This window comes from Schistocerca serialis, chromosome 4 (genome assembly GCF_023864345.2).
Source record: "Schistocerca serialis cubense isolate TAMUIC-IGC-003099 chromosome 4, iqSchSeri2.2, whole genome shotgun sequence".
Classification (NCBI taxonomy): domain Eukaryota; kingdom Metazoa; phylum Arthropoda; class Insecta; order Orthoptera; family Acrididae; genus Schistocerca; species Schistocerca serialis.
Window position 1 is genome coordinate 660,589,702 of NC_064641.1, and position 144,179 is coordinate 660,733,880.

Here is a 144,179-nt window from a genome sequence, read left to right on the forward strand (position 1 = left end):
GATTGCCATTCAGTGTACTAGGGACAGATGGGTAGAGCACTCAAAACAAGATTTAGAGAGCATATGTATGGTCAAAACAACACTGTCTTTGGGTTGCATTTAAAAAATAGTAAACAGACACAGGGTGACATGAGGCAAAATATTGGTATATTACATTGGGATAAAAGGGCATAGACTGGACTTACTAGACAATATTAATATATACAGGGAGCCTGATAAAATTGATTTCAAAGAAAATTAAATTATTCCCTTCTCCCCCTCACCACCATTCAAATACACAACACATCCAGCTCTTTATACTGGTGATAAATAGGATTTTAATTTGTTTTTGTAACTGACTGTGTGACAGACTGTAACAAACGACATCTTAATGAGAAACATGAGACTGGCATTTTGTAATGTGTGCCCAACAATATTTTGATTGTTATAATGCTGTATTGAGAGGAAATTTCGTTTCTTTGTTATCATGTCTTACGGACTATGCTGTGCTAGCTAATTTTAAAGCTGAAACCAATGTATACTAATGTTTTGGATTATGTACCAGTGTTCAGTTTGTGTTTATATTTCAACTAGAGACTAGTTTCGTTAAGACTTGACAGTGGTGCCATGTAGTGCCTGTTATTGTACATTATGTAGGCCCTGTTTTGTTCCTTGTGTTTCTATACTACAGTCATGCCCTCTAGTGACAGAATGGGCTACCATGCAAATGGCGCAATGATATATTAGCAAGTTAGTAGTGTGCCAGTCCTACATGAAAGTACATTATATTTTGAGATTCTTTTTTCGGAACATAGTAAAATTATGTACTGCATTCCATATGCAAGCTTGCTGTGCATGATACACTTACGGTGAGGTTATTATATGTGTTTATCTCAAGGGAGTTTGCGCCATGACAATGATTAAATATACATTTGTTTGTTTAATTTTCAGAGTTCTGAATTTATATCACACATACGATCGTTATGTCACAGCAGGACACATTGCAGCAATTCTTGGTAAATTTCGTCATCTTGTAGATTTTATCTATTCTACATTAGGAGATAGAAAGAACATTTGGGCAAGCATAGGCACAACTTGTAGTGACTTTGTTGTGCCACCATTGACTCAGTTGCCTGGTATCATTATTTCTCATAATTTTTGTCAAATGTGTGGTCATAATTCCTGTTATATATTCTCCAACTGATGTTTCTACATTTGAAAATGGCGACGTATTCGTCGAAACCGGTAACGTAACCCTTTCTTTTTAAAGAAAAAAAATTATAAGCTGTGACTTTGGCTTCTCCACTGTAGAGTCAAATAAACTTCTAAAATATGTTTTAGTCGCGCTCCTTATGACAATCATGTCAGAACAAAGAATCTTATGTTCTCCTTGCTTCGAACGTCATACGCTATTTTGCTTACAAGGTACATAATTCTTTCACTTACGTCTCCTTGCTTTTATGGGTATATGCACGAGAGAAAGAGACTATTAGGCCAATTGAAGATGAGTGACAGCGTGAAACAAGTCGTGGAATAAATGAAGCTGTACAGAAAGTGTCTGGTTGTTGTATTATTTCAAGTAATTTAACCCACAGTCTCGGGCCTCAGTCACTACTGACATCGGTAAATTAAAGGTCATTGTTCTTAAAAGAGAATTGAAAAGCAATATACGGTTACGATCTCTTTAGCGGCACAATGAAGTCTTTCCCTGCGCCTAAATATGTATCTCCCCACCCTGTCTTGTTACCCCTTTCCCGCCGAATCAGGAGAATGGGCAGATAAAAGCAAGCGTCAGGAGCCAGCAGCAAGATCACGTCCTAGTTGACACAGCGGCGCCGTCGCCTTGCCGCACATCAGCTCCCCGCAGAGGCGCAGCACAGGGGAACAGCAGCCATGGCGACAGCTCCTCAGGACAGCCCTGGTAAGTTCTCACGCAGCCGCTGAACAGGAAGGAAGGTTAGAATTTCACGTTACTTAAACAGCGCTGTCATTAGAGGCAACGTATCGACCATGGCCTTGTTGAAGGAACCATGCCACGATTTATCTCTACCGATTTAGGGAAATACGGAAGGTCTAGATCAGGATGACTGGACGGTAAATACATCTTCTCCCGAATAGGAATCAGTATCTCAACCTGTGAGGCGTATCGCTGTTTTCTAAAATGGGAGTTGAGGAAAGCGGTATGGCGCTGTTGGCTAGGAGACCGCAAGACGTGTATGTACAGCCACGTAGTGGGAAAGGGCTATGTTCCTCCGAGCAAACTGGGTGCTGTCCTTTTGCAAATGTGAGTTGTTTCGTATGAGTATCTGCTGAATGTGAGTGTATATATGTGTGCATAGTGTGTTATGTTTGTATGATGACGATGTGGATGAGACAAAGGGGAGGGAGAAATCCTTTGCCGGCACAGAGTCAAGGGGACCGTCGATTTTAACGTCCTCGTGCGACGGACGGACCACCATCAAGAATGTTACATGCGCTCACTTCACGTAACGCTCCAGAGAAATCTGGAATTTAATACAAAGTTTGGTGATTGGGAAAATTACTCAATTCTCTTCGAAGTCAAATACCGGCCGTGAAAATTTCATCCACTACCAGGATTCGAATCGGCTTACCTCCGAGTCGACACCACCGCAAAGGCGTACGTTAGAGACCTTGGCTATGAAGAATGAAGTGAAGAATACAGAGTTTTAGAAGTTCTGTTGGGTATCGCATAAACAGAACTAATGTATTGTTTTAAAAGCAGTATGAGCCTGCTGATTATCTGCTACAAGCAGCATGATTTTTCTGGTAGACAACACAGTAGTACACTATGCGTCATAGGAGAATATGATATCTTATCTCACTGATAACGAGAAAGCGCCGCTGAATCTGTCATCAAACACCCCGAACAGGCACAAACTGTTTGTGTCTTCGGGCGATGGTGGCTGTATTCCAGTTTCAAGCCACGAGTCTCAAAATTCTTACTTTACGCGAGTAATTTTTCAGTTGCAGCGCTTGTGGATAAAAAAAAATAGAGCATAGGCATTCTGTACTTCATGAAGTAAGAATGATACCGCATGGCCTTGAACTTGAAACACGTAATCACAAGTAAGCAGAGCAAAAGCTATGAACTGCGTACCAGCTACCAACGGGTCGGAGGCCACAAATGGGGGGCTCTTTCACACGCTACTGTTTCCGTCGTATGGTAAATGTCCGGCTTATAGATAATTAACCTACAGTGTGCAATGTAGGTTTTCATATGCTGCAGCAATTTACAGAGACGAGAAACTGCCATTTGGCGACCACAGTCACGGTGGCTTACCACTGCAGAGGTGGACGCCGTTTCGCAGAATTGCCGTGTCTGCATGTACTCGGATTATGTTGAAATCGACACAGAGGAATTAATTAAATACTGTGATACAGAAAATGACTACCTATGGGGTATGACTGCAGATGTACACAAAGTTTGCACTGCCACAACGAAGTCATAGAGAGAAGAATGTGCAGCTATAGACGAAGACTTTGGGTCTGTAGCACAATAAGAAGTGCGTGCATCGCGTAGTTATGTATCGGTTAACAACGTCTATGCATTAGATTACACGTACCATATAAAATTCTGACTTATTTCCTTAATTCGAGTTCAGTAATGTTCTCTTGAAAGCTGAAACTCTTCTCAAATGGTTCAAATGGCTCTAAGCACTATGGGACTTAACATCTGAGATCATCAGACCCCTAGACTTAGAACTACGTAAACCTAACTAAACTAAGGACATTACACACATCCATGTCCGAGGCAGGATTCGAACCTGCGGCCATAGCAGCAGCGCGGTTCCGGACTGAAGCGCCTAGAACCGCTCGGGCGCAGCGGCCGGCAAACTCTTCTCCTTTCGTCAAACAGTGGTAATTACTGTTCGTTACATACAATCTACGATACATTTACTCTAGTACGAGGGTCAGTCAAAAAGTAATGCCTCCTATTTTTTTTCTACGTTTAATTGTCAGGAAATTTAAATGCAATTACATAGGTTGAAAACCACAACATTGAGGATCATTTTGTCATTTTTCAATGTAATCTCCGCCCATCTCTACAGTTTTGGTCCATCTTTGAACAAGGGCATGTATCCCAGCACGGTAAAAATCACAGCTCTGCTTCCTAAGCCATTGACGCACGGATGTTTTGACGGCCTCCTCATCTTCAAAATGAATCCCACGATGAGCTTCTTTTAGTGGCCCGAACAGATGGAAGTCTGATGGTGCCAGGTCAGGGCTGTATGGGGGATGAGGCAAAACTTCCCATCCAACTTTGACAATCTCGTCAGAGGTGTGACGACTGATGTGTGGTCTTGCATTGTCATGCAAAAGAAGAACATCTGCCATTGATTTTGTTGGGCGAACTCGCTGAAGACGTGCTTTAAGTTTGTTGAGGGTTGTGACGTATTGAACAGAATTTATTGTGCATCCCTGCTCCAAAAAATCAACCAGAATCACACCCTCTGTATCCCAGAAAACTGTTGCCATAACTTTCCCTGCCGATCGCACAGTTTTGAATTTTTTCTTCCTCGGCGAGCTTGTGTGACGCCACTCCATTGACTGCCTCTTTGATTCGGGTTCAAAAAAATGCACCCATGTTTCGTCCCCGGTCACAATTTTTTTCAGAAACTCATCTCCCTCCAAACGGAAGCGCTGCAAGTGTTGGGAGGCTATTGTTTTCCTTGCCTCTTTATTCTGATCAGTTAACATTCTTGGAACCCACCGTGCACAAACTTTTGAGTACCCCAATTGTTTAATAATCGTGATCACACTGCCTTTACTAAGAGAAATAATGCGACACACTTCATCTGCAGTCACCCGACGGTCACCACGAATGATGTCATCAACTTGCTGAATGTTGTGTGGAGTCACTGCACTCACCGGCCTGCCGCTCCGCTTTTCGTCAGTCAATGGTGTTTGCCCTTCAGCTTCCTTACAACGACGAACCCATCGTCTAACAGTGCTCACATCCACTGTCACAACACCATACACCTTCTTCAGTCTTTCATGAATGCGTATGGGCGTTTCACCTTCTGCATTCAAGAATTCAATCACACAACGCTGTCTCAAACGAACATCGATGTCGGCCATCTTACAAACTTCTGCTGTGCTGCCACCTGTTGACACAGAAAGTTACTACTGCAGTGGATTGCAGAAGAAGGTTTGAGAAATGGCGCCAAATTCAAATTTTTCACTTAACTTAATTTCTTTAAGTAGAAAAAAAATGGGAGGCATTACTTTTTGACCGACCCTCGTATTACGTGATGAATGGAATAAGGTAGGGAGAAATCGTGTTGCTTATTTAACTGTACGGTGCACAGATCTAGTCTATAGGTCTATAATATCAGGAGAAGGATCGGACGGCGACCTCTGCATGTCATTTTCAAGAAGCGTTAAACCTTGAATATAAGATTTCAATGAGGACGCATTAGTCAGTTTCATAATGGTGGTATTCACTCAATACAAAATTTTAAAACGCAGAAACTTTTGCCAGGTCAACCAGACCAGCAGATTCTTTCTTCAGAATGGCAACATTTTTACAACACTTGCAAGAAATACAACTTTTCTTGAAAGTGCGAGTCCCATAGAACCTTTCACACGAAGCATGTTCAGTCGAGATTTAGGCGTAAGACGGAACTATCAACGTATTCACAGATACATTGACTGCTGCATTTACTTCTTCTGCGGCAGTTATAGTACTTTCGATATCAGATGGTGGTTGACAAACTTGAAGTTTTTCACTGAAAGTGATCATCCTTTCAATACTGCACAACTTTTCCGATATTATTGCTTACCTTACTGTAATGATCAAATTTTTTTTTCAGGAATTGTCAACAGCATCGATACATTTGGAGAAATGCATCGTACACATTGTGTTGTCTTGCAATACATTCATTCACTACCGGTTTCAATCGTGAGCCATCTTCACAGAGGAAATATTTGTGTAGTAACAACTTCACATAGCATACATGCTATTTAACCAATGAAGTATACGCCATTATTTACATGAAACAGTACGAAAGTTGGTACTGCATTACGGGGCGTTAAGCATCAGTTTTCTGACGTTTTCAAGTCAGCAAGGATTGTACACGTTGCTGTTTATATGGCATGTATTACACGTGAAGTTGTTACAGTAGATATTCTTCCGCTGTGATCATGGTCCGTGATCGAAACCGGTAGCGAATAAATTTTCTACAAGTGTAGTGCGTGTTATGCATTTCTCTTATCGTACCGCAATTTCCAGCATTTCTAAAGGTTGAAAATAATTCCTCATTTTGGTATTCTGGATCTGGACAGCGCATCTTTTCAAAACTTGCAACAGACGTCTGATAGAAATTTGAAAACTAGTCCATGTTGTTCCGTAGTTATTCGAACGTAATCCGTAAAGCACCGAAAGATACTGCTTTTTCATTAATCCGATGAATCCAGGAGATTTGAATCCCAGCATGAAAGGAGGCATGGTGTCGGGATGGTGCCAGCACTGATGCGCACTTGTTTCATAACAGCTGACAGTCCAGGTCAGTGGCCTGGCTATGTGCCATTCTTTTGCGCCTGCACCAATACATTCTATGGTGAGTATTCTGCAACTCGGTCCAGCCATGTTGCCAAAAGATTTCCGTGATCGAGTAACAACATCAAAAACAAATTCGTTTGGCCGCAAAGTGCATAGTTCCAAGCGAACGTTGGATCTTTAAAGCGTATAATGTATTTCAAGGCTGCATGACACGATATTACCTTAAAATTTCGCCTGTACAAGAAACAACGAAAATAGGAGATGCTGTTGTCTAAGCATTTCCTTTTGCGTAGTGAATTATTGAGATGACTGGAAACATAATCCATCGAGCATTCTGTTCCATCCACTTCTTGGCTCAGTACTCATCACAGGGCATGATTATGATAGTCTAAGAAAGTGAGGACAGGATAAGTGGTCAATAACCCGTTTAATCACACAAAGGCTGCCTCACAATCCTGAATCCAGTGAAATTTCGCTCCCTTTTTGAATAGAGTTATGTGAAAAAATCTGATAAGTCACAATTCTCGTTTTTTTTTTTCAGGGGACGACATATAAAGTTTCAAGTTAAATTCTTTATTTTCGTTTAACGTGATAACATATGTTCCAGGGAAAGGTCACAGGTGAAATTACACACATTTTATTAAGTTTTACAACTATATGATGCATTTTATCATGAATGCAGCTCGTACAGAGGAAAAAAAAAGATAAGTAGATGACATATTGCGTTTAGCTACAAGGTTTCAAAGACTTTACATTTACTTAAATTCTCATTATAACAGATAATCTATTGCTATCTTCTAATAATACACTATGAAATAGTCTGTACTTCTTCAATGAGTGGGACTAATGCCGAACACCATGGAAATATATTTACACTTCACTACAGCAAAATCTTTTCTAGTCCTGCAAATCTCTTTATTTCTCAGTAGTTACTTCGAGATCGCCTGTAAAGTAATGAGAACATGGTTATAAGGCCCATATTAAAAGGACTTACTTTAATAAATGAAAACACTTCAACACAATTGTTGTATTGGAATTACCGTACCTTCATATCGAGCAGGTTGAAGTCGCCTTCTTTCAAGATGGTAGCTCGCCTTATCTTTCATGAAATAAGTAACGAAGCTTATCATACGCTCCATTGTAGCTGCTTTCAAACTGCCCTAGTGCTGGTACGAATGACCCTTTATAGGGAGTGTCATGTTTAGAAAGTCCAATCGTTTTTCTGCACAGACTAGACGGTGAAGGAATCTGAACACATTTCAATTCTTGTTTCACTCTCCTTAGGAATCACGGAAGATCTCCAGTTGGATCTAGAAAACTGTGTACAAAATGAAAAAGGAACGATGAAACTTCGTCTGCTCTTTTTCGGCCTGTGATCTCTGGATACATATAAAAATAACTATCCCTTGTTGCTAAAACATGAAAACTGAAAATAAATATAGACAACTGCCGTTCATAATAACCTTCATTTGTCTTTATATTTGGACAAGGGAAATTCTTACTGTATTCCATCGTTATTGCAACCGTTGATGGATCTTTCTGACATTCCTTCCTTGGTTTTTGCTTCTTGTCATGGAAAAAATTTGCTTTTTAAGGTGCAATTCATGAGCTGTTTCATTGGATCAAAGTTCAGACTGAAGTCGTACTTAATTTTCAGCAGGCGATGTTAAGGTCAGTTCCTTCTGAAAATTTTTCTTCTTGGCTAGCTACTCATCGCAGGAACCACAAGTATAATATCGTAGATATTTAAAACTTATATATCGTGGAGTATGTTTGATACGATACAATCTGATACTTAAACTTCTTCTTCAAAATAATGAACATTTTTTTAATATTCAAAAACTGTTATAGGTAAATTTGTTCTGTCTTCCTCAAGCTGTAGTGGCTGTTGCGACCTTCAAACGATTTAATGTACCCTCTTATTTCACGTGTTTCATCCGTTAAAGCCTGTGGGCAGGTTTTGTGTTTTCCTCAGCCGTCTTGCAGGAATTGGTCTCCATATTTAACTTTCTCGAGTAGATGACCTATCTTGCCCTTCTTTATACAATGTAATGAAATAAATGCTTGCTTGCAGACATGTATTTCTCGGACAGTTCCTTTAAGGGTAATAACATAATTTCTTACAAGTGCTGCAGATGGCCACATCTATAACATATGAAGACCACCTTACTGTCCTTCGGCTTGTTCACTATGTTGACCGCAATCAAAGCAATCACATGTGCTACACCTTTGTTTAGGGTTTATGGGAATCCCATCCGTACTTTACGTGACATTCCGTCTGGCAGACCTCACAAAAATGCATCAAGCGCCCTTTGCTCCACTTCTTGCAAAATGGCGCTATTGGAGCTGTCGTTATCAGTCACCTCATATTTATTAACATTGATTCTCCTGTTACGATCTAAAAAGCTTTCTTCTGATTCCCCTTGTTTTCGAACTACACCATGAAACTATTCTCGATAATATCTAGATGTATTTTTCCTTCTGTAATCTTCTACTAACGCTTTCTGTAAGTTCTCGAAGGACTGAGCATCTGGTAAGATCTTGTCGCATATCACTTAAGCCCTAACATCCCTGCTAGCTTTCAACGAACCCATACTTAGCAACTACTTGTCATACGAGTTCCCTAACTTTGTGGCTGTATACAAATTATTAAAGAAAACAAAAATATCTTTGCCAGTTCTACCAGAAAATTGGGCTACCAACGAGGCAGCGCTAGCATTAAGGACAGGTAAGGGTATGCTAGGATTTTAGCATTCCCGTCTCTCCTCCACTACATTATTAAGCTTTTGACCTAATTGTACGTTACTCTGACATATTTCCCAGCTTTCTCATGTTGTGAATTGCCTCCCAAGGTGATGCACCTTTACCCTCAGTACTTGAAGCCCTTGTGATGTTACCACTGTAAGCATTCAGCATAACAGAGAAGCAAAACAAAAAACAAAAAGAAAGGGAAAGTCAAGAACCAACCAAATAGGACCATAAACTTAAAGTCAGCACTTATATTTCATTGCTGAACATCACTGTTCCTGAATCAGTGCCATTGCTGCCCTCCATTGGCCAACGAATTCAACCTGCAACTTGTTCTGCTCCGATGTTATTGAATCTGTATATTGAGAAAGCAGTGCAGGAAACATAAGAAAAATTCGGAGTAGGTATTCAAATCCATGGAGAAGAAATAAAAACGTTGAGGTTCGCTGATGACATTGTAATTCTGTCAGAGACGGCAAAGGACCTGGAGGAGCAGCTGAACGGAATGGACAGTGTCTTGAAAGGAGGATATAAGATGAACATCAACAAAAGCAAAACGAGGATAATGGAATGTAGTCGAATTAAGTCGGGTGATGCTGAGGGAATTAGATTAGGAAATGAGACACTGAAAGTAGTGAAGGAGTTTTGCTGTTTGGTGAGCAAAACAACTGATGATGGTCGAAGTAGATGGTTGGTTCAAATGGCTCTGAGCACTATGGGACTTAACATCTAAGGTCATCAGTCCCCTAGAACTTAGAACTACTTAAACCTAACTAACCTAAGGACATCACACACATCCATGCCCGAGGCAGGATTCGAACCTGCGACCGTAGCGGTCGCGCGGTTCCAGACTGAGGCGCCTAGAACCGCTCGGCCACACTGGCCGGCGGTCGAAGTAGAGAGGATATAAAATGTATACTGGCAATGGCAAGGAAAGCATTTCTGAAGAAGAGAAATTTGTTAACATCGAGTATAGATTTAAGTGTCAGGAAGTCGTTTCTGAAAATATTTGTATGGAGTGTAGCCATGTATGGAAGTGAAACGTGGACGATAAATAGTTTGGACAAGAAGAAAATAGAAGTCTTCGAAATGTGGTGCCACAGAAGAATGCTGAAGATTAGATGGGTAGATCACATAACTAATGAGGAGGTATTGAATAGAATTGGGGAGAAGAGGAGTTTGTGACACAACTTGACTAGAAGAAGGGATCTGTTGGTAGGACATGTTCTGAGGCATCAAGGGATCACCAATTTAGTAATGGAAGACAGCGTGGAGGGTAAAAATCGTAGAGGGAGACCAAGAGATGAATACACTAAGGAGATTCAAAAGGATGTAGGCTGCACTAGGTACTGGGAGATGAAGAAGCTTACACAGGACAGAGTACCATGAAGAGCTGTATCAAACCAGTCTCAGGACTGAAGACCACAACAACAACAACAACAACAATTAAACAAAGTGGTCCATGTGCGTTAATGATCTGCCTTATAATGCCGTTCACGAAACGGTGCCTGTGCTTTTACAATTTTAGTAGCCAACTGATCCTGAAACGAAAATATGTTACCTCGCAATGTAATTGCTTGGAAAAACTGTGCTCCCTGCTTGCTGCTCGCCAGCTGCAAATTTCGAACTACAGTTGCTGACAGCTTAGAGCAATGCTCTAGACAACAAGTAAACTATAATATACACATCATTGAGTGAGAAACTCTTTAAATAAAAATGACTTGTATCGAAGATGTGGACAATGCTCTTAGGTGAAATATTTCCATAATAAACTGATTTTAAATTATCTGTTATATTATTAATTGTGTGAAATTCGTGTTACAACAGTCATTAACAATGGCAAAGGGCATCACTGATATCAAACTCTTACTCTCAAAAATGTGAGACAAATAATTGCTAAACATAAAAAATACTTTACAGTGAACACTACTGAATTTTTAATGAAATATCTAAAGTTCCCTGATATGGATGTCTCATTCAAAAATGGCTCCAAACTACGCGCGATTGAAGCGCAACTAAATAAAAAATAGTACCTTCATTCCTAGTTCATATAGTTTTCTAATCTCATAACATTTCACTTCAGTCTAATCACTAATCGAATCTTTCTTCTCTGTTTCGCAACATTCAAACACAAATCAGTTCACTTAAACACAGATGCACTTAACCACACGTCCAGACTGCCACGAGTCCTCTGCTCGGCGTCTGTCTCGCTACTGCTCTAACGATGCAACTCCCGCTCTCCTCGCTGCCAAGCAGCGCCGACCGGACAAGCCCATCTTCCAGGGCCGCAGATACTCTGGCCAAAGACTGCGTGCGAATAATAAGCTGTTCAAAATTGTAGCTTTGCGTGTGGGACATCCAAAGTACGTATAAATTCCAGTAAAACAAATAACAAACTCCAAATAGATCTGTTTTACCACCAATCACATCGCCTGAAAGTTAATTATAAACTGTGCTATGAATCGTTATTGTATCCATGTGGTTGTGACCTTAAATCGACCTATTTCTACCAGTTTCAATACGAAAAAATGCAAATGGGAAAGAACTGCAGAGTGCATTTAGTAAACTTAACAGAGGGTATTTGCTCCCCAGCCAGATGCCTTGGTCGCTATACCAGCGGCGATTTCGTTGAACAGCATTTACCTCAGGGAAGCATTACTGGCAATTGCAAAAATTTGTTTCCTCGATATCTAGGAAAATATGTTTGGAGACCCCCATAAATGATGAAACACGTTCAGTTTTCGACTATGTATCGATACCATCCATTTGGAGTCGAATGCGTGCCATATGTTTTAGGGATGGCTTCTCAAAAACAGTGCGTGGTGTGTGTGTATGTGTATGTGTGTGTGTGCGTATGTGTGTGTGTGTGTGTGTGAGAGAGAGAGAGAGAGAGTGTGTGTGCTGGTGTACGGGGGGGGGGGGGGGGGGCGGTTATTGTATTGAACCAAATATCTTACAGTCTTTCAATGCAGGTGGGGTTCACAAGCGTCCTGCCAAATATGAGCCGAATCGGTTGGCTGTGTCTGAGGCCCTTCCAGCTACCGAGGTGCCTGCTAGACAGACAGACGACGAGCTGAGCTTTGGGCTCCAGATGCCTACACCTGTGTCATTTGCCACGGCTGGGTGGGTCCCGGCCAGCTCGCTAGTACCATCGCAACTCCAGGTTATGAACTGTTCAAAGGTAGTAAGGGGTTTCTGCTGATTTGTTTTACTCTAGGCCACTGCACAGACTACACAATCAATCTTCACACTTATTATCAAAATCTTTACACAATTTAAGCAAGACGTATTTTAAGTATTCAGGCTCATTGTATTTATTACACCTATGTTCTACATAATACATTTATTTCTCTTTGAAAAAATCAGATAAATATTTACGTTATCAGGTTCAGTTACAGTAGGCGCTGTGATTTATCTCCTGAAAATGGCTATGTACATGCGCTCCAGGTCTAGACCAGAATATGTTAAAAAAGAAATTAAATGACCTCTGCACTGGCTATTTTGCCAGTGCTCTGGAATAATGTTTCGTTTTATGAGAAAAGAAATGAGTCTCACTTTTGGCAATAGCTGTAGCTTACCTACTTTTCCACTTTTACACACATGTTAACAACTCTCAGATCAGGAAAACTCTCTTAATAGTCTGTCAGTATAAAAGCGCTTTCTGGGATCTTTGATCATAAATTACTAAAGAAACGACACACTTAAGATTTCTGGCAGAAAGTACGAACAGACTGGATAGCTAATCTCACATAAACCTCTAGTAGTCCAAACACTTTACTTCTGGCATTTTTTCCACAAGATAAAAGTAAAGGGAATATTTACTTCCCTTCGGTAAGTATTCTAGATAATACTCAAATTAACTTAATTAGTTTCGATACACCTAAAATTACGCAAATAAAAGCTGAATTGAATCTAGGATTGCAATACACAAATTTTTTTCGGATGGTAACAACGGAGCTCGCGTGGATGCCCAGTGTCCTCCAAGCTATAATAACGTTTCATAAACAATGTAACTTTCGTAACCTAAAGCCAGTAATGGATGATATTAACGGATGGAGAGTTAACGGAAAGATACAGAAAATGGCGCGAACTCCAGTCCAATTGGATGAAACAGAGTGTGACAATTTTGTGAATCACAAGTGTCATCCCCGCACGAGCAATGAAAGGTTGAGAGAGTAGGGAAAAATTCAGCAATGGTACATTTCACATTTGGAAAGTAGGAAGTTGATTGGTGTCCACCAAGGCCAAGAAATATGGACGAGGTGTAGCATTGAATGGGGTCATATAACACGAATAGTGTCACAGGGCTATGAATTAAAAAAAATTATATTGTTTTCACATAATGATGTATGACTTTGAATTCCACAAACCTCTATTGCACAGTTGTTAAATTCATTCACTTTTGTCATCTGACACCTGAAAGTTCAGAGAGCTGATTTGGACGACGATGTGCCTGTGTGCCCAGGTCTGTGGAAGACGCGCTACACGATGGCGCTGCTGTGCCTGCTGGGTCTGGGCATCAGCCTCGCGATGCGCGTCAACCTGTCGGTGGCCATCGTGGACATGGTCAACGAGACGGCAGTGCTGGAGCGGGACTCCAACGGCAGCGCCCTCGTCTTCTTCGACCCTGACGCCTGTCCGGGGGAGCTGGCGGTCAGGGGTCCGGGTGGTCGCAAAGTGAGCGAGTCTCTCCTATAGTGAAAACTGGGTCTGCTTTCTGCTCTCAGCCACTGCGAATATAGTGAAATGACTTTCGAAATTTTTCTAATATTGTTTCCAGAAGACCATAGAACTGGCGCCTGTTTTTTTAACGAGTGACAATCTTCCGTTAATTCATTTGCTTTATTTTACGAGTACACGATAATTTTATAGAGTTGCAGGGGTAATATACAGGGAGCGACAGGCTATTTACAATTTGTACAGAAACCAGATGGCAGTTATAAGAGTCGAGGGGCATGAAATGGAAGCAGCGGTTGGGAAGGGAGTGAGATAGGGTTGTAGCCTGTCCATGATGTTATTCAATCTGTATATTGAGCAAGCAGTAAAGGAAACAAAAGAAAAGTTCGGAGTAGGTATTAAAATCCATGGAGAAGAAATAAAAACTTTGAGGTTCGCCGATGACATTGTAATTCTGTCAGAGACAGCAAAGGACTTGGAAGAGCAGTTGAATGGAATGGACTGTGTCTTGAAGGGAGGATATAAGACGAACATCAACAAAAGCAAAACGAGGATAATGGAATGTAGTCGAATTAAGTCGGGCGATGCTGAGGGAATTAGATTAGGTAATGAGACACTTAAAGTAGTAAAAGAGTTTTAATATTTGGGGAGCAAAATAACTGATGATGGTCGAAGTAGAGAGGATGTAAAATGTAGACTGGCAATGGCATGGAAAGAGTTTCTGAAGAAGAGAAATTTGTTGACATCGAGTATGGATCTAAGTGTCAGGAAGTAGTTTCAGAAAGTATTTGTGTGGAGTGTAGCCATGTATGGAAGTGAAACATGGACGATAAATAGTTTGGACAAGAAGAGAATAGAAGCTTTCGAAATGTGGTGCTAAAGAAGAATGCTGAAGATTAGATGGATAGATCACATAACTAATGAGGAGGTATTGAATAGAATTGGGGAGGAGTTTGTGGCACAACTTGACAAGAAGAAGGGACCGGTTGTTAGGACATGTTCTGAGGCATCAAGAGATCACAAATTTTGCATGGAGGGCAGCGTGGAGGGTAAAAATCGTAGAGGGAGACCAAGAGATGAAAACACTAAGCAGATTAAGAAGGATATAGGTTGCAGTAAGTGCTGGGAGATGAAGAAGCTTGCACAAGATAGAGTACCATGGAGAGCTGCTGAAGACCACAACAACAACAACTCTTAATTGGTCACACTACATGGTTAAAAATGTAAAGCAGCAAGAATACACGGTTTGATATCAATGTAATTTCGCGCACGTACACATCTTTGGTGCGTATGTAAATTACTAGGGTTGTAATATGCTCTGTAAGAGGTAGGATGGTCGTCAGAGTGCATTAATGTTGTTGGTGCTTAGTGTTGTTATCAGACCTGGCAGTGTATATAGGGGGTTTGAACAGCATCAAACGTTACATGAATATTGTTAAGGACACGGAGATGCCACGTACTGATGTAAGAGAAAATTATCAGTATATGGCAGAGTATGAAAAGGATCTAATGGTGGAAACCATTTCGCTTGTTGGTGTATCATGGAATTTCCAGATTTCTACGGCATTTGTGTATGACAAAGGCTCAATGTTGGGCTGCAAGGGAACTTCACGACAGGCAAGTCGTTGTCAAGGCTTTGGTCGGTCATGGCTGACCATCACAAGGGAGGACCACTTCATTGTGCTCCGAGAAAGTCATAACTCATTTACATCTGCGTCTGCCATACGAGAATATGTAAAGGAATACCTGCAATACCCTGTGTCATCCCGCTCCATTGGTCAGAGAGTATCAGCCGCGAGAAGAAGGAATAAAAGTGGCACATGTAAGCTGTCGTTAACACAACACAGTCGCTCTGTTTGGAGTGGTGCTATAACTGGGAAGAAAGTACTGCTGATGAACGCCTTCGCATTGTGCTCAGCAACAGTTTTGAACACACCCTGGATGACCATCGTCAGCTAGTACGGTAGCGACATAGGGAGAGGTCCCATTCTTCCAATGGTTTGGAGAGGCACAGCGGTGTTACTGTTGGTGTCATGGTATGAGGAGCGATAGGGTATGACTTCAGGTCACGGCTAGTAGTGATTAGTGAATTCTAATGGCACAATAATACATGACTGGCATGCTGCGTCCTTATGTGTTGCTTCACATGCGACAGTATTGCGGTCCCTATTTCAACAGGACAATGCTCGTCTACACGTCGCACATGTCTCTCTGAACTGTTTGCTTGGTGTTGAAGTACTCCTTGGGCAGTGAGATACTCAGATCTCTCCCCAATAGTACGAGTGTGAGAGTATCTCGGAAGTCAACTCAGTCCCAGTGTCAGTATTCAGGTTATCAAGGGCCAGTTACAACAACTGTGGATGATCTTTCCTCAGCAGAGAATACAGCTTCGTTGGTCATTGATGAGACGTCCGCCCCCTGTAGCTGAATGGTCAGCGTGACGGATTGTGAATCCTCTGGGTCCGGGTTCGATTCCCGTCTGGGTCGGGGAATTTTCTCCGCCCAACGACTGGGTGTTGTGCTGTTCTCATCCTCATGCTATCATTCTCATCGACTGCAGGTCGCCGAAGTGGCGTCAAATTGAAAGACGAGCACCCTGCGAACGGTGAGCCCGACGGGGGGCCCTAGCCATATGATTAAATAAATAAATAAACTTGATGAGACCCTTAAACTTCAGTCCGATGTCTACCATATCTATTGTAATGTGAGTTTATCCTGTCAGTCGTAAACGTTTGAGACTAGACAAAAAATATAGAAAATTTAAGATGGTAGTTTTAACACTTCTGTTCTACACTCTCTCTCTCTCTCCCCTCCCCTTCTTTGGGACGCTATTCAACTAGCACGTTCCAATAGCTTGAATGTCAGTTATGTATTAAAAGCGTTGGTCTTTCATGTCAGATCTGCGCTTTGTCATTTTGTGAAGGATTCATACTGACAGCACGAAGTATCGTCACCAGTGATGATTTTTTCAGAAAAAAAGTCCACATTCTGCATTTCAATCAAGTCGCCGGAGGGCTTTGTTTGTTCAAAAAATGTGTGTGAAATCTTATGGGACTTAACTGCTAAGGTCATCAGTCCCTAAGCTTACACACTACTTAATCTAAATTATCCTAAGGACAAACACACACACCCATGCCCCAGGGAGGTCTCGAACCTCCGCCGGGACCAGCCGCACAGTCCATGACTGCAGCGCCTTGGCTTTGTTTGCACACACGTTTTTCTTTTTCAAAACGTCATAGAGAATATCTTGAACCCTTGACTTAAATATATGTTTCCGCTGCGATTTCTAACACAGCAAACGTGAAACACTACAGCCGGACGGCCACTACTTACAAGGAGACCGCTCCTATTCGTTATCACCGTTTGTTGGATGGCTTCGTTTACGACAAGAAAATAAAAAGACTAATAAACGGGGAAAATGGGTTGTTATTGCAGTGGTAACCGCCATCCCTAGTGTGCTGTAGGGTGGGGTGGGGGACGACGGCGATGATCTGTGCTGCCTGTGATGCCTCTGAACATGTACATGGAGCTCCAGATAGCCAATACTTTGGAAAAAAAATAGTATTTTAGCGCTGGTCGGGCGAGGCGTCAACCATTTACGTTAGAGCGGTTGTCAGTCAGGGGTTAGCCCAGCGGCAAGTGAACAGATAGGCAACCCGAGGGGCGTGGTACCGCGTCTCTATTCGAAAACGTTTTTATTTCTTTTATTTTCAATTTTGACGTTACTTAAACTGTAAATGAACCTAAATAACGCTCAGTGTATTGAATTTATTAATAATTTCATAAAGGAATTGGAAATGAAAGGCAAAGAAAGATTTATGAAATAAATTTCCATGGCAGGAATGTACTTACAGCGGCAACAAGGACACTACAAAAAACTTTCCACGAAGGGATTGCAATTAAAGTGTCAGATCAAATAGGTTAGTCGAGAATTCTCATTCGTCGACCTTCGACTAAAATACTTCTTTCAACGCCACGCAAAATTCATCATTTACTATTGTATGTTCTCTTTCCAGATTGCCAGTATCAATCGTCATAACTCGAACCTGGACCACCGAGGGGCGAAAGTAGTTCTTGTGAAACGTTGGGATACGAACAAAATAACCCACTCGTATACAATGCAGTATCCTATAACTCTTTCTGGAAAATTGTTGTCAACAGTCTATATATGGCTGCAAGAGAGTAGTGGCTCATTTGGACTGAGAATACGGAAAAGAGTGGATGAGTTCTACATCTACATCTACATTGATACTCCGCAAGCCACCCAACGGTGTGTGGCGGAGGGCACTTTACGTGCCACTGTCATTACCTCCCTTTCCTGTTCCAGTCGCGTATGGTTCGCGGGAAGAACGACTGTCTGAAAGCCTCCGTGCGCGCTCTAATCTCTCTAATTTTACATTCGTGATCTCCTCGGGAGGTATAAGTAGGGGGAAGCAATATATTCGATATCTCATCCGGAAACGCACCCTCTCGAAACCTGGACAGCAAGCTACACCGCGATGCAGAGCGCCTCTCTTGCAGAGTCTGCCACTTGAGTTTATTAAACATCTCCGTAACGCTATCACGGTTACCAAATAGCCCGGTGACGAAACGCGCCGCTCTTCTTTGGATCTTTTCTATCTCCTCCGTCAACCCGACCTGGTACGGATCCCACACTGATGAGCAATACTCAAGTATAGGTCGAACGAGTGTTTTGTAAGCCACCTCCTTTGTTGATGGACTACATTTTCTAAGCACTCTCCCAATGAATCTCAACCTGGTACCCGCCTTACCAACAATTAATTTTATATGATCATTCCACTTCAAATCGTTCCGTACGCATACTCCCAGATATTTTACAGAAGTAACTGCTACCAGTGTTTGTTCCGCTATCATATAATCATACAATAAAGGATCCTTCTTTCCATGTATTCGCAATACATTACATTTGTCTATGTTAAGGGTCAGTTGCCACTCCCTGCACCAAGTGCCTATCCGCTGCAGATCTTCCTGTATTTCGCTACAATTTTCTAATGCAGCAACTTCTCTGTATACTACAGCATCATCCGCGAAAAGCCGCATGGAACTTCCGACACTATCTACTAAGTCATTTATATATATTGTGAAAAGCAATGGTCCCATAACACTCCCCTGTGGCACGCCAGAGGTTACTTTAACGTCTGTAGACGTCTCTCCATTGATAACAACATGCTGTGTTCTGTTTGCTAAAAACTCTTCAATCCAGCCACACAGCTGGTCTGATATTCCGTAGGCTCTTACTTTGTTTATCAGGCGACAGTGCGGAACTGTATCGAACGCCTTCCGGAAGTCAAGAAAAATAGCATCTACCTGGGAGCCTGTATCTAATATTTTCTGGGTCTCATGAACAAATAAGGCGAGTTGGGTCTCACACGATCGCTGTTTCCGGAATCCATGTTGATTCCTACATAGTAGATTCTGGGTTTCCAGAAATGACATGATACGCGAGCAAAAAACATGTTCTAAAATTCTACAAGAGATCGACGTAAGAGATATAGGTCTATAGTTTTGCGCATCTGCTCGACGACCCTTCTTGAAGACTGGGACTATCTGTGCTCTTTTCCAATCATTTGGAACCCTCCGTTCCTCTAGAGACTTGCGGTACACGGCTGTTAGAAGGGGGGCAAGTTCTTTCGCGTACTCTGTGTAGAATCGAATTGGTATCCCGTCAGGTCCAGTGGACTTTCCTCTATTGAGTGATTCCAGTTGCTTTTCTATTCCTTGGACACTTATTTCGATGTCAGCCATTTTTTCGTTTGTGCGAGGATTTAGAGAAGGAACTGCAGTGCGGTCTTCCTCTGTGAAACAGCTTTGGAAAAAGGTGTTTAGTATTTCAGCTTTACGCGTGTCATCCTCTGTTTCAATGCCATCATCATCCCGTAGTGTCTGGATATGCTGTTTCGAGCCACTTACTGATTTAACGTAAGACCAGAACTTCCTAGGATTTTCTGTCAAGTCGGTACATAGAATTTTACTTTCGAATTCAATGAACGCTTCACGCATAGCCCTCCTTACGCTAACTTTGACATCGTTTAGCTTCTGTTTGTCTGAGAGGTTTTGGCTGCGTTTAAACTTGGAGTGGAGCTCTCTTTGCTTTCGCAGTAGTTTCCTAACTTTGTTGTTGTACCACGGTGGGTTTTTCCTGTCCCTCACAGTTTTACTCGGCACGTACCTGTCTAAAACGCATTTTACGATTGCCTTGAACTTTTTCCATAAACACTCAACATTGTCAGTGTCGGAACAGAAATTTTCGTTTTGATCTGTTAGGTAGTCTGAAATCTGCCTTCTATTACTCTTGCAGGAAAATTTAGGAATCTCGTCGTTATTTCATCAAAATCTTGGAAAGTTTTACACAAAACCTTTTTGGCTGATATGATGAAGCCCTAAGAGCAAGAGAACAAATTTCTTCTATCATTTGACGCGTGGGGAGGACAAACAGATCCACGATTATACTACGAGATTTCTCGAGATGTCGAAGGACTGCCACGGTGCAGTTTTAGAGTGATTCCACCGAAGTGTATTCCGCTAGTGCAACGCTGTGACGTCTATTTTTATCGTGAGGTAAGGACTCCGTCCGAACAGACCTCTATGAAGGTCCAACGGTGCCGACCGACCGCAGTATCATCCTCATCCGATAGTGTCACAATCTCAATGTAGAGAAGTGTAATGTGCTGCGAATACATAAAAAGTAAGATCCCTTATCATTTAGTTACAATGTAGTAGGTCAGCAACTGGAAGCAGTTAAATCCATAAATTATCTGGGAGTACGCATTAGGAGTGATTTAAAATGGAATGATCATATAAAGTTAATCGTCGGTAAAGCAGATGCCAGACTGAGATTCATTGGAAGAATCCTAAGGAAATGCAATTCGAAAAGAAAGGAAGTAGGTTACAGTACACTTGTTCGCCCACTGCTTGAATACTGCTCAGCAGTGTGGGATCCGTACCAGATAGGGTTGATAGAAGAGATAGAAAAGATCCAGCGGAGAGCAGCGTGCTTCGTTACAGGATCATTTAGTAATCGCGAAAGCGTTACGGAGATGATAAATAAACTCCAGTGGAAGACTCTGCAGGAGAGACGCTCAGTAGCTCGGTACGGGCTTTTGTTGAAGTTTCGAGAACATACCTTCACTGAGGAGTCAAGCAGTATATTGCTCCTTCCTACGTATACCTCGCGAAGAGACCATGAGCATAAAATCAGAGAGATTAGAGCCCACACAGAGGCATACCGACAGTCCTTCTTTCCACGAACAATACGAGACTTGAATAGAAGGGAGAACCGATAGAGGTACTCAAGGTACCCTCCGCCACACACCGTCAGGTGGCTTGCGGAGTATGGATGTAGACGTAGATGTAGATGCAGATATGGAGGGCATGTTGTCAACACACCACTCTCCCGGCCGTTATCAGCTTTCGTTTAAATGGTTCAAATGGCTCTAAGCACTTTGGGGCTTAACATCTGAGGTGATCAGTCCCCTATACTTACAACCACTTAAACCTAACTAAGGACATCACACACATCCATGCCCGAGGCAGGATTCGAACCTGCGACCGAAACAGGCGCGCTGTTCCGGACTGAAGCGCCTACAACCGCTCGGTCACAGCGACCGGCTCAGCTTTCGAGACTGGAGCCGATACGTCTCCTCTGCTCTCCTCACGAGGTCTGAGTGTAACGCGCTTGCCAACAGTGCTCGGCAGACCTGAACGGTCATCCGTACAAGTGCTAGCCAAACCCGACAGCGAGTTAACTTCGATGATCTGACGGGAATTGGTACTACCACTACGGCAAGGCTGTTGACATGTGAGGTAACGGATTTGATCAACAATGTACGAAACTGCTCTTATCGTCGAGAGAGTAAAAGAAATCACATCACAAGAAGAGTGTACATCACACGTGATTAGCTACCAAACTTTGCGATTAGAGAGAACATTTTTTTGTCATTATAAACCGAGCTTGTTTTTCTATAGAAATTCTAAAACAACAGTGTAAGTGTTAAAATTAGGCGTTTATAACGTGTGCAAGATGCCGAGAAAATTAGTGCTTCCCCGTTTTTACGATGAATATCGCCGGAGCATATGTGTGTCATCAACTGTAAAACAACAGAACTAGATTATTTTATATACGAAGTTCTCGTGTATGTTCTGCAGTTCTATCCTGGAAACGTATTTGCATCCGAAATTATATTTTGCATGTCCTTTTCGTCCTTTTACGAAAATATTTAGAAATACAGTATACTGACTATTATGTCAATTTATATGCACAGTAAGTAACGCAAAAATTGAAATTAAAAAGAGAGTTTCCGCGTAGGGACTTGACGCCACGTCCATCGGATTCTGAATTGTTTTCACGGTGCCTTCCGCTACCTCGAAACTACCTTAACGTAAAAGGTTCATGCCACGCCCGACCAGCGCTATAATGGTAGTTTTTTCTAAACTCATGACCATGTGGAGCTCCCATTTTAATTTATGGCCAAGCCTAGCATATAACATAAATCTGAACGAAATCGGCGGGTAGGCGCGATAACCTTTTCTGCACTGCCTGCTCACAAGTGACTGGTCTAATGGGCATCAGGCGTTTACAGCTGTTTGTTCAAGATGCCATCGTAGTTACTGCGCTGACATCGCTTATACGGTAGGATTAAAATAGGTCTCTGAACTTTTTTGACGATGTATATATGCTTTTAGGTACGCCTTACAATCCATTACCTCGTTTCGGAATCTGTGTCTCGTCACGATATAAACCAGAGGATTTTTCCCGAAACCACAGGCCTTTTCCAAGCACGTCTCTTCCTCTTTTGAGTCTTGAACAGTGTATTCGCAAATACTAACTGAAGTTTATTGCAGAACTCGAAGAGTCTTTCTGCTCCCTCACTCCAACTACAAAGTCTTTTTCCCCCTAACTTTGTTTTGTATTTCTTCATCCACCCTAGTTACTGTATTTTCCTGTCTCTTTACACAAGGTTGGTTGGTTGGTTGTTTGGGGAAGGAGACCAGACAGCGTGGTCATCGGTCTCATCGGTTTAGGGAAGGAAGTCGGCCGTGCCCTTTCAGAGGAACCATCCCGGCATTTGCCTGGCGTGATTTAGGAAAATCACGGAAAACCTAAATCAAGATGGCCGGACGCGGGATTGAACCGTCGTCCTTCCGAATGCGAGTCCAGTATCTAACCACTGCGCCACCTCGCTCGGTTTTACACAAGGAGTTACCCGCTCGATGCCCTCTCATAATGTACCTTTTCATCATATGCTTTTCATGTCAGCATGTACAGCTAAATGAAAGAAGAGGTTGGTGCTGCAAACTTAGTTATTTCACACTGTCTGTTTTTTTGCAGGATGGCGACTTCGCGTGGGACAAGCAGAAGCAGGGTGAGATCCTGGCCGCCTATTACTACGGCTACGTAATCGGACACTTTCCTGGTGGCATGCTGGCAGATCACTTCGGAGGGAAGATCGTATTCGCAGTCGGCATCTTTGTTTCGTCTGTGCTCTCTATTCTAACTCCAGCTTCAGCGTGGGCTGGTGACTACGTCCTGTTTGCCAACAGGCTGATTCAAGGGACGGTGCAGGTATTTTTTCTACTCTTTTTCTTCCTCTCTGCGAATTTACGAATTGAAATGCTAATGGAAATGCTCTAGGGCACTGATTTGGAAACGAGCAGCAACAGGCATTATCATGCACTAAAGAACGTCCTCCCCTTCTCCCCCTAGAAAAGGCAAGGAATTTATTGCAATCACTGCCCTTCAACATAAATTAGTCATATGCACTGATCAACCAGAACATCATGACCAGCTACCTAATAGCTGGTACGTCCACCTTTGGCACAAATAACAACGGCGAGGCATCGCGGTATGGACGCAGTGACGCCTCGGTAGGTCGCTGGAGTGAGTTGGCGCCACATCTGCACGCACAAGTCACCTAATTCCCGTAAATTCCGGGTAGGGGAGCGATGAGCTATGACGCTACGTTCAATTTCATCCCAGATGCTTTCGAACGGATGCAGATCTGGCGAGATGGGGGACCTGCACGTCAATTGGAACTAGCCACTGTGTTCCTCGAACCATTCCATCACGCTCCTGGCCCTATGACATGGAGCATTATCTTGCTGAAAAATGACACGGGAAACGTGGTCGTCATGAAAGGTGTACGTGGTTTGCATTCAAGTACGAAACTACATGGCCGTCGTACCGTAGTACAGGTGGTAAAGAGCTGTTGCCCTGGAAGACCATAGATTCGCGCTCTCCGATCGACATGATGAAGAAGGTATCGGGGTTCAGCAGACCATGCAACGATCTGCCACTGTGGCAACGTCCAGTGCCGATGATCACGCGTCCGTTTCAGTCGTACAGTAGTTGCCGATGGCGGGATGCTAACATCGGCACACTCATGGGTCGTCGGCTTCTGAGGTCCATCGTTAGGCGTGTTCGGTGCACTGTGTGTTCAGTCACACGTGTTCTCTGCCCAGAATTAAAGTCTGTTGTCATTTCCGCCACAGTTCGTAGCCCGTCCTGTTTTCCAGTCTGCCCAACCTACAACGTCCGACATCTGTAATGAGGGGTGGCAGCCCAAACCCACGACGTTTGGACCGGGTTTCACCTTGATTTCGCCTCTTGTTGAAGACATTTACCACGTCACTCCTCGAACACCCGGCAAGTCGTGCAGTTTCCGAAATGCTCGTGTCGAGCCTCTGGGATGTCACAATCTGCCCTCCGTCAAACTCAGATAGAACACGCGCGTTCCCCATTCCACATTTGGCAATACGCTCATTTGTATCACATGCACCGTGCATGTGTCTGACTTGCAATCAATCCCCGACAGGTGACGCTGCTATCACCTGGAAGGGTAGTGGGTAGGTGGTCATAGTGTTCCGGCTGATCAATGTACATCAAGGGCACTTGCAAGACTATAGTGAGAGATTAAATTTCGTTAAATATGAATGCCTATAATGTACCTAAACGAAATAAATATTTATAGGAAAGTTAAAGAGGACGAAGAATAAATACACGACGCAGTGTCAGAAGGACAGCTGCACTCAAATTGATGACGGAGGTTGCGCCGTATTTTTTTTTTTTTTTTTTGTCAGTAATATTTTAAATTAATTCTATAAGCGTCAATTTGTTTCTCTAAACTTGAATTCAACGCTCTGGTGTGCACAGTGACATACCTCATGAGTGGTGTTTCAGAAATAACCTCACGTCCACCAATATACAGCCCACTTGCATTTGGATATAATTTTCTCTTTGTTCCAGGGCGGAATAGTACCTACCATACAAACTCTTATCTGCAGGTGGTCGCCAGACCACGAAAGAAGCAAATTCTCTATAATTTTTCTAGGTAAGTTTCGAGATTTGTAGGCACTGTAATGTAGGTCACCTAGATGGTATAGATTCCTCTGCTCCGTGTACAAGACACTCCTTCTCGATACAATCGATGATAACGCCGAGCTCGTTGTCCCGTTGCCATTTCTCGATATTATCTTAAAAGTGTAACAATACGCTATTAATTTGCTCTGATTTTCTGCCAATCATTATTTTATAAACAACCATTGTGTGCAGTAGCTACAGCTGTGAAATCAACATGTGCACATACCGGAGCTATAACTGAACTTTGAAGTAATACGGATCGGAATTATGTTTATGTACTTACGATCTTCATCTTGAAAAAGCGTGTTTTTGATATTCAGTGGGGGAATAACCTTCACTTAATAAATGAGATTTGCTTAGTATTTCTTTTATGTATATCGTACTCACGGCAGTTAGACAAAAAGTATCTAATTTTCAGTTTTCTTTGTCTTTAGTCGTTGGTATTTTAATTAAAAAGCCGTCCAGATAATGTAAGAAGAACTCCTAAGCAATAAGAGAAACATGGGCATAGGTAACGATAATTGTATTCTACAGGGTTATTACAAATGATGGAAGCGATTTCACAGCTCTACAATAACTTTATTATTTGAGATATTTTCACAATGCTTTGCACACACATACAAAAACTCAAAAAGTTTTTTTAGGCATTCACAAATGTTCGATATGTGCCCCTTCAGTGATTCGGCAGACATCAAGCCGATAATCAAGTTCCTCCCACACTCGGCGCAGCATGTCCCCGTCAATGAGTTCGAAAGCATTGTTGATGCGAGCTCGCAGTTCTGGCACGTTTCTTGGTAGAGGAGGTTTAAACACTGAATCTTTCACATCACTATGCGTGAAACTTGCCCGCACGCGTTCAACCGTTTCTTCGCTCACTGCAGGCCGACCCATTGATTTCCCCTTACAGAGGCATCCAGAAGCTTTAAACTGCGCATACCATCGCCGAATGGAGTTAGCAGTTGGTGGATCTTTGTTGAACTTCGTCCTGAAGTGTCATTGCACAGTTATGACTGACTGATGCGAGTGCATTTCAAGCACGACATACGCTTTCTCGGCTCCTGTCGTCATTTTGTCTCACTGCGCTCTCGTGAGCTCTGGCGGCAGAAACCTGAAGTGCGGATTCAGCCGAACAAAACTTTATGAGTTTTTCTACGTATCTGTAGTGTGTCGTGACCATATGTCAATGAATGGAGCTACAGTGAATTTATGAAATCGCTTCAATCATTTGTAATAGCCCTGTATTGTAGACTTGTACCGGTACTGGAAATAGATGCTTGTGAGTACGATTAATGCACACATATTCCAGGGTAGTGCACATACAGTGACGACCATGCTATGCCTGACTGTGCATGGCATGTGATTTCTGATTTTTACTCCTTCCTAGCATGGTGTATCGGCATTTATTATGCACTTGAGAACGAGGAACGCTCGAAACTAGCTGTTAGTCCTTAAAGAAGTACTATTTGAAAATAACATCTTTGTGAAAATGAATGTTTAGGCTCAGAAGGCTGTGGTTGCGCCAAACACTTTTTAAAATTCTTCTGAGGTCTGTCTACTCACACACCACCCACATATTAAGCGAATTTGGGTCGAAGATGACAGCCCATATTTGTGGTTTATGATTCAGAACATATTTTGTTTTTCAGCTTACAGCCAACAGCAGTGCAATGAGATCTTTTTTCCTTGCATCTGTAATTTCTGAGTACAGGCGCGAAAGAATAGTTATTTAATCGCTTCATTAAACGCATAAGATCATGATGTAATTTAAGAGCAAGACCTCCAGATACTACTGAAAATAGAGAGTTCCTCACTAGCTTATGTTCCACGAAATACCTCACTGTTTTACAAAACCACAATGCGTTTTTTCCCTAACTCATCAGCATTCCAATACAGCAACCAGTGGCCTACCTTCCTCAAATCTGTAGCGCGAAGCAATATTTATTATTAATGGGCAGCAAGAAGCGTAGGATCGTATAATTTTACTAATTATGCCGTGACTGTTCACTGATATGACGAAGACTGCAACAACATGTCATTACTAGATGGTGGCACGGCAGCATTGACAGAATTACATATTTTCAAGACACGTCTTCCACTAAGAATATAAAGCATATACAGGGTGGACAACTGATCGTGACCGGGCCAAATATCTCACGAAATATGCGTCAAACGAAAAAAACTACAAAGAACGAAACTTGTCTAGCTTGAAGGGGGAAACCAGATGGCGCTATGGTTGGCCCGCTAGATGGCACTGCCATAGATCAAACGGATATCAACTGCGTTTTTTTTTTTAATAGGAACCCCCATTTTTATTACATATTCGTGTAGAAGATAAAGAAATATGAATGTTTTAGTTGGACCACTTTTTTCGCTTTGTGTTAGATGCCGCTGTAATAGTCACAAACATATGGCTCACAATTTTAGACGAACAGTTGGTAACAGGTAGGTTTCTTAAATTAAAATACAGAAAGTAGGTACATTTGAACATTTTATTTCGGTTGTTCCAATGTGATACATGTAGCTTTGTGAACTTAACATTTCTGAGAACGCATGCTATTACAGCGTGATTACCTGTAAATACCACATTAATGCAAGAAATGCTCAAAATGGTGTCCGTCAACCTCAATGCATTTGGAAATACGTGTAACGACATTCCTCTCAACAGAGAATAGTTCGCCTTCCGTAATGTTCCCACATGTATTGAGGATGCGCTGACGCATTTTGTCAGGCGTTGTCGGTGGATCACAATAGCAAATACCCTTCAACTTTCTCCACAGGAATAAATCCGGGGACGTCAAATCCTGTAAACGTGCGGGTCATGGTATGGTGCTTCGACGACCAATCCACCTGTCATGAAATATGCTATTCAATATCGCTTCAACCGCACGCGAGCTATGTGCCAGACATCCATCATGTTGGAAGTACATCGCCATTCTGTCATGCAGTGAAACATCTTGTAGTAACATCGGTAGAACATTACGTAGGAAATCAGCATACGTTGCACCATTTAGACTGTCATCGATAAAATGGGGTCCTATTATCCTTCCTCCAGCGACCGTAGTGGCCGAGCGGTTCTAGGCGCTACAGTCTGGAACCGGGCGACCGCTACGGTCGCAGGTTCGAATCCTGCCTCGGGCATGGATGTATGTGATGTCCTTAGGTTAGTTAGGTTTAGGTAGTTCTAGGCGACTGATGACGTCAGAAGTTAAGTCCTATAGTGCTCAGAGCCATTTTTTATCCTTCCTCCCATAATGCCGCACCATACATTAACCCGCCAAGGTCGTTGATGTTCCACTTGTCGCAGCCATCGTGGATTCTCCGTTGCCCAATAGTGCATATTGTGCCGGTTTACGTTACCACTGTTGGTGAATGACGCTTCGTCGCTATCTAGCGGGCCAACCATAGCGCCATCTGGTTTCCCCCTTCAAGCTAGACGAGTTTCGTTCTTTGTAGTTTTTTCGTTTGATGCTTATTTCGTGTGATAATGCAGGAGAGAGTAAATTTGAACCTGTTATGCAACGCACTGAAAAGATGTTACTAGATTCTATAAATCAGCTTCCATTTCACAAAAAGCGAGCATTTTAGATCCTCTGTGCCGTCACTTGCAAGGGTTTCGTTTCCCGTTGTAATTCACTGCAAGTTCTGTACGCGGAATTATTGCAAGAGAACTGTGCGGCTATTTATAACACACGGCTGAAATGACCTACACAACTACACACACCATAACTAGGAACTGTAAAAATATGACCAATAATCTTCATTATTCCAGGACTCCAAGTGCAGCACACCAAAGACAGAAACCGACAGAACCAGATAAAGAATAGCGAGTGCTTATTCGAACTATATGGCCTCGTGGCTAGATACCCGCGTACGTTTCCTAATGGCTGAGGGCTTGGGCATCACTGAAAAGATACAAAGGTGCTTCAGTGGAGACACAGAGAGATGGCTCACAGAGCTTGGTTCAGCTAATCGAAGCAGATTATGGTATGAGCTTTCAAAATATCGCAAGGATAAATTCGCGATCTTAGAAAGCAAAAATAATATGGGGAAAGGGAAAGTGCAATTGAATAGGCAACTTTTACGCTGCTTTCTGACGCAGCGTTGCGAAGGACCTCTTAAATTATTGCTCAGGTTGACAGTCGTGCTTTGTTGTCCTCACACTATTTTACTGCATTTATATAGTGATACATCCTTAAAACACCACCTTTGGAAGCTTATTTATATGGTGATGGATTTCTTAAACTGTCCAGCGTTACAAGTTAACTTATGTGAAATACAGTTTTTGTGACTAATCATTGTAATGAAATACTAAATTTGCAGTCTATAAAAATAAACATAAAAGTTGTAGATGGATCAACGTAATTAAAATACATCATAATTATTTTTATTTTTCAAATTTAGACTTGTAGCTAGATATATCACAGTTATTTAGAAAGTTACTTTATATCTTTGCCTGAAGTGTTTGCACCAAAGAAAAAAGATTTTACGCCACACACAAACAGTAAGACTGGAAACAACACTATTGTTTTAGTAACAATAATTCCAGGTACATTTGCTTGGGATTGTTAGACCTTTTCAGTATTTGGATGTTTATACTCGGTGTGCTGTTACTGAGTAAACGTAAACCACCTCACCTCAGAGGCAGAGCAGTATATCTGTGGGTGGCTGATGTCTGAAGGCCAAATACAGCTTAGGGGACCTCAGGAGATCCTTGCTGCTCATCTCCTCATTTTGCGTGTAAATCGTCTGGCAGTCCATATTAATACCAAAGTTAGGCGTTTTGCGGATAATACTTTTATCTAGTACTAACAACTGTTTTAAAAAAGCTGTAATAATATCCAATCGGATACTGATATCATTTCTGAGCGGTGTAACGATTGACAATGTTGTTTACATGCCGTGTAATGTAATACTGTGCACTTCACAGAACACAAAAAAGTATTTTCTGTGTCTACACTATCAGTGATCGACAGTTGTAATCAGTCACTCATACAACACCTGCATGAAACAATTTTTAATGAAACTGAAACAGAACGATCACATAGACTCAATACTATGTAATGCACGTGGCATACATCTGTTCATTGCTATCTGTGAACAAAAGAGACTGCTTACGAGACAATATCGTGTCGCCTCTTACAATATTGCTCAAGTCTATGGAACCATACAATAGCACTAACAGGGGAAATTGAGAGTGTACAAAGAAAGGCAATACAAGTGATCACAAGTTTGTTTGACTGAAGGGAGAGCCTCACAGAAATGCCGAAAAGCCTGAACAGTCGCACTCTTAAAAATATTCGGCCACTACCCCGCGACAGTCTAATTACGAACTTCCGCGAACTGTAGGAATATAAATAACATCCAGTATATCACCTCGTTAGGGACAACGAAGACCAGGTCAGATTAATTCCAGCACGGACAGAGGAGTTCAGTCACTTTCGCGATGCTCTGTACGCCAAGGGAACGGAAGGAAGCCCTTACATTTGGTACAGTGGTAAGTATGTACGTAGATTAACTGAGTTTAGATGATAAAAATCACACTGTCCGGTACCGTTCAAACAAACAGGAAGATATCCATTCTATTGTCAGAGATGGGCGGTGAATCTTCCATTATGCTATTGCAGCAGTATTGAATTTTACAGTAAGTTCTTACATACACTATGTTCTGTACTTCTAATACAAGTGTGATTCCAATTAGTCGCTACTGGATTTGTGGAATGCAGTCCAAATATTGATTTGACGTAGCTCTCCATACTATTCTATCCTGTGCAAGTTTCTTCATCTCCGAATAACTACTGCAACCTACATCCTTTTGGAGCTGCTTACTGTCCAAAAGTAACGCAGGTAGCAGACATCTGTTCGTTGCTATCTGCGTACAGTAGAGACTGTTTACGAAACAATATCCCGTCGCCTCTTAGAATATTGTTCAAGTGTGTGGAACCATACCAATAGCACTAACAGGGGAAATTGAAAGTGTGCAAAGAAAGGCAATACGAGTGATCATGCCTCGCTCTTCCGTATCAATTTCCCTTTCTCCCAAGCCTTACCTTACCAAACTGACTATCCCTTGATGCCTCAGTAAATGTACTATCAACCGATATCTTCCTTGAGTTAAGCTGTGCAATAAATTTGTTTCTTCCCCAGTTGAGTCTAGTACCTCCTTATAAGTTACTCGAACCACCCATGTAATGTTCAGAATTTTCTAAAAGATATTTCAAAAACTTCTATTCCCATCTTGTCTGAACTGCTTATCGTCCACGTTCCCACGTTTCACCTCCGTACAAGGCTACAATAAGACAAATATCTTCAGGAAAGACCTCAAATCCCTTAAATTTACATTAGATGTTAATGAATCACTATTTTTCAGAATTTTTGTTTTGTCTGATAGACAACCTGCATTTTACATCCTCTCTGCTTCGTCCATCGCCAATTAATTTGCTGCTCAAGTAGTAAAACTTATCGACTAATTTCGATGTCTCATTTCCTAATCAATAATTTCACCGTAACCTCATTTTATTTAACTACTTTCCAGTACCGTTGTTTTATTTTTGTTCATGTTCATCTTATAATCCCTTTTTAAGACACTATCCATAGAGTTATTCTTCCAAGTCCTCTGCAATGTTCTCCTTGGTTTCCTTTAATACTTGCTCAATGTACAGACTCAGTAACATCGGGGATAGGCTACAACTGTGTCGTCTCATATATATATACTGCGCCATTCGGACATAGCGGTGATCGCATCTGCACAGAATACCCAAGCACGCCTCACGTCAGACCCAAATTCTCAAATTATCCACACACTACTGATGTAGGGCCCCAGGCCCATTATCCTTATCACTGGAGGCATTTCGCCAATTTTCATAAGCGTACGAGCCTGGTGTGCATCTGCACTGAAGATATAATTGGCCATCTCGCCTTAACTGATTTAAATCAATGCCCGTTCCAGCCAGTGTCTGTAATTTCTTTGCGTTGTAATTGATAGCGGCTGCTGGATCAAAATGGTGTCTGTTTTTTAGGACATGTCCGAAAGCAGACACATCACACACACACACACACACACACATTATACATTTCGCAGTAAATAGTTTGTGTCAGTATTTTTCAGCCATGACTTTTAAACTGAAAGTTCGATAATATTGACGAGTGTCAGAGCCTGCCTTTTTTGGAACATAAATTATTACATTCTTCTTGAAGTCTAAAGATATTTGGTCTGTCTCATATATCTCGTACACCAAGAGGAATAATTTTGTGAGGGCTGTCTCTACGAAGGTTCTCAACAATTTTTGAGAAAATGTCGTCTACTTACAAGGGCGTTGATTCGACAGAAGTCTTTCAGTCCTCGGTGCAATTCGTTTCAAAGTATCATGTCTCCAAACTCATCTACATTTGCTTCCTTTTTATATAATATTGCTTTAATTTTTCTTGTGTAGCCCTTCCATATATTTCTTCCAGATTTCAACTTTCCCTTCTTTGCTTAGCACTGGCTAGACATCTGAGCTCTTGATACGCATTCAGCCGCTACTTCGTTCTCAAAACTATTCTTTCAATTTTCCTGTAGGTAGCACCTATTTCTTCCTTAGATATACATGCTTCTGCATCCATACATTTCTCGTCTAGGCATTCTTGTTTTGCCGTTTTGCAGTCTTCTCATTTTTAGAGCCCTGCATTTCATTTAGTTTGCTTCACTACTGCCTTTGTATATTTTCTCCTTTCCTCCATTAGACTCTATATTTTCATGCGTTGACAAAGGATTTCTGCCGCGGTTTATCTTTTTACCTGTATGATCCTCTGTTGCCTTCAGTTCACCTCTCAAGCTTACCCATCCGTCTTCCGTTGTGTTCCTTACCCACATTTCAATCAATAGTTGCCTAATGTTCCCTTCGAAACTCTCTTCAATCTCTGGTTCTTTTATCTTATTCAGATCCCATCTCCTTAATTTTCTGCCTCCCTGCAGTTTTTTCAATTATGATCTGCAGTTCACAACCAAAAATAGTGGCAGAGTTCTCATCTACCCCCCGGAAAAGGTTTATAGTTAAACATCTAGTTTCGTAGTCTCTGTCTTAGCACGATCTAATCTGTTTCATACTTTCTCGTCCCTCTTGGTCTCTTCCACGTAAATAGCCTTCGTACATAATTTTTTTAAACCGAACATTAAAGATGATTAAATTACTCTCCATGTAAAATTCTGTCTCGCGGCTCCCTCTTACATCACCTTCTCCCAGTTCTTTTTGTCTTACTACTTTTTGTTGTTGTCTTTTTCCTGCTATCGAATCTCAGTCACACATCACGGTTCAGTTGTTTACCTTAACTATCTCAATGATTTCTTTTAGCTCAGCACATCCATTCAGTCTCTTCATCATCTGCTGAGCTAGTCATCACATAAATTTTACTGTTATGGTGGGTGTTGGCATCTTGTCTATCTTGGTTGTGATAATGCCTCCACCGTGCTGTTCATAAATTTTATTCGCATTTGTATTTTCTTATTCCGTATTAGGCCTATTCCTGCATTACCAACCCCTATTTCATTTTGCCGGCCTAGGTGGCCGAGCGGTTCCAGGCGCTACAGTCTGGAACTACGCGACCGCTAAGGTCGCAGGTTCGAATCCTGCCTCGGGCATGGATATGTGTGATGTCCTTAGGTTAGTGAGGTGTAAGTATTTCTAAGTTCTAGGAGGCTGATGACCTCAGATGTTACGTCCCATATTGCTCAACCAACTCATTTTGTATTTATAACTCTGTACCCAGCTAACTAGAAAGCCTGTCCTTTCCACCAGACAACAGCAATTGTCACTCTATCTAAATTCAGGACTATTTTACTTCTGAATATTTTTTACTTATTCCACCGTCATTTAACTGTACGGCAATGCTGCATGCCCTCGGGGAAAATAACGCTTGCAGTCTCGTCTTGCTTTCATTCGTTCGCTATAACTGCCCAGCAAGTTCGTTTTGGCTGATGTTACAAGGGCCAGCTCAATCATCGAGGTTGTCGCCCCATCAACTACTGATGTCTGCTGTCCTTCAGAAACCATAGGTTAATCTGGCCTCTTTACAGATACCTCTCCATTTCATTGCACCTACAGTACGGTTATCTGTATCGTTGAGGCACGTAAACCACCTCACCTCATCAAGTTTCATGGTTCATAGGGGGGATTACACACATAAATGCAAGAATCTGTTTCTGTAAAAATAATCGTACTAGAAGCGCTTCACATTATAAGCGACGAAAAGAGAGTATTTAGAATATCCTCAGACATTGGAGTCCAAACGAAAGAAGTGGTAACTAGGTCTTCAAATGTACACCCTCTTAGGAATATTAGTGACACGTATGCTTGAATTATTCTGTTGTTTAGAAGTGTACTAGGTTTACTTGTTTTTTCCTGCAGGGCTTTACGGTGGTATGGTGGTATCGATGGCGGCAACGGGCTCTCTATGCGCGACGTCGGTAGGTTGGCCGCTAACTTTCTACGTGTTTGGCGGCATCGGACTGCTATGGTGTGTGCCATGGTGGCTGCTGGTTGCCGACTCGCCGGCGCAACACAAGAACATCGATCCAGCAGAACGTCGATACATCGAGGCCACTATACATTCGAGTGCCAAGGTATTTATTGGATATGTTCCAGTCTCTGTCGTCCCCTACAAGGTTTGTCCTGTACGACTCCCTCTGGCAGTGTGAAAACTATCGCAAGATGTCTGAACGTATGTCCAGTTATCTTCACCCTTCTTCTTCTCATTGTTGCCTCATGTTCATATCCTCGCTGGCGCTGCCGAGAACATCTTCATTTCCTATCAGTCCACCTACTTTTCAGCATCATCTGTCATTATAACTTCAAGTTTTCTATTACTTTTCGGTTTCCCACTGTGCATATTCCATTACAGACTCCATTCTCAGAAATTTCTTCCTCTAATTAAGGCAAACGATTGATAACAGTACACTTCTTTTTGTGAGGAGTTCCTCCTTTGGCAAAGTAATCTACTTCTTACGTCCTCCTTGCTTTGTCCGTCATGCATTGTTTTATTAACAAGGTAGCAGAACTACTTAACTTCCTCTAATGTGTGGCTCCCAGTTTCCATGCAAGTTTGTCGCAAATCTCATTTCTGTCAGTCCTTATTACTTTCGTTTTCTTTGGTTTCCTTTCAATACGGTGTGCTCATTAGACGCTTCGAAACATTCAAAAGAACCTACAATTTTTCCTCACTTTCAATGTGGGAAGTGAGGTCACAAGAGAATCTTATCATTCATTTCACCCGGAATTTTCATCCCATAGCACATTTTCTTTATTTCCGTTATTCCTTGGGCGGTGTGTAACTTGAACAGTAGCAGTGAAAGGATATAAACTTGTCATATACCCTTTTTAATCCGTTCACTTCGTTCTTGTTCTCCTTATTTTTGTCTCTTCGTTCTTGTAGCTGTTGTTTTCCTGTAGCTTCGCAATGTCATCAGCGAATCTTATTATTGACATCCTATCATCTTGAATTTTAATTCCACTCTTCAACCTTTCTTTTATTTCCATCATTGCTTCTTCTATGTATAGATTCAACAATAGGCGCGGAAACTACTTACCTGTCTTACACCCTTTTGAACCGAGCACTTCGTTCTTGGTCTTCACTCTTATTATTACCTCTTGGATCTTGATATTTCTTAAGTCTTACTCCCATTACTGCAACGTCACAACTGCCTCTCTGGCTCCTTTGCCTTTTCTGAAGACAAACTTATCGTCCTGTAATATATACTCAATTTTATTTTCCCTTCTTCTGTATATTATTTCTGTCAACAGTTTGAATGCATGAGCTGTTAAGCTGATTGTGCGATAATTCTCACACTTGTCGCCTCTTGCAGTCTTCGTAGCTGTGTAGATGATAGTTTTCTAAAAGTCGGATGGTATATCGCCAGACTCATACATTCTGCACTCCAACGTGAACAGTCATTTTGTTGCAACTTCCCCCAATGATTATAGAAATTCTGATGAAATGTTGTCTATTCCTTCTGCCTTATTTGAGGTTAAATCTTCCAAAGCTCTTTTAAATTCTGATTCCATTACTGGATCCCCTATCTCCTCTGTGTCGAATCCTGTTCCTTCTTCTATCACATTAGACAAATCTTCCCCTCATATAGGCCTACAATGTACTCTTTTCATCTATCCGCTCTCTCCTCTGCATTTAACAGTGGAATTCCTATTGCACTCTTAATGTTACCATCCTTGCTTTTATTTTCTATACGCTAATTCAATTCTTCCGACAATCATTTCTTTTTCGATCCCTTCACATTTTTCATGCAACCATTTCGCCTTAGTTTCCATTAAATTCCTGTTTATTTCATTCCCAAGTGACTTGTAGAGAAGTACTCCTGAATTTCGCTGAACATTTTTGTATTTACTTCTTTCCTCCATCAACTGTTCTTCCGTTACTCATAGTTTCTTCGCAGTTACCTTCTTTGCACTTATGTTCTTATTTCTAACTTCTGTGATTGCCCTTTTCAGAGATGTCTCAGAGAATTTGAAACGTAGACCCTCATTCCTTAGTACTTCCGTATTCCACTTCTTCGGTTATGATTCTTCCTGACTTGCCTCTTCAGTCTATTCTTCATCACTACTAATCTGTGAGCTGAGTCTACATTTGAATCATGGTTACGCCTGACAATCCAGTATCTGATTTCGCAATCTCTGTCTGACCATGATGTAATCTAATTGAACTCTTCCCGTACCTCCCGGCCTCTTCCGGGTATACCTCCTCCTCTTGTGATTCTTGAACAGAGTAATCGCTAGTACTAGCTGAAAGTTATTGCAGAAATCGACTAGTCTTTCTCCTCTCTCATTCCTAGTACCAAACCCATGTTCTCCCGTAACCTTTCTTTCAGCTCCTTCCCCTAGAAACGCATTTCAATCCCCCATGACTATTAGATTTTCTCCCTACACGTACTGAATTATGTGTTTAATATCCTCATATACTTTTTCTGTCCTTCATCTTCGGCTTGCGACATAAACTTGTATGCCTGAAATATCGTTTTCGATGTTGTCTTGCTGTCGATTCTGATGATAACAAACCTATCACTGTACTGTTCACAGTAATTACTCTCTGCCCTACCCTCTTATTGATAACGAATCCTACTCCCTATATACCATTTTCTGCTGCTGTTGACATTACCCGATGCTCATCAGATCAAAAATCCTTGCCTTCTTTCCATTTCATTTCAATGACCCCCAATATATCTAGGGTAAACATTTTTCAGATATTCTAGCTTCCCTACCACGTTCAAATATTTGACATTCCATGCCCCGATTCGTTGAACGTTATCCTTTCGTTGGTTATTCAATCTTTTTATCATGGTCACCACCGCCTCGGCAGTCCTTTCCTGAAGATCCTAATTCGTGACTACTCTGGAATCTTTTGCCAGTGGAGAGATCATAATGACACTTATCAGTTATAGGCTACACGTCCTGTGGATACACGTTATGCGTCTTTAATGCAGTGGCTTCCATTGCCTTTTGCATCCTCATGCCACTGATCATATCTGATCTTCCGTCTGTAGGGACAGTTTCCATCCCAAGAGTACGAGAGTGCCCTCCACCTCTATCCGCTCCACCACCGTCTTTGATAAGGTCGTTGGCAGAATGAGGGTGATTTTTTATGCCGGAAGTCTTCGGCTGCCATTGCTGATGATATTTATTCAGAGTTTAAGCGGTGGTGGGGTTCGATCCCGGTACTGAGGACGTTTAGATTACTAGTCAAAGACGCTACCCTTACACTACAGGTGCATCCCTACTATATTCAAACGGCTGACATTTCCCCTCCGACTCATGGAATGCTACCATTTCGTTCGTTACTGAAATTTTTTATGGTGGTAACATCGTCTTTTGCAGGAAATTCGAACGGAAGATTAATTCGGAATCGTTTGCTAAAAGAGGGAGCACTATGACAACTTATCTGTTTCAGGACGCAAGTGCAATTGTTACACATTATGCGTCTTTAATGCAGAGATTTCTGTCGCCTTCGGCATTCTCATGCCGTTGGTCACTGCTGATTCTTCGGCCCTTTAGGACAGTTCCCCACCGGAAGATCAAGAGGGTAGTCTGAATAGCTGTTCGCACCTTGGTTTCTTTGACAGTGTCTCTGGCAGAACAAGGGTTACTGATTAGGGATCGGATTCCTCAGAGTCTCTCAAACAAATTCAGGGTACGGCAGTGGGCACTGTCCTAAGTCAAGCTGTTCATGAGACTTCTAAAGGAATCCCTTCTAACCACACAAAATCCGAAACCCCTCACCTGGTTCATATTCACTGATAACATCATTGTGATCTGGACTCAGGATGAGGATATCCTATCCATGTTCCTACAGAACTTCTCCCTCATTCACTTCACCTGGTCCTCCTCAGCCCAACAAGCCAGCTCCTCGACCCCACCTGAAAGATGAACACACCAATACCTCCACCCACATCAAACCTACAACCACCAGCAATACCTCCATTTCCACACCTCCCACTCATTCCATGCCAAGAAGTGCTTTACATACAGTCTACCTACCCATGGCCTTCACATCTGTATTGACGAGCAGTCCCTCTCGAAATATACTAGGGATCTATCTGAGGCCTTCGCAGACCGTAATTATCCTCCCAACGTTGTACAGAAGCTGATGCACTGTGCCTTATCTCTCCAGCCACCCACCACCTCCCAAATTCCCATTACCCGGCCATGAGGACTCAGTAACACCCAGGACCGGAGCAACTGAATCACATTCTCTTCCAGGCTTTCGATTACCTCTTGTCGTGCCCTGAAATGAGGTATTTCCTACTCACTGTTCTTCCCACCCCTGCCACATTGGATTTCGCCACCCACTGAACCTAAATCCCTACACAACCTCTGCTCCAAACTCCTCTTCTCATGGCTGTATCACATCTAGATGCAAGATCTGTCCGATACGTTCTCCCACAACCACCTACTCTAGCCCAGTCACAAGCATCGCCAAGCCCATCAAAGGCTTGGCTACCTGTGAAACCAGACATGTGATCTACAAGCTAAGCTGCAACCACTGTGCTTCATTCTACGTGTGCATGACAACCAACACGCCGTCTGTCCATGTGAATGGCCACCGACAAACTGTGGCCAAGAAACAGCTGGACCACCAAGTTGCTGGGCACACTGGCCAACATAACGGCCTTCATGATAACGACTGTTTCACAGCTTGTGCCATATGGACCCTTTCTACCAACAACAGCTTTTTTTACTTATACACGTGGGAAATCTCCCTGCAATATATCCTACGTTCTCATAAACCTCCTGGCTTCAACCTCCATTACCCTTTGTCCTTCATCTGCCTATCCCCTTTCCTGTTCCAACATTACACAGCCTTCTATCCCAAAGCACATCCACTGTCATTTTACTTCCCTTCTTTTCTGCCTTCCTCTCCCCCACCCTTCATCTTATTTCCCGACCACACCTAGCTGCTGTACTCTCTCTCCATCTCGTCCCCGTATGCCTCCACAAAGAGCGCTTTACCGTGCCCACCCGCATCCCGCTCTCCCTCCCCCTCCACAACTCAGCCTCCTTCAAACCCTTACCCACTGCACCCAGCCTGCTTCTCCCATCATATGCAGCTGCAGTGTGGACTCGGCAGCCAGAGACAGTGGCCAGTAGTGTGTGAGCTGCTTTTTCGAGGATGTCTATTTCAGAAGTAGGCCTCCTGGCTCAAAGCTTACGTGTTTAGTAGTCTTCTTGTTGTGCCTGCTAGCGACTTAACATTTCCACTATATCGTGAGTAGCAATCTATCTTTTCCCCAATATTCTCGTTAGTGTCTCCCTATGGAATTTTCGGTTGTCAATCCAAAAAGCACTCTTCCCTTTAGTGGTAAGTATACAGTCTTAGTTGTTGCCTGTGTAGCAATGAGAGAGTTCCGTTGCTTTCATGTTGCAGATTATATTTGAACTGCATCATCACAGTGAACGTTAGGTGATTACCAGCGATTAATTCCACATCCCCCCACCAGTTGAAGGATAAGGCCTAGGAGAAAGGACCCTAATATCTCTCTTGATTGTCCTTTCACTAATTGCCTGTTTTACCAAGATATCTTTGCATTAGTTCTCGAACAATATAGTGCAATCAGCAGGTGCAACCTTTGAACATACGTTTCTGACGTTGCAGCAAAAACTGCCTGTCCCCTGGAAAAGGTTGCTGTCGACGCCAGCTATCTGGGCCCTGGTTGTCTTCCTCGTGACTCTGGACGTTACTTTCTACCTGCAACTCTCTTCTTTGCCCCTGTACATCGCCGACATCTTGCACTTTGACGTGGAAAGTGTAAGTACAGAATACTTTTACCATTATTAGCATAGGGTACACTTCCTCAATGACATTGAGCCTCGCTGGTCCATATTGCTTCTGTTGCTGACTGGCTCTTTTTCGTGAAGATTCTATTGCTATTGACGACATTACGTTTCTTTTCTCGCATCAGTAATGAAATTAGAATCTCTAGTTTGATGTCCATTGACTTATAAACCAACGTACAACGTTCAAAGATACTTCAGTGAACAGATGCAGTCCACAAATGCGATTTTAGTAGATTCCAAGTCTTTTTAGAGTAACAAATTTCCTCGCATGTGAGAATGAGTGGAAGTCAAAGGTAGCAAATCTGGTGAGTATCGTAAATTTGTTGTTTATATTCACGTCGCCGGACAGGAGTATCATCTAGCCGGACTAGGACGTTGTGGCTGAGTCTTCCGAAACAGTTGTGTGTGCGGAACAAACTACTGCTGGTCTCACCTATAGACCAGGACGATGATGCGCAATGGAGGAGCCAATCTAAAGCATTTGAAAAGACTCACAGCTTAACATGACATGAGGTCTGCAGATTCTGAGACGGATGTCACCGTAATAAGTATTATTTTCCAACATTTAAAGAAAAATTAATAAATAATTCTAATTTGGGATGTCGAACATAAGAAGACAACCAAGGAAAATTCTCAGTACGCAGAGAGAGAGAGGCTCTTTCTTGATTCTCGCACTGTCGATCACTTTACTGTCGGAGTTATTTGGGACACTGGATATACTGCTGGAAGGTCGCTCAAGGCTGTGATTTTGAGAGTGAGTAACGCCGATCAGTCCTAGTAGAAGTATGGCGCAGTCTCAACCGGCCTTTGCCCTGCATGTAAACAATGTCCAGCCACCCAGAAATGTAGACTCACAAAGTTACAAAGTCATTGATGCACCCCCATGAGATTGCCCTGTGTAATACAGAGGTGGATAATGTGTCAGGTACACGAGTCAACCTCCAGTGTTCTCGAGGCGCATTCCTTAAATATTGCGTTTCTAACACCACGGCTAGGAACGAGATCAGAGATGGTTTGATTTGGTTTGAGTGCGGCAGCCCGTCGGTGTCGTTTGACGGAAGGCCAAGTTGGATTGTTGGCTAGGCCAGAAATGGTCGCTCAGTCCACGTGGTCCAGGCGTGACGTCACACGAACAGATACATTTCGCACAAAGGCTAGTTAACTGTGTACATTTTTGAGCATGTGGTGATTAAACCATGAAGCGTACAGTGGAATGGGATACGCCAATTTCGAGAGCACAGCACGACGATTCAGACGATACATACATAGACCATGAGAGTGATACGCGTAATTAGTCACAATGCAGAGAAGACATCTGCAACGGACTTTTCGCTAAATATTTGTGAATATTGGAAATACTTCAACTAGAAGAGACAACGACCCTTGAGATTAAAGTACTCATCGAAATGCATCGAATGACTTACCTACCTGTTTACTTACATTCTTATTTGGCCAGAGAGAGCCAATTGAATCAAGTATTTACGAAAAATTATTCTAATTAATGAACCAACACAGATAGACGATAGCACGGCAGTATGTCTTGATGAAAGTAAATATGCTTCATATGCAACATTTAGATTGTAGAACTAGTGATCTACAACATTTAGATTGTAGAACTAGTGATTACTTACTACTCAAAATTTTTCGTAGTTTCTCCTGTAATCTAAATGTCGTTAAAGATACATGAATTTGGATTGCACGGAGGAAAGACCAGGCCATTCCCTGAAGACAGATGTGCCTTTCATATATCTAATTCATTATCTTATTAGGTGTAATATGTCTCATTAACCAAGGTGTGTATATAATGAAGCATCTAGCTTTAAGATTGGAATTCTGTATAAAAAGATATAATCTAAACTGGTGATTACTCTGATACGTTAAGTGACGTAATTCATGGAATTTCCGGGAGCTGGGGAACCCCACTTATAAAAGGGCGGATTCATTTTTTCTCACACGTACTCGATTGGACGCAGTTGAAAACTACTCTGGTCTGGCCGGTGATTTGGCCGCAAGCTTTTATGAACTTACAAGATTTTTTGCGCTGTTAGGCTCAACACTTAGAGCCATTTTCTTGACAGTTCAGTGTGGGCTCTGGAAATTTAACAGTGATCAACACTTAGAATAATAATAATGACAAGGAGCGTATGGCATTGGTGGCCGGGAGACCCTTCGCGGGGCGGTTTGGCCGCCGCTTCACAAGTTCTTTACGGCGACTTGCGAGTGAATGAGGATGAAACGATGATGAAAGACACACAACACCCAGTCATCTAGAGGCAGGGAAAATCCCTGACGCCGCCGGGAATCGAACCCGGGACCCCGTGCGCTGGAAACGAGAACGCTACCGCAAGACCACGAGCCGCGGACAACATTTACAATCACTTCTCCAGATGTTCGGTGGAACTCGTCATTTTCGTTTGTAGACCTGGTTCGGAACAGGAGTAATCTCGTACCGAGTTGGATTAGAACTCAATTTCAATGGCGCCTCTGATTATTTTAGCACTAGTCGACACTGAGTTATTTCGTAGAGTATAGGATGGGCTTGGATTTATTGTGATTAGTGTTGATTTAAAAATAAAACATTTAGACATTTGGACTATGAAGAAATCTTATGTTACCGGTTTTATTTTAAATTTATAGTGAGTTTATAATTTTTACAGGAGAGCTCAAGCAATTTTTTATCAGGTTGTGAAAAAGTTAAATAAGCTGTTAACTATGTGTAGTTGGTGTACATAATTTTCCATGTACCACGTATCGACAACCTCATAGTTGTTTATTTTGATTTGTACGTCAGGTAAAATAATTATTTTTACTCAGAAAGCTTCAGGTATCATAACAACATTCACTACAACAACGACTAGCCAAACACATCATCATTCTCGAAACCGTACCGCCGCATGTTGTACGTAGCCCATTTCATATTTTCGATGAATAACTGTGCAAACACAACTAAAATTAAACGTTCATCCACATATGTTGACGTATACAAGTCTGTCGATGGCCATCATTGTGGATTTCCGTCTCTAATTCGTGAGTCTATAGATGGTAGATCTTCTTGTAGTTTTGCTAGTAATTTCGCCCTCGTAGGTGTGATGGAGAAGTACAAGGTGGAAACAATCAAAGGAAACAGGGACTCTGTTACGGAGGTAGAAAGTTGTGCTTACATATTGAGGAAAAATACAGGCACATGAGTGCAACGTGGCACATACAAATTTAAATACTTGATTTTTGATTTTAAAAAAGCACACCGTCTTCAGGTCACGAGTGGCCTACCGGGACCATCCGACTGCCGTGTCATCCTTAGGGGAGGATGCGGATAGGAGGGGCGTGGGGTCAGCATCCCACTCTCCCGGTCGTTAAGATGGTATTCTTGACCGAAGCCGCTACTATTCGGTCGAGTAGCTCCTCCATTGGCATCACGAGGCTGAGTGCACCCCGAAAAATGGCCACAGCACATGGCGGCCCGGATGGTCACCCATCCAAATGCCGGCCACGCCCGACAGCGCTTAACTTCGGTGATCTCACGGGAACCGGTGTAACCACTGCGGCAAGGCCGTTGCCCACTTGATTTTTGATGGTTAACAGAATTGTTACGTAGTGCCAAAGGGAAGACTGTAACAGCTTCGAACTGCTCAACCTCAAAAACACGAGAAGGACAAATATTTTCTTTGTTCTTCTTTCGTATCATTACTTTCTTTAAAAAACATACATGAATTTAATACGTTGTATTAAACTGCACAATTAAATGGCACATTGGTACTCGGTAGTATAGTATTCCAGATAGACATTAAAAATTGTCACAGTATGTCCCCGGCAACGCCTGTCGTTCAGTGGCGGAATGCCAGAAAGAGACACAGGCTGATGGAGTACCATTGAATGTGGAAGATACTGCGACACTCCAAACTGTCCGAGCGCCCAAGGAAGCGAACGCAGCACGATGGCATCACGACAGCATAATGGGGATTACGCGGAGTGTCACAAGAAAGCCTAGATTTGTTATGACAGTAACTAAACAGTTACCCACGCAGGAGTAAAGATCGTCTGAAAGACAAAGTTGAGAAATTCTGAAGCGACCGAGAGAGCTGACCAAACGGAAAACCAGGATGCTTGATGGCATTGGTGCCTCACTGTACCAGAGCACACGAGCACTCCCAGCAGAAATAGAACGTCTGTCTGCGTCAGTCGCGGCAGTCCTGTCGGGAGGGTGGCTCATGTCGGTCGACCCTCTACTCGCCTCGCAGACTTCGAACTTCCATGGAGCACCACAACCTGTTGAAGAGACCTAGCTGCTGTGATGTACAGTGCCTACAACTGAGCCGAGACTAATGGGGTGCTGTGACTGTAACCATTCAGCTGGCTTTCTCGAGGCCTGACCAGCCGGGTCTAGGAGCAGATCCTCATCCATAAGCGTGAGACTGAGCCACTGCTGCCTCTCGCACTGGTTTCTACAGCGGACACCAACGCTGCCAGGCTCTCTCTCTCTGTCTTTCTTAACGGGAGGCCGCACTAAGGGTTTGGTCTTCTACGTCAACGAGAACGCTCTGAAGATCAGAGCTACAGACAGCCCACCGTTGGTGGCACTACTGGTCTCGTCGTCCGCCAAAAACATAGCGGCTTGCTCTGTGAGCAGTTGCTGCTGGGGAAGACAAAAAATGGTCAAACGGCTCTGAGCACAACGGCACTTAACATCTGAGGTCATCAATTCCCTAGAACTGAGAACTACTTAAAGCTAACTAACCTAACGACAATACACACATCCATGCCTGAGGCAGGATTCTAATAACCTGCGACCGTAGCGGTCGTGCGGTTCCAGACTGGGGCGCCTAGAACCGCTCGGCCACAGCAGCCGGCTGTGGAAGACAACTGTGTGCTTGTGATTAATAAATATATAACTGACAGCAATGTTTTCTTTTCCTCACCACTGCCTCCCGCTGGTACAATCCTGACGACCGTAGGGCCCATAAACTAGCTCTCCATTATATGTTCCATTTACTTTCTCAGTCCAGTTTTCTCGTATGAACAATCACGTATTCACTTCACAATGACTTTTCACTTAGGGTAAATCAAGCCGTTTGTGAATTTTATCAGGACCTGAACTCATCTTCTTTTACTGAAACTGTTCACTGCAGAGTCACTTTAAAGAGGTTGTGGATACCCCACCTTCTCAGCGGAAGTGTTTGCTATGCCAAGTGCACGACTTCAGGCTGCCCAGTCAGTACCAGGCTACCCTGACAATAGTTTGAACTCTGCAGAGTCTGAATGCCAAAGCAGAACACAATACGAAGAGCTACGAACACTGCATAGTGCTATGTGGATTCTTCCCACTAGTGATGAAATATAGTACAGCAATCCTATAAAGCCCATCTGCAATGTTCCGTTTATCTGAAAATATTAGATAATATCTGGGAAACTGACCCTGAGATAGTAGTTCACATAATGGGCATAATTCTGTTGTCTGTTTAATACTGTTGTGTTGTAATGGAAAGTTGCTAATCTTTTCCAAAAATGTTTTGTAAACGGTAACTGCAGTTAGCTTAACCATAGTCGAGAACAAGACAAAATTTGTGAAAATAAAAGCAGTCACAAAATAGTTCACTTACATTCCTGAAATTCTGACTGCAAATGGGACACTGAAGTGCAATTTTTACATTTAATAAATGTAATTAATATTAACTAATTTCTAAATCTAGGTACTGTGATAAAGCCACCACCATGAAAATAAGATTCCTATAGTGACCATAATAGCAGCACTATGATTACATACAATAGGCTGCTAATGTACGCTGAGAAAGTGTAACTATGAATTCGAATTCAATATAATAATTTTGTGAGCAGAAAAATTGTCTAGCATTTAATTTTACAATCCAGTCATGTCACCTTCTTTATGCAATCACCCAGTAGGTTCAGAACACTTATGTTGTCATAGCCTGTTAAGGTTCTGTCGGCTAAATATAAGCACTGACAGATGAAATTGATGATAGTAAAATCATCTTAATGATTAGATTACACCACTTTTCTCTGTGACTTCAGCACCTTGTCGTTTTGAAATATTTGCCGGGATATTCTTCAGGAGTCTTTTGAATTAATGTAGTTGAACAGTGTTCCAATGTTAAGTAACTGACCCGACATCTCGTCCACAGGAACAAATAGCAGCAAAAAAATTATGATTATTTCTGAAAAGGGTCCATTAATTGTTGAGAACTTCATTCTCGCATTTCCTTTTGGTCAGCAGGCAACAAATGCAACATCCACTTTGCGGTTTCATTGTAAGTTCCTCATGTGAAATGTGCAATCCTCTCTGGTTTACATCCACTGACCAGCCAGAACATTATGATCATCGACCTACTATTGATATAAACTCGTCCAGGCACTAGCAGCGTCACGTGGCTAGGAATGACCCCCACCACGTCCAGTCGTCGTAGGGTTGGCCGGTCACCGCTCATTACAAATGTCGGACGTCGTGGGGTAGGCAGACTGGAGAAACAAAACAGGCGGCGAACTATTGCGGAACTAACGTGAGACTTTAACGCTGAGCAGATTAAAAGCGTGTCTGAACACACAGTGCACCGGACACTCCTAACGATGGGCCTCCACAGCCCATGTATGTGCCAATGTTAACACCACGACATCGGCCGCTACGACTGAAATGGAGCACGTGACCATCGACACTGGACATTGACGCAGTGGCGGAGCGTTCTGATGAATCCCGATACCTTCTTCGTCATGCCGATGGGAGGGTGCGAATCCGTTGTCTTCCAGGGGAACAGCTCCTTGACACCCGTACTGCGTGACGGAGACAGGCTGGCGGCGGCTCTGAGAAGCATGCAGTGGGGCTCGTGAAAGGCACCGTGGCGGCCAAGGCGTATCGTGCAGTGCTTGCAGCCCACATACACCCCTTCATGATGATCATGTTTCCTGACGACAGTGCCAATCCTCAACAAGATAATACGCCATGTCACAAGGCAAGGGGTAGGATGAAGTGGTTCGAGAAACACATTGGCGAGTTCCAATTGAAGTGCTGGCCCCCAAAGATGCCAGATCTGAACCCATCCGAACACACGTGGGCTGTGATTGAATGTAGCATCAAAGCTCATTGCCACCCTCCCCGTAATTTACGGGAATTAGGTGACTTGCGTGCGCAGATGTAGGGCCAACTCCATCCAGCGACCTACCAATGCATCATTCCGTCCATGCCACGATGTGTCGCCACTGCTATCCGTGCCAATGGTGGACATGCTGGCTACTAGGTTTGTGGTCAATCAGTGATACGACTTTGAAGTTTCGTTTGAACAAAATATTTGTACATATCTAATCGACACTTACAACATTATAAAAACATAATTTTACTAAAATCTGCGTTACCCCTCTACTAATGTTTTCCCTGTCCTGGCGTTCGAAGGAAGGAAAAATACAGGATGTCCAGGAACTCCATTATCATTCCAGAAAATCTTAAAACTGTTACAGATAGAGAATCGTGGTTTGTTGCACACACAGTGCACCGAACACTCCTAATGATTGGCTTCCACAGCCCATGCATGTGCCAATATTAACACCACGGCGTCGGCCGCTACGACTGAAATCGGCACGTAACCATCGGCGCTGGGCGTTGGCACAGTGGCAGAGCGTTGCATGATCTGATGAATCCCGATACCTTCTTCGTCATGCCGATGGGAGGGTGCGAATCCGTTGTCTTCCAGGGGAACAGCTTCTTGACACCTGTACTGCGTGACGGAGACAGGCTGGCTGGTGCACCACCATGCTGGAATACATTAAATCTATTCGCAATTGTGAATATGGGCAACCATCAGCTGTAGAAAGGAAAGATGACAGTGAAAACCTGTGCCAGACCAGAACGCAAACCCGTATTTCCCACTTTTCGCGAGGGGCGCGCACACGAGTCGTGACCAAACACAAACTTCCATATGTCGTCAAACATGTGTCTACAACCTGTGCTCGTACATCCATTATGTACATTCTCGTACAGGGGAGAGATTGTACTTGAAAGTCACTTGCCCGGTGTCAGCGGATAAATGTGATATTGCAGTGTCTGTGTTGTTCCGAATCACAATACATGAAGTTTGACTTGCATCAAGTTTAGGTCTGGCGATCAGTCCTGCTCGGACAGATTAATGTAAGGAGATCGCCTGCGAAAAGCGGGAAATCCCGTTTCGAGTGGCGGTCGGGCACAAATTTTCAACGTCGTCATTCCATTACACAGCTGACGGTTTTCCATATTCGCAGTTGCGAACACACTTCATGAATTTCATAATGGCTATAGTCACCGTGGTGTCTGTTTCTTCGGACATGCGTGCTTGTTCGATGGTACATTGCATCGTAATTCGGACTAACACAGCCACTGCAACATCGTGTTTATCCACCAACACGGGGCAAGCGACTTCCAAGAAAAAATGTCTCGACTGTACAGGAAGATACATAATGGATGTACGAGTAGACGTTGTAGACACAGAGTTGTCGACACCTGGAAGTTTGGTTCTAGCCGTGAGTCATGGCCAGGGAGTCGACTGGTAAGGCGACCGCTCGCGAAAAGCTGGAAACATCGGTTCGAGTCCCGGTTCGGCAAAAATTTTCATTGTCATTATTCCATTCTACAGCTAATGCTTGTCTACATTTGCAATTGCAAATAGATTTAATGTATTTCATAATGGCTGTCGCTGCAGTGCCTGTTCCTTTGGACCAGTTAGCGTGCACAAAGGTACATTGCATTGTAACGCGGAATGTCATACCATGTTGGAAGGTGATAGACGTCTGCGGATCTGCGGTAGCAGAAATTGTTCGAACGTACCCTGGCAAACATTTACCATTAATTTTCGTCTACGAAGAGAAATGGGCCTGACAATTTATCGCACAGTAGAACATACCGAACATCAAGCTGAGTTGTGATCATGTTTGTTGTGTATGTTTTAAGAGTCATAGATCCTAATGTTCTTTCCTCGTATGTTGCTTTTTGATGTATTCCAAATCAGATCTGCAACGAAGGACAAAGGAAAAAGCTTACTACAGAAGACGGTTCTATGTCTCTAATAATCGAAAATTAAGATTTTTTTGAAATAATAGTGAGACTTTATGGAGATCCCGTATTACTATGACGTGCTGACTGTTTAGTGGTCATTAGCTATCACTCATCGGACGGAGTAAAATGTTAAGGAAGAAAATACTTCGTAGCATTTTCAGATGAACGAAGAGAAGTGGGCCTGCCAATTTATCGCGCATTAGAACATACCGAACATTAAGCTCAGTTGTGGTCATGTTTGTTGTGTAATTGACTTATACAAAATGTAGGAAACCTGAATTAGGACTGTCAGCCGGGGATTTGAATCTATTTCTCTAGAATACAAATTTATTGTGCTGACTACTGTCCCATACTGTTCAGACAAACGTAGCGCAGCAGCCCACATTGGGTCTCAAATCCGACGTAAAATTTATTTTTACTCCTACCTGCTTTCAGTAACCCTTAGGATGAGCAAACGCGAAAAATCTATACATCAGAAAAATTGTTCTCCAAACAGTTTTCTATACTGTTTCATGTGATGGAGAATAACTGATTTCATAACATTTAGTTCCATTATTATGTGCTTACCAAAGGGCTTAATGCAGCCAAAAGAGTATAGTTATAGTCTTTTTCGTAGGACTGTAACTTCTTTCTAGGTACGTTAAAACAGACTGCATGCGTTGTTCTATTCTCGGAGACGAGATAACAAAGATAAGTGTTTGGAAAATAGATCTCTTATACATCCATGTCATACAGCTGTGGATCTACATCGCTCTGTTCCCAAGATTAAAACACTAAACTAAATGTTGAAAACTTGCTCATTTCTTACATAAAACAGTCTCTTAGATGTTACACAAAAGTGGATGTTTTTCATGTCTAGAATGAGACTACACATAATGTATGTGATATCTTGGATTACAGAAAAATAATTTAAGTATTTTACTCCATCCAGTTTTTAAAATTTTTAATGATTTACGATGTGTTTCAACCCCTAGTAGTACATTTTCGGATTTAGCTTTTATTAATGTCGTAGAATATCTAAAACGTAAATAAATAGATGTGACAAAAATTGTGACTTATCTGATTAGTTGTTTATACCGTCAGGTGTATTGCAAAAATAGTCAAGGTTCCTGTATTTCACACAGAATGGTATCCTGTCTGCTGTTCCTCATATCACCGGCTCGATTGGCAATTTGCTGTTTGGATGGTTGGTTGACTTTATTTACCGCAGGGGCTATGTGTCCAAAATTAGTGTGTTCCGTATCACAAACGCAATAGGTAAGTTTATTCATAGTATCTTTCTTTTCGCCTTTATTGCCTCTCTCCAAAAATTTTTACTTGTGATCCTCATTTTGAGTGAAAGCAGAAAGTGATGCTGTATACAAAAGAACGCCTTAATAGTAATTATTTTTAGTCATGATTTCGGGATCTGTTTAAGGAGTTTCTAGTCCTTCAATTGAGCTTGGGTAACCCACTGAGGGGTGACAGTCATGTGTATATTTAATTTGGTCAGATAAATCGACCAGGCTCTCCCTTACGTCGGACCGTGGATACCTACATCTACATCTACTCACATGCTCCGCAAACCACCGTATGGTGCTTGGCGGAGGGTACCTTGTGCCACTACTAGTTATTTCCTTTCCTAGAAACAGAAGTAGAACTTCAAACAGCCAAGACCGCTACTGTACACCGTTTATTGTGATGACCGGTTTCAGCAAACTACGTTTCCATCAGCATCTCTTCTTCAGTACATTCCACTGAATCTTGATTAAACACATATAATATATATGATATCACAGAACGATATTTCATGAACATGAGAACACTCACTATAATCAGTGAAATATGTACGTTGTTTTATGTAATAGTTATTTTATGTTTGTTTTACTGATATACTATTGTTCTCATTTTCGTGAAATATAATTCTGTGATATGACACGGTATAACATGTATTTGATCAAGATTCAGTGCGACGTACTGAGCAAGATCTGATGAAGGCAATGTAGTTTGCTGAAACTGGTCATCACAATAAATGCTATGCAATAGCAATCTTGGCTGTTTGAAGTTATATTTCTGTTTCAAGGAAAGGAAATAACAAGTAGCGGTACAAGGTATCCACCGCCCAGCACCATACGGTGACTTGCGGAGAATGTGTGTAGCAGTAGATGTAGGTAAGCACGGTTCTACATCAATCTATATCGCCCCATGGCTTGATAATGCCAAGAATATGTGATTTCATTTCCAGTCCACTCGCAAACAGAGCGAGGGAAGAAAACTCGCAAACAGAGCGAGGGAAGAAAACAACTGCCTCCTTACGAGCTCTGACCTCATCTTCATGGTTCTTACGCGAAACGTATGATGGCGGCAGCAGGATCATTCTGCAGCCAGTCTCAAATGCCGGTTCTATAAATTTTCTCAATAGTGCTCTTCGGAAAGACCGGTGCCTTCCCTCCAGTGATTCCCACTTGAGTTTTCGAAACATCTACGTAATACTTTCGTGTTGATCGAACCTACTGGTAACAAATCTATCAGCCTGCCTCTGAATTGCTTTGATATCTTCCTTCCTTCTACATTGAATCTTAATTAAATAATGATAATGATTACTATTATTCTTTCTTTTCTCAGACGTTATGTCTGGTCAAAAATGGAAAGTGACGCGGACCTTGATCAAGCGTGACTTCCTTTTAACTGTGCGGTATACGTTACATTGCATTTAGGAACTTTCGGGTAATTGAACATCTATCAATAATTACAGATTTCTGTAGCTGTATATATACATTTGGATGTAGCTGTATTGCGTTGATGTACTGGTGGATATTGTGTGGTATGGGTCCTGTAGTTGATAGTATAATTGGTATAATGTCAACTTTATCCTGATGCCGCATGTCCCTGACTTCCTCAGCCAGTTGGATGTACTTTTCAATTATTTCTCCTGTTTTCTTTTGTATATTTGTAATTATTATTATTATTATTATAGAAGTGGAAGGATAATTTGCAGTTATGGCCATTTGGAATAACAGCAGCGAAGAGCTTTGTACCTGGTGGATAGTATACCTGAGTACACATGGTGTTTTGTGATCGGTGTTTTAGTCTAGTGACTTGTTTTAGAATCATATGAAGGAACGCGCACTGGAGGCCGTCATAAGCACTTTCCGGTAATTTCTACCGTTTTTGTTGCGTGTGAGGTTGTATTTTGTGAACGTTCATAAATATCACATCTACATATTTAAGTGCTATATAATAAGTTAAAGCAATTTTGAGGATACTGTTAATTCTTCCGTTACAGAGTTTTATGGTGAGTAAAATCTGCATTAAAAAAAAAAAAATTTGTTGCATAACTTGTGGTCGATGGAGCCATACTTCGCAGGTCCTGCACCCTCTTGTAACTTGAGGCGGAAGAAGGTATTCCAGCTTGGAACTCATTTAGTGGGATACTGCTCAGCCAATCCTCCATAGAAAAACACTTAGGGAATTTGAAACACATCACTGTAAACAATTCAGTCCTGCAATCGTTGGTAAATTATATACAAGAAAAAATATCAGTAGTTGAGCACGGAGGTCTCCCCGTCTGGCTGTTTTTGAGATCCAAATGTCTGAAGATCCCGTTTGTGGGGAGTTTCTCTTACGATTTGGCTAAGATTTTTAAAAACCAGGATTTACGTGTTGTTTTTACTACTGGTAACGAGCTTCAGCATCATTACATGCAACAATGAACGCCCCCATAATGATAAGTGTTGTGTCTAGACAAGACAGCCTAGACACAATGAGAGGAAGCCGAAAGGCACGCGCTTAAACTCACGCAGGCTGGCGTGAGGTCTGAAACAGGATACGTAGTGAATGCTATAAAGAAAAGTACGTAGCTTCTGGAATACTTAACTTTAATCCATAATTGTAGAACATCGCTCTTGATGATGCATGCTTCATAATATTAATTAGCAATTGAATACGGGGCCTTGCTAGGTCGCAGCAAATGTAGCTGAAGGCTAGGCTAACTATCGTCTCGGCAATTGAGAGCGTAATTGTCAGTGATCCCCTTCTGGCAAAGTCGTCTGTACAGCTGGGGCGAGTGCTAGTACGTCTCTCTAGACCTGCCGTGTGGTGGCGCTCGGTCTGCGATCACTGACAGTGGCGACACGCGGGTCCGACGTATACTACCGGACCGCGGCCGATTTAAAAGCTACCACCTAGCAAGTGTGGTGTCTGGCGGTGACACCACAATAAGTAATCAGGGTCAGGCGCATATAATTTAGAGTGTAGTAGCTGCGATACGTCATATATAGGTCTTAACAAAAATGTTGGGCACGAATTTCAGGACACATTCTTCACACACAGACGAAGAAATTATGTTAAATTTTTTATATTTGGGTCTCGAAACGCTTGGTTTCATTTTCTGCAACGAGTTTCACCAAGATCAGATAGTAAATTTTCAGAATCGGCATATGCATGTGCATACGTGCTTATATGGGTAGACGTCAATCCTCACGCAACTGTTGAAGCAAGTAAGAAACGAAGATTTTCAGTGTTTGGGCCGACATTGTTGGTGACTGTTTGGTAGGGCCTGTTTTCTCCCAACCTGACTCAAGGTCCTTCGCATAACAAAAGGATCTGATGCGCTTCCTGCAAGTACCACAACAGACTTTAAATCTTCGTGAAAAGTCCTGATCGTCTTCAGGAGTTCTGGAGGACACCCCACTAATAAAGTGTACAGTCCCTCCCTGCCCTCTGTCTCAAATGCGTTATTTAGATTGATTAAGGTACTGAACAAAGGAATATTCTTCAGCAGGAATTTTTTCTGAAATTGTCAGGGTGTGAAGTTCATATGAATAGTAGATCGCTAATCTCGAAACCCACGTTGAAACTCGCGGTACACGTACTGGGCACGCTTTTCCAGCGTGCATAGCACCACACAGGCAAACGCTTTTCCGACGACACTCAGCAGTGAAACTAAGCCGTAGCAATTGCAATCACCGCGATCGCCTTTATGTAGAGCGTCGATGTTGGCATCGCGTATATCCTGCGCCACAGTACCCTCGGCTCCACATTCAATAAATGGTTGTAGAACACTGGTAGGGGCGGTATCAGTTATATGCGGATGCTGTTGTTCCCCCATTTCAGCCGTGCAGCAACACTCTGGAGTTCCTCTTTCGCAAACACAGCGTCCAAAGCGTGACAAGTAGACAACTGAGAAATTGTTCCATAAAATTTCGGCACAACTTCCAACTGTCTGCAAATCGCTGCCACGATATCTCATCTCAGAGTCTTCTGGCCATCCCCACCTGAACACTGACAGGAAAGGCACTGAGATCACGTGTTTAAGACCCCGCCGGCACGTGCACGGTATGTCAAGTTGGCGTTGAGATAGTGTGTGAAAAGTGATAATTACCGACTCTTAATTAGCTAGGTAAGAAGATCAGGAGGGATTGTACTAATGGGGATTTTACTCACTTCATTCAGTGGTGTAACACGAATTTATTTTACGCAGTTTAAATCACGTAGCAGCCAATTAAGCCCTTTTTAATTAATTAAAAGCCAAAGTAATGAGTCCCATTTAAAATTCCATGTCAATTTAAATAATTTGCAGAAAATTTAACGTTAACTTTAACCCAAGATGACTTAATATTCTTTAATGCAAGACCCGTTCTAGTAATACATAGAGTGAAGTAAGGGTAAAGTCGTAACAAAGACAGACATAAATCTAAATACCAGAACACATCAGAAGCGCCTTAATTACCGAATGGTAAAAATAAAAAATGATTTAAACTTAACTAATAAAAAAACTAAAACAATGAAAAACAATTTAACAATTAAAGTATATGTTGAGAGACAACACACAGCGTAAAAATTGACCCACATGCTTGGAATGACATGGGGTTTTATTAGAACCAAAAAACAAAACGAAGTTCACAAAATGTCCGACAGATGGCGCTGGACAGCAAAACGTCAGTGACTGCGCATGACAATTGTGTATAAAAGGAGCTGTAATGAGAGAGAGAATCAGATGCGCCAGCAGTCGCAGCATGTTGACGTTACCTGGAAAGGCGTTTTTAGTGAAGCTGTGTTATCAGAATGGGGAATGTGCTAGTTCAGTGTTACGATCCCATCGCCGTAGGAAGGGAGATTCGAACGGGTAAAGGTCAGTTGACAAATGCAGCTGTGGAGAGAATGATTTCGAAGTTCGAAGCCACGGGTTGTTTAGGCGATAGACCCCTTAGTGGCCGACCGAGCACAAGGCGTAATGCTGCTGAGACAGTTCAGGAAGAAATGGAGAGTGTAGCGGGTTCGTCTATGCGCGGGGAAGTCAGCGCTCGTGCAGTCGAATGTCGCACCGGCATTCCATACACTACTGTTTGGTTGGCACTGAGGCGTACCCTCCGATGCTATCCGTACGAAATCTATTGGCATCATGAACTGTTACCTGGCGATTCAGTGAAGCAGAGGGCATTTGCGGTGTGGGCGTTTCAAAAGATGGCGGAAGATGACGATTGGTTGAGTAACGTGTTGTGGACCGACGAAGCTCATTTCACGCTCCGAGGGTCTGTCAACGCCCGCAACTGCAGAATTTGGGCCACCGAAAATCCTAGAACTGTCGTGGAAATTCCATTGCACGACGAGAAAGTCACGGTATGGGTTGGATTTACCACATCTACCGCTATCGGGCCTTTTTTCTTCGAGGAAATGCGTGATTCTGGTTTTGTAACTGCTACCGTGACGGGCGAGAGGTACGCCGATATGTTACAGAATCGTATCATCCCCAGCCTGGCTGATTAACGCCTGCTGGAACGTACAATGTTTATGCAGGATGGCGCTCCACCCCATATTGCTAGACGCGTGAAAGATCTCTTGCGCGCGTCGTTTGGTGATGATCGTGTGCTCAGCCGCTACTTTCGTCATGCTAGGCCTCCCAGGTCCCCAGACCTCAGTCCGTGCGATTGTTGGCTTTGGTGTTACCTGTAGTCGCAAGTGTATCGTGATCGACCGACATCTCTAGGGATGCTGAAAGACAACATCCGACGCCAATGCCTCACCATAACGTTGCTTCTGGAGCGGATTAGTGTCGAGGTCCGGTGTGCCGGTCAGCCTGTGGATGGTTTTTAAGGCGGTTTTCCATCTGCCTCGGCGATTGCGGGCTGGTTTCCTTCATAATACCTCAGTTACAGTATGTCGGCCACTCCTGCGCAAACACTGTCTCCACGTATGCGTACGCCATAATTACTCTACCACACAAACATTTGGAGTTATAGTTGTCTGGTATGAGACGTTCCCAGGGGGCGTACACTGGGGTGCGAACCGCAGAATAACCCCTGGGTTCGGTGTGGGGCGGCGTTGGGGTGGGTGGGCTGCTAGGACCTATTGTGGGGTTGTGAACTGCTGAGGGCTCCGGCGGGACGAAGCCTCTCCATCGTTTCTAGGTCCCCGGTAAGATACACACAATACACAATACACTGGCAATGTGTACTAGTGATTGTGGGAGTGGAACTCAATACAACCCCAAACCAGTACCAGGTGCTGGACCAGTATGGCAACAGTTCCGCAGTCTCTCACCACTATGTCTCCAGACTCTAATCCGACCATCATGGCGGTGCAGGCACAATCTGGATCCCTCGGTAAAAACAATGTCGTTCCATTCGGTTGGCCATCTCCGTCGTTCATCGCACCACTGCCGACGCAAACGCCTGCGGCGTTGACGTAGTGATAAACGTAGCAATGGACATTTTACAAGGTGTACACTGTGCTGTAAACAACATCGAATGGTACATGCGGACATCGTTTGTTGCGCAAGAGACCGAATTTGTTGTGACACAGTTCCCAATGTAGCAGAGCGATCCATTAGTGCCATGCGCTCAATATGCCTGTCATCACGTGTAGTGGCGCAATTAAACAATCGCTCGCGTCGGTCCGTCGTTCCCTCCTGTATCCAGCGATTACACATACACACATACACGCACGTACACATACATACAGGAAATAAGTTCTCCTTTAGCTTACTCGCTATAAAAACATGAATCATACATTCAAAATTAGCACTAGATTGAAAAAAACAAAATAATGAACAAGCAAGTGATAAAAAAAAACCTCTCTCTATGAGTGTGGTCAGATAAGTTTTTCGTAAATCTCGAATTGTGTATGAAAAGTTGCGACGACAGGTGAGAGTGAAATGAAAAACGTGTGAAAAACAGTGTCCATAACTACAACCCACAAACACGCGAAGTATGTGCATTATGACAGCCAGGCACCACTCTCGGAAAAATAGTTTGAAAAGCCGCTCTTTGAACAAAGAAACTTATTCCTCCTGCTGTTTTGAAGATGACACACTGTCATGTCAGTGGTCTAATGAAGATGATACGTAGACACTGACACTAGTCTGGGGAAGGGAAAGAAAAAAATAAAACTTTGTCTTTTGCAGAAGATGTCATTTTCAAAATCACAAAGTGAAGATTTTATTGTGATAGTCCTCACAGTGTGAGTTCAGAATGGGGACGTACCTCTTTACCTTTTTGGTTTGAGCAATTTTCAGAAATTGGAAACTAGACTTGAAGCTATATGGCCAAGCTAATTTCAATAATATAAAGATGGAAAATTTTATAGGTATTAACTGATGAATAAAGTGATTACAAAGTGACCATTTACAGTGTACATTTTAGTAAGCACTCCTACAACCAGTTTATTTTTATTTATTACAACTCTATCTGCACTGTGCATGTTTTTTCCTGCGGTCATTAGAAGAGCAGAGCCGACTACAGCGCCCTCTCGTGTGCAGGTATCCTGGGTCCCGCCACGGCGATTCTGGTGGTGGGGCTGGTGGGCTGCGACTCGGCCGCCATCGTGGCGATGCTGGCGTTCGGCGGCTTCTGCATGGCCGCCCACTGCTCCGGCTTCTACATGAACATGCAGGCCATAGCGCCCAACTTCGCCGGCACCATCGTCGGCTTCGTCAACACCTTCGGCAACATGTCGGGCATCGTCGTCCCGTACGTCGTTGGAGCCGCCACCAAGGCAAACGTACGTTACTTCACCGTCACTTGTGGCAAGTAGAAGTGGCATTAATCGTGACAAGCAGAGTGGCTCAGCTGTACCATGTGCAGAGAGTATTGCCATGGCGGTTTACATTTGTGACCTTGGGCGATAACCTTAGCCTGGTTTCTTGCTCACTTTGTTAAAGCTAGTGATCTAGGTCTCTAACTTTTTGATGATATCACAGGGAATTTCCGGACTTCTTATCTTGTTCCGAATACTTCCAATTAATTCCGAGTCTTTCTGCTGATTCAGCAAGTGGTAGGCAGGGAATTCTAGAGAATTTCTTGTCTCATTGCGAATACTGCTGAGTTGTTCTGAGTGTTCCTGCCGAAAATGTGAACAACCTGAAATATTGGTAGGGTATTTAAATATACATTAAACATGTTGATGAGTGGTAAACTTTATTTATCAAAAAATGCGTCATTCCCTTAAAGAAGTTACTCAGTTGCGAAAATTATGAAAATGTTCTCAATTCTGGTTTCGTTATTGACTTAAGAAAATCGTTTATGGCCTGGCTCACCAGTCACATCGGTAAATTTCATTGAAAGCTATAAAATGTAGTCAGAAATTATCTGAAAAGCTTGTAAGGGTGTTGCAGGGAAGGTTGTGCTGAGAAATAGTTCTTAAGAAAAAAATTCGGTACTTTGCGCCGTTTCTGAGATTATTAGCATTGAATGTAGCCAACGAGGCCCTTGCGTGAGCAAATTCAAGCACCTTGCCAAGGACAGTATCGCCAGACGTGTTCTTCGTTGTTTTTCTAAAAACCGAACAAGAGAGCGATACAAAAGTTGGACAAGGGTTGGTAGCAGGGATCGAAACCGAGCCAAGCGCTGAACAGCCTCGTGCGCTGTCCTCCAAGCTATGAGAACAACGGACACTCATTGTATCTGTCGGGCAGCCTGAATTTTTTTTTTTAACAATTACTTCTCAACTCAAACTACACTACATAACCCTTCGAAGCTTGCCAGACTGTTTCTGAACACCTTGTATAGCATTCGCTATGAAATATTCTGAGTGTATTATATACCATAAATAGTTAAAAATCAACATATGTTCATCCATTGTAATTAACGAATTAGAAAAATATAATTCTCAGCCATGATATTTACTTTAAGTACTATTCCGCAAAACTTCAAAAACCCGAAATTACATCAACTGCTGTTTTTATGCTCCTGTTGCTTGTCTTTGTCAACAGATGGCTGCATCAGTAAATTATTCAAAGTTAGATAGGAGCACCATGGTGTAAGGCACAACAGAGGCTCAAATTAATTATTTATTGTACACGATGTTTGTCAAATATCACAATGTTCCTGGCAAGTTAGCAAAAATGCATCAGAAACGCAAAATAGTACCACGTCTACATCAAATTGGGGTCAAAAATATCACTGCAAACTCTTAAGTAAGTCTAAACATACGTGGCGTGCTAAACAGGCAGGTAAAAGCTTTATGGAGTATGAGAACGAGAATAAAACATCCTCTCCATAAATAGGTGAAACGAACACTTGCTATGCAGCATAATTAATGAATTAGTTGAATGTAGTTGTTGAAGGAGAGTTTTACTTTACATACTATTCCATAAAACTTAAAAAACGAAAAATAAAATCAACTGCTGGTTTAAGCTCCTATCGCTTGTCTCACCAATAGGTGGTAACCTTCATAGTTTGATCTGATTACCACGCTTGGTTTATGACATAACAGAGCCTTAAATTAAGTCAAATGTAACTGCATGGTTCCAGAGACCTTTCAAGTCTCAAACATCCATGATGCATATACGAGACTGATGGGACGAATGAAAATTTATAACAAGCCAGGGATTCACACCTCAGCCCACTCGGCTTGTCTCTAAACTCGAACAGCACTGCAGGGTCTCTCCAACTGTTTTAGAATAGCACCTCATCATCGAACGAATAAGAACTGCTTAAAAAAGAAAAATTGCCAAGGAGATGTAATTTTTTAGAAGTTACTTTATGTAGACGGCCAGTTTCGGCATTTCATTAACGTCATCTTCAGGTGCCTATGCACCCCATGTATAGACAATCAGATATAACGATGCATTTATGACTGGAACCATCAATATCTGCATTCCATAAAGTTGTTATCAAGTGTCCGATGCACGAACTCCACGATCAGATTCATGGAATCCAGATACTGATGGTTCCAGTTATGCATACATCGATGTACACTGCTGGCCACCGTAAATGCAACACCCTGAAGGAAGCATCCGAATCAAGTGAAATTTACACCATGGGTTTGCAGCGATGAGATATGCAACTGATTAGAATTTCAGCGCAGACGCACATCATGCGCGCCTGTGGCGCCACCTCATAGCGCCATTTAAGGCGTGTACGTTCGGCACGTGTGTTTACCTTGTGGTTGTTTCACAAGACGATCAGTTATGCCTCGTAGACAACAGCGAACATCTTTTGATCAAGTATCCGAGTTCGACAGAGGAAGGATAGTGACTTACCGAGATTGTGGATTATCATACAGAGAAATCGCTAGTCGTGTTGGACGAAACCAAACAACTGTAATGCGGATATGTGACCGTTGGATGCAGGAGGGTACGACGGACCGACGTGGTCGATCGCATTCACCTCGGTGCACCACTGCACGTGCTGATAGGCAAATTGTGCGCATGGCAGTGACGGATCGCTCAGTGACATCCCGAACCATAGCACAGCACATTGCGTCTGTAATGCATCATCCAGTGTCTGCGCGTACCATTCGACGCCGTTTACAGCAGAGTGGTCTGTCCGCAAGACGTCCACTGCTTCGTCTATCATTGACGCAGAACCACAGATGTCTCCGTCGACAATGGTGTGATGACAGACAGATGTGGACGGCAGAATGGAATGACGTAGTCTTTACTGACGAGGCACGCTTCTGTCTGCAGCACCACGATGGTCGGATTCGAGTGTGGAGACACCGTGGAGAGAGGATGCTGGACAGCTGCATTATGCACCGCCACACTGGTCTTGCACCGGGTATTATGGTATGGGGCGGTATTGGATATTACTCTCGCACGCCTCTAGTGCGCATTGCCGGTACTTTAAATAGCCGGCGCTACATATCCGAGGTGCTGGAGCCAGTTGTCCTTCCTTACCTTCAGGGCTCGGCCACAGCCATATTTCAACAGGATAATGCGCGACCACACGTGGCACGCATTGTCCAAAGATTCTTCGTCAATAACCAGATTGAATTGCTTCCCTGGCCGGCTCGCTCTCCGGATCTTTCGCCGATAGAAAACATGTGGTCCATGGTTGCTCAACGAGTGACCCAGATTACATCCCCAGCTGCCACACCAGATGATCTTTGGCAACGTGTGGAAGCTGCTTGGGCTGCTGTACCCCAGGAACACATGAACATATCCAACGTCTCTTAGACTCAATGCCGAGACGTGTGGCAGCGGTGATCTCCAACAATGGCGGCTACTCTGGCTACTGATTCTGGCAGGAACCACATGTCACAGACGTCTGTAAACGTAATCATTTGATACTCGGTCAACATGTTATCTACAAAATAAATTTTGTTGTGCTACCTCTTGTCTTTCTTGGTGTTGCATTTACGGTGGCCAGCAGTGTATATGATTGTGTGTACATGTAGTGCACAGGGCCTAAAGATGACAGTAATGAGATGCTGAAAATGTTGGTCTAAATAAAATGACTTCTGAAAACATACGGCTGTTTGGTGATTTTTCTTTGGTAAATGTTTGATTGGCTGTTGTAGTGTATCCACGGTGGATCAACAGAGACTGAATAGCAGATGAGTTGTGGCGTGAATGAAAAATTGGATTCAAAAGGGAAGTGTGCCATAATGCCCTGTGCTGTTGTACAAAGCCGCTATGTCATGGTGGTGTAGCAGCTAGCGCATCTTCCAGGTTATTAGAAGGCCTGGGTTTCAATCCTGGCCTAGGTACAAATTTTCTTTTGTCGTTTCAGTCTGCATATATATACCATAGATGTCTGAGAATTGAAACTGTTTCTGGAACAACATAGTTTCATTTGATTAAACCAACTATGCGTGGGTTTCAGGCAGTATCCGCCAATTCATTCGATGCTGAGATGCTATTCCAGCACATTTGGATATCCTCTGCAATGCTGTTAGAGTGTAGGGGGAACACCAAGTGAGCTGAGGCATAAATGGGACGTTGGATTGATGGGGTGTCGTGTCAGGGTACTCCTGTGCAGTTGTGGACAGTCACTGACCCAAGGTGGCGCAATGCCTTGTGAGCAAGAGACCGGGTTTTTAATCCGGTCCTTGGTACAAATTTTCATTCGTTCCTTCAGTTTGCATATATACAACTCAAACTAAACCTATGATGCTTGTCAAGTGTCACAATGTTCTTTCCAAGCAAATACGTCAGCAACACAGAAAGTATAATGTTTATGTCAAATATCGCAATTTCATTTTCTATATACACACATATCCGTCAAATCTGTGCCTAAAACACGATGATGAACTCTAAACTAAGTAAGCCTATGCTGTTCCCAAGCCTAAATAGTTGCGATCGACATGATAAACTGTTAACGTTACAATTTAGCTCTGAAAGAGCCATGTCGCAGAACCAACGATACCAGATTTATAACTACGAAAATACAGGTTGGCTAAAATACTACGCTAAGCAGCCAGGCACACAACTGTGTCATTATCTTTGGTTGTGATATGTGTCTAAACGAAAGAGAAGCAGCGATGGTGCACTCCACTAAAATTAGGTTTCCTAGAGCTGTAAAAGATCATTCTAGGGAAGACATGGTCATAAATAACTAGATAATATGTGAGGAATTAAAAGTAGACACCGTAGAAAACGAAGCAAGGGAAAAAAAGAAATTCTGGCTATTTTGACACTAAGTTCCATAAACAAAAGTGAGCCTTTTTGTAATGGGAGTGATATCTTCGGAGGATTAAAGTCGTTCGCTAATGAACAAACTATATCATTCTTTTTTACCCTTGATGGACAGCTCAAAACAAAACTAAAATTATAGCTATAGCTTAATTACGCTGACCATATCCAGCGTTTGGTTGTGTGAACGGCCTTGTCACCTGCAGACAAATCTCCTACAGACCAAAAGGTGTTTGGAGTTCTTCATTTCATCAAAACACATACTTCGATTTCTTCAGCATAGTCTCATTTCTTCATGTTAGTCTTGTGCCGCGTCACTCCCGTTCTGTCTGTTGAGTGCCTCCTATGTCCCTAACTGGAGGTGGTAACAAGCTTTACGAGTATCAATGGCATCCCTGAATCCGCCAGATGTTCTGTCACTTCACAGGTCGATGTGGTGGGAATCAGGTAAAGGAGCAGGTGGAATTGTTGCTGACTTCTACAGGAAACTCTTCAGGAAACTCTGAAGGACGGAGATAGTCCAAATAGCAACTGTTGTGGATCTGTTTTTTGTTTTTATTTTTCCAGTTCTGCTGTTACAGTTCTTATATCTGAAGGTTCTATGCCAATGAACGTGAAGATTTTGTTATGTGGATTTCGTTTTAATACCTTCTCTCTCCGTCCGAGCAGGCCTCGGAAGGCCCAACAGTACAGACCGGCCGCCGTGTCATCCTCAGCCCAGAGACATCACTGGATACGGATATGGAGGGGTATGTGGTCAGCATACAGCTCTCCCAGCCGAGTTGTCAGTTTACGAGACCGGAGCCGCTACTTCTCAATAAGTAGCTCCTCAGTTTGGCTCACAAGGGCTGAGTGCACGCCTCTTGCCAACAGAGGTCGGCAGACCGGATGGTCACCCATCCAAGTGTTAGCCCGACAGCGCTTAACGTCGGTGATCTGATGGGAACCGGTGTTACCACTGCGGCAAGATGATGTTCCTGGTACTGACCTTCTAGTCAGTGTCCTAGCACTGGTGTCTGTATGTTGGAATTTCGACCACCCAAATAGTTTTTGTTCTGGCAATGGTGAAAGTGTTGCCCACTCCAGGTTACACGTAACTTCATTTCTGCCTCCCTGTTTCTCAGATGAAATGCACAGATAGGAGTTTTCCCAGAATTTAGTGTAAGGTGGTAGTTTTCATACTACCAAGGGAACATTTCCAAGTGTCAATAAACGATCTTGAAGAGACTTGGCAGGTGCGTAGAGCGCGCAAAATAGCACAATGCATATTTTTTACTTGTGACCAGTTTCACTATTAAGCGGTAAAAAAATACCCAGAAAGGTAATTGGCATTTTAGATTTAGAGGGAATATCTTCGAAAAGATGATACATAAAAATAGTTACTATATAAATATTGATATGTAAGTAACGTTTTTGAAAACTATATGACCAACTTTTGTAATAATTTGAAATTTTGCAAAATACCCCACCGCCATTAATTAGTTTTTAAAAATGAAGACTTTTATTACAACATAAATTATAGAAGCTTTCAAGCTATACATATCTCTGTGTAATAAAGCTAGCTTCCGGAAAGTGTTTTTCGAAAATAAGCTGTACACAATGTGCTCTCGGAGAATTTTCAACATAACTAATCAAAATATCTAAACATTCATTACTATTTTAATTATTTACTAATATTTGTGTAATGTTTTAAGTTGTTATTTTACGTTTTATATTCATGCTTTTTTGTTTTTGAGTTTTTTAGTTTACCGTTTCACATACGTGTATTTCGTTAATAGTAAGTAATAAGAAACTCTTTATTATGATAGACGATAATTACAATAAACTTAATCTGTAAAGAAATGCTTTAAAGAAATGCTTTTTATACCATTCACATAAATAAATTAAATTTTTCGCGTGGTACGTATACACGACGAACAAGACAATATAAAACAAAGTACAGAAAGATTTCAAATTGTCAAGGATGATACTGGAAAAGAAAACATCTTTCAAATATCTTATGACCTATCCAGGCTTTTGTTTGCCAATTTTCTATGCTGTCACAAGGACATTTAGGGCTTAAAAGGAGATTCTCGAATTCTCCGTCCAAACTCACCGTTAGTTTCTTTTAAAACTATGAAAAGGCCGGTGATCAGTGTGAAACAACCGATTCGAGCGTCGTACCGGAGGACAAGGGACATCTGCCGATCCAAAGGGCTCGATCCACAGATGCAGCTGTGGAACGTATACAGCTTTCGACGTTGGAAGAACTTTGTGAAAAGTTCATCAACATCATTTATTGACACTTGGGAATGTTCCTTGTGAGTGGATAATTCTGCAGTGGCATGGACAAACTTGTTTTCTTCCTCTTCGAAAGTCATTGCAGTGTCATCCTTAGGGATGAATTCTCTGTTGTCGACAGAAATAGGCTGATTATTAGTAGAGATGTTGTGTAGAAGGGCAGCCAACATGTTTTTAAGGTAGCACATGTCCTTGTATTCTCCATCTGCACCTTTCGTCTTTCAAGGTGACATAAAATCTTCCGTTGTCTAAAAGACTGACGACCTGCGTCAGCCAGTAGTCCCTTGTAGCCAGACATACCTTACCTATGAATATTTTGTGACTTACCGTTTCGTACGCTTACGTAAGTTTCGATAAAGCACTGATCTAACAAGCCATATGAACATAATTATACTGTGTTAAATTATATACGTTACGTTCATATGTTTTCCAAGAGTTGATACCAATAACACAGCGAATGATTGTTAATAGTTTTACAGCGATGTGCTATACATCTGATGAAGAACGATGTCTTAAAAACGGGGAAGGAGGCTGTGGAGAAACTGATCTGGTCGAGGTAACAGCTGCTGAGTGCCACGCATCTGCATGGCAACGACCGTACTGGTTTGGACAGGTAGCTGTCACAGGCAACCACATAAGATGACGAAATGCGTTGCTAATGTTACACCATCTAGGTTGACTTGTTACATAATATTAGCATGTTTTAAGCCATGTCACCTGTAAACGAGATAACGAGAGCACAGCCCAACAAAGCAAAGTGTCTGTGTTTGTGCCTGACGTAGAGAGTAGCATTGTACCGTGATGCGTTTCGGAGAGAAGCAGATGGAGCTGCTTCTATGTTAAGGGTAAACGCGGAATAAAACTCTAAGTATACGCTCTTATTATTCTCTTCGAGAAGAAAACAACAGAGTAAAAAGCTGAGCTATCCAAGTCACAGTGCTTGACAAGTAATTGCAAAATTAATCTCTAACGTTCAGGGTATACAATTCGCTTTCGAAGCTAACGCAGCAAACTAGTTCGTGAGCGGAAAAATGTTCTTCTTCCTTCCTTGGATCTTGAAAATGGCTTTTATCGAGTAAGACGCATGGGTACCCTTTCTAAACTACGTATCTGTGGATTTGACCAATGACCAATGTCCGCTTATAGCTTCCTTTAGGACAAAATGCTCCACATTTGTTACCGTCAAACTTAACGAAACCCATATCGTGCATCTACTAGTAGAAGTGGTCCAAGAGTCGGTTGTGTCATCACAACTGGTTTTGTCCACTCACTACCACCATCCGTCTGCTCCAGTATGCCCTTCACACAATCCATTGTCGATGAAAACAACCATAGAAGTAGGCCACATGGTGAATGGTGCGCTGTATCAGTGAAGCTAAAAGTATGTGTGCTGTCCATATAAATGCGAGACATAGAACTATAAGTTACTGAAGGGAAGGACGTACACAGAACTATTAAACGCAAAAATGCCACTCGCGTAACATTAGAGCTAAACGAATTGTTATTCTACACAATGCAGCAACAGCGCTCCAAATGAAGTCGATAACGTAAGGTACACAAAAGGTTGACGGTTGCACCATTAGTTTCACTACGTGCATTCGCATGTCTCTCTCTTTTACTGATGCATTTAAAAAGCAGCCGTATAAGACCTGACACAGTTTACGTGAATTATTACTCTCCCAGACCGTGTGCTTGGTGTCGTCACAATTGTTCCTCTTTATGCTACACGGAGATAACTGGAGCACTTAGCAACACATGTTTAGGGAACGTCCTTCAGAAGGTCCGAACAAACAACGTTCGGCGCTACCATAATCTCGACGCTAGGCTAGGTAATTCCGCTTATTCCTCCACGTACATGGATTCGACTGCTTGCGTTTCTGATGTAACGTGTGAGAAACATCTGATGAAAGTAACAGTGTTTCAACACACATTCTAACGCGTTACGCCATTTACGTATGGGATAATGTTAAACCACGGACAGCTTTATTTGTAACTAGTACGGTGAGTTGCCAAACTACAGCCCACTGAGCTTTCTCACATTATTGTACTGCGAATTTAGTAACATTTATAAAATACAAATGGCTATAAATTACCGGTACTGAGTGGAAAACCTATCTCCAGATGACAATTTTTACATCGTATTACAATTACCGGTACTTTCCAATATATGAAATAAGGGGCTATCGAATAAATTCATACCTGGACGAGTACTTCCGAAATTTTATAAGAGTATATTTAATGGCCGCAGGTCGCCACAGCGTCAGTTTCGACTGAGACGACGCTCAGATCAGGTTCAGGTCATATCTTCAAGCAACGTAACGTAGAGATGGTATGAAAGCCACTTTAATGATAATGTATAAAAACTTCTGTATCGTTGCAATATACGAGTGGTATGGTCGGAAATACAGAGTGAGAGAGCCAGGACAGGTGATATTTACTTCAAATAAACCCGCAATGAGAAAAATATAGGTTGTTAAAAAAGTGTTCCACGTTTTGAAATGGCCTGTAAACATGGGTTCTAGAACGCGTATTTTAAGAGCTGAGAGCACTTATTCATTTTCGCTTTAGTGAAACACATCTCTGTTACAGCAAGACTAATAGGACCTTCCATACTTCCAGACACGTTGTTTGGAGCACGATATATTCGGATCCTGTCAGAGGACTTGCCTATCCTGCTACAGGAGGTAACTTACCAACAACGGCTTGAGATTTGGTTCGTGCGCGATGGAGCACAGTCCTTCTCTACGAAGCGTCCGGGAACAGCTCGCACATTTTAATATGCAATGGTTGTGTTAGGGAGATCCACTAAGTTGTCCGGTTCCTTCTCTCTAGTCTTAATCGCTTGGACATTTTGTTTGTGCCGATACTTCAGTATTTGTGCTGTTCTAGCCAGTGTTGACTACTTACGTTTTTCAAGTCATCAGTTTTCTTAATTTGTTATTTAAAAGCACGAATGTCATGTGATGGCGTAAAAACTATTTTTTCACTGTGAAGATGGTCTATGAATAAAACTGTTTTGGGAATAAATAATTTACAAGGTACGACTGTGTTCATCACGTATTATTCCAAATATACTGATGCTATTAATAGTTCCCAAAAAAAAATTGTTTCCATTGATTCAGTTTATTCGCTGTCGATTATCCGCGATCATCTGATGAAGTTCTCATGAATGAGAAACAACAATGGACCTAATATTGAGTCTTGTGGAACCCAATAACAGATTGCTCCCCAGTGGTAAAAATCTGCTTTGCTTACATTGGCTGAATTATTAAGAACAACTTTCTGCACTCTTCTGGCTAGATACTACATAATCCATTAGTTAGCTACACCATCAATTCAATGAAACCGTAGTTTATTTAGGAGGATATTGAGATTCATACAGTTAACCATTTGATTACGTCGCCGACCCCAAGTGTAGTTTGTGTTTTTCATTTAACGGCGGGTTTACATTACTTTGAATATTATTCGCCAATAAGGCATCCAGCAAGGGTTCCGGGTGATAAATTTGAAAATAGGTAAAGGGAAGGAAAATGATGACCGTGTCTTGTCTTTTCCAAAAATCAATCCCACAGTCCCCATAGGCATTTAGAGAATGACAGAAAATTTAAATCTGGATGGCGGACGGGGAACTGAACTTCTCTTTTGCAGAATGTGAGTCCACAAATTCGAATGGTGAGATAAATTTGAGTGAATAGCATTCAGATTTGACAAAAACTTACGTTGTGGGCACAGCACAAAATGACATAAGCATAGAAGTGTCACTGAAGAGTGTAGGTGATGCAGATGATCATAAAATGTTTTAACCAGTTGCTTATTATAACAGAAAACCACATAACCTGGAGATGCGGGTGTACTTGATCTGTGCAACAATATTACGCAGCGTAATGTCCCATAAAAATCTGAAGAAAACATTTTTACTAACAATTTACAAAAATATATGTACTGAAAATTGTCCGGCAATTTCTGAAATAAGCACTCTCGAACGACCAGATCACAACGTTTATCTTTAAAGCTTACACGTCAGCATCTATTTACGAATTTTCACAATGGAAAAAAATATCCTTAACAAAGGCAACATCACATGACATTCATGATGTTAAACTTTAGATGAAGAAAACCGATGACTTGAAAAACACGAAAACATAAGTACTCAGAATTATAGCATAGGCTGAAACAACACGGGAGATGAGACAACGACATAAAACTGAATACCAAGCAAACACAGACAAATACAGTACGACTACACAATATGGAGTTTATAAATCATTAATTTTCTTTAGTTTGTCAATTTTAACAGTGCTTTGACCGAAGACGTAATGACGTTCCAAGTCTATTTAATGACAATTAATTAACATAGTTCAAGAAAACGGCAAGTAGGAGAAGCTTAGAGCTTTTGTCAAAATCTTGCAATCAACGCTCTAACAAATACACACACACACACACACACACACACACACACACACACACACACACGGGGGCGCGCGCAGGCGCGCACGCGCACACACACACACACACACATAAAACGATGGACCATGGAGGAATTATCCGAATGGGACGGAAATCGGTAGATCTGATGTACATGCGCAAACAATCAAAGGCTTACAAATTCAGGAGCCGGCCCTTGTGGCCGAGTGGTTCTAGGCACTTCAGTCTGGAACCGCGCGACTTTTACGGTCGCAGGTTCGAATCCTGCCTCGGGCATGGATGTGTGTGATGTCCTTAGGTTAGTTACGTTTAAGTAGTTCTAAGTTCTAGGCGACTGATGTCCTCAGATGTTAAGTTCCATAGTGCTCAGAGCCATTTGAACTATTTTTGAACAATTTCAGGAAAACTGGATGATTTAATCAAGAGGAAGAGCTTCACAAATTGAGCAAGTCATTAATGCGTTGGTCCAACTCTGGCCCTTGTACATCTATCTACTACATCTACATCTACGTTATTACTCTGCTATTCACAAGAAAGTGCCTGGCAGAGGGTTCAATATACCACCTTCAAGCTGTCTCTCTACCATTCCACTCTCGAACGGCACGCCGGAAAAAACGAGCACTTAAATTTTTCTGTGCGAGCCCAGATTTCTCTTATTTTATCGTGATGATCATTTCTCCCTATGTAGGTGGGTGCCAACAGAATGTCTTCGCAATCGGAGGAGAAAACTGGTGACTGAAATTTCATGAGAAGATCGCGTCCCAACGAAAAACGCCTTTGTTTTAACGATTGCCCCTCCAATTCACGCATCATCTGTGACACTATCTCCCCTATTTCGCGATAATACAAAACGAGCTGCCCTTCTTTGTACTTTTTCGATGTCATCCGTCAGTCCCACCTAATGCGGATCCCACACCGCACAGCAATACTCCAGAACAGGGCGGACAAGCGTGGTGTAAGTAGTGTCTTTAGTAGACCTGTTGCACCTTATAAGTGTTCTGCCAATAAATCGCAGTCTTCGGTTTGCTCTATCCCCAATATTATCTATGTTATCGTTATAATTTAGGTTATTTGTAATTGTAATCCCTACGTATTTTTCTGAATTTACATTCTTCAGATTTGTGTGACTTATCGCGTAATCGAAATTTAGCTGCTTTCTTTCAGTACCTTACAGATATCTTATCTAAATCATTTTGCAAGTCGTTTAGATCATCTGATGACTTCACAAGACGGCAAATGACAGAATCATCTGCAAACAATCTAAGACGGCTACTCAGATTGTCTCCTATGTCGTTAATATAGATCAGGAACAACAGAGGGCCTATAACACTTCCTTAGGGAACGCCGGATATTACTTCTGTTTTACTCGATGACTTTCCGTCTATTACTACGAACTGCGACCTTTCTGAGAGGAAATTACGAATCCAGCCGCACAACTCAGGCGATACTCCGTAGGCACGCAGTTTGGTTAGAAGACGCTTGTGAGGAACGGTGTCGAAAGCCTTCTGGAAATCTAAAAATATGGAATCAATTTGACATCCCCTGTCGATAGCACTTATTACTTCATGAGTGTAAAGAGCTAGTTGTGTTTCACAAGAACGAAATTTTCTGAATCAGTGCTGACTACATGTCAATAAATGTTTTCTTCGGGGTACTTCATAATGTTCGAATACAGTGTACGTTCCAAAACCCTACTGCAAATCGACGTTAGTGATATGGGCCTGTAATTCAGCGGATTACTCCTACTTCCCTTCTTATGTATTGGTGTGACTTGAGCAATTTTCCAGTCTTTAGGTACGGATCTTTCTGTGAGCGAGTGGTTGTATATAATTTCTAAATATGGAGCTATTTTATCAGCATACTCTGAGAGGAACCTGACTGGTATACAATCTGGACCGGAGGCCTTGCCTTCATTAAGTGATTTAAGCTGCTTGTTACACCGAGGATATCTACTTCTATGTCTCTCATCTTGGCAGTTGTTATTGATTGGAATTCAGGAATATTTACTTCTTCTTCTTTGGTGAAGGAGTTTCGGAAAACCGTGTTTAATAACTCTGCTTTAGTGGCACTGTCACCAATGACTTCACCTTGTTATCGCGCAGTGAAGGTATTGATTGCGTCTTGCCACTGGTGTGCTTTATGTATGACCAGAATCTCTTTGGGATTTCTGCCAGGTTTCGAGACAGAATTTCGTTGTGGAAACTATTAAAGCATCTCGCATTGAAGTACGCGCTATATTTCGAACTTCTGTAAAACTTTGCCAATCTTGGTGATTTTGCGTTCGTTTAAATTTGGGATGCTTTTTTCGTTGCTTATGTAACACTGGTCTGACCCGTTTTGTGTACCATGGGGGATCAGTACTATCAGTTATTAATTTATGTGGTATATATCTCTCAATTACTGTCAATACTTTCTCTTTGAAGTCATTCCACAACTTTTCTACGCTTACATGATCAGACCGGAAAGAGCGAAGACTGTGTCTTAAAGAGGCATTAAGAGCATTTTTATCAGCTTTTTTAAGTAGACATACTTTGCGTTTCTTTTTTATGGTTGTATGTGTTACGGTATTCAGCATAGCAGCAACTGCCTTGTGGTCGCTAATCCCTGTATTCGTCACAGTACTCACTATTTGTCCAGGATTATTTGTTGCTAAAAGGTCAGGAATGCTTTCGCAACCATTTACGCTTCGAGTGGGCTCATGAGCTAATTGTTCAAAATAATTTTCTGAGAAAGCATTCAGTACAATTTCGGATGACGTTTTATGCCTGCTGCCGGCTTTAAACGTATAATTTTTCCAGCATATCGAGGGTAGATTGAAATCACCACCGACGATAATTGTATGAGCGGGGTACTTATTTGAAATGAGACTCAAGTTTTCTTTGAACTGTTCAGCAACTATATCTTCTGAGTCAGGCGGGGGGGGGGGGGGGGGGTCGGTAAAACGATCCAATTAATAATTTAGTCCGATTGTCAGGTATGACCTCTACCCATACTACTCACACGAACTGTCTACTTCAATTCCGCTACAAGGCAAACTACCTCTGACAGCAATAAATACTCCACCACCAACTGTATTTAATCTATCCTTTGTGAACACTGTTAGATCGTTTAAAAAAATTTCGGCTGAACTTATTTCCGGTTTTAGCCACTCTCTGTACCTGCAACTATTTGAGCTTCAGTGCTTTCTGTTAGGGCTTGGAGCTCTATTTCTTTCCCAGCACAGCTACGACAATTTACAATACCAATCGTTTCTACAACTACCTTACTGTGTTTTACCTGCTCACTTTTAGGCAGACGCCCCTTCTGTGGTTCCCTGAGACCCTCTAACCTAAAAAACCGCCCAGTCCCTTCCACCCAGCCCCCGCTACCCGTGTAGCTGCTCCCTGTGTGCAGTGGACTCCTGACCTATTAAGCGGAACCCGGAGACCCACCACCTGCGTCAAGGAATCTGCAGCCTGCACGGTCACAGAACCGCCTGAGCCTCTGATTCAGGCCCTCCACTCGGCTCTGCAACAAAGGACCACAGTCAGTTCTATCGACGATGCTGCAGATTGTGAGCTCCACCTTAATCTCGGAAGCAAGACCGTCAGTCTTGACCATTTCTGATAGCCGCCCGAAACCAATCTGCTCCGATTCAAAGCGACACACGTCATTGGTACCGACATGAGCCACCACCTGCAACTGGCTGCACCCTGTGCTCTTCATGGCATCCGGAAGCACCGTTTCCACATCCGGAAAGACTCCTCCCGGAATGCACACGAAGTGCACACTGGCTTCCCTCCTTGGCAGCCATGTTCCAAAGGCGCCCCATTGCGCGCCTAACGTTGGAGCACCCAACTACCAGCAAACCCACCCTCTGTGAATGCCCAGACCTTGAGGGCCGAGAAGCTTCTTCTGGAGCAGGGTGGACGACTGCATCCGGCTCAGAGACATCGTCAGCCACAGATAACGCCCGAAACCTGTTCGTCAAACGAACCGGAGAGGCCCTACAATCGGCCCCTCGGAGAGTTTTTCGCTGCCTGCAAGACGCTGGAATTATCTCCCACTCGACCACGGGTGAGGGGTCAACGTCAGTGCAGGCAGCACCCAGGGCTGCCACAGCAGTGGACCGATTGGAGGACACGTGGGACGTGCTCGACGTCCCTCGCATCCCCGCGTTCGATGCCCCACAGTGACAGCTCAAAAATGGTTCTGAGCACTATGGGACTTAACATCTATGGTAATCAGTCCCCTAGAACTTAGAACTACTTAACCTAACTAACCTAAGGACATCACACAACACCCAGTCATCACGAGGCAGAGAAAATCCCTGACCCCGCCGGGAATCGAACCCAGGAACCTGGGCGCGGGAAGCGAGAACGCTACCCCACAACCACGAGCTGCGGACCGTGACAGCCTCAAGCTGTGTGACAGAAGCAGTTATTCGGACTGGCTTGGGTGATACTGTTGCTGGTTGTCCTCCTGAGGGATACTAATTCCGTCCAGTTCTTGAGGTAAATCGTCGAAATCCCGAGATGGTTGGAGAGACCTGCCCATAATGCTCCAAACGTTCTCGACTGGGGAGAGATCCGGCGACCTTGCTGCCGAAGGTAGGGTTTGGCGAGCACGAATACAAGTAGTAGAAACTCTCGCCGTGTGTGGGAGGATTTTATCTTGCTAAAATGGGATTCCAGGATGGCTTGCCATGAAAAGCAACAATATCATCGACGTACCGCATTGCTGTAAGGGCACCATGGATAACAACCAAAGGGGTCCTGCTATGAAAAGAAGTGGCACACCAGATCATCTCTCCTGGTTGTCGGGCAGTACGGTGGTCGACAGTCAATTTGGTATCCCATGCTGTCCGGGCCTGTCGAGACACGCCTTTGGATTCCATTCGAGGCGACACTCATCACTGAAGGCTGTTCTACTCCAGTCAGTGAGATTCCAGACCGGACACGTGTCTGGAGGCGTCCTAGACAGCTGTGGGATACCAAAAGCTCGCCAAACAGGAGTGACGCAACCAGGAGCACAACGTCATGTCAACAATATTCTATGCCCCTTTTTGTTGCCCTTCTTGACAAGCCATCCACGGCTTACATTTCAGTAAGATAATGCCCTCTCGCACACGATGATGGCTTCCACTGTTTGTCTTCGTGCTTGCCAAACCTTACCTTGACCAACAACGTCGCCAAATCTCTCCCAATTGAGAATGTTTGGAGCATTGTGGGTATGACCCTCCAAACATCTAGGGATTATGACGATCTGACGCACCAGTTGAATAGAATTTGACACAGTACCCATCAGGAGGACATCTAACAAGGCTATCAATTAATGCAAAACTGAACAACTGCTTCCATACGAGCCAGAGGAGTACCAACGCTTTATTAGCTTGATCAGTTTGTAAAGCTCTTCCTTTTGAGAAAATAGCCGAATTTTTTTGCCTGTACATGTACATCACATCTGAAACGTCCCTTTAGAAAAATTGTACATGACTGTGCTTAAACTGACACACAATATTTTTAGCGCAACGCAATCTGACTTTCAATAATCCCTACAAAAGAATGGCCCTGACTAACATTAACCTATACCTTTCACAAATCACTTACCTCACAAAAATCTTCGTTACTCGAACTACTACAATACAGCGAGCGCCACTACTGCCAGCTAAATAAAAGATTCAAACTACGGAAGGCACTAACTACTGGTAGGCATAGTTAGCAAATGAAAGATTTTAATAGAGAACAAACAATGTATTTACCTTAATAGTGTTGAAAAATCATAATACACATAGCAGTTCATGACATCCAGTCCTACAAATTTCAAAACTCCGCCATTTCTCTCCCCACATCCACCACTGCTGGCGGCTCACCTCCAACTGCGCAACGCTACGCGCTGTTCACATCCGGCTGCCCAACACTACAATGGCCACCAACAATGCAAACCAGCAAAAGACTGCACACAGCACAGCCAGTGATTTTCATACAGAGCGCTACGTGGCATTACCAATAAGAAAACCTAAACAGCCTACTTACACATCTACTGATTTCCATCCCATTCGAATAATTCCTCCGTGTCCATCGTTTTCTTCTTTTTTCTCCTTTTTTTCCTTGCCGTGTAATCTAACAGTGATATTCGAAACATTATCATTATGTAGATATAAGAGCAGATCTATCACAAGCAAATACATCATTGACTGATTGACTGAAAATTCCACATATATCTACAGTCTATTTAAGCCACCTTTCGTAAGCAGACCACATAGAAGAAAATGCTGATAATTAAATAGTGGCGCAAAGTGAATGAAGACGGCAATGTTTCTGTGAGACCTTTTATTTCACTGACGCTTTTGTTCTTAGGCGCAGCGGCTTGTTGTAATTGTTATAAATCTCATCAGGAATATCACCCGGATCGTTGCAAGCCACTGAGTGTGAAGTAAGCAACATATGGAAATTTGCAAAATGTCTGCTCGTATGCACTTACGAACACTACGTGCTCCATCGTGTCTTCGTAGCCAACAGGGAAAAGGTGCCACAGTAGGCCATGTAGAAGGTTTTTGACGCTTTCAAAGCGCTGAAAGGAACTCTGCTTCTGTAATTGCATCATAATGCGAAATTACAAACAACATGTTTATATTGTAATGCGTATGAGGAATATTTGTGTAGACGATATTTAAGATACCGTACATTTGTACATACAGTTTACACGGACAGTAAAAATGAGACTCAACATGAATGTCTTCAAGAAAGGGAAGAAGTACAGGGTATATCACACGAGTCGTCGGACGTCACAACAGGACACAAGTGCGATGTCTACTGTGTACTGGCTCAACTCCTTCCATGAATTAAAGCCTAAGAATGCAATTTAGAAAGTCGTAAAATACCGAGAATTTAAATTGGTTGCAATAATGACCCTGACGAGATTACAATTTATTTTTTATAGAGGATATGCGTTCCCTCGATTTCAAAACTCAGTTATTTAGTCCTTCTCCAAGAAATCACAGCCCAAGAAATTCATTTTTGAAAAAATAAATTAATCCATTTATTATAATTTTCTTAGTTATCACTACGATATTTATTGTGTTATATGATTTTTGTCCGACAAAACACGTCTTTACCTCTTAGCATCTTGGTAGAAGAAGAAGATGCTATATTCATTTTCACCTCTGATCTCACCTAGAGTGAAGGTGCCAAGCACAGAAGTTGGTTCAAATGGCTCTGAGCACTATACGACTTAACTTCTGAGGTCATCAGTCGCCTAGAACTTAGAACTAATTAAACGTAACTAACTAAGGACATCACACACATTCATGCCCGAGGCAGGATTCGAACCTGCGACCGCAGCGGTAGCTCGGTTCCAGACTGTAGCGCCCAGAACCGCACGGCCACTCCGGCCGGCAGCACAGAAGTGATTTAGATCGCCGTTTGTATCTTTGGACCAGGAAGCGTACAGATCATACCAGAGATGTATTTCTCTCCTAATTACGCGTCGAGTACTACCATTATTCTCATAGTAACGCTTCAGATTCGTTGCTAGCCGTTTTCTGTACCTCGTTTTTCTCCAGACAGAGCATTTTAAAATTTATAGTTTGCCACAACATATTTCCTGCGCTATATGGAGCGAAATGCCACAGTCAGACAACCCATTTCGCACAGACGGAAGATACTGTCACGTTATAACTCTTATATTGCGTCATTTAAAGTTGAAGACTGACGTTGGCACATTTTTTCACCTTTGCGCTTCTGTCATCACTATTTCTCTTTATCGTCCGGGTGAGACACCCAATATTAAAGCCGCCATTGAAAAGGTGTTTCCTTTGGAAATGCGTACCTCAGCCGCGTGGGATTAGCCAAGCAGTCTAAGGCGCTGTAATCATGGACTGTACGGCTGGTCCCGGCGGAGGTTCGAATCCTCCCTCGGGCATGGGTGTGTGTGTTTGACCTAAGGATAATTTATGTTAAGTAGTGTGTAAGCTTAGGGACTGATGACCTTAGCAGTTAAGTCCCATAAGAATTCACACACATTTGAACATTTTTTTTTGTACGTCATCTCTCTGCAGTCGCAATCACGCATTAACTTTTCTGCACATTCTTTGAATCTGAATTTATTAGCTCTTTTCTTTCCGGCTTTTGCGATTATCATACATGTTATTGCACGCTTAACACGTCGTCCACTGTGAAGATGGCACCTCTCCAAAATTTTTCAACTAAGATATCAGTAATTATAGAATGCCATGAACTTCTTGGTTAGCTTACCTTGCTCACACTCCAGGGTTTTGCTGACAAATGTTCCAATACCCAGCAATAAACACGTAACGATGCTTGCCGACAGCTGCAGCATTGACATTACAAATGAAGTCTATTCAGCCTGTCACTGCGGAACTACTGCTACCCTCCTTCTTAACTACTTTGTGGACAAGCTTTAGCAATTCAGTGAAGCCCAATCATATTCTGTAAAGAACTGAGTAACATTAAAATTACAAAGCTCTTGAAAATAAGCAAATTTTTATACCTACTAACGTTACAACGATGACAACACATGATTTTTAATCCTCGTCTTGGTGACGCTACTGGCGATCAATGCCTACAACCTTTTCGTATGTCAACAGCCGACGCGGGCGACATGGAACATGGTGTTCTACGTGGCGGCAGCGGTGGCTGCAGCGGGCTATATCTTCTACGCCGTCTTCACGACCGCCGAGGAGCAGTCTTGGAACGTCCCAACCACAGGTGAGGGCCTCAGGTTGTTTTCTGCCGCCTGCGACAGAGCGCGTCTCTGCTTGCCTGCTCACTCCTCTCTCTGCTTCAGATTTGAAAGCAGTTCAGACCTGGTCCACTCTTTGGCAGCGGGTCTCGTGAGTTCTTTTCGTGTATGAGGAGCATTCCTACAGTGACATATTGAAACTTTCAACTGGTCGCAAGTATGCTCAGTTGGGATCTTTTCAGCAGTTGCCCCAGAGATCTCCATACAGGACGTTCCTGCGTCCTGAAAGAATATGTTCACGAGCTGCACATAGTGTGCTCGTGCATTGTCGTACTGAAAGATGGACCGCACGCCGAATTGTTGAATGTAGGAATGAGAAATAGTATAGAGGATCCTGACACGACATGCACCCAACTCACCCTCTATAGTGATGAGAGGCGACTGACACATGTACACGATACGGTCCCAAACCTAAGTACTGAGCACGCGGGAACGTACGCCTAAGACTTAACCGCCGCCACGCTTTTATACGACCATCATCAGGAGTCAGACAAATGTTACACTCAGAATGAGATTTTCACTCTGCAGCGGAGTGTGCGCCGATATGAAACTTCCTGGCAGATTAAAACTGTGTGCCGGACCGAGACTCGAACTCGGGACCTTTGCCTTTTCGAGGGCAAGTGCTCCACCAACTGAGCTACCCAAGCGCGACTCACGCCCCGTCCTCACAGCTTTACTTCTGCCAGTACCTCGCCTCCTACCTTCCAAACTTTACAGAAGCTCTCCTGCGAAACCTGCAGAACTAGCACTCCTGAAAGAAAGGATATTGCGGAGACATGGCCTAGCCACAGCCTGGGGGATATTTCCAGAGTAAGATTTTCACTCTGCAGCGGAGTGTGGACTGATGGAGAGCCTCTGCAGGAGAGCTTGTGTGAAGTTTCGACTTCAGGAAGGCATTTGATACGGTTCCGCACTTACGTTTAGTGAAAAAAATACGAGCTTACGGAATATCGGACCAGGTTTGTGATTGGATTCAGGATTTCCTAGAAGAAAGAACACAACATGTCATTCTTAACGGTTCAAAATCTGCAGATGTAGAGGTAATTTCGGGAGTACCGCAGGGAAGCGTGATAGGACCTTTATTGTTTACAATATACATAAATGACTTAGTTGACAACATCGGTAGCTCCGTGAGGCTATTTGCAGATGACACGGTTGTCTACAAGAAAGTAGCAACATCAGAAGACTCGTACGTACTCCAGGAGGACCTGCAGAGGATTAATGCATGGTGCGACAGCTGGCAGCTTTCCCTAAACGTAGATAAATGTAATATAATGCGCATACATAGGGGCAGAAATCCATTCCAGTACGACTATGCCATAGGTGGTAAATCATTGGAAGCGGTAACGACCGTAAAATACTTAGGAGTTACTATCCGGAGCGATCTGAAGTGGAATGATCACATAAAACAAATAGTGGGAAAAGCAGGCGCCAGGTTGAGATTCATAGGAAGAATTCTAAGAAAATGTGACTCATCGACGAAAGAAGTAGCTTACAAAACGGTTGTTCATCCGATTCTTGAGTATTGCTCATCAGTATGGGACCCTTACCAGGTTGGATTAATAGAAGAGATAGACATGATCCAGCGAAAAGCAGCGCGATTCGTCATGGGGACATTTAGTCAGCGCGAGAGCGTTACGGAGATGCTGAACAAGCTCCAGTGGCGGACACTTCAAGAAAGGCGTTACGCAATACGGAGAGGTTTATTATCGAAATTACGAGAGAGCACATTCCGGGAAGAGATGGGCAACATATTACTACCGCCCACATATATCTCGCGTAATGATCACAACGAAAAGATCCGAGAAATTAGAGCAAATACGGAGACTTACAAGCAGTCGTTCTTCCCACGCACAATTCGTGAATGGAACAGGGAAGGGGGGATCAGATAGTGGTACAATAAGTACCCTCCGCCACACACCGTAAGGTGGCTCGCGGAGTATAGATGTAGATGTAGTAGATGTAGATGTAGGAGACGAGGTACTGGCAGAAGTAAAGCTGTAAGGACCGGGCGTGAGTCGTGCTTGGGTAGCTCAGCTGGTAGCCGGCACGGTAGCTCAGCGTGTTGGGCCAGAAGGTTACGTGCTCTCTGTAATAAAAAAAACTGAGTCAATCGATCAACAACGAACATAAGTGGATGTCTTACGACGTCCGCCCCGACCAGATGCAACGAACAAAAGCGAACAAAATGAGATTTAAAAAAAAAAAAAAGGTTGGTAGAGCACTTGCCCGCAAAAGGCAAAGGTCCCGAGTTCGAGTCTCGATCCGGCACACTGTTTTAATCTGCCAGGAAGTTTCAAATCTTACACACGTCAGTGAAGAGAACCCAGTTACATTGATAGAGGTCCTATTCCACGTGTTTGCATCTCCGCACTCCCCAGGGCTGTTCGGTGAGGGAGAGAGAGTTCTTCACCTTTTTATTGATATTTATTTGTTGGAACACTTACGTATTGTATAGTTCTACACGGGCCTCCTAGCTACCTCCAAGAAGGCAACCTTTGTTCTATTGCGTTCTCCTATGGATACCTAAAAGCCATAATTTGTAAGCAAAGATAATGTATTGGTATTCTTGGCCATGGGCTCCTTCTGTGAACAAAATCTTCAGTATTTTATTACTCACGACTGCAGTTGAATGTCAGACTAACCTCGTTGTGGTGTATGCCATTCTCGTGTTGATAGCTCTTCTTACCGTAAAATGATAATGTAGGTCCAGTCTAAGCTTGAAGTAGCCCTTTGAGGCATGTTAACAAAGTGAACAGTGTACACAAACCACACTGTCCCGTGCTCTTCTGAGCTAGCCTGAGACTCTAGTGTAGCGTCCCGGGTTGACTGCTACATGGGCACCCGGGGATAGCAACATGGCCACTTGGCCGTCAGGGCGTCGAGTACGGACGACCTCAGCGAATGTGTAATCCCTGGACCGTGGCTACAGTGAAGCCAGAGAGTGCTCCCAGAAGACAAACAGCTTCTGTTGGCAGCTCATTCTGTGCGGCCAAGTCGGCCAGTTACCGTAGTCGGGAGCCGCTGAGGTGCCAGAAAGCGACGACTGAAGTGCGGGAGCAGCCGACTGGGGCAGGCTCTCTGAGCACGCGGCGTCAAACAGCCGAGGCGAAATGGCCAGCAGCCAGTGCTATCGTCACCACGGGAGGCACAGGCTGGCTACTGACTGTATCAAGCACCCGGTCTGCACTGAGCAGGCAGCCGGCTGGTTCATCGTGGCTGATATTGTTATCGAAGTCAGGACCGAAATTGGAGCAGAGAGCGGTTCCAGCAGTACAAAGGAATCTGACCTGCCAGCCCAACTTCTCGCTTTGCTACGGTACGTGGCATTTTATTCGGTATGCTTTCATTGCACAGATACGAATAGGTCTCTGAAGCTGAAAAGTCATTTTTTTACCCGAGTATCACAAGACAAGGCCCAGTATAATAATTATATTCATTATGTAGTAAGCATCCAAAGCTGAAGGCTGAGCAGTGCCCTAGCATCTAGCCTCCGGGACAACTGACACTAGTTGTATCTGGCGGGCAGACTGAGTTTGCGTGCACAACAGACTGATTGCCTAACTTCAATGCTAATTAATTCGGAAACGGGGCAACGTATCGATTTTTTTTCTTAAGAATTATTTCTCAGCACAACGTACTCTGCAACACCAGGCCGCCCCTATCATCATATTGATGGAGTAGCCACGGGCTCACCTCTTGTCCCTGAAATTGCTAATCTCTATATGGAGCAGTTTGAGGATATGTCACGAAAAACTGCTGGGCTCAAACCTTTCCCCTGCATGGATGACACCTTCACTGTGTGGGAACGTGGCAGAGAAGCCCTTAATATGATCACGGACCATATGAACAGTTCACGATGGAGCTAGAATAGACAGAATGTCTCTGTTTTCGACATTATAATAAGTAGAAAATGCAATGGTACCCTTAGACATGTAGTCTACAGAGGGAATACCCCTACAGATCTGTGACAATATGCCATGAGCTGACATCGTCCGGTGCAGCGATACACTGTTATAACAACTCCACAGGACATACGACAGAGACAGACTGCCTGGTGAATTGCAACACTTTAAAGAAGTGGTTCAAAAACTGGGTACAGTGAAGTGCAGATTAGACGTATAGTGAAGGAAACGAGCGATACAACTGCGTTATGTAGGCGGCCGCACTCCAAATACATGCGCCGCAGCGTTTCCTACAGCCGCCAACGTGGTACGAGGACGCTGCCACAAACGATTATGCCGCTGCCAATGAGATGCACACCCATAGCATGCCACACTCCACACACATGATTTCAAAAATCTTTTCCTGATTTCAAGGCTGATGCTCTTAGATGTTGAGATGTTTTTCTTCTTGTTAAAAGCAGCCTTTGCTTGAGCAATTCTACTTCTCACTTCTGCCTTGCTCCTTCCATCCCTGGTAATATTACTGCCCAGATAAGTAAGTTTATCAAATTGTTGAAGCAGTTCATTGCTTACATGAACTTGGACTTTTACTTGATCTTTTTTGTCGCATGCCATTACTTTTGTTTTTGCTTTATTAATTCTCATATTATATTCTTCCCCCATAACTTTATCCATTCTATTCAGTAGAACTACAAGATCTTCTTCACTTTCAGCCAGGACAGCTATATCATCGGCATATCTTATCATATCTATTTGTTGGCCATGAATTACTACACCTGTCTGTGAATTTTCCCTTACTTTTTTCAGCGCCTCTTCAATGTATAGTTAAGGATAACAGGGGATAATGCGCAACCTTGTCGGACACCTTTCCGTATCTGCACCTCTTCTTGTTTTGTCCATCCACGGATAACTGCTGTCTCGTTTTTGTACAGGTTCCATATCATTTTTTTATCTTTATAGTCTATTCCTACTTTTTTGAGTACCTCAAACATCTTATCCCATTTAACATTATTAAAGGCTTTCTCTGCATCTACGAAAGCTATGTATGTGGTCAGGTTCTTATCTAGTCGTTTCTCTATTATTAGTTTTAAAGCAAATATTGCTTCTCTGGTTCCTCTATCTTTCCGGAATCCGAACTGGTCTTTGGAGAGTGTAGCTTCGACTTTTTGTTCTATGCGTTTTAGGATAATTGAGGTTACTATTTTAGAGGCGTGAGTAACTAGGAGTGTGGCATGCTATGGGTATGAAACATGGACTCTCGGGACAGAGGAAGACCAGAAGCTAAATTCTTTTGAAATGTGGTGCTATAGACGCATTCTCAAAATAAAATGTATCGACAAGGTCACAAACGAAGTGGTTCTGGAAAGAGCAGGTGAGAAGAGAAGCTTCTGGAGTTTCACTGTTAAAAGAAGAGTGCAATTTACAGGCCATCTATTAAGATATAAAGGACTCCTAAACACAATCAGAGAGGGATATGTCGAGGGAAAAAGACCAAGAGGAAGACCACGGCTGAGGTACATGGATCAAATCGTGAAAGATGTGGGATGTAACACCTTTAAAGAAATGAAGAGAAAAGCTGAAAGACGCACAGAATGGAGACAAGCTGCCATTGTAGCTGTTGCAAACCAATCTTTGGATTGACCACTACAGAAGAAGAAGAAGAAGAAGAAGAAGAAGAAGAAGAAGAAGAATGAAATGCAAGCGTCCCCTCTCCAGAGCTCCAGCGGCGGGTTTACTTAAGTTCGAACATCATGCACTGCCTCATTTTGTGTGTTGGCCAGCTGAATATCGTTTACCGACTTTCAAAGTGCCCAGGGTTCAACATCCTCTGAATAGACACTGTACTGAAGTGTGACAAATTTATATATCTTTTGTATCTCTATATATCGCTACATTCAGACCTGTTAGCAACTGACGTTGAAAACTATTGCAACAAAATTATATTTCATTTTCACTGTTTGATGTTAGATGAATAATAAATTAATATCTGGATTCTCTGTTCATGAACCGCATCTGCTCCACGCTCCTGTATCCACTAAAGAACCACACACCTTGCAAAGGAAGACCTAACAGCCACCTTCAAAGAAAAAGTCGAGGATGAGAATGAGAAACAAGCCCTTGTCCCCTACACTAATCGTACGTTATCCAAAATGTGAAAATCCTCGAAAAAGGGGAACATCAAAGCCCATATTTCGATTATCACAAAAACCTAAAAATGTGCTTGGCCCAGTTAAGGACAAACTGCAGCTGCAAATACCTGGTATGCACAACATCCGTTGTGAGTGTGGTCTCTAGTATGTTGGGCAAACACAGCGGTTTATTTTGCAACGCTGCATAGTAGACATTAGGGGCCTACGTTTAGGACATAAATAAAAGTTAGCAGTCGCAGATACAGCCTCAACGAAGGATATATGTTCGCATCTGAGAAAACAAGATTGTAATGCTTACTTGTTGGCTTATGGAAAAGCGTTATCAAATAATCAACTGAGACAAGACTCCATAACAATCTCGTCAACAGGTACGAGGGCTACTAAATAAGTTCGACACGGAACTACGGACTAGTAGCTACAAGCCGATACCGCACCCGCCAGTTGACGCTTCGCGAGTCTGTGTAACACTGAGTGAGCTGAAGATCGAACGGCAGTCGACCCTACACCACCTCATTGTCTCCCCTCCCCCCTACCTTCTCCTTTCACACGACGCCGACCACCACAATAGTGCCTAGGAATAGGAAGAGGCGGCCGCCGCTGGGATATATATACAGGGTTATTACAAATGATTGAAGCGATTTCACAGCTCTACAATAACTTTATTATTTGAGATATTTTCACAATGCTTTGCACACACATACAAAAACTCAAAAAGTTTTTTTAGGCATTCACAAATGTTCGATATGTGCCCCTTTAGTGATTCGGCAGACATCAAGCCGATAATCAAGTTCCTCCCGCACTCGGCGCAGCATGTCCCCATCAATGAGTTCGAAAGCATCGTTGATGCGAGCTCGCAGTTCTGGCACGTTTCTTGGTAGAGGAGGTTTAAACACTGAATCTTTCACATAACCCCACAGAAAGAAACCGCATGGGGTTAAGTCGGGAGAGCGTGGAGGCCATGACATGAATTGCTTATCATGATCTCCACCACGACCGATCCATCGGTTTTCCAATCTCCTGTTTAAGAAATGCCGAACATCATGATGGAAGTGCGGTGGAGCACCATCCTGTTGAAAGATGAAGTCGGCGCTGTCGGTCGCCAGTTGTGGCATGAGCCAATTTTCCAGCATGTCCAGATACACGTGTCCTGTAACGTTTTTTTCGCAGAAGAAAAAGGGGCCGTACACTTTAAACCGTGAGATTGCACAAAACACGTTACCTTTTGGTGAATTGCGAATTTGCTGCACGAATTCGTGAGGATTCTCTACCGCCCAGATTCGCACATTGTGTCTGTTCACTTCATCGTTAAGAAAAAATGTTGCTTCATCACTCAAAACAAGTTTCGCACTGAACGCATCCTCTTCCATGACCTGTTGCAACCGCGCCGAAAATTCAAAGCGTTTGACTTTGTCATCGGGTGTCAGGGCTTGTAGCAATTGTAAACGGTAAGGCTTGTGCTTTAGCCTTTTCCGTAAGATTTTCCAAACCGTCGGCTGTGGTACGTTTAGCTCCCTGCTTGCTTTATTCGTCGACTTCCGCGGGCTACGCGTGAAACTTGCCCGCACGCGTTCAACCGTTTCTTCGCTCACTGCAGGCCGACCCGTTGATTTCCCCTTACAGAGGAATCCAGAAGCTTTAAACTGCGCATTCCATCGCCGAATGGAGTTAGCAGTTGGTGGATCTTTGTTGAACTTCGTCCTGCAGTGTCGTTGCACTGTTATGACTGACTGATGTGAGTGCATTTCAAGCACGACATACGCTTTCTCGGCTCCTGTCGCCATTTTGTCTCACAGCGCTCTGGCGGCAGAAACCTGAAGTGCGGCTTCAGCCGTACAAAACTTTATGAGTTTTTCTACGTATCTGTAGTGTGTCGTGACCATATGTGAATGAATGGAGCTACAGTGAATTTATGAAATCGCTTCAATCATTTGTAATTGCCCTGTATATATGGGACGAGCGCGTAATCTTGACCTTTTACCGAGGATGATGAGAGTGACATTCGTCGGAAAGCCGCGAAACATCAACGCAGCCAGTTAAATGCAAGATTTTGCACTCTTCCCAGCAGCCTTATCTCTGTTGACAGCAGCGACTACACGTGACATACACCGCCGAGACACTGAAACCTTTGAGGACCCATCCTAATCCGCGGCTGCTCAGCCGCAACTTACAGCTCACAGAAATAGATCGTACTTGGGTTCCTCACCGAATGTCTAAGATAATGGGGTTAAGGGCTGATCAAACAACCACACTCGAGACCGTTTAAGTGATCCTCAAATCCGTCACAATTCCATAGTGACGCAAAATACACAGTTTCTATCCGCAGATGAAAGTCACCTGCTTGCATCTGTAGGTGAACAAACGTATGTCCGTTATCTGACAATAGCTGCTTGTATTGTTTGAGGGTAAGAGACGATGGTAGACGCATCAGGAGCTCCATTTTGTGGCTTATAAACATCTCTCAATCGAAATTAGCTCCACCACCTGCCTCTACAATTACCTTTTGGCACTTGGAATGTGTAGCTTCATAAGGTTTTAGACGTAATCGTACGTTGCCTTTGCTGTGCACTGGTGTGCACAGAAACCTATCATCCCAGGATTATGTCCCAGGACGCTCTCAAAACGCCACTGTATGTCTGGAAGAGGCAGTATGTTGTTATGCTTCAAGTTCACCAGCAATAGCACAATAGACGAGCCTGAAAGCAGTAAGATATATGACTAGCCAAGTTTGCAGATATAGGGTAAATTGAATACTATGCAAGGAGTGCTTTTGGAAAGATATATGCTTACGAAGTATAGTTTTCAGTGTGGGAAAGGGAGACGGCACGCTGTGACAACCGAAATTTCCAATACATAATTCAACTAACGGGATGAATCTGAACTGGGCAGTCAAATGCAAGAATTCCAAGGCAGGGAGGAGTCTGAATAGTAGTCCTACTAGGATACCTTAGCTGCTATGTGTTATTAGTCATAAACCACCTGGTAATGAACTGCAGTACCAGAAAAGTCCAACTGCCAATGTTCTCAGAGTAATACTTAACAACAGGAAAGAGGCCCTGAGGTAACTTTTTATAGAATCAGCATACTGTTTGTTTCTTTTCGAACATAATGTGTGATGGGAAGACATTAATTGTGTCTGCAGAAGTTATCTAAATTGTATCTACGATCAGTTAGCTGTGCTCCAATGTAAGATGAATTTCATAATAATAAGAGGAATTATATTCTGATTATACTGCTGCAGCTGATGCATCTCATCCCTTTATTTTATATTAGTTTCAAATATCGCAGTCATGTGCAATTTTTACAGCCAATAAACATAATTAATATAAACCTATCAAGGGGATTAACATAATACATCCATCACCAGCTAAATTAACTTACAAAATGGTCTAATAAATTGATTACAATAATATTATTTCACTTATTCCCTTAAAGTTTGTATACCACAGTTGTGTCTCCTCACAGCTGCGATGCACTTCAAACACTCTCTCTACAATTAACTGCGAGTGAAATTTATTCATCAACAAACAGTAGTTTCCTTATTCAGAAAACATAATATTTTTGTTCCAGAAAACGGATCTTCGAAGAAGAACGTCAAGGGCGTCGTAAACGCAGCATTCGAAGAGAACGACTCGCAGCTCAACAATCGAATATCTTCTAGACTTTAATTTACGTTCTGCATCAGGACACATTGCAGTCGTCTGAATCAACCTTATAAATTATTATTCACTATAATTTCGACTTCTATCAGCCAATTCTCTAATAGCTGACACTGATGTTAAAGTTGTTTTGTTACTGAAATTACATATCAAAATCCAAATAAATGCTAGTTTTTTGCTCTCTACTTATTTCATAGTAACAGATCATTATTCTGTAGAGTCTTCAGATGTGTCTACAGTGAGTCCTGACTATATAAAAACACGGAACTGACCATGAGACGAGCGTCACTGTCACACTAGTAGGTTTAACTCGAAATCTGAGCTACGGTAAGCACTTAGTGGAGTGTATGAACAAAGTAGCTAGAGTGTATTTCACGAACTTTTATTGAAAGAATATACGCAGATCTAAAATTGGAAGATGATAAGAACTATCATCGGTAAAAGCAAAAGTCCTCTATACAAAAAGTTGTAGAGGCTTCTGCATCCATTTATTGGCCTGCAGCCTGTTGGTTTCTGTCTCGATATCTTCAGCGGATGTTCGCTTAGCAATTTTGCTGACATTTTTTTCAGCAATGGTGGGTAAACCTTTGGCAATGTCAGCCACTTGGACTGCCAAACGTCAGCAAAATCGCTAAACAGATGTCGGCTGAAGAACCCCAGACAGAAGCCAACAGACCATAGGTCGTCCTGCCCATATTTCAGCTATGTAGATGCCCTAAGTTAGTCGAAATTGGACAATTCAACTAAAATCAATAATCCAGATTGTGCATCGTCCATATAAATATAAAACAAGATCACCAGTTTCTTCAGTGACACGATGCCGTCTCTTGTATAGCTAGGAGTCGCTGTAATTACAAAGAACAGGCAAAATTATGTAACGTAAATATAAATGATATACTTCAGTACTACTAACACTAACATCCCCATTTACACCTATGAAAACTACAATTGGTCGTTACGATGACCGTTTCAGTAACTTCACCCTCAACAAAATGATGTTTCCTGCCATGTTCACCATAGTTTAATTGATAAAAACGATATCGATAGGACAACAAATATATTTACAGTAACTATTAGCGTGGTACTGAATTTGATGTCATCATGGACATTCGGGTTTGATTCCATACAGAAACAGTTGTGCCCAGCTACTGTATTCATTTCTAGTAAAGGGAACAGCAGTCAGTCGCAATGTTGTTATCGCATAACTAGATTTCGGCCATTGTTTCGTATATTCAGTGCACTAAGTGTCAGTTAAAACAATGTTGATTTGAAAATGGGTCTTGTTCCGAAACTAATCATCGAATGAATAAAAAATTAAATATTTGCTACTTTGACTGGTTTTTCGTTCTATTCGTATATATATATATATATATATATATATATATATATATATATATATATATAAACACTTTTGCGTGCACTGGTTCCAACTGGACGATTCACGTCAAACGTTGAGCTCAAACTCAGTCTAATAAGAGTAGTCCAGTTGGGACAACGTGTGAGTATGAAGCCATCGTCTGAAATGAATCGCGTAGTTGAGTATGTGCATATGCAAGGGTTTTTGGTGTTTTAACTTACATGTACTGCGCTGAAGATGGGCACACTGTGACCGAAATCTAAATATGCATTAAACATCACTGCGCCTGGCTGCTGTAGGCTTGTAGTACTTGTTAACGTGGGCAATGTTAATGGAAGCAACAGAATTATTGTGTCGAATATTGACTTTTATGGTGGGTGTTTTCCTAGAACAAAATTAATTAACAAAGCGGTCTATAGGACGGGCGAGTACCATGGCGAGATATGAATCTTTCTTGGAAAAAATAAGTTCCAAAAAATAAGTTCCCTTTCTGCCACCTAAACGTTGTAACACAAAAAGCAATACAGTGAAGTTGCAACTTAGTCCTCAACTAAAATCAAAGTACTTGAGTAGTGAATGTAAAATGTATGAATGTTAACATCTCCTTGAAAGAAACATTATTTTCTCGGACACTGTGGATTCCCTGTGAGCTGCTATTCTACCATATAGCATGTGTCTCGGATACCACCTTATGCGCGACTTTAATGGCTACTCATTCCCTCCAGCTGTTGATACGCGACTCGTTTATGGCATTAATAAAACCAAACGACGACTCGCAATCCCTTAAGCCGCCTCAGTTAATGCCTTAGCAGTGGAGTATGAGCACCTATACTTTATTTCAGACTGGGTAATGTTTCTTCCTTCGCAAAGAAGAAGATGTTGTCAAAAACGAGAGGACTAAGAAATTCAGAATTATAAAGAACGATACAGGTTGGCGACAGTACACCTAAAACTGACTTAGTGGATACTTCCATGTTGATACAAAAGGAACTAGCCTTCAGAGCGCAACTCGACCTTACGGGCGGGAGGCACTGTTTCATAAGGCGCATTATATGACAACTGTACACACGTGTCTTTTGGTTATTCTCCTTTGGCAAAGGGACCCAAAGTTTGTTGTATAATAAACGAAATCGATCGTCTTTAATAAATATAAATAGTTCGGCTACGTGTTATGCAAGGCAATTTTTTATCTTTTTCATTTAGTAACTGCAGAAAAAAGAGAGAGGTCATAATGGATCAAATTTCCTGTGATTTCAGTTGCTCTTGAAATACACTAAATGGCAAGAACGCTACACGTTACCCGATGTTATCGAACAGTCGACTGCACACGTACAAAGTGACGAATACTTCAGCAGCAACGGAGTTGCCAGTCTTAACGTTCAAGTTATTTGCACTACTATAAAATTATGTGGAAGTGTTACCGCAAACTAGTCTGGATAGGTTCACAGTTCAAGGATATGGTGAACTTCTGATGTACCCAGAGTCATGGCTATCAATGGAGCAAACACCCACTTTCTTGGACATGCAGGCAATAGAATTACACCATGGCTTACGATGCCTTACGAGAGCCCTTGAACTACAGTACAAACGGCTTACAGCAGATATGTCGCAAAGGTATGTGTTAGAATTGTTTTCCAATCAAAAACAAAATTGGTCACAGAGATAGTGCAGCCCATTAAATTCTTGCATATAGATCCGTCCAATGTAGCTGGTTTAACACATTAAAGAGAAAATTCCAAAAGAGAAGGAAGGTAAGGAGGAAAATTAAGCAGCAGCAGATAGGATACCCTACTGAAAATGTGCCAGAATCGCTTTCTTGTTCGTTTCCCGACAATTTATATACCTATAATATCAGAAAGTATGTTTGGAATTATAAGCAGGGACTAATGCAAAGAATTATATAGAACCTCAAAAGTGACTTCTAATCAAATTGCGCGCCTATGGACTATCGTCTCAGTTGTGGGACTGGATTCGTGGTTTCCTGTCAGAAGGGTCACAGTTTGTTGTAACTGGCGGGAAGTCGTCGAATAAAACAGAAGGAAGTGTTGCAGGCCATCTACTGTTCCTGATGTACGTAAACGGTTTAGGAGACAATATGAGTAGCACTCTTAGATTATTTACAGATGATGCAGTCATATATGGTCTTATAAAGGCAACAGATGGTCATAACAAAATGCAAAACGATTTCAAAAAAAATGTTTCAAATGGCTCTGAGCACTGCGAGACTTAACAGCGGATGTCATCAGCCCCCTAGAACTTAGAACTACTTAAACCTAACTAACCTAAGGACGTCACAAACATCCATGCCCGAGGCAGGATTCGAACCTGCGATGGTAGCGAAAACGATTTCGACAAGATGTCTGTATGGTGCGTAAAGTGGCAGTTGACTAAATAATGGAAAGTGTGAAGTCATCCACATTAAGTACCAAAAGCAGTCCGCTAAATTTCGGTTACACAATAAATCACTATTAACTTAACTAAATACTTAGCGATTACAGTTACGAACAACTTAAGTTGTGGGTAAAGCAAACCAAAGACTACGATTTATTGGCAGAGCACTGAGAAAATACAACACTTCTACTAGAGACTGCTTGCGTTATGCTTGTACCTCCTATTCTGCAGCATTGCTGTGTGGTGTTGGATCTGCATCAGACAAGATCGACGGAGGACATCGAATAAGTTCAAAGAAGGGCAACTCGTTTTGAACAATCGTGAAATGGGGGACATATCGCCACGGACATGATACGTGAATTGGGATCGCAATCCTTAAAACAAAGGTGTTTTTCGTTGCAGCAGTAATTTCTCACGAAATTTCAATCGCCAGCATTCTCCTCAGAGTGTGAAATTATTTTGTAGATGCCCACCTACATACGGAGGAATGATCATCATAATAAAATAAGAGAAATCAGAGTGCGCACAGAAAGATTTAAGCGTTCGTTTTTCCCACGCGCTCTTCGAGAGTGGGATGGTAGGGAAATACCGGGTGATCAAAAAGCCAGTATACATTTGAAAACTGAATAAATCACGAAATAATGTAGATAGAGAGGTGCAAATTGACACACATGCTTTGAATGACATGGAGTTTTATTAGAACAAAAAAAAAAAAAAAATACAAAAGTTCAAAAAATGTCCGACAGATGGCGCTTCATCTGATCAGCATAGCAGTAATTAGCATAACAAAGTAAGACAAAGCAAAGATGACGTTCTTTACAAGAAATGCTCAATATGTACACCATCATTCCTCACTGTAAAGCATGTCCGGAGTTATGGCGAGGCATTGGCGTCGAATGCTGTCTTTCAGCATCCCTAGAGATGTCGGTCTATCACGATACACTTGCGACCTCAGGTAACCCCAAAGCCAATAATCGCACGGGCTGAGGTCTGGGGACCTGGGAGGGCAAGCATGACGAAAGTGGCGGCTGAGCACACGATCACCACCAAACGACGCGCGCAAGAGATCTTTTACACATCTAGCAATATGGGGTGGAGCGCCATCCTGCATAAACATCGTACGTTCCAGCAAGTGTTTATCAGCCAGGCTGGGGATGATACGATTCTGTAACATATCGGCGTACCTCTCACCCGTCACGGTAGCGGTTACAAAACCAGAATCACGCATTTCCGCGACGAAAAAAGGCCTGATAACGGTAGATCTGGTAAATCCAACCCATACCGTGGCTTTCTCGTCGTGCAATGGAGTTTCCACGACAGTTCTAGGATTTTCGGTAGCCCAAATTCTGCAGTTGTGGGCGTTGACAGACCGTCGGAACGTGAAATGAGCTTCGTCGGTCCACAACACGTTACTCAACCAATCGTCATCTTCCGCCATCTTTTGAAACGCCCACACTGCAAATGCCCTCCGCTTCACTAAATCGCCAGGTAACAGTTCATGATGCCGATGGATTTTGTACGGATAGCATCGGAGGGTACAGTAGTGTATGGAATGCCGGTGCGACGTGCGACTGCACCAGCGCTGACTTCCCCGTGCATAGACGAACCCGCTACAGTCTCCATTTCTTCCTGAACTGTCTCAGCACCATTACGCCTTGTGCTCGGTCGGCCACTACGGGGTCTATCGTCTAAACAACCCGTGGCTTCGAACTTCGAAATCATTCTCGCCACAGCTGCATTTGTCAACGGACTTTTACCCGTTCGGATCCCCTTCCTATGGCGATAGGATCGTAACGCTGAACTAGCACATTTCCCATTCTGATAATCCAGCTTCACTAAAAGCACCTTTTCAGGTAACGTCAACATGCTGCGACTGCTGGCGCATCTGATTCTCTCTCTCATTACAGCTCCTTTTATACACGATTGTCATGCGCAGTCACTGACGTTTTGTTTTTCAGCGCCATCTGTTGGACATTTTGTGAACTTTGTTTTTTTTTTTTTGTTCTAATAAAACCCCATGTCATTCCAAGCATGTGTGTCAATTTTTATCTCTCTATCTACATTATTCCGTGGTTTATTAAGTTTTCAAATTTATACTGACCTTTTGATCACCCGGTAGCTTGAAAATGGTTCGATGAACCCTCTGCCTAGCACTTAATTGTGAACTACAGAGTAATCATGTAGATGTAGATGTGGATAATGCGACCAACGAGGACAACATGCGTACAAGATAACATCGTTCCGCTACCAAAGGCTAAGTATCATTAGAAAATTACTGGTCTACTCGTCAGTGTGGTGCAGATAATATCTCTCGAACCAATTCCATGACGCACACTTGAAAGTAGGAGGTTTCTTCAGTCATTGCGATATTCGAATTAGCAGCACATTTCAAATTACTCCTGGAGTGAAATGTTCGACTGTTTGCTTCAAAGCCTGAATAAGCCGGTAAGAACTGTGGGCTGAGCTAAGTGTCTGATTTCCGAAGACATGGCTTTATCATCAAGGGAAACTGTTGTTGATTCTGTAATGGGGCGGGCAAAAGCCAGCATCTGATGCTGAAATCCAGGCGCTTCTTGACACTCGCTAGCTCAGCACTTACTGTCACTTTTAACATCACTGTGGACGATTTAGGTTCACTAGAAGTAGAGCTATCACAAAGTGCGCTGCTAGCTAACTTAAAACTAATAGAGGAGAAAGAATTAGACCGAGATTTTGTGGAAGAATTCTGGCATGGAAATGCCAGGACAGTCTGTCGACACACCGCGGGATAGGAAAGGGAGGACATGAAAATATGATTAAAGAATGCGTGGAATTGTTTAACCCATCTGGTCCATTGCCAGCTGTGCTGCTAATGTGGTGTATTGAAAACCACATTAAATTCCACACAGACGCTATGGGCGATGGAGGAATTTGTAGACCTGCAGTTCCTTAATGGGATTATAGAGAGAGTACCAGCACCTGGGCAATACCAGTAATAATGGTGCCAAAGAAGAACCAAGACACGAGTAAGACTTAAATATTGTGTTGCAATTACAGGTATGTATATCAAAAGATGCCGTTTGGTATTTTATGACCACGGATTTGCGAAGTGGATACCATTATTTATTGGTAGAACAAGAGGATCGACCCAAGACAGTCCCATTCGATTAGTTTGAGTACGGGCTACTGGCTTTCGGGTTGAAGAATGCGTTGGTGACATTTCAGCGCCTATTTTACAGTATTCTGCGTGATTTGAAACAAAACAGTACGATATTATAGACCTTTCTAAGGACATACGGGAACGCATGGTATGGTTATGTAACGTCTTTAGTCAGTTACAAGTGTAATAAATAACACTGACTCGGTAAAGCTGAATGCATACTGTCTGCTTCTTATGTGCTTATGCTTGACTGTTATTCAGTGACAGATGCGCTCTGTGTCGTACTGATAATTACGTTTCATGGTTAAACTCGACCTGAATTTGCTCTTATGGAAAGGACAATTAAATTATCTGATACACAGTTCAATATAATGGTAATGGAAATTGATATGAAATTAACTGAGACTGTAACAGATAACGTCAGAATGGGAAGCCACCAAGGAACACCACATGGAGTAAATGGGACATGTACCTCTTCCTTTTATAATTATGGATTAATTCTTGTACCTACAATCTTTGATTTGCTTGTTAAATCAGTAATCATACAGCGCACTAAGAAGGAATTATCCAAACGGGATCGAAGTGGGTAGGTGTGATGTACATGTACAGACAAACAAATGATTACAATTTCAGAAAAAAAAATTATGATTTATTCAAGAGAAACAGCTTCACAAATTGAGCAAGTCAGTAACTGATTGGCCCACGTCTGGACCTTACGAAAGCAGTTATGTGGCTTGGCATTGATTGATAGAGTTGTTGGATATTGGGTCAAATTCTGTCCAGTTGGCATGTCAGATGTGTCAAAAGTCCGAGCTGGTGGGAGGGCGCTGCCCATAATACTGGAAACGTTTTCATTTGGGGAGAGATCCGGCGACCTTGCTGGCCAAAGTAGGGTTTTGCAAGCTCGGAGCCAAGCAGTAGAACATCTCGCTGCGTACGTACAGCCATTATCCTACTGAAATGTAAGCCCAGTATAGCTTGCCATGAATGGCAACAAAACGGGGCGTAGAATATCGTTGACGTATCGCTATGCTGTAAGGGTACCGCGGTTGACAAAGGAGTCCTGCAATGAAACGAAATGGCACCCCAGATCATCACCCCTGGTCGTGAAGGCGTATCGCGGGCGACAATCAGGTTGGTATCCTACCGCTGTCCTGGGTATCTCCGAACACGTGTTGGGTCGGGATTCTCTTTCACTGGAGTATTGACTTCAAGTGCTGAATCCTCTTCGAATTGTGCTCGATGATTATTTTGAAATTAGCAAGTAAAACAGGTTTACATTTAAGTGACAAATGGGTTGAACGTTCAGATCCACAGCATCACTGGTAATGACTTCTATGAAGTTACATTTTCCTCTCCTAGCGAATGAAAGATATTGAATAAAAGATATTGTCACACAGGGTTAGCAGCTAGATCTGGTTATCACATTCATCAATACCATAAGCTTGCCATCTCACAATCGAGCACCAAGAACTATGTAATATCATGAGCAAGTTAAGCAAATTTATGACGTCTAAGCAAGTGCAGGAAATTGACAAAGCGAACATGGGCTAAGTGTGTCGCTTGTCACAACAACCGACAATACACATACAGAGGGAAAACATGGAAATTAATGAGTTTAAGCTTTCAGTTGACGTTAAATAATACAGAATATTCTTCCGATTAATTAGCGACATACAACAGGGAAGTACACAGCTGATTCTTGGTCACATGGGCGCATGTATGATATTACATCATGGGGGAGAGGCGACGTGGATTTAATGATGCCAAAACTACGTGAAATTATTACCTGGGGTTGTATTAGTTAAATTTCTGATCTTTACAAATAAACACTTCGTGCAAGAGGTTCCACAGCAATCATACGATTAATGCCAAACAGATAATTCACACAAAGGGGGGGGGGAATACATGGTCGTACATCACATACAAAGAAAGGATGCTAAAACTGATAAAATTCTTAGTCGAAACGAGCACACTTTATATAATATTCATTGAAGTGACCTCTAACTGCACAGGAAGTGAATCAATTCATTCTGACTACGCATATCTACTTCATGGGAAATGACAGGTACATCTGGGTGGACACTACTTACAAATAAATCACAGTAAACGGGTAAATTCTCCCACAAAATTATTATAGCCACTCTCATATTCACTTAATAAACCTCACAATACGAGAGAGATCACACGAAAACGTAATTTGGACAGGATCAGTCCAACAGAAGCCTAATTCGGGGCACATGTGGTTGAACATTACTTACAAAGAAACTATCACAAATTAAATAAAACTGCTGTAGAGAATTATTAGGGCCTCCTTGATATTCAATTGAACAAGGTATTACCACAAGCAAACCACGCGAAATTGTAATCTGAACTTAGGAAAGGACACAGCGAATGTCGGGAACATACTGTTGAACAAGGAGTCAACTACAAATTCAGCAAAATTCATCTACATCTACATGCATAATCTGCAAATCACATTTAAGAGCCACAAAACTGGCGTAGCCCATTCATATTCATTTAACTAAACTTCCGATATAATAGAAACAGCCCAAAAATATAATTTGGACATTGTTAAGCTAAGACTCGACTAATGGTCGGAACAAGTGGCCAAGTCCAACGTACAAGGAAGTATCCTTAATTTGTAAATAGGCTGTTTAGGTTTTTATGTTGGTAACGCCACGTAGCGCTCTGTATGAAAATCAGTGGCTGTGCTGTGTGCAGTCTGAGGCTGGTCGGCATTGTTGCAATAGTCGCTATTGTAGCGTTGGGCAGTTGGCTGTTAACAGCACATAGCGTTGCGCAGTTTGAGGTAGAGATGGGTCGAACTCGTTCATTCCCGTGAACTACTTCATTCATTTCACTCTTTGCAGTAAAGCGTTCAAATGAAGTAGTTCATTCATGAAGTACGGAAGCCTGGTGAAGTAGCCCAGTTCACCGCTCAGCCGCGGCTACACTCGCTTCGCCTCGCTCGTACAATAAAGCTTCGTAATACTTCATAATTTTACCAACAGATGGCCGAACTATGCAGTAACGTGCACTGAGTTAAATAGAGCATGGTCGAAGGGGACAAAAAAAAGATAAACAGAGAAGCCTGTCACATATAAAGAAGTTATTACATTTAATCTTGCTCGACATTTTCTCGTGAAGCGCCCATAAAGTCTTTATCTGCCAAATGAAACATTATTTGTTGTATTCATGGACTGAAAACTAGGGCTACCAACGAAATGCAGTCCAATTTTATGTTCCTTTTAAAATTTAATCCAAAATAGAAAGAGCATGTTTCCCACTGTCACAAAGTTTATATACCTACCGGTACGTTAAGTAATAATTCAGAAGTTTTTCTGTAGATTTTATTTTTGATGAGAATAATAACCCTCCTTCAAAACGTAAACTGTCACCTGTAGTCATTGGTACGATTTCAGGTAAAATCCCTCTTTCAGTGTTATTAACAAACCTTTTATTTTCATGTTGGCTGTGCGTGCTCACACAGCCAGCCTCTTCGTTTGTATCTTTAATATTCATTTGTCTGCATGCGCTGCCAACGGTAGGCTACCCGTAGACGCGAAGTTTAACTGCACCTATAGTCACGGGTAATGATGTCAGCACTGCAGGAAGCAACTGACGCTGCTTTCCCCTCGCCCCTCACCACCCCAACCACTCGTAAACCTATCGTTCCCCACAAACAACGCGCGATTCGTCGACAGGCAATAGAGGGAGGACTGAAGCGAAGGGAGGATGAGTGACGTTGCGCCAATGTAGTGGGAGAGGGAGAGGGGAAGAGAGTGAGTGAACTAGAAAAAAGTGTGGAGTGTGCTGTCTGTGAAGAGTTTGAAGTACCAGTTCATTGAAATTGAGTGGTTAGTTCACACTTCACTGGAGTGAAGTGTTCATTTGAACGACTCATTCACGAGCTCCCCATCACTAGTTAGAGGTGAGTCGCCAGCAGTGGTGGATGTGGGGAGAGGTATGGCGGAGTTTTGAGAGTGGATGATCTGCAGGTTTGTCCATCAGAGACAGTAAATTTGTAAGACTCGATGTCATGAACTGATATATATATTACGACTTTTGAACACTATTAAGGTAAATACATTGTTTGTTCTCTATCAAAATTTTTCATTTGCTAACTAAGCCTATCAGTAGTTAGTGCCTTCAGTAGTTTGAATCTTTTATTTAGCTGGCAGTATTGGCGCTCGCTGTATTGCAGTAGTTTGAGTAACGAAGATTTCTGTGAGGTAAGTGATTCATGAAAGGTATGGGTTATTGTTAGTCAGGGCCATTCTTTTGTAGGAATTATTGAAAGTCAGATTGCTTTGCGCTTAAAGTACTGTGTGTCAGTTTAAGCACAGTCATGTATAATTTTTCTAAGGGGACGTTTCAAATTTTAAAAAATGTCAATCAAAATGATACTATCTGAACAAAATCACTAGATTTCACACCTGCTCCAACACTTCGCAACCGTGCTGCATGGTCACGACCGAATCTCCTTTTAGCGTTCAAACCATCAAAATGATAATAAATAACTATCTCGAGGTTTCTCGGACTGTGTGGATTCCGAACGTCAAATTATTGACTTTTTCTATAACAGACTAACACATTCCAAAACATTTTTTTTACTGTTACGTGACGAGTCTTGACAGGACGTCCGCACAGCTCTACAGCCAGCCCAACAGCTGCAATGTGGTGGTTTTTAAATTTTTAGTAATCCTCGTTATTGTGGAATCAAGGTACATGCTGTCATGTAATAATGAATCGCACTTTCGGTTAAAATTTGCCTGGATTTCATTAAGCCATTAAACCAATACGACCGCGCATCGTTCTAACACATATCCTGGAATCAACACATGCAATCAATGTTGAAAGATTCATCAATAATCTTAGGTAATTATGGGTCATGACTGGCGGACATTCTAATTTGTACCAGTGTTTAACCCCTGATTGCACTTAGAAAAACTGCGAACTCGGCTGCGCTGAAGAAATGATAACATTGTGTGCAGACGCAGCCGCTAGCAAGTCACAGTGGAACAATTTGCGCTGTGACTTACCAGCGGCTGCCTTCTTCTTTTGCGCCCTCTTTCCACCCTTACCAAAGAACCACTCTTCCACACCCACTCCACATCCTTTAAAAATTCAGACAGGTCACAGCTCACCAAATAGAGCCCCTCGGTTTTCCGATGACACACAACTCGCGTGTCGGGTCTCTGCTTTATTAGGACACTCCCTAGTGACATATATGAGTAAAGGGAGTAAGTCAAGCGTTCTCGTTCTTTAATTTACTTAAACGGTATCGAAAGACTTTTCTCTGGAATAGATGAAAATGTGTCATATGCTTTCCTAGCCAATAATGCATTTTCATTACTGGAAAACTTTATGAGAATCTGTCATAGACCATATGATAAGATTAGCCACAAGAGAATTTATAACTACAGATTTTTCAGCTCATTCCGAGCGGTTGCAGGTCACATTTGGGAAAGTATCACCAATTTTTAGAGTTCTACAGAAACCAATTCTTCCGCAGCTACAAAACACTTCTGCTGTTGTCTTAGGAGACCATTTCTGCAGGGGGTCAGCATTCTTTTACGCTGCTATAGAAAAAGGCGATGAAGAAGTATAAGATACGGTGTAACAACAAAGGCAGCCAGCATCGCGATGAACGATGATACTCAGGCGGCCGAAGCGTGTAGCGTGAAGGCGCTCCCACCGCAGTATCAGAAGGCAGATGCTGTGCCCAGAATGCGACCTGCTGTCCGTGGGCAGGAGTTCGGCTGCTGATGGGGTGAGGCACGAAGTCCAGATGGCGGACTTGGTGCAGGAAGCTGGTTCTGTGATTGAGACTGCTGCGGGTCGCTACACGTCGCCCCCTCATCTGATGTAGTCCCTTTGTCCTGGTTGACGGCTGTGCTCTGAGTGATTCTGCTACAAAACAGACTACTATCTACTCCAGATAGTAGCGCACCTGTTTTTCCAATGCTCTGCTTCTGGTCACGTACTCAACTACGCCTCCGAAACCCTGATGATGGAGATTTTCCGTTGCCTGTGCTGTGCAATAAGCTGTGCTGGCAGGTTGCAGTGAGCGAGCTTAGCCAATCTCGCAATCCATCAACACTGTTGTTGCTTTAGCCCATATGACGACACAGCATGCCCACCAGCTATCGGCGGCTAATGCAGTATTACACTGCACCTTCTCACAGATTTTACTCTTTACATGGCATCGGCGCTACAAATTGTTCACCATGCAAGTACTAAGAGATGTATCTGCGTTTTGAACACAGAACGTATTTGACAATACATCATCAAAATTCCTGTGCGGAGTGAAGGGGAGCCATGGCGCAGCTGCTGATTATATTGAACCAGACGGAGGCAATTGTCTTGTACAACCCGTGAGAAAGCGACGAAGTTTGCCAGTGGCACTGGTGGGGCTACTTCAAATATGTGGACTCCGACAACATTCGCCGTTTACATCAGGATTTCTTGATAGATGTCCATACAACGACCACCAGAAATTTTCGTGTACTTGTGTGCTAACGAGGAGCTATAAATTCAGAGAAGATGAAGATTTAAATGATTTGAAATACCACAACATAGAGCACTTACCCGCAAAAGGCAGAGGTTCCGAGTACGAGTCTCGGTCCGGCACACAGTTTTAATCTGCCAGGAAGTTTCATATCAGCGCACAGTTCGCTGCAGAATCAAAATCTCATTCTGGTACCACAATATACTTTGGAGGACAGATATAGGGGGTTTAAATTGGTGGAAAGTGATTCTGTATAACTCTTACTTGGTATTTTGAAGGATATAAACAGATTTTGCTGCAGAACAGTATGAACTCTTGGAACGATTTGAAAGAAAGCTGTTGATAGCGAATGAAATTAAGAAAAACATGAAGCCGGTTTTGGAATGGAGGGGGGGGGGGGGGGAGGATGAGAAAGCCCTTCAATGAAAGGCAGCAAAGCAGTTAATACGAGGACAACAAAACACTTTTTTCCATAGTAAATAAAATTTCAGCTGAGCCATAATGTGTTCTTTTTCTAAAAATGCTATCCGTTTTGGAAAACGGATCCCCTGTCTTTAGCTATGTCACGTTTCTGTATCCGTCGTAATAATACCGGCACATTTCGTACTGTTTTCATTCATGACATCTCTATTAAATTTATCGCTCAAATGAAACAGACATATAACTCCTGCACTGAACATCAAAAAAGAATCAATATGACCTAAAGGAATTGAAATTTCCACTTCTATTCATCAAGCCCCAGAAAAAAAAAGGACAAGGCAAACAACGACAGGATTCAGAGTAATGCTGATTAACCACATATTATACTCTGATAAACCAAAACATTATGACGCTCTGTATAGTAGCCAGCTGGTTCACTGTTTAGAAACAGTACAGTAGTGATCCTGCGTGGCACGGCTTCGACAGGTCCTTGGTTAATTTCCAGAGATATGTGGCACCAAATGTCTCTGCACAGGTCACTCAGTTACTGCAAATTTGTTGAAAACGGTGAAAACAGATGTTTTCTTCAATGAAAGCGTCTCACAGTGAGATGTGGAAGTGACATGTTATTTCCCTGCCCATGCTCACTTCTGAAAATAATCGAATGTAATAACTTAAGTTGAAGAAATCCGTAAAATATTGTAGCATATATCGTAAAATATGTGTATGGAGTTTTGTAGTTCATTGATGCCACTTGCATCAAAATCGTAATTTTAGTCTGCTTGTTACGAAGTTTTTAATCGAGCCCAGTAGCCGAATTGTGGGAGGTGCGCGGCACCCATGTTAGCCCATTGTTACTCAAGGTACCGCGAAATGGCTGCAGGAGAAGCAAGGAAGCTAAAGCAGGCAGAAACTAGGTCCTGGGAAGCGTCTCGAATCTGCTAGAAGGTTGTCATGGGAATAATTCCACCGAAATTAAAACTTAAAACGCAGTTTCAGAAGAGAGCCACACTTTTTCGACAGCAGGTTGGACTCGTCCCTGACACTGCAGGGTGGGAGAAAAAATGTAGTCTGTCCGTAGACATAAGGTTTTGATGACATATGGTTCAAATGGCTCTGAGCACTATGGGACTTAATTTCTGAGGTCATCAGTCCCCTAGAACTTAGAACTACTTAAACCTAACTAAGGACATCACACACATCCATGTCCAAGGCAGGATTCGAACCTGCGACCGTAGCGGTCGCGCGGTTCCAGCATGTTGCGCCTAGAACCGCTCGGCCACTCCGGCCGGCTTTGATGACATAAATCAGTCCTAAAATTATCGCAAGAAATGCTCCGAGGAAAGATACGTGTTGGTCACCATCGGTGCTGATCAGAGTAGTTTAATTGCGAATATTGTGAAAAGCGTCTGATAACACTGGTGTAGAAAGTTTAGGAGTACGGGTTGTGGCCCCGTGTTAGAAACAGATCAAGATTATGTTTGGCTGAGAATAGACCATGTAGCTGAAAGTGGTCCAGTCTCAGTGGTACGACGAGCTTCATGGCTAATTCACCTTATGATAGAAAGTAAAACCATGTATAATCAAGTAGGAAGTGACTTCGATTGGTACTCAAAAGTTTTATTTTGAATGGTGACAATAACTACAAACTTGAAGTGGCTACACCAGACTCACAAAGCTTATGTCAAGTTACCGTCTCATGTCTCCCGCCAGTGCTGCGCTCACTATCTTGCTGTATACACAGTGAAGAAAAAATGCCGCATTTGGCAAAGATTCCTCATTCCAATTCAAGTCAAAGGTGTATCTAGCAGCCAGTAGACTTAACAGAAATGCGATATAAAAAACATGGTTCTGGCAATGCTGTAACTGTGTGCAGTGTGGCCAAGAACAGGTAGCATGAACTCTGCGCTTTGGTGGAGCTGTCCCACGAGCTCAGTGAGACGAGGAAATGCCATGGGGAACGGATAGGCAGTCTCGTCGATGTTTCATCGCGCTTCCGTCAAATTATTATTTTTAAAAAAAATTAAAGTATCAAACTGCATCCAGTTTACACCTCCACAATTCGGTATATTGTGTAATTATTTCTTTTACTGTTGCCTTTATTTAAATATTAAGACACAACATGAACATCTTTCAGACATAAACGACCATTTTGTTTCGTCCAGGGCACAAATAAAGGCAATAGAGAATAATAGGGGATTCAGTAACATCGTCTGCATACAAGGAGATACAGAAAACACTATAGGTAGGCTACACTAGATTGCACATTATGCTACGCAGAATAATTCAGTTCTGTGCGTTTGGCGTCCAAGCTTATCATCACAGAGCCGTTGCGTATACGTACGAGCAACGGTCACATTAGAGAAGATGTTCAAAGCGACCACCTGTAACGTCTCCTAACAAAACACATATTATATGTGGTAAAAAAAAATTGAACTGGATAATTATAATTTTATTTCTGCATGGACAATGATTGTATGAACTTCATGTAATAAAGAGAAACCATTATGTGTCATATTTTACACTTGTGTAGAATTATGTATCGATTTTTTTAATGGTAATATCTGTGTCGGCAAGTACTGGAACCGCCACAGACGATACTTATTAAATATCAAACATAGATGTATTAAACCGAGTATAAATAATAGTGACCGAGCATTAATTTCTCTGTCGTCTTTTGGGAGTTGCGTGAGTAGGAAGAGTCTGTGACGCTATATTGTATGCTTGTGTAGCATTCTTTTGTCAAGATTGAGAGAAGGTCGCCATTAGGCATTGATTTGTAAAGGTGTTTAAGGATTTAATCTATTTAAATGTTTTGAATAGAGTTACTTGGTGAAAACTTGCATTATGATTCGTAACAAGCTTGCCTGGTATTTTATCCTACACTTTTAAGACGTTTTCAGCTATTTAAATGTTATTCGTGGTGCAGAACTGCGCTACGAACGAACGAGCCGCTGCCGCGGCGCATTCAGACTGCATTAAATGAAACAAATCATACCGCAAAGAAGCGGACAGGTAATAGTGAACTAAAATTAGTTCTTTCAGCTTTCGGGATTGCAGGGCAGAGCAGCGTATTTTATGATGTGTTTTACAGGTGGACGCGAGCTGCGGATGATGTTATATTATTAACAGCGCAAAAAGATAATTTACCTTCATGACATAATAGAAATCTTGCTGTGCGTAGTTCTAGTCTGGCAAACATTTCATTAAAAACATTTTTTCTCTAATAATAGCCTCATGCTCTCGTGTTATTCGTGGTATTTACTGGTGTTTTAATGTTAACAAAAATCCACTGCAAAATTTTGATGTTGAACAAACATTGCGTACTGTAACATCAGTATTGACAACAAAATAATTTTCAGTAACCTTTTCAATAACTGTAAAGTAAGAAAGATATGTTGAACTTTATAGCGAGTTACAGTAATGAAACAATGTTCCTTTTATAGAAAGCCAGATCCAGAATAATAAGAACAAAATATATTTTGTTTCGTTGAAAATTAATGATCCAAAGAAAGTCACAGCACAGCATCCCTAAAAAGTATTTCAGGGCTCTTTTCGTAGCAACATATTTTATCTCATCCATTTATCAACGTATTAGCTGTTACGCGATCAACTGCCGCCCAAAAGCGTGAGGCAGAATGTGCAGTGGCAACGAAAATAATAACTGTTTTATGTGTTTTCTTTCATTGTCTATTGTTGTATGTATGTATGTGTCTCATGATTAATGCCATGTATTAATAAATGTAAAAAATTCCTTTCATGAAAAAACGCACCACTGCAAGCGAGTCAGATGAAAAGATCCTGATACTAATGTACTACATAATCCGGGGCCAGATGAACCTTGAAATCAGATAAACTGAAAGTAAGACTACAGTGTAATTGTCCTGTTCGTAGAAGCTTAACTCCAGTGAAGTGATCTCATATCGCTAGTGTTGTGCGTAGTTCGAAGTTAGTTCTTATGACAGGGCAAAATTGAGTGTAGATAGTAATTTTTAGTGTGCAGTGTATTGTAGATAAATTACCATATTGTGTGCAAGTGGCAAAAATGATAGATCCTGTGTTCGAGTAGGTAATTTATGTTGTGGATTGGCAGGAGAGCCAACCCACTAAGGTTAGAGGAAGCCGAAAGGCACGCGTTTAAGCTCACGCAGGCTGGCGTGAGGTCTGGAACAGGACAAGGAAATTAGAACTTAGTAAAACGGACGCAGATGGTGGAATACTTAACTTTAATCCATTAATGTTGAACGTAGCTCTTGTCTGTACATTATTTACAATACCAATAGTAACTGAACATGGCGCCTTGCTAGGTCGTAGCAAATGACGTAGCTGAAGGCTATGCTAACTATCGTCTCGGCAAATGAGAGCGTATTTTGTCAGTGAACCATCGCTAGCAAAGTCGGTTGTACAACTGGGGGCGAGTGCTAGGAAGTGTCTCTAGACCTGCCGTGTGGCGGCGCTCGGTCTGCAATCACTGATAGTGACGACACGCGGGCCCGACGTATACTAACGGACCGCGGCCGATTTAAAGGCTACCACCTAGCAAGTGTGGTGTCTGGCGGTGACACCACATTTTATTAATATGGTTAAATTGCGTAGTCAACGTCCGAGCAACATGGATACTGAGGGGCAGCCATTAGTCAGTGCAGGAAATGTAGAAACGGGTGCATTAAGCAGTACAAGTACTCTCTTTGAGGATATACCATGTGAAAATGTGGGGGCGGGGACACAGGAAGTGGTGCCACCGCCCACCAGTGCTCAAGAAGATGTAGATAAAGAAATTGCACCACCCCCAGAAAAGCAGGAACCAGAGAGTGGTAATCTGCCTGGTGGATATTTACTTCAGGCAATATTAGAGCGCATGCTGGATTACCAGTCAAAATTTGCGCAAAACAAGCTGAAAAAGGACGAAAGAATTGAGAGCTTTCTTGCACAGCAAGCTGAGCGAGATCGCCAGCTAGCGGGAAATTTCCTTGCACAAGCAGAGCGAGATCAACAGCAAGAAAAAACGTTTCGTGCCCAGCAGGCTGAGTGGGATTGCCAGCAAGGTGAGCGTGACTAGAAGCTTGTGCAATCGTTAGAAATTATGAAAAGGGAGATCATTAGTCGATAACTAAGGCCGTGCAGGAGTTGACTGCAAAGGTCAACAACCTGCAATTAGCAAAAAAAAAAAATGGTTCAAATGGCTCTGAGTACTATGGGACTTAACATCTGTGGTCATCAGTCCCCTAGAACTTAGAACTACTTAAACCTAACTAACCTAAGGACATCACACACATCCATGCCCGAGGCAGGATTCGAACCTGCGACCGTAACAGTCGTGCGGTTCCGGGCTGAGCGCCTAGAACCGCTCGGCCACCGCGGCCGGCTGCAAGTAGCAAACACTAACATTGTAGACGAGATGGGTGTTTTGGCCAACCTATTAGAAAAGCTAGAAATAGATTCCACACAGCTTGTAGAGCAGAAGTCGAACGAACAAGCAACTAAAATTGAAACCTAATTCAACTCATGGCTAGAAGCGAAGGAGAGCGGGATCGACAAAAATATTGATTCTAAGGTACAAGCAACCATGGCAGATAGAGATTCCGAATCGTCCGGTACCGCAGTAAATAGTCAAGTACAGAACGACGTGCAAACCGTCAAACAAATACTCAATGATGATATTCCGCAGTGGCTAGTGAATATCACCAACCGGATATCCGACTTGGAAAAGTGTTTAGCAGAGAGCAGTAAACATCTCGAACATGAAACTATGTCGCCGACAGCCAATATTTTTGGCAATGGACAAGCTTATGCGCGATGCAACAATGGTGCATCTTTAGGTGATAATGCGAAGAGCTGTACCTTCGTTTCGGAGCACACAGCCTATGTCCCAGGTGCAAACCAGTATAGTCCAGAAATATTGATTGAAGAAAGTTTGATAAAAAAGACGCAGTTTCAAACGTTTACTACCGAACGGAAGTCAGTACATCCAGTAGTAGTCATAAAAAGCTTTAAAAATATGCTGTGTAGTGTGTGGAACGAAGCACAGAAAATTCAATACGTAATGTCATACATTCAGGGTGATGCAGCGTTGTGGGCTACGGGAGTAGCAGACAGCTGCATGACATATGAACAGTTGGAAAAGGCGTTTTTGTCGAAATACTAGTCGCCTTGTATACAAGTGAGGCTAAGAAAAGTATACAGTCCTGAAACGGTTCAGGACTGTTACGGTCGCAGGTTCGAATCCTGCCTCGGGCATGGATGTGTGTGATGTCCTTAGGTTAGTTAGGTTTAAGTAGTTCTAAGTTCTAGGGGACTGATGACCACAGATGTTAAGTCCCATAGTACTCAGAGCCATTTGAACCATTTTTTTTGCTAATTGCAGGTTGTTGACCTTTGCAGTCAACTCCTGCACGGCCTTAGTTATCGACTAATGATCTCCCTTTTCATAATTTCTAACGATTGCACAAGCTTCTAGTCACGCTCACCTTGCTGGCAATCCCACTCAGCCTGCTGGGCACGAAACGTTTTTTCTTGCTGTTGATCTCGCTCTGCTTGTGCAAGGAAATTTTCCGCTAGCTGGCGATCTCGCCCAGCTTGCTGTGCAAGAAAGCCCTCAATTCTTTCGTCCTTTTCAGCCCGTCTTGGGAACCTGAGACGGTATTTCGAGACGTACATAAACAAGACGCGCTACTGGGATGAGCCTATCTCACCAAGAGCCATAATAAGACCCCTAAAATCACATTTACCCATTCATATCAAAGAGAAACTAATACACGTACCATTGAACGACATGGAACATTTCCTGTCTGTTCTAGATTCGATAGACTTAATCCAGGAAGACGCAAAAGCAGCGTGTGATCACTCACGGAACAATGGATCAGGGTGTAAAAATCACAGAAATAATAGTGTACCAAACCACAACCATGGAATGATGGGGGCGGTAACAAACAGCAAGAGCACTGGCAAAATGGTAATAATGGTAGAAGCCAGAACGGCTATGGGCAGCCGTTCCATAATAAAATCGTCGATTTGATTACCGGTAAGATTCCGGAGCGCCCGGGACCAACCGCTGGAAATATGGGCGAGGTCAGTGGCATAGCAATTACAGCGACAGCAATCGCAATTGGAATCAGAATCACCGACCAAGCCCAGATCGGCAAGGTAATGACCGGTACGATAACAAAACGCGCCTATTGCGCAGTCGTGGCGGCCTACAAATCAAAACGTACACATAGTAGAGGTCACGGACAATAGCCGTCCAAGTATCTCGCAAGCAAGCCATCCAAAGAACTAGAATCGGCCACGATATGCTCTCCGTCGCTGGCCGAGGGGTGTAGTGAGAGCAACACGAATGATAATAATATGCCTGGTGTACATATGCTGCGATACAACGACGGTATCAGTATGGAGCAAGATCTACTGACCGAACCCCATGAATGTTATAAAGACAGCAACGAAAATGTGGAAGCCATAATAGAAGCGAAAATCGTTGATGTTGCAGTGAATATAATCATCAACACAGGTGCCTCAGTGATGTTGCAGTGAATATAATCATCGACACAGGAGCCTCAGTGAGTGTAATGAGTACAGAATTGCTAAAACCCGGGAAAGGGACGTCGCACACCGACTTTCCCGGTTAATAATTGCAAGGTGTCTGGAGATATAAGTGCACAGAGCCAATTAATTAAGCACCAAGTGCAGGTGGAGATCTGTAAGGAGGGCGAAGCCATAGTGATCTCGTTCCTCATTGTTAAAGGGTTAAAGGTGACCTGCATTCTGGGAGTAGATTTTCTCCGTGAGAGGGACGCAGTTATCGACATGTCTTCGGGAAAACTAAGCATAGTTAATAAAGGTAGGAGGGTTGAGTTGTCTATGATGAAATCGAAGGAGGTACTTGTGCCATGTTGCAACCGAATTAATATCAAATGTAGGACCCCTGAGTACTACACTTAGACGATTATTCACATGTGACAGATCTTTATTATCCTAGTATGCAAGATAGAAATTTTGAAACAAATTTTGATGCATTTCAAATAAAAGTACAGGAATCTGAAAGTTTAATCAATGTACAAAAGAAACAGTTAACTCAGTTTCTATCGGAATATACCACGGTATTTGCCGACCGACCAGGAATAATCAAGGGGTACCGCTATCAAATAGAGGTGATGCCCCACAAAACGTACTGTCGCGCATCTTACTCCATCCCTTGGTCGAGGAGGGAAGTAGCGACTAAAGAGATTCAGAAGATGTTAGAGTGGGATATCATTGAGCCCTCTCTCTCCCCATACAGTAGTCCTCTTGCAGCAGTGGCGAAAGCCAACAGAAAAGTCCGGCTAATATTAGATGCACGAGACATCAATGAAATTATTATATCTGTCAAAACTCGTCCAGAAAATTTAGATGTGCAGATACAAAAATTCCACGGAGTATAGTACTTGGCCGGCCGGAGTGGCCTAGCGGTTCTCGGCGCTATAGTCTGGAACCGCGCGACCGCCACGGTCGAAGGTTCGAATCCTGCCTCGGGCATGGATGTGTGTGATGTCCTTGGTTTAGTTAGGTTTAAGTAGTTCTAAGTTATAGGGGACTGATGACCTAAGAAGTTAAGTCCCATAGTGCTCAGAGCCATCTGAACCATTTAGTACAGTACTTGACCTCGGTGGATCTCAGAAGATCGTACTGGCAAATCCCACTTTAGCCAAAATCATGGAAGTACACAGGTTTCATATTCGGAGGGCGAAGTTACCAATTCAAGGTACTTCCCTTCGGGTTGAATGTAAGTGCTGGAGTAGTTATTACTGCTCTCGAAACCGTACTGGATCCAGACTTGTTAGAAAAAATCACCATATATGATGATGACCTGGTAATCGCTACTTCTACTTGGGAAGAACATATGGAGTTGCTGCATAGAGTTTTAGAGAAATTTAAACAGGCAGGCGTGACAGCAAAGTTAGGAGAGTCAAAATTTGGACACAATAAAATTAAATTTCTAGGACACCTTATCACGCTGCTTGGTATCAGCAAAGACAACGAAAAACTAGAGGCAATCAGAGAATTTCCGAGCCCACGAACTAAGAGACAATTAAAAGCGTTCATTGGACTTACGTCTTTTTTCAGGATTTTTGTACCTGTTGTTGTTGTGGTCTTCAGTCCTGAGACTGGTTTGATGCAGCTCTCCATGCTACTCTACTCTGTGCAAGCTTCTTCATCTCCCAGTACCTACTGCAACCTACATCCTTCTGAATCTGTTTAGTGTATTCATCTCTTGGTCTCCCTCTACGATTTTTACCCTCCACGCTGCCATCCAATACTAAATTGGTGATCCCTTGATGCCTCAGAGCATGTCCTACCAACCGATCCCTTCCTCTAGTCAAGTTTTCCCACAAACTTCTCTTCTCCCCCATCCTATTCAATACCTCCTCATTAATTATATGATCTACCCATCTAATCTTCAACATTCTTCTGTAACACCACATTTCGAAAGCTTCTATTCTCTTCTTGTCCAAACTAGTTATCGTCCATATTTCACTTCCATACATGGCTACACTCCATACAAATACTTTCAGAAATGACTTCCTGACACTTAAATCTATACTCGATGTTAACAAATTTCTCTTCTTCAGAAACGCTTTCCTTGCTATTGCCAGTCTACATTTTATATCCTCTCTACTTCGACCATCATTAGTTATTTTGGTTCCCAAATAGCAAAACTCCTTTACTACTTTAAGTGTCTCATTTCCTAATCTAATTCCCTCAGCATCACCCGACTTAATTCGACTACATTCCATTATCCTCGTTTTGCTTTTGTTGATGTTCATCTTAAACCATCCTTTCATGACACTGTCCATTCCGTTCAACTGCTCTTCCAAGTCCTTTGCTGTCTCTGACAGAATTACAATGTCATCGGCGAACCTCAAAGTTTTTATTTCTTCTCCATGGATTTTAATACCTACTCCAAATTTTTTTTGTTTCCTTCACTGCTTGCTCAATATACGGATGGAACAACAGCGGGGAGAGGCTACAACCCTGTCTTACTCCCTTTCCAACCACTTGTAACCTCCCCCTCACTTATCGACCTTAATGACAGTGAAAAATTAAACCGTGTGTACCTAATGGAAATTTGGGAAAAGCAATCGTCACCGAAGTGGGAGGAAAGGGTTACATCTAAATGAAAGGAAAAATTCAAATGAAACTGGTGGAAATTAATTTTGAAAATGGGTAAAGTTAATAAAGAAAGTAAATGTGCGGCTGTTACGTTAACAATTAACTAGCGGTAATGAGATATTTCAGATTTTGGGAAAATTACCGTCGCCAGTCCTATGGACAATTACTATAGTAACTGAAAAAGAAAGGTTATTGCACATACAATTAGCACTAAATGCGTGGCAACTGAAGGTTGGCACATGTTGTGTGAAAACTGAATGTTTGTCAGAAGTAATAAATTTCGCTACATTCTGACTTAATTTAGCAAAAGAATTAATAAAACCGGAAAATTGAAAGTTAATTTAGTGACTGAAATTGATAGTGAGCTTTGTTTTTGAAGTACATCGAAATTCAGTAAAATACGGTTAGTCTTGGGTTACCTCAACAATCATTTCAAAAGCTACTTGAACCTATGCAATTTAGAAATAAGAGATTTAACTTTGAACTTGAATTAAATGATTCTGAAGAATTAACAATTGTAAAATTTAGTATGTACCAAGCTGAGCTGCAGTCACAGGTAAGCTAAAATACGGTAACAAAACTCGCACTATTAATTTGTGCTTGTGTAATGTAAATATTGTAGCTAGCTATGAATACCTTAACTGAACTTTGAAATTAAAGCAGTGAAATCGAATGATATTACTTTAATGCTGGCGTTTGAATTTCAACGACACTCGGGTTCATTCCGGAAAAGGAAGAGACCCTGCTTGGTAATGCAATTGGGACAATGAGCAACAATGGTTCGTGCTACGTTGCTTTAATTTAGTGAGAAAAATTTAACGGTTTGAAAAGCTGAGGTCTGCCATACAGTTCTAAAACTTTACGTGCTACCAGTCTTCCTTGTTGGTTGATTGAAGGTTTGAAGTCGTCGATCGAGGAGGTGGCGACAGTCACCCATTGTCGGCCGTCGCTGTTGCAGAACCTGGATGTTGGCGCGCCTTCTTCTCCAGGCGAAACGGGCACTTGATGTGCGCCAGCTAATGCTTCCCGTCTGCGACACCGTGTCAGAAACTATCATAGCAATCCGAGCGCAATTACATGCTGCCAAACCCCGAAAGCGCGGCAACTCGCGGGAGCGTCACACAACACACCTGCTCCACTGCACTACTCCAGCCAGACTCCCCTCTGCCCGCGCTCCACGCGACAGAGTTAACACTACCAAAGATCCTAAACACTTTGGTTCTCAACACGACCTATCGATGTATTCGTTCGATAGCATAGTTTTCCCTAGGCCAGACCCAGCGTATAAATACAAATAATATTCACAAAACAAACCAATTATACATCGACATAAATGCATATATATATACAAATAGTAAAACAATTACAATATACAAAGACACAGAAAAGTTATATCTTCAGGTAACAAAATAAGGAAAAAAATTTGCAGTGCAATAGATGGAAATAGGAGGATATGCATTTCCGGCGTTACACACTGCTTCCCTTTCGTGCCCCTCGACTCTTATAACTGCCATCTGGTTTCTGTACAAATTGTAAATAGCCTTTCGCTCGCTGTATTTTACCTCTGCCACCTTCAGAATTTGAAAGAGAGTATTCCAGTCAACATTGTCAAAAGCTTTCTCTAAGTCTACAAATGGTAGAAACGTAGGTTTGCCTTTCCTTAATCTAGCTTCTAAGATAAGTGGTAGGGTCAGTATTGCCTCACGTGTTCCACCATTTGTGCCGAATCCAAACTGATCTTCCCCAAGGTCAGCTTCTACCAGTTTTTCCATTCGTCTGTAGAGAATACGCGTTAGTATTTTGCATCTGTGACTTGTTAAACTGATTGTTCGGTTATTTTCCATATCTGTCAGCACCTGCTTTTTTTGGGATCGGAATTATTATATTCTTCTTGAAGTCTGAGGGTATTTCGCCTGTCTCATACATCTTGCTCACCAGATGGTAGAGTTCTGTCAGGACTGGCTCTCCCAAGGCCGTCAGTAGTTCTAATGAAATGTTGTCTACTCCCGGGACCTTCTTTCGACTCAGGTCTTTCAGTGCTTCTGTCAAACTCTTCACGCAGTATCATCTTCATCTTCATCTACATCCTCTTCCATTCCCATAATATTGTCCTCAAGTACATTGCCCTTGTATAGACCCTCTATATACTCCCTCCACCTTTCTGCTTTCCCTTCTTTGCTTAGAACTGGGTTTCTATCTGAGTTCTTGATATTCATACAAGTGGTTCTCTTTTTTCCAAAGGTCTCTTTAATTTTCCTGTAGGCAGTATCTATCTTACACCTAGTGAGATAAGCCTCAACATCCTTACATTTGTCCTCTAGCCATCCCTGCTTAGCCATTTTGCACTTCCTGTCGATCTCGTTTTTGAGACGTTTGTATTCCTTTTTGCCTGCTTCATTTACTGCATTTTTATATTTTCTCCTTTCATCAATTAAATTGAGTATTTCTTCTGTTACCCAAGGATTTCTACTAGCCCTCGTCTTTTTACCTACTAGGTCCTCTGCTGCCTTCACTACTACATCTCTCAAAGCTACCCATTCTTCTTCTACTGTATTTATTTCCCCTCATTCCTGTCAATTGTTCCATTATGCTCTCCCTGAAACTCTGTACAACCTCTGATTCGTTCAGTTTATCCAGGTTCCTACTCTCGAATTCCAGTGACCCATGAATATTAAATTTTCGTCTCCCTTCACTACCTGAATAATTTATTTTATTTCATCATACATTTCTTCAATTTCTTCGTCATCTGTAGAGGTAGTTGGCATATAAACTTGTACTACTCTAGTAGGCGTGGGCTTCGTATCTATCTTGGCCACAATAATGCGTTCACTATTCTGTTTGTCGTAGCTTACCCGCACTCCTATTTTTTTTATTAATTATTAAACCGACTCCTGCATTACCCCTATTTGATTTTGTATTTATAACACTGTATTCACCTGACCAGAAGTCTTGTTCCTGCTGCCAACGAACTTCACTAAGTCCCACTATATCTAACTTTAACCTATCCATTTCCCTTTTTAAATTTTCTAACCTACCCGCCCGATTAAGGGATCTGACATTCCACGCTCCGATCCGTAGAACGCCAGTTTTCTTTCTCCTGATAACGACGTCCTCTTGAGTAGTCACCGCCCGGAGATCCGAAAGGGGGACTATTTTACCTCCAGAATATTTTACCCAAGAGGACGCCATCATCATTTAATCATAGAGTAAAGCTGCATGCCCTCGGGAAAAATTACGGCCGTAGTTTCCCCTTGCATTCAGCCGTTCGCAGTACCAGCACAGCAAGGCCGTTTTGGTTATTGTTACAGGGCCAGATCAGTCAATCATCCAGACTGTTGCCCCTGCAACTATTGAAAATGCTGCTCCCCTCTTCAGGAACCACACGTTTGTCTGGCCTCTCAACAGATACCCCTCCGTTGAGGTTGTACCTACGGTACGGCTATCTGTATCGCTGAGGCACGCAAGCCTCCCCACCAACGGCAAGGTCCATGGTTCTTGGGTTTTTTTTGTACCTAATCAGATGTTAAATGACGAGTCATTGTTAAATCTACTGCGAAAAAATGTGCAGTGGGTTTGAACAGAAAAGTGTCAGCAAGCTTTTGAAGCAATTAAAACCGCCATGTTGAATGCAAATATTTTGCAGCCCCTGCACCCATCAAAAAATTTTTGTCTTGCGACGGACTCGTGGTCCTATGGCTTGGGATCGTGCCCGTTCCAGTGGGAGGAAGGCAATGACCCGGCAACAATAAAGATTATCGGCTTTGCCAGCAGGACTCTTAACTAGCTGCGAGAGAGCTTACTCGTGAACCGAACTGGAAGCGCTCGCCGTAGTCTGGGTTATGAAAAAGTTTAATTACTATTTGTATGGGAAAGAGATGAAAGAGTATAGTGACCACCAGGCGTTATGTTTGTTGATGTTATGCAAGCTATTCCATATCCGACTAAGGAGATGGGTGCTTACCTTACAAGAATACCGAATAAAGATTATGTATGTAAAAGGCCAAGATAACATAGTAGCGGATGCTTTGTGGCGAATGCCGGTGGGACTACCGGAGTTAGCAGAAATGCTAGAACAATACGCCGAGTATAAAGTGCTTTTAGTACAAGACAATGCGTACAGGAAGGATTTTCTATACATGTGTAAAAATATGTCTGAACTACAGAGATCAGATCCGATGTGGGTAAAAAATATCAGTAATACTGAAAATGGTGCCAACAATAAAGATCAGCAAGGTTTTAAAATTCTGGACAATCTTTTGTACCATAAACTTAGCACAAAAGAAGACTGCTGAGTATGCATACCTAATCAGTCAGTCAAAGTCGTAATACGGCACACGCACTTAGCACGGGGCCATGCAGGGATTGGGAAGTGCGCAAAACTCATTGCGAGATACTGCTACTTCCCCCGAATGAAACACGCAATTCAAGCAACAGTTAGGACTTGCGCTATATGCAAGAAAGCAAAACACTATAATAGGTCCACAAAATTTGAACTTCATCCCATAGTTCCACTCCGGCCGCTTCAATTAGTATCTTTGAACGTAGCAGGTCCCCATCATATGGCCAGGGGAGGTACGAAATACGCTACTGCCCATTAAAATTGCTACACCAAGAAGAAATGCAGATGATGAACGGGTATTCATTGGACAAATATATTGTACTAGAACCGACATGTGATTACATTTTCACGCAATTTGAGTGCATAGATCCTGAGCAATCAGTACCCAGAACAATCACCTCTGGCCATAATAACGGCCTTGATACTCCTGGGCATTGAGTCAAACAGAGCTTGGATGGCGTGTACAGGTACAGCTGCTCATGCAACTTCAACACGATACCACAGTTCATCAAGAGTAGTGACTGGCGTATTGTGACGAGCCAGTTGCTCGGCCACCATTGACCCCAAGTCTTCAATTGGTGAAAGATCTGAAGATGTGATGGCCAGGGCAGCAGTCGAACATTATCTGCATCCAGAAAGGCCCGTACAGGATCTGCAACATGCGGTCGTGCATTATCCTGCTGAAATGTAGGGTTCTGCTGGGATCGAATGAAGGGTAGAGCCACGGGTCGTAACACATCTGAAATGTAACGTCCACTGTTCAAAGTGCCGTCGATGCAAACAAGACGTGGCCGAGACGTGTAACCCATACCATCACGCAGGGTGATACGCCAGTATGGCGATGACGAATACACTCTTCCAATGTGCGTTCACCGCGATGTGGCCAAACACGGATGCGACCATCATGATGCTGTAAACAGAACCTGGATTAATGTGAAAAAATGACGTTCTGCCATTCGTGCACCCAGGTTCTTCGTTGAGTACACCATCGCAGGCGCTCCTCTCTGTGATGCAGCGTCAAGGGTAACCGCAGCCATGGTCTTCGAGCTGATAGTCCATGTTGCTGCAAACGTCGAACTGTTCTTGCAGATGAATGTTGTCTTGCAAACGACCCCATCTGTTGACTCAGGGATGGAGATGTGTCTGCACGATCCGTTACAGCCATGCGGATAAGATGCCTATCATCTCGACCGCTAGTGATACGAGGCTGTTGGGATCCAGCACTGTGTTCTGTATTACCGTCCTAAACCCACCGATTCCATATTCTGCTAACAATCATTGGATCTCGACCAACGCGAGCAGCAGTGTCGCGATACGATAAACCGCAATCGCGATAGGCCACAATCCGACCTTTATCAAAGTCGGAAACATGATGGTACGCATTTCTCCTCGTTACACGAGGAATCACAACAACGTTTCACCAGGCAACGCCGGTCATCTAATGCTTGTGTATGAGAAATCGGTTGGAAACATTCCTCATGTCAGCACGTTGTAAGTGTCACCACCGGCGCCAACCTTGTGTGAATGTTCTGGAAAGCTAATCATTTGCATATCGCAGCATCTTCTTGCTGTCGGTTAAATTTCGCGTCTGTAGCACGTCATCTTCGTGGTGTAGCAATTTTAATGGCCAGTAGTGTATATACTGCCAGTGTACTATATTATTTGCAAATACTTGACAATTTGTTGTATAAAATCAGCTACTGACAAAAGCATAGTCAGACGGATCAGTCAAGAATACTTGGCTCAACTGGGGAAACCTGAAGCCATAACAACTGACAATGCCACTTATTTCGTTGGTCACACTTGGAAAAATTATCTACAGGAACAAGGTATACGGCATATTCTGGTATCCCGGTTTCATCCAGAAGCAAATTTAGTCGAAATAACATTCAGAGAATTGAATAAGTTCCTTAGAATTTACATTGCAAACCGACCCACAATATGGCCTGAGTTGGTACCTAAATTGGTCAAAATACGCAAGACATTTAATAGGGAAGTATAGCAGGAAAGTAGAATCAATAAACCATTTCTTTTACAGACAACTAGTGTTAGTTAAATACTACATGCTCATGAAGCAATGAACAATTTTTTTGTTTACAAAGTAATGAATAATTTCTTGTATCATTTTTCATTTGTAGTAAGTATGTACAATTAATGATGAGATTTCAGATAGTAATGTAATAGGTGTAATTGTGTTAGAATTAAGGAACCCTGAGAGAGTCTCTACTGGACAAAAAATGACTTTGTAGTACAAAATAATAATGTGGAGTAATGTTAGTGCCAATAGTGATGTGAGAACGACACTGGAGCAGAATTCAATCAAATCAAACCCGTTTCGTGTGACCTACATTTTGTATGTAACGATGCTTCAATTGAAGCCCATGTACTTGGTACACGTCCTTGAATATTAATCACGCGCTACACGAATCAAGTCAGTCCACGCGGAAACTACACTGTCGTCACGTAGGACAGATCATTATCATTAAAAAAAAATATTCTAATACTAAATGAAGTATTTATTGAGCAATATGCCCAAGTCCAGCTGTCATGCACATGGTAAAATCTGTTTGTTATATGGTTAATAACCTGGTAAGCAACACCGAAAAAGGAAAAGAGAACTATGTACCAAAAATCACACACCTTTAAATAATTACAAAAAAGCCATATTTGCCTAGTAACAATACTAGAAGTCCAGAATGAGATTTTCACTCTGCAGCGGAGTGTACGCTGATATGAAACTTCCTGGCAGATTAAAACTGTGTGCCCGACCGAGACTCGAACTCGGGACCTTTGCCTTTCACGGGCAAGTGCTCTACCATCTGAGCTACCGTAGCACGACTCAGGCCCGGTACTCGCAGCTTTACTTCTGCCAGTATCTCGTCTCCTACCTTCCAAACTTTTCAGAAGCTCTCCTGCGAAGCTAGCACTCCTGAAAGAAAGGATATAGCGGAGACATGGCTTAGCCACAGCCTGGGGGAGGTTTCCAGAATGAGATTTTCACTCTGCAGCGGAGTGTGCGCTGATATGAAACTTCCTGGCAGATTAAAACTGTGTGCCCGACCGAGACTCGAACTCGGGACCTTTGCCTTTCACGGGCAAGTGGTAGAGCACTTGCAGAAGTGCTTCTGGCAGAAGTAAAGCTGTGAGTACCGGGCCTGAGTCGTGCTTCGGTAGCTCAGATGGTAGAGCACTTGCCCGCGAAAGGCAAAGGTCCCGAGTTCGAGTCTTGGTCGGGCACACAGTTTAATCTGCCAGGAAGTTTCAATACTAGAAGTGTGTAATGAAATGGTAAACACAATGGACTCAATATAGATGAGAGTGATCATGCAAAGAACAGTTGATATGCATTAAAAATAAACTGTGTGCATAAACAATCTAGGAAAGGACGAAATATTGTGTGTAATAGGGACAGACAATGACTACTGGATATGCACCGGTATATACGACGGGATAAGTCGTGTTGGGTGACTAACTGTCACAGTGCAGTGCTCAACGAACAATAAACTTACTGTGTATAAAAATGGTAGGTAGTGATCCGTTCGGAGTCGAATAAAGCAAACATCGCTCGACGGAAACATTTAGCGTGTGTGATCCGAAACATTTTCACGTGTTGAGAGACGCTCTGGCAGCGCACCGACCGCGAGAACAAATGGAAGTGTGTAGTACAAAGTGCGTGGGACGAACCCTAAATAGCAGCGTCACAGTGCGATTCAGTTGCGAAGCCACAAGAAACCCGTTATCACGCCAAAACATTCTGTGCAGACCAGCGAAACTAAGGCTTACTGAACAATAAACGCTTTTAACCAAGTTGCATTTTTTTCCACAGCTAATAACCTGTACCGTTAAAGACAGTACACCGTTGTGGAATATTTGTTTCATGCGGTTTGACGGGGAGCCATGCGGAGAAGCAGAGATGGGTGCCGTGCCGCCATCCAGCCGATCGCGGGAAACAACTGCAACACGCCGACATTGGTGAATGATTCGGCGCAGTTCGCGACTGCACGGGCGCCACCCCAACACGCCGTCACTGTTACGGCGGACAGGACGGCGACCCCAGCGGTCGTTGACACGCCACGTTCCAGACTAGAGATGGGGGATGCGCTCTTGAACTAATTCATAGAGTTGAATCTTTCAAAGGAGTGAACAATCAGTGATTCAGAAAAAAAGAACGGTAGCTCCAAACGTTTCCCACGGCAGAGAGAGAGAGAGAGAGAGAGAGAGAGAGAGAGAGAGACGGAGCATATCAGCAGCGCCTCTGCTGGTCAGAGCACAGTGCACGCCACACAACACAGCCAGCGCCGGCCTCTGCCCTGCTTCTACCTTGGCTGCCTGCATTGTACAGTGCCCCATTGGATTTTGTGTTTCACATATGCCGTGCCGTCCATGTGCGTCGTCTGCCGCGCGCAGTGTCTGGCGCAGCTTAACTTCGCATCGCACACTGTCGGCGATCGTTTCAGTCGCACGTCCTGCCCTCTGGGCAGTTGATGCGAGCAACAGGACAGAGAGCCACCTAGCGGATAACATAGGAACTACTTGCAACAACCTGCTCGCAAGGGAACGGACGATTTGTTTCGGAGCGGGTGAGTTCACCGCTCCCCCCACCCTCGGAACTCGCCCGCTCAAAGCTCACCCCACCGTCTCGACTCTAGCCAGAGCGTTGAGCAAAGCGACTCACGTGTCACTCTGGTCTCTGCGGTCTCAGCTCACGCAGTAATACAGCTCGCGGCTCGACCCGCTCGACTCAGCGCCTCTGCATCGGAGTTCGTCCCTACTGGATATTGTTCTTCGTAGTAATACCGCTATGTATATTACATTATTATGTTATGTATATATCAATTGTTTTTATTTTATTTTTATTTGTTTAAACTGATTAGATTAGGTTCCTGATGACTCCTCTTACTGTAGGATTTTTATTATGGACACTCGAATTTACGCTTTAATTACGAGCGAACCGATAAACGTATCGCAAAATGTGATACACCAATATTTTCCTTGTTTTATTCTGCGTAAGGCTATATGCAGCACTTTCGTTTTACAGTCAAATTTATATTTTTTTTTTCTTATTCTGGTACGGATTTTGCGGTTTTAAGCGTCTTCGGAAGGAAACGTTCACTTTAAAAATATATGGCTTGCGATGAATTTGTATGAGGTTAATGAAATTTTAATGCATTGTAGCCAAATATATTGTTAATGTAAATCTCAAGTTACAACATTTTCCGATCACCCAAAAAACCACGATAGTGCAAAACAAATCAATAATCAAAAACTTTGTCATATCGTGGAAATTTCAATAAACAATACAAAATTCTTACTCATTATCTGCGTTACTTAAAAATAGGATCAAATAAGATCAAAATACAGGTGTAGTACTGGAATAAACCAAGTTTAAAGGACAATGTGCCTTCCATTTATTTTCTATTGTAAATGAGTGGTGAGTCATGAAAAAGAGCTAATTCATTTCAGGGAGTGAACAGTTCTGATCCAATCTCTGAAAAGAACAGTTTTGCCCATCTCTATTCCAGACGACGCTAGGCAACAATTGCTTCACGCCGCCCGCTCCGTACCACATTGTCGACATTCAGTCGAACGTTACTAACTACGCTGTTAATGAACTAACATGAAAATGATTTATTGGACACGAAATTACAAGAGAAACATTTTTTCTTTATTGTGTACAAACTCAAAATATTAATTTGTTAGATGATATATGTTATAAGTTTTCGTTACATTAGTGAAGCAAACTGACATGAATGCCATACCATGATAGAACATTTAAGAACAGTTAAGTCCCATAGTGCACAGAGCCATTTGAACCATTTGTCGTGAATAATTGTAGAGACAAGTCATTATACGACTGTAGGACTATTTAATGACTTACTTTCTATGTTACATGGGACATAAACTCAAACATTACCACTGATGTGGAAGAGTGTAGAAGGTACATTTTCAACAAGGCGACTAAAAGTTTAACATTTTGTTATAAATAACTTTCGTGTGTGACACTTTATCTGTAAACATTTGATAAATGCCACCCTTTTTTGATGAACAATCAGACTGCGTTTTACTGCAAACCAGGCAAGGTGCAGTTTTCCCAGGTTTCCTGACCGCACATAGCCCGAATGGTGGAGCCAGACAACTGTAATGACCCTGGGTCTAGGTTTATGGTCATCTCGCAAGGTGTTAGAAAACCATAAACAGTGTAAATAAAACCACAGCGTAAAAGAGCAAACAAAGTGAATAGTGAATATCTCAAGTAAGGTGAGAAATAATGACAAAACGGACGTTATTGGCAGCATATTGCCCAACATTCTTAACATTAGTCAATTGCTGCCAGGGGGCATTGTAACGTCTCCTGCAAAACACACATTAAATGTGGTAAAAAAAAATGAACTGGATGATTATAATTTTATTTCTGCATGGACAATGATTGTGTGAACTTTATGTAATAAAGAGAAACCATTATGTGTCATGTTTTATACTTTTATAGAATTATGTATCGAATTTTTAAAGATAATATCTGTGTCGGCGAGTACTGCAACCGCCACAGAATACTTGTTAAATATCAAACAAAGATGTAAATGTATTAAACCGAGTATAAATAGTAGTGACCGAACATCAATTTCTCTGTCGTCTTTTGGGAGTTACGCGAGTAGGAGGAGTCTGTGACGCTATATTGTATGCTTGTGTAGCATTCTTTTGTCAAGATTGAGAGAAGGACGCCATTAGGCATTGGTTTGTAAAGGTGTGTAAGAATTTAATCTGTCTAAATGTTTTGAATAGAGTTACTTAGTGAAAACTTGCATTATGATTCGTAACAAGCTTGCCTGGTATTTTATCCCATCCTTTTAAGACATTTTCAGTTATTTCAATATCATTCGTGGTGCAGAGCTGCACTACGAACGAACGAGCCGCTGCCGTGGTTCATTCAGACTACATGAAATGAAATCAATCACACCGCAAAGAAGAGGACAGGTAATGGTAAACTAAAATTATTTTTTCAGTTTTCGGGACTGCAGGGCAGAGCAGCAGATTTTATTATGTGCTTTACAGGTGGACGCGGGCTGCGGATGATGTTGTATTATTAACAGCGCAAAAAGATAATTTACCTTCATGACATAATACACTCCTGGAAATTGAAATAAGAACATCGTGAATTCATTGTCCCAGGAAGGAGAAACTTTATTGACACATTCCTGGGGTCAGATACATCACATGATCACACTGACAGAACCACAGGCACATAGACACAGGCAACAGAGCATGCACAATGTCGGCACTAGTACAGTGTATATCCACCTTTCGCAGCAATGCAGGCTGCTATTCTCCCATGGAGACGATCGTAGAGATGCTGGATGTAGTCCTGTGGAACGGCTTGCCATGCCATTTCCACCTGGCGCATCAGTTGGACCAGCGTTCGTGCTGGACGTGCAGACCGCGTGAGACGACGCTTCATCCAGTCCCAAAAATGCTCAATGGGGGACAGATCCGGAGATCTCGCTGGCCAGGGTAGTTGACTTACACCTTCTAGAGCACGTTGGGTGGCACGGGATACATGCGGACGTGCATTGTCCTGTTGGAACAGCAAGTTCCCTTGCCGGTCTAGGAATGGTAGAACGATGGGTTCGATGACGGTTTGGATGTACCGTGCACTATTCAGTGTGCCCTCGACGATCACCAGTGGTGTACGGCCAGTGTAGGAGATCGCTCCCCACACCATGATGCCGGGTGTTGGCCCTGTGTGCCTCGGTCGTATGCAGTCCTGATTGTGGCGCTCACCTGCACGGCGCCAAACACGCATACGACCATCATTGGCACCAAGGCAGAAGCGACTCTCATCGCTGAAGACGACACGTCTCCATTAAAAAAAAAATGGTTCAAATGGCTCTGAGCACTATGGGACTCAACTGCTGTGGTCATAAGTCCCCTAGAACTTAGAACTACTTAAACCTAACTAACATAAGGACAGCACACAACACCCAGCCATCACGAGGCAGAGAAAATCCCTGACCCCGCCGGGAATCGAACCCGGGAACCCGGGCGTGGGAAGCGAGAACGCTACCGCACGTCTCCATTCGTCCCTCCATTCACGCCTGTCGCGACACCACTGGAGGCGGGCTGCACGATGTTGGGGCGTGAGCGGAAGACGGCCTAACGGTGTGCGGGACCGTAGCCCAGCTTCATGGAGACGGTTGCGAATGGTCCTCGCCGATACCCCAGGAGCAACAGTGTCCCTAATTTGCTGGGAAGTGGCGGTGCGGTCCCCTACGGCACTGCGTAGGATCCTACGGTCTTGGCGTGCATCCGTGCGTCGCTGCGGTCCGGTCCCAGGTCGACGGGCACGTGCACCTTCCGCCGACCACTGGCGACAACATCGATGTACTGTGGAGACCTCACGCCCCACGTGTTGAGCAATTCGGCGGTACGTCCACCAGGCCTCCCGCATGCCCACTATACGCCCTCGCTCAAAGTCCGTCAACTGCACATACGGTTCACGTCCACGCTGTCGCGGCATGCTACCAGTGTTAAAGACTGTGATGGAGCTCCGTATGCCACGGCAAACTGGCTGACACTGACAGCGGCGGTGTACAAATGCTGCGCAGCTAGCGCCATTCGACGGCCAACACCGCGGTTCCTGGTGTGTCCGCTGTGCCGTGCGTGTGATCATTGCTTGTACAGCCCTCTCGCAGTGTCCGGAGCAAGTATGGTGGGTCTGACACACCGGTGTCAATGTGTTCTTTTTTCCATTTCCAGGAGTGTAGAAATCTTGCTGTGCGTAGTTCTAGTCTGGCAAACATTATGGTAAAAACATTTTTTCTCTGATAATAGTCTCATGTTCTCGTGTTAGTCGTGGTACTTATTGGTGTTTTAATGTTAACAAAAATCGACTGCAAAATTTTGATGTTGAACAAACATTGCGTACTGTAACATCAGTATTGATAACGAAATGATTTTCAGTATCCTTTTCAATAACTGTAAAGTAAGAAAGATATGTTGAACTTTATAGCGAGTTACAGTAACGAAACAATGTTCCTTTTGTAGAAAGCCAGATCCAGAATAATAAGAACATAATATATTTTGTTTTGTTGCAAATTAATGATCCAAAGAAAGCCACAGCACAGCATCCCTGAAACGTATTTCAGGGCTCTTTTCGTAGAAACATATTTTATCTCACCCATTTATCAATGTATTAAATGTTACGCGACTAATAACAATGAGAGTGAAACACCCTGCATCTGCATACACTTCGTCACTCGCTAGGTCGCGCGGGATTAGCCGAGCGGTCTAGGGCGCTGCAGTCATGGGCTGTGCGGCTGATCCCGGCGGACGTTCGAGTCTTCCCTCGAGCATGGGTGTGTGTGTTTGTCCTTAGGATGATTTAGGTTAAGTAGTGTGAAAGCTTAAGGACTGATGACCTTAGCAGTTAAGTCCCATAAGATTTCACACACATTTGAACCTTTTTTTTTTTTTAACTTTCTGGATCACTGGATCATACTCCTCTGGACCCCACGCAACACATCTACATCCCCCACTGCCGAAGTGGCACGCACGCGAGGCATTAGGTGTTGTACATCAATGGTCGGAGTACTTTAAGTGGCCTCAAAAATAAAACTCTAGTGGTTTGAGGTCCAGGGTATATGGAGGCCAGAAAATTCCCTGGAAACGCTTCATTTAAATAATTACGCGTATTCATTCCGAAGTATGTTGGTGCACCACCTTACTGAAGCCATAGCTACCGCCGTACACTAAGTGGAACGTTTTCTAATACATCACGCAAGGTATTGCAAAGAAAGATGCGATACAGGGACGCATTCAATTTGTCCGGCAATAGACAAGGGCCCAAGAGCACTGCTCCCACGATTACAGCTCACAGGTTCACACCAAAGCGTGCCTGAAAGCCACGTTCACGGGTGATATTCAGGTTGTATTTCGACCACTAATGGCTAATGTGGAGGTTGATTCGTCAGATCATACAAAGTTAAATGTAAAATCTTTATTATCTTCCACTTTGTGCAAAAGCCATTCACATAACTGTATTTGTCGTATGCGGTAGTCTGGCCGCTAGTGTTGGTTAAACATGTAATGATATGGATGCAGTTTTTCATCGTGCAGCACTTCAACAACGAATCTTTAAGTTATCTGGAACTGACCTGCAGTATCACAGCTATTTCGTCGATGTCACTGGTTAACGGTTTCAAGAATCGCGTCCTCATTTTGTGGAATACGTCCAGTCCATGGACGACCTCAGTCTACTATTCTTGGGCGAAGCACACCAGTTTCCCGCAGGCAACGAAAAACATTCTTATCAGGATGGCTTCTTTCAGGGCACCAAGCAGCAGCACAGCAGCTTGGTTATCGGATGCACCTAGCGCCAAAAGCATATCGACGTATTCATCGTTTGCGTACTCCATCGTCTTCTCACGCCTATAATGTTATACAAAGTTTGCATAAACCGACAGGGCCGCAACTCCGGAATTTGTGCAGTGAAGGTAATGCAGATGAAGTTTTTCAAGCTACAGTGTCACTGATGCAAGCCGACTGGCAGAAACGTACCGTTCGGTTTGCTGTACCGCGGGACTCAGCCAGCCGCCACTGCGGCGTAGAAACGTTGTCCGTTTTGTGATTGTCACTAAATTGGCAGAAATCGAGACATATAATTGACTGTGAATGCATACAAGAGCATATTATGAAGGCAAATGGCTTTCGTTATTAAATATTGACAGCATTTTGTGAATCAAATATTCTAAATAATTGGCTTGAGCGCACAAAGGAGCTTTTAGATACCCTATCTGCTCGTGAAAACCTCTGATTGAGCTTAGTTATCTTTTTGTATGCGTAAACGTTGTTAGTTCAATATGATTTCGTCAAATGAGTTGACAGTTGGAAAGCTTTGTCTCCCGCAGTTACGTCTAGTGACAGTAAATCATCTCCTACACGTTGATCTTGTATCTTTTTTCCTGCAATTCAGACCGAATAGGGTCGCTCGATCTATTTCAAATCAAAGACACTTTCGACAACTAAAAAAAATCTCATGAAATTATGCATACCTTCCCATATCGGCATTTTTACTTGAATTTACTTTATTAGCCTTCTTCACATGACTTCTTCACTTGGTTTAAACTTTCTTACATGGTTTGTCTTTAAAAAATTATCCCCCAGTGTATTGGGAGTTTTATTCACAGTAATACGTGTATAATAGGTGATATGGACGATATTTTCCTTGAAATAATCCTGCAAAGTCAGATACTAGAACACTGCTTATTTTAATTTAGGGCCGGCCGGTGTGGCCGTGCGGTTAAAGGCTCTTCAGTCTGGAACCGCGTGACATTACAGTCGCAGGTTCGAATCCTGCGTCGGGCATGGATGTGTGTGATGTCCTTAGGTTAGTTAGGTTTAATTAGTTCTAAGTTCTAGGCGACTGATGACCTCAGAAGTTAAGTCGCATAGTGCTCAGAGCCATTTTTTTAAAAATTTAGACACTCTTTTAGAAAAGTTTTTAGAAGCAATTGAGGTTAATTTAATAGAAGCACGAAGTCAAAAAAACCACGATTCTAACTGCTAGCTTTACTTAAAAGACGATATTTTGTTACTGTCAATTACTTAAGATATCGATAGAGATACTTTGATAATTTCCATAACATTTTGTTTGGACAAATTCTGTTTTAGTTAAAATTGGAGAGTATCCATATGTCACACGTAATTATTTCTTTATTTTGACGTGTTTCACTGGGCCAACGCGAGTATCTTCAGAAGGTGGGAATACAATACGTTACACCGTCATAAAATAACAAAATCACAGATTCAACTTACAAAGTTGTAACGTACACTGATTAGAAATGTCAGGTTGTGTGTAGCGCCGTCGTAATACATAGTGGAGTAAGTTGGTTGTGTACAGTTAATGTAAACTCTTTAGTCAGGTATATTCTAAGATTAAAAATCAATACATACCATTTCTTGTTGAGCGAATTAAAGACCTGTCGATACACACTTTTGTTGAAATTATCACATGAATCCTATTGTAAAGCAACGTAATACAAAAAATGATGTGGGACACACTTTGTATGGCTCCTCCACCGAGGACTGTCCTACTTGAGTGGCCGTGCTGCTAGCTACGCCACTGATAGCATAACTCTCAGCTTCCTTGAAAGACTCAAACCCTCCCGACCGACACTGAAAGTGTCTTCTATAATCCCGTGGCGCATGGGTGGGATATGAGTATGAATTTGTGAAATTTATATATATTCAGGAGGACTTACACTAATATTAAACATTATGACCGCTGCCCACCTTGACATTGGATGCCGCACGGTGGCATTGCAGGCACGTGACGCGGTAACAAAAGTATGTACGTGGAGCAGAAACGGACAGGGGATCACCCTAGGGAAGATACGGGCTGGAAATGGGGAAATCCGTTGAGATAAGCGACTTTGACAAAGGTTATATTATTATTATGCACTGCCCGTGAACGAGGATCTCGGGAACGTTGAAGCTGGTTGAACGTTTACGTGCTAATGTCGTGAGCATCTACGGAAAGAGGAAGGCCGACAGTGAAACTACCATTATGCACTAAATGGTTGGACATCTACCACGAGACCGTGAGGTTCGAAGGCTTGTCTGCTCTGCAAAGTAGGATAGATGGTGATCGACGACATCTCTGCCGAGAGAGCACAATGATGATGCATGCACAAGTCTTCCAGAGCACACCGTACATCGCGCATTGCTGAACTTGGAGCTTCGCAGCAGACCATTCCTACGTGTTCACACGTCGACCCAACGACGTCGTCAATTGCGATTTCAGTGGGCACGGGTTCCAATGATTCGACCGTTGTTCAATGAAAACTTGTCGGTTCCTCGGGTGAATCACACTTTTGCTATACTAGGTCGATAGTCGTCTCCACAAAGCCGTCATGGGGGTGAACAGCGGCTCGCAACGTGCAGCGTTCCACGGGCGCAGGGTGGTGGGAGCAGTATTGTGCTACGGGAGACATTCTCCTGCGCTTGCATGGGTCCTGTGGTAGTAATCAAAGACACGCTGACAGCTGCGAACCACCCGTTTCCCTTCACACTGGATGTCTTCCCCGACTGCCGTGTCATCTTTCAGCAGTATAACCATCCGTGTCCGGAGCCAGAACCGTGCTAAATTGGTTTGAGGAGAAGTATAGTGAACTCACGTTGATGCCGCGATAACCAAATTCGCTCGATGTAAATCTTGCGGAAACCACCTGGGTCGCTATCGGCCGTCATCACCATATATTAAAATCAGTGGCCCGTTATTTACGGGAATTACATGACCTCTGCTTAGACAAGTAGTGCCACATGCCTCACAAACCTACCACCAAATTGTCTGATCCCTGATACGCAGATTCACTGATGTACTTCGTTCCAAAGACGGAAAAACAAGCCATTAAGCAGGTGGTCATAATGTTTGGCTCATACATGTGTACTCATATAATACACTTTTACATTTAGTCGTTCCAAAGTTTTAAGATCGTGTTGTTCTGCTTATTGTTTTTAATTTTTTCTATTATAGCATATTTAACTGGTAAGTGTACTTTTGTTTTAAAACGTTGTGGCTTACCTTGTCAGAATCAGATAACGCAAATGAAGGACAAAGATGTAAAGAGGATAAATATAAGAAACATGTACATTTAAAACTAGCTGAAAAACGTGCTTGACATAAGTCTTCCCGTGCCGCAACACGACGTGGCATGGACTCGACTAACGTCTGAAGCAGTGCTGGAGGGAATTTACACCATGAATCCTGCAGGGCTGTCCATAAATCCGTAAGAGTACAAGTGGATGGAGATCTCTTCCTAACGGCTCGTTGCAAGCTGTCCCAGATATGCTGAATAACGTTCATGTCTGCGGAGCTTGGTGGCCAGCGAAAGTGTTTAAACTCACAACAGTGTTCTTGGAGCCACTCTGTAACAATTCTGGACGTGTGGGGTGTCGCATTGCCGTGCAGGAATTGCCTAAGTCCGTTGGAATGTACGATGGACATGAATGGATGCAGGTGGTCACACAGGATGCTTACGTACGTGTCATCTGCCAGAGCCGTATCTAGACGTATCAGGGATCCCATATCACTCCAGTTGCACACGCCCCACACCATTGCAGAGCCTCCACCAGCTTGAACAGTCCACTGCTGACGTGCAGGGTCCATGGATTCATGACGTCATCTCCATACCCTTACACGTCCATCCGCCCGATACAATTTGAAACGAGACATGTTTACTGTCATCAACACTCCAATGTCAGTGTTGACGGGCGCTGGCGAGGCGTAAAGCTTTGTGTCGTGGACTCATCAAGGGTACATGAGTGGGCCTTCGGCTCCGAAAGCCGATATCGATGATGTTTCGTTGAACGATTCACACGCTGACCCTTGTTGATGGCCCAGCATTGAAATCTGCAGCAATTTGCGGGAGGGTCGCACTTCTGTCACGCTGAACGATTCTCTTCAGTCGTCGTCGGTCCCGTTCTTGCAAGATCTTCTTCCTGCCACAACTATGTCGGAGATTTGATGTTTTACCGGATTCCTGATATTCACCGACACTCGTGAAATGGTCGTATTGGAAAATTCCCACTTCATCGCTATCTCGGAGATGCTGTGTCCCATCGCTCCCGCGCCACCAACTCCAGACTCACTTAAATCTTGATAACCTGCACATTGCAGCAGCAGTAGCCGATCTAACAACTGCAGGAGACACTTAATGTCTTATACAGGCGTTGCCGTTGTAGTGGGACGAAATTAAGCGTCACCCATCCACCAAAGTCAGCCCAGTTTGCAGGTGACTATAAGTTTAATTTAGTTTTTGTTTGTGTTTTCTTATTATTTGTAATAAATGTGAATTATCTAAAAGTTTGTATTTTTTTATGTGTTTCATGTACGGAGAGGTCGGCGCAACGAACGGGGACAGCATCTTCGTTGCCGCGACCAGAGAGGAAATTGCTGGCCGCTATACGTCGCGGGTCGACAGCCAAGGAGCAACAGAAGATCCTGGAACCGAGTTGTTGCGTCGTGCTTCTAAAAATTAAAAATGAAGTTTTATACTCTTTTTGTACAACAATGACATCATGTAGATCTTAATCTTATTGAAATGTTAGTCACTGTCTGTCAACGCTCAAGTTCACATCTGTATGTGTAGGAAGCTACTAAAATAGTGTATGCTATTAAAATTGAAACACGTGTCTTGAAGATTTATTTATGAAGAGTTATGTGAACGGATTAATAATATATTTTGACAAGATTATTGATTCAGACAGCGTTGGCCGAAACTTTGAGTCTAAAAAAAAAGTTTATTTAATGTGTGATTCTGATATCGATTAGATCAAGATAACGTGTGTCGATATAATTTTCTGAGGAGAAACAAACGAAATTTAAATTGGGAAAAAGTTACGAAAACCAATTGGCCCAAGTGATGTAATTTTCTGCACCCGACTCAACTGATGTTTTACAGTTTCGTTCAAGAACCATTCTATGACAATTTAAAAAAAGAATATAAATAATTTTTTGAAGTGGGTTGTAACTGACGTGGGTGACGAAGTCTGCACATGGTCATATAACAAACGAAAACCCAAATACGTCGTTACACCACACCGTCCGCAACGCAGTGTTCTGCCTGTTTACATATCTCTGTATTTGAATACGCATGCCTATATCACTTTCTTTGGCGCTTCAGTGTAACAGCCTACACAATAAATGTAGGGAAAATGTGTGGATTCATTTTCACAAACTGGTATGTTATAAAAATCAGTTGTCAGGATAAACCTAAAATACCAAACATCATACCTATTCATTTGCATTGAATGAAAGGTTTAATGTTGCCTTGTACAGATTCATAGCTGATCAAGGGTGTTATAGGCTCATTAATTTTCACAGTATATAGAAGTAATCTCGTGGATCATTTTCTTGGTCGACGCTGTTGTATACGGAGAAGTCGGAACGTTAGAAAATTGTAGCTAAATGCGAGAGGACCTGCAGAGGAACGACGCTTGGGGCAGGCAGTGGTAACTGACCCTCAACATAAGGAAATGTAACGTATTACAAATAAACATGATTACAAGAATGCAGAACAATGACTGGAAACAGTTTCATGTATAAAATACCTAGGAGTATGCGCACGGTGCAATTTGAAGTGGAACGAGCTCATTAAACACATCACAGCTAAGGCAGATGACAGACTGAGATTCTTTGGAAGAATCTTCAGGAAATGTAGTCCACCCACATAGGAAGCAGGTTGCAAAACCCTCGTTCGATCAGTACTCGGATATTGTCCGCCAGATTTGGACAGAGAGGAAATAGAGAAGATCCAAAGAAGAGCATACATTTCATTTCAGGTTCATCTAGGAAGCATGAAAGTCGACTCTTCTCTTCTTGGAACGTACACTCTGGGGAACTTTAACAGTAGACCACATCGCGATGCAGAACGTTTCTCTTTCAGCGTCTGCCACTAGAGTTCGCTGAGCATCTTCGTCACGACATAACACCAGCATCGCGGTTCGGTCTACTGTTAAAAGTTCCGAGCGCTTCCGTTCCTAGAAGAGACAACCAGTACATTGCTTCCTTCTACGAACACCTCACGGAGAGAGCATGAAGGTAAAATTAGAGAGATTTGATCACACACAGTATACATGCAGATGTATATGTAAATGAGATATTACATACTACTCCAAAACGAAAAACTCTCTATCTAAGGTCATCAGTTACAACACACGACTGATCGACAAGGGACTGTATTTCGAAAGTTCTTCCAGTTACCAGTTGCATTTAATGAGCATGTAGCAGCATCTTGGTTGCGTAAGCAAGGTAAACTTGCTCTAGCAAAGCACCTCGGTTACACAAGGCACAGACTGCAAGAGGTACACAACTCTCTTACCATATTACGCAAGGAGCAAAATGTAGCAAAGAACAACACAATGAAAACATTAGAAATCTGCATCTACACGCTGCAAACCACTGTGAAGCACATGGGAGACGGTACGTCCCACTGTACAATTTATTTTTCCCTGTTACATTCGCGTACGGAGTGGGGAAGAATGATTTTTTAAACTCCTCCGTGCGTGCTGAAATTAATCTAGTCTTGTTCTCACGATACCTTCAGGAGCAATACGTAGGAGGTTGTAGTATATTAATAGAATAATCATTTAAACCCGTTTCTTCTTTCGTGACAGTTTACGTCTATCTTCAAGAGTCTGCCAGTTCAGTTTCTTCAGAATGTCTGTGACACTGTCCCTCGTATCAAATAATCCTGTGATCGTGCTGCCCTTGTGTGTATAGGTTCAATAACCGGTGTTAGCCCTATTTGGTACAGGTCCCACACATTTCAGCAATGTTCTAGGATGGGTCGCACGAGTTATTTGTAAGCAATCTCCATTGTAAACTGACTGTACTTCTTCAATATTCTATCAATAAATCAAAGTCTGACAAGTGTTTTACCCACAACTGAGCCTATGTCACCAATTCCATTTCAACCTCCTCCAAACTGTTACACTTAGGTAATTGTGTGAACTCTCCGTTTTCCAGGTGTGACGAACTGATATTACAGTTATAGGATACTACGGTTTTCATTTATGCACATTTAAAGCAAGCTGCTATTTTTTGCCCAATTTGAAATCTCATCAAGAGCTGACTGAATATTTAGGCAGGTTCTTTCAGACGGTGCTTCATTATAAGTAACTGTCTCATCTGAATAAAATTCCCAAGATCATTAATATACAACATGAATACTCCCCTGGCGCACAGCTGAAGTTACATCTACATCTGTCGGTAACTCTCCATTCAAGAGAACTTGGTGCGTCCTTCCAACCAAAAAAAGTCCTCAATACGGTCACAAATTTCGCTTGATACTCCGTACTATAGTACTTTTGTTAATAAGGGTTGCTATGGTGCTGAATCAACTGACTTTCGGAATACAGGAAGTATTGCATCTATCTGACTGCCTTGATCCAAACCTTTCAGTACGTAGGTGTTAAAAGTGCGTGCTTCGTCTCACGTGATTGATGTTTCCGGAATGCATGCTGGCTGGCACGGAGGAGGTTTATCTTATCGCGACATTGCTGCTTGCGTTGGTCGAGATCCAATGACTGTTAGCAGAATATGGAATCGGCGGGTTCAGGAGGGTAATACGGAACGCCGTGCTAGAACCCAACGGCCTCGTATCACCATCAGTCGAGATGACAGGCATCTTATCCGCATGGCTGTTACGGATCGTGCAGTCACGTCTCGATCCCTGAGTCAACAGATGGGGACGTTTGCAAGACAACAACCATCTGCACGAACAGTTCGACGACGTTTGCAGCAGCATGGACTATCAGCTCGGAGAACATGGCTGCGGTTACCCTTGACGCTGCACGACAGACAGGAGCGCCTGCGAACACTTTGACCAGTGGACGTTACATTTCAGATGTGTTACGACCCATGGCTCTACCCTTCATTAGATCCCTGCGAAACCCTACATTTCAGCAAGATAATGCACGACCGAGTGTTGCAGATCCTGTACGGGTCATTCTGGATACAGAAAATGTTCGACTGCTGCCCAGGCCAGTACATTCTCCAGATCTCTCACCAACTGAAAACGCCTGGTCAATGGTGGCCGAGCAACTGGATCGTCACAAGACGCCAATCGCTACTCTTGATGAACTGTGGTATCGTGTTGAAGTTGCATGGGCAGTTGTATCTGTACACGCCATCCAAGCTCTGTTTGACTCAATGCCCAGGCGTATCAAGGCCGTTATTACGGCCAGAGGTGGTTGTTCTGGGTACTGATTTCTCAGAATCTATGCACCCACATTGTGTGAAAATGTAATCACATGTCAGTTCTAGTATAATATATTCGTACAATGAATACCCGTTTATCGTCTGCATTTCTTCTTGGCGTAGAAATTTTAATGGCCAGTAGAGTACATGACATGCCAACGGAGAGCCAGGAAGAACATGAACAAATGTCGAAGAAATCAAGAAGGGCAGTACTTTCAGATCGAGGAACGGGAAAATTAGAGGAATCCGCAAACACCATAATGATTCAAAAAGGCGCAGCAAACACGAACAACCAGCCTATAGACGCACCGAAGGGGAAAAAAGAACCACGGAGACAACCATCTAGGGGCATGGGGGGAGGATAAAGAAGTCGGTATTCAAAACCAAGCAAGGCAAGGCAAGGCACGAAGAATAGGAGGTGAGGGACACAGTCCAACACGAGACCGCCCATCGCAAGCAGCAGACGCTGAATCTACCGTCTCTGGAGAAACGTTTCGTAACAAATCGCAAGGCAGCGAATCCGCGACTTTTGGGAACAGAATGGACGTGTCTGCACCACCATAGGACAACTCACCTTGGTATGATGATATGGAGGAGTGTAATCCGCCGGAAACACACGGTGGCGGACGCGAGCCGTTGAAGCTCGGTGGAACTGATGCAGACATGGAAGATAACTACTATTAACACACAAACTGTGAATCAAAGCCTGAGAGAAATGTGTAGTAGCACTGATCTCCAGTCGTATAGTATAGCTACAATTAACATTAACAGAATCACTAGTTTGACAAAACTGGAATGCCTACGCGATTTTATATGTTTTCGACATGGACATAGTAATGTTGCAAGAAGTATGTACGGACATAGTGAGGATACAATGTTATCCTCAATAGAAGACCTGAAAGTGGCACTGTCACGTCATTCAAGTACGGGATTATACCTAGAGGTGTTAAAAAGTTAGCAAGTGGAAGAGGAATTTCTGTCGAAACAGACACAGTTCAGCTTATTAATGGAGGCATCCGGTTCGCAAGCCAGATTGGATCGATATACCTTCTTTCAAGAAAGTACGGTTGAGTCAATCACTCCCGCGAACGAGAACATCATCCTTGCTGGTGACTTTAGCTGTGTCCTTTCCGCCGCCGACCAAACGCCCAGTTCTAACATGTGCCTGGAACTGGGAGACTTAGAGAACGGACTGCACCTCATCGACACCTGGCAAAACCAGCCAAGAGTTAACCTATGTTTCACTTGTATTACTAGCCATTCCATGAGTAGGATAGACGGCATCTACGCCTCTCGTCGACTTAAAAATAGTGTTCTCAGCGTTGAAACTTCTCCAGTGAATTTTTCTGACCGTTTGGCAGTTGTGGCTACGATTAACATGTCCGGACAAAGGACATTTCGGGGTAGGGGTGTCTGGAAATTCAATACCTCACACCTGGTGGACACTGTACTTGAGCACAAATCCCCTGGACCCGATGCGTTACCCGTAGAGTTTTACCTAAAGTACTGGAATTTAATCGGTAGTCCGCTGACTGGAATGTTGGACGAATTCCGTACGTCTGCCACTATTCCCTGTGAGTTTTTAGAAGGGCTTATAGTGTTGGTTCCTAAAAGTGGATGTACTAACGATTTGACAACCATGCGTCCTATACAGCTCCTAAACACTGACTACAGGATAGTTGCAAGGGGATTGCTTCGTCGATTGAACACCATTGCTGAGCGCCTTATCGGTCAATATCAGTAGTGTGCCCTCCCAAGGATGACAATACAGCAAGCACTGGAAGAATACCGGGATGTAATGGCTGTCGCCTCGGCCTCCAACTGCAGAGTGGCCATCATGTCGTTAGACATGACAAAGCGTTTGACAGGGTCTGTCGCAACTACCTGCTACATGTCATGTCGAAAATGGAATTAAACCTTCTTTTGTCGATATCATCAGGAGATTATATACTTATGCAACGTCAATAATTCTTGTCAATGGGAAATTCACAGAGAGATTTCCCATCCTAGCGTCGATACGACAAGGCTGTCCCCTGTCGATGCTGCTGTTCTCGTTATGAATTGAGCCTCTTCTACGATCATTACTTGTCAAGCTCCGTGGAATTTAAATTGGAGGCAACAAATTTGTCTTCAGATGTTACGCTGATGACCTGCCCGTGTATCTGACTGATCCGACCGATGAAGATACAGCAGGTGATTCAGACATATAGTTCTTGTTGTAGAGCTAAAATTAATGTAAGTAAATCTAGCATTTTAAATTTAGCCAGAGGGATAGGATTCGTTGAAACAGGACCAATTGAACAAGCGGATATCACCAAACTTCTGGGGATACGGTTTAGCAAATTTCCTGTCAAGACAGCGGCCTGGAATTGTAAAATGAAGCTCAACGGTCTCCTGGTGGTATTAAGAGAGAATTCCACCCACTCTCTAGATATGATACAAAAAATCACGCTGATAAATCTCGCTATACTTCATAAGTATGTAGCCGTGTCTCACTGTCTTCTCGCACTACAGAAGGAATCTGATTTAACGCAAGCACTCTTATCCTAAATGGAAGAGGTGTATCCTCAAGGTTCTTTGTATTCACATCTATATTTCAATTTTCAGAAAGTTTGTTTATTTATGAGTGCACGGCGCACGGTTAGTGCCTTTGGAATAACGTTTTATGTTTTGGAGAAACATAAAGGCACATTTAGCTCTTAGGCAACAGGCATGCCGGAAACCACCATTTCTGTTTGAGTTAAATTCTTTTTTCTCTTTTTTTTTAAGAAAAAGAGAAGGAAACAGGAGAGTACCTTCGTCATTATCTGGAGCAACAACAATTTAACTTCAAGTGTGCACCGTCAGGCGAGTGGAGCGCTCCAAGTTATGATAAGCCGGAGTAGTAATCTTAATCTGGAAAACGACGCACAGGACAATCTGGACATGATTGTGGACTCAATGGAATCCAGTTCTTCGAGAATACAAATTTGAAGCCGTCACTAGGCTGCAATTTTTTCCATGTAGGGAAGGTTGTCTTATATTTAAAAAAAAACTGCCTATTCCCTTCACTGATCCTAGATCAAAGAGCAAGTTGTGTGGGTGTGGCGACGGGCTGGCCAGGCCTCGTGTATCGACCCCTGTCCTACCCGTCGTCCTGCTCGAAAAGAAAAGAAAAAAAGTCGAGTAAGCGGTTGGTTTCATAAGAGGAAGAGCTCTGGATCGAACCTCGCTGCTGCTAGAGTTTTCTTTCTTCTTCCTTACCAAGCAATTTTAATGACTGATTCATTCTCATTATGCAAATTATCAGAATCATTTGTTGTTAACATATTCATCATCTTGAAAATTTGGGTTTTTCTCTAATATTTTGGAAGTACATCTTGGGTTGTCCGGTATTTTGCCGGATATCAACGTCGTTCCTGCACAGTATTTCGGTAACGTAGCTCTTGACCTTCAACCTTCATCAGGTGCGACCTGAGACTCCTGAGGGGGCAGAGCGGGCTGTTTGAGAGTTTGCTGTTTGCTCTTTCCAGACATAGGCTTTAACAATTTTATTTTTAAGTATTTATTACATTTTTCTTGCTATACAGTGAAAGTTTTCTTTGGTTCTTTCACATTTAACAATGATATTTTTAACTAATTTTAAAATGCAGTTAGTTCTTTTAACTAATTTTACTAAGCAAATTGTTTTCTAACATTTATAGTTCATATTTATAGCTAGTTTACAATACAGATAGTTCCTTAATATTACAATACATATACACTACTGGCCAATAAAATTGCTGCATCAAGAAGGAATGTAGATGATGAATGGGTATTCATTGGACAAATATATTATACTAGAACGGACATGTGATTACATTTTCACGCAATTTGGGTGCATAGATCCTGAGAAATCAGTACCCAGAACAACCACCTCTGGCAGTAATAACGGCCTTGATACACCTGGGCATTGACTCAGACAGAGCTTGGATGGCGTGTACAGGTACAGCTGCCCATGCAGCTTCAACACGATACCACAGTTCATCAAGAGTATTGACTGGCGTATTGTGACGAGCCAGTTGCTCGGCCACCATTGACCAGACGTTTTCAGTTAGATCTGGAGAATGTGCAGGCCAGGGCAGCAGTCGAACATTTTCTGTATCCAGAAAGTCCTGTACAGGACCTGCAACATGCGCTCATGCATTATCCTGCTGAAACGTAGGGTTTCGCAGGGATCGAATGAAGGGTAGCGCCACGGGTCGTAACACATCTGAAATGTGACGTCCACTGTTCAAAGTGCTGTCAATGCGAACAAGAGGTGACCGAGACGTGTAACCAATGGCACCCCATACCATCAGGCCGGGCGATACGTCAGTATGGCGGTGATGAATGCACGCTTCCAACGTGCGTTCACCGCGATGTCGCCAAACAACGATGCGACCATCATGATGCTGTACACAGAACCTGGATTCATCCGAAAAAATGACGTTTTGCCATTCGTGCACCCAGGTTCGTCGTTGAGTACACCATCGCAGACGCTCCCGTCTGTGATGCAGCATCAAGGGTAACCGCAGCCATGGTCTCTGAGCTGATAGACCATGCTGCTGCAAACGTCGTCGAACTGTTGGTGCAGATAGTTGTTGCCTTGCAAACGTCCCCATCTGTTGAGTCAGGGATCGAGACGTGGCTGCACGATCCGTTACAGCCATGCGGATAAGATGCCTTTTATCTCGACTGCTAGCGATACGAGGCCTTTGGGATCCAGCACGGCGTTCCGTATTACCCTCCTGAACCCACCGATTCCATATTCTGCTAACAGTCATTGGATCTCGACCAACGCGAACAGCAATGTCTAGATACGATAAACCGCAATCGTAATATGCTACAATCCGACCTTTATCAAAGTCGGAAACGTGATGGTACGCATTTCTCCTCGTTACACGAGGCATCACAGCAACATTTCACCAGGCAACGCCGGTCAACTGCTGTCTGTGTATGAGAAATCGGTTGGATACTTTCCCCATGTCAGCACGTTGTAGGTGTCGCCACCGTCGCCAAACTTGTGTGAATGCTCGGAACAGCTAATTATTTGCAAATCACAGCATCTTCTTTCTGTCGGTTAAATTTCGCGTCTGTAGTACGTCATCTTCGTGGTGTAGCAATTTTAATGGTTCAAATGGCTCTGAGCACTATGGGACTTAACAGCTGAGGTCATCAGTCTCCTAGAACTTAGAACTACTTAAACCTAACTAACCTAAGGACATCACACACATCCATGCCCGAGGCAGGATTCGAGCCTGCGACCGTAGCGGTCGCGCGGTTCCAGACTGAAGCGCCTTTAACCGCTTGGCCACACCGGCTGGCGCAATTTTAATGGCCAGTAGTGTATTTTACAGTTTTAATTTTTACAAACGTGACTAGGTACAAACATAACATAGGAAACTGTGTTTAAAAACCATAGTAGCAACAATAATAGTAGTAAGAGGATATTATACTCAGGTGGTTGGTAGGATATACGGGAGTGTATAGTACTATTTATCCTTCCTGTTCGTTCCATTTACTTGTACATTATAATTTGTGTTTACAATCAGTTTTTTCCCATTTTTGTTGATTAGAGTGCAGAGTGAGGAAGGGTTGAGTGGAAAGGACTCGGGACTTTATTTGGTATGTCTTGGCGGATCTTTTAATAGGGCATGTTCTTTTGTATATGGTAGTGTTTGCGTTTTATTCGTGTGTTCTTTGGTCTGGGTGCGGGAGGATGGTGGTATTTGTTGGCAAGATGGTAGCGAGATTGGGGTACGTCCTTGCTGTGTTGTGTGCGATTGTATGGGAGGGTATTGTGTATTTGAATTTAGATTCCCTGTGTATTCTGTGGTTAGCTGTGATAATGTTTTCCATGTCTGGTCTTTTGATTAGGATATGATTGCTGTATCTAGATCTCAGTCTGGCTAGTCTGGTTTGTAGTGGTTCCTCTCTGTTTCGTGAACTTCATTTCTGGGTGTTATATAAGGTAGGCTTGCGATATTGCTTAGGAGTCTGCATTCTGTGCTAAACAGTCTTTTCGCAAATGGAGCATGTACGCCTCCCAGGGGGGGGGGGGGGGGGGCTGCTGCGTACTCGAAAACTGGGCGAATGAAGGTTTTGTATGTGTGCAGTGCAGTTTGTTTGTTGCAGCTATGGAAGCGTCTCTGTACCCTGTCGTATTAGGTTTTGTCTGAGTCGGGTTTTGTTAAGGAGGTGCGTCAGGTGAGTCTTCCAGTTGAGATGTTTGTCTAAGTATAGCTCCTATGTATCTGGCTGTGTCGTTTAGTTGTAGAGGCCTATTCCAGGGTGTTAGTAGTATGTCGTGTTCGTTTTGTTGTTTCTTCTTTGTTAGGTGTCTGTGTCTGAAGAGGACTGTCTGTGTCTTGGTTGGGTTAGGTCGTATCATCCATTTTGCCATCCAAGTTTTTAAACGATGGAGGCTTGGATGGCAAAATGGAGGATACGAGCTAACCCAACCAAGACACAGATAGTCCTCTTCAGACACAGACACCTAACAAAGAAGAAACAGCAGAACGCACAAGAGGCTCCTCGAGTGGACCTGGTCCAGTTTTTATGTCTGTGGCTGTCCCTCTCCACCGGTGGCTGCAGGCGTTCCCTCTGCGGTCCGTGCCCGCTCGTCGGGACCTGCTGCAGGGCTTTCGTTCAGTTTTCCGTCAGATGCGGTACTGGGAGTTCCCTGTATGGTCGGCACCTACCAGACCCACTCCTGGGTGCTCCATCTTCGGTCTGGGTGGCCAGGCGTTCTCCCTGCGGTCCTCTCCCGCTCACTGCGATCGTCTGGAGGGTCGTCGTTCCGTTTTCGGTCCGCTACGGTTTTGGGTGTTCCCTCTGCCGTCCGCGCCCGTCGGATCCACTCCCAGACGTTCCATCGTCCGTCCGGAGAGCCTGGCACAATGTCTGGGGATCTTTTTCTATATCCACGACTTTAGATCTTCTATTCATGGAGTACTACAGCTGTCTCCATTCCAGCAGGTCGCGGCGAGCGGGCGCGGACCGCAGAGGGAACGCCTGTAACCGCCGGTGGAGGGGGAAGGCCACAGACATAAATACTGGACCAGATCCACTCGAGGAGCAGTCTCAGGTCGCACGTTACCGAAATATTGTGCAAGAACGACGCTTATATCCGACAGAACACCCAACAATCCAAGATGTAATTAGATCGCTGGGAAAGCCTGAAGAGTTGCATTTTGGAAGTAGTTTACCATTGTAGTCGTATTCCTACAGGTACGTTTCAACCCATCATGATTACATTTTTCCGGTATAGATACAGTACAAATATGGTACGACTCATAGCATGAACCCATTTTCCCAATAATCCTACACTTAGTTTTGACCCACCATAAACGGGTGAATGTGCACAAACAGGTTCCAGTTGGTGGAAGGAGAAAGGGAACAGTGTTTACAAACAGAAGGAATACTTCATTCATATGTTAGCCTCCGCTATAAGATGTCTGACATTACGAGTACATGTTTGATGTACCTGGTGTTTCGACAGAAACAGAACGTGAACCTGATTCTTTAGCCGAATCACTTTACAGTGAAGTTTCAAAACTGCTATTAAAAACGGCGCTTGTTTACAGTGAACGCCTCCTTCTTCAAAACAATCTCGTCGCTTCGAAACCTTCTGCAGTAAAAACACAAGAACACATGGAAATTGGAGAAGAAATACGTCGCAGAATTTTCGAAATGCTAGCGGAGAAATAAGTCGTGGTACAAAACGAACAAATTGCCCATCAATACATCGATGAAGAGGATGTGTTTCAAGAAACTGAAGAAGTCGCTTCATCTTCAACAGACGTTTACGAGACCGAAGAGAAGCAGACGAAAATGGACAGCGATTACGTTCTGCAGTATTATAAGATTACAAGTTGTCAATCGAGCGAGAGAGCATCCAGGATAGAGTTTGGCCACTCTTCATAGGAGAGCTTCACGCCTCAAAAGCATGAAAGGTTCGAAAAGATGAGGAGAACATATAAAACACGATGGAACAAGGCATGAACAATTTAAACAATTGATTGATGGACCTATGATTGTTTCATAGAAGCTCGAGAATGTAATCAGCAGGTGACGGCGAGAAGTCTGCAGCAATGGGCTCTTGCTGGTGTTAACAGTTTACTGATTCAAATTTTCAAGCCTCTCGTGGGTCGTGCTCTTCAAACGAAGACATCGGATTCGTCAGAAAAAAATAATCATATTTGTAGCTTTGAGACAAAGCGCTTCCCTGCAGCAAGTCCTTGATGTAGCAGCAAATTTCCGAATGCAGACTCGAGCCCTCATACCAAAATACGATAAGGATTTTGTTATTAACACTGATCAAACAGGTATTACACATAAAAGTACCTTATTTGTTTACACCAATTGCAATACTATTTTTATAGACTATATGATGCTAATTTGTGAATGTTTGTGCTAGGGTGCAAATATCAATCAACTTACGACTAAACTCTGGGCGAACGCGGAACAAATGTGGTTCTTCTG

General features: G+C 42.8%; 1 protein-coding gene and 1 pseudogene across 1 annotated transcript; one reads left to right on the forward strand and one right to left on the reverse strand.

Annotated features, from left to right (window-relative positions):
• The first annotated feature begins 1,805 nt into the window (after positions 1–1,805).
• Positions 1,806–88,727, forward strand: LOC126474147 (sialin-like). Its single transcript, XM_050101601.1, has 10 exons — positions 1,806–1,900; positions 13,716–13,927; positions 23,277–23,510; positions 25,191–25,275; positions 34,688–34,902; positions 40,437–40,589; positions 50,771–50,903; positions 58,384–58,625; positions 78,773–78,893; positions 88,550–88,727. Exons 1-10 carry the CDS (start codon positions 1,873–1,875, stop codon positions 88,645–88,647), a joined length of 1,521 nt encoding a protein of 506 aa, XP_049957558.1. The 5' UTR covers positions 1,806–1,872; the 3' UTR covers positions 88,648–88,727.
• LOC126476138 (5S ribosomal RNA) lies at positions 44,059–44,176 on the reverse strand (annotated as a pseudogene).
• Positions 88,728–144,179: the final 55,452 nt, after the last annotated feature.

Coding starts and splice junctions, on each gene's coding strand:
- LOC126474147 (XM_050101601.1), top strand. CDS start 1,873: ATGGCGACAGCTCCTCAGGACAGCCCTG. Junction 40,590..50,770: donor TGCACTTTGACGTGGAAAGT/GTAAGTACAGAA, acceptor TATTTCACACAG/AATGGTATCCTGTCTGCTGT. Junction 78,894..88,549: donor TTGGAACGTCCCAACCACAG/GTGAGGGCCTCA, acceptor TTTTTGTTCCAG/AAAACGGATCTTCGAAGAAG.